Source organism: Dendropsophus ebraccatus, chromosome 6, assembly GCF_027789765.1.
Source record: "Dendropsophus ebraccatus isolate aDenEbr1 chromosome 6, aDenEbr1.pat, whole genome shotgun sequence".
Taxonomy (NCBI): domain Eukaryota; kingdom Metazoa; phylum Chordata; class Amphibia; order Anura; family Hylidae; genus Dendropsophus; species Dendropsophus ebraccatus.
Window position 1 is genome coordinate 90,784,280 of NC_091459.1, and position 139,192 is coordinate 90,923,471.

A 139,192-nucleotide genomic window follows, 5' to 3' on the forward strand; every position below is an offset into this window, starting at 1 on the left:
TTTTTTTTTTTTTTTCATAAAACATATACTGTACCTGAAATGGACTGCAAAAATGCAATGCGAACTTAGCCTAACCCAAAAATTATTGTTGGGGCTAGAGATGAGCTAATTACTCATCTAAACGAAGCAAAGCCATTTGTTTGATCAGTGCTGCGCTCATCAAGCCGCCTGCCTTTCAGTGCTGCTCCACTCCCTGCCGCTCCCCCCTGGTCAAAGGGGAAAAGCTGAATGCAATCCTGGCAAACTTCTCCCAGTTTCCCAGGATCGTATCCAGATTTTCCCTGGCACTTGGGGAGGAGCGGCAGGGAGCAGAGCAGCGCTGAAAGGCAGTTGGCTTAGTTTAGATAAACAATTCGCTAATCACTAGCTGGGATCAATAAGGTCGTCACTCAACCTGTATACTTATTCCTGAACTGGGAACAAAATGTAATAATAATACATACAGCAACACTACTTACCTCCGGGCAGCTGCACATATTCGCTGGGGTCTCTGCAAATGATAATTGATAATTGCTGCCTCTATCAGGAGTCCCTGCTGCTGCTGTACTTACAATTTGCCTAAGCTCAATGTTACAATAATCCTGTGACCTTATAATCAGGGCCTACCTAACACTTCATGTCGCACTAAGCAGTCCCCTTTTGATTTCTCCATATGGTGCGTTGTCATATAGTGCTCAAATACCTGTACCATACTGTATACAATTTTCCATTCAAAATGGTGCCTAAATGAAAGTTTCACGTAGGCTACCCAGATGATTTAAAGATTGTCCAGGCAGTGTTCTCCCCCGTGCAGGTCCCTGCGGCCCCTCACTCCTCCCTTCTCACTGTCGGCGCATGTAACAGCACCAACAGCCTGCGGGGAGCCAACGAGTAAGGAAGCGTTGACAGGTCGGCTCTCAGTTGCTCCTTTAATATCAGCCTGTGTAATAGGGCCTTTACAGAATCAATGACTGGGTGGCCAAGAGATAATTTGCTCCTGCAAAACCTGTAAATTTTTTAAAAAAACTGTAAATTTATTGCTGGGTCAATGAAAAACATTGACTTGACTTTTTGTGGAACTGGAGACTTTTACACTAATGACTTAACAAAGCAATTGAGTTACAAGACTTAAGTTATGAGGACCAACCTTGTTATTACAGTATGATTGTAAATTCAACAAGAGAATTTAGGTTCATGAGCTGGGAAGATCTCAGGCATCTTCGGCTACAGAGTCTAATTAGACCTTTCTTAAGTCAATTATAACCAATTTATGCACAGTTGAATAGGAAAACTATATATTCACCATCATTTCATTATATTTCAAATAGGCTTTAATTTAGAGATTAACAATCAGGAAACTAAATCTCCTGGTTCATTAGTGACTTCCCCACACATGGTATTATGTGGTATGTAATCTCTTGCTGCCAGAGGGCACATATTACATCAGGGATCTTTTGAGCAGTGTTAGTAGATTAGTTTTATCCCAATGAGGAATAAATCAGTAATGACATTGCATGGAAGAAAGGGCCTAGACATGATTGAGGTTTCCATCTCATGCTATTTCGATTACAAGCAAATGAGGATATTGTGCCACCTGTAAACACATCTGTATGGCACTAAACTGGTACAGGACAACAGTATCATTAAATTATATGATTACAACTTTAAAAGTTAAGGCACTGGTAAATTTAGTCTAAACTGTGTTTCCTGAGGTAAATTCAGTCCTCATACTGAGCTCATCTGCGGAGGCTTTGAGAGCCATCAAAAAGTTATCACGATGTTAATTAGAAGACATTGAAGTTTTGAAAAATGTAATACAGTGATGCAATTGACTAGGAGAGCATGGAAGAGAAATAGATGACTAGGTAGATATGCAACAGGGGGTTAGCTCTCTGGTGTGGTTCCATTTTAAAATAAGACACTTGTAGATTGATGAAATTCCAGCAAATCGAGAATGCTTTAAATGGTATTCTCATCGACTAAACTTTTTAAAATAGATAATGCAAAAGTAAGCAATTTTGCAGATGCTTATTAGTACCGAAATTGCTTACTTTTGCATTTGTGCCCTGTACTATGTCCTGATTATTGACAGCTCCTTGCCTAGTTTATTGACCACCACTCTTCGCCCTGCGAGAGGTGGCCTGGGTTGGTGAATATTTCCAGGCAGCTTCTATGTCTTCTGCTTAGATCTCAAATGGATCCTAGGCTTGTGGATTGTGCCTGGAGGTGTCTTTGATCTCTCTGGTTGACACTACGATGCAGAGCTGATTCAGCTCAGCAACATTGTGCCCCATCCTAAGGGTAGTATTGCATGGGCCAACTACGGCCCGATCATTTTAGTAAGCAAGCTCCGATCCGCTAGATCAGCGCTTGTTTACTGGACCTATTACATGTCCCGTTAATCGGGCTACATGGGCATCATTAGCAATGTCAATGCAGCCCTTGCACAAACATTTTATACCTTACCTGTCCCCGCTCCCGGTCTTCTCTCCTGTGCTCCACAGCTTCCCAGTCCTAGCGGCAGCAGCGTCTGAGTGGCCTGTCAGCTGACAGGTCGCTCAGCCAATCACAAGCAGGGACCGCTGTGGCCTGTGATTGGCTGAGTAGCCTGTCAGCTGACAGGATGCTCAGACTCCGCAGCTGCTGGGACAGGGAAGCTGTGGTGCACAGGAGAGATGACTGAGAGAAGACTGAAAGAGATAAGGTGTCAGATGTTTGGACAATTGTTAGCCGCCGGCCACACATCGCTATTACAATTTTGGAGGGGAAGTCTTATTCTTAGAGGTCCTATTTCCAGGGGCCACTCCTCCCTACCTCTCCCTCTATAATAAAGTCAGTGCTACAGCCCCTTCATTGTCTGGAATGATGCAAACACTGTACCAGAGACCAGACTTCCACTGATCATAGAGATGTCATATCCTAACAATATGCTTCCATTTTATTAGAGGGTATTACCACTTCAATGGTGGGGTGTCATTATTCTACTTTTAGGCTATGTTCACACTACGTAGGAGACCGGCTGTTCCGTGACCCCGGCCGGGTCACAGAACGGCCGGTCTCTAGCCGGATCATCTTGGCGGAATGATCTTTCCGGCCACAGAGCTCTGATGCGGGCGCATCAGCGCGCCCACATCAGAGCTTCCCATAGCACACAGTGAAGCAAGCGGCCGGAGCCGCTCGCTTCACTGTGTGCACTGACAGGATTTTCTATGGCCACTATTCACTGAATAGCGGCCGCAGAAAACTGACATGTCAGTTATTTGCGACCCCCGTATGGGATCCCGGCCGGAGCATATACAATGTGTATACGCTCCGGCCGGGATCCCATTGAAAGTAAGGCATTGTTCCACCGCGCCAAAAATACGTCCGTTGTTGCCATCGACAACAACGGCCATACTTTTACGTAGTGTGAACATAGCCTTACATAGATAAAATTTCTATAAGATACATGTTGCACCTTACTAACTGGTAGCCTATAGACGATACCTATTTAAATATAATAATTAAAAAATATAAACTTACTAGCTCTAAGAAAATCTTCATTTTATTTTTAAAGGGAAGCAATCACCTCCGTGAGGTAGTGTGACTTAGCCCCAGTACCTTATAGCTGCCGGGCACAGCTCTCCAACCTGGGATTTGCATTAAGTTCTTACCAACTCTCAGGCTGACAATCAAGCATAAAGGGCTGGGAAGAAGACAGAGGCAGTGTGACTACTGCAGTGTGACTACAAGCCACTGTGGCTCCACCCCCATGCATACTTACTGGGTGGCAGGACTGTGGATTAAAGATCTATATTTTAAAATTCCCGTCTCAGCTGAGTCTGCTGGGCACTGTGTTGGAGAGCTATGCCTGGCAGCTGTAAGGTACTAGGGTCAAGTCACACTTTCTCAGGGTGATTGGTTTACTAAGACGTTGACAAATAATGTTCCATCTGGTATTTCTCATTTTTTCCAGAATATCAAGGTAAAAAAAAAATCTAATGTTTTGGTTCAGTGAAATAATACATAATAATGCTGCCTTCTCTTTTGATACCTTGCAGCTAGGCACCTATTCATGGTTGCACAGCCTTCTGCATAGGGATAATTCTAGTGTCATGTAAATGAGGACCCTTTATGACCACAGTTAAAAGGAATTTTAGTGGTGATTACAGAGTTAATTTTCTCAACATTTAATTTTCTTGAATCACTTGTGCTAATATCAATTATAGCTTGAGTTGCTCTATAATTCATCTGTTCCCATAAGAGGGATTGTAATCCTGCATTATCTTTGTCTGATGAAAATTAACATTGCATTTTGCGGTAATGGAAAACAGGACCTGGATGTATTTAGAACTCGACGCTGTCAATGTCTTGTACGTGAAATAGAACAATTAATAGGTTGGCTTGGACCTCACTTTCCTGTGTACCTTGTGATGTGCCACCAAGTCTTTCTCTCCACATTAATCTTGCATGTGTCTTAAGTAAGATTATGCCATAATTATGTGTTGATTAAGATGGATCAATGATTCTGTGCTCTTCATAACTTCAGGGTGTTCAGCAGAATTATGGATTTCCAATTGGCCTGATGAGAAAGAAGGATATTTTATTTAGTTAATGTATCGTGTAGCTTTGATGGACTAAACTAAAGTTAAAACAAATCCAGTACTTTAAGATAATATATTGATTTACATAGGTTTAATTTTGCCTCAAAGAAAAAAAAACAACTATTAGGGTTTGTCAGATATATTCCCTTGATTTATATATTTCCTTGTTTACCATTAGCAACTAGTGTACATCATTCTAGAATTACTATTTTCTATTGCTACCTCCAAGGACTTATTTGGCTAAGACAATAAATGCTTTGTTTCATATGATGCTAAGGTTGTAAGACATTTACCTATTGTGTTCCTGATTATATTGCTTCATGCACCTAAAGGCCATGTTCACATGGCGTAAGAGACCGGCCGTTCTGTGACCCGGCCGGGTCACGGAGAGGCCGGTCTCTGAAAAGATCATCCCGGACGGTACTGCAGTACCAGTCGGATGATCTCTTCGGCTGCAGGGTTCTGATGCTGGTGCATCTGCGTGCCCGCATCAAGACTCCCCACAGCACACTTTGAAGCCTGCGGCCGCAGCCACTCCCTTCATAGTGTGCACTGACAGGATTTTCTATGGCCACTATTCACTGAATAGCGGCCGCAGAAAACTGACATGTCAGTTCTTTGCGCCGCTGCGAGGGATCATGGCCGGAGCATATACGATGTGTATACGCTCCGGCCAGGGTCCCAAAAAAGGCAGGGCAACGTATGGTTTCGTACAAAGTACGGCCGTACTTTTACGAAAACATATGTTGTGTGAACATAGCCTAAAGTCATGTCAGGCCAAGACTGCAGACAACTCCAGAATTTCAAATATTGAAAAATACACTAATAAGTAATTGATCATTCCAGGTGTTTTTTTTATCTATTTTTCTTTACTGTATCGCATTTAACCCCTTCGGGACCAGGCTAATTTTCGTTTCTGCGTTTTCGTTTTTTCCTCCTTGTGCTTAAAAGGCCATAGCACTTGCATTTTTACACCTAGAGACCCACATGAGCCCTTATTTTTTGCGTCACTAATTGTACTTTGCAATGACAGGCTGATTTTTTGCAAAAAGTACACTGCGAATCCAGAAAAAAAACGCATTTCTTTTATTTGGGGGGAATGTGTTTTTACGCCATTCGCCCTGGGGTAAAACTGACTTGTTATGCATGTTCCTCAAGTCGTTACGATTAAAACGATATATAACATGTATAACTTATATTGTATCTGATGGCCTGTAAAAAATTCAAACCATTGTTAACAAATATACGTTCCTTTAAACCGCTCCATTCCCATGCTTATAACGCTTTTATCCTTTGGTCTATGGGGCTGTGTCAGGTGTCATTTTTTGCACCATGATGTTTACTTTCTATCGATATCTTAATTGCGCATATACGACTTTTTGATCGCTTTTTATTACATTTTTTTCTGGATTTGATGCAACCAAAAATGCGCAATTTAACACTTTGGGATTTTTTTGCGCTGACGCCGTTTACCGTACGAGATCAGGAATGTGATTAATTAATAGTTCGGGCGATTACGCACGCGGCGATAGCAAACATGTTTATTTATTTATTTGTTTACCTTTATTTATAACCTGGGAAAAGGGGGGTGATTCAGACTTTTATTAGGGGAGGGCGATTTTTACTTATAACAATACTTACTTTTTTTATTTTTTTACACATATACTAGAAGCCCCCCTGGGGGACTTCTAGTATATGCACTTTGATCTCTCATTGAGATCTTTGCTGTATAGATATACAGCAAAGATCAATGAGATCGACACTCGTTTGCTTTCGCCTGCTGCAGCCGAATACAAACGAGTGCCGAGCCGGGGACGGTGCCATCTTGGACGAGTCCCCGGCCGGCATCAGACCGGGAGATAGCTCCTCCGGGACAACGTCCCGGAGGAGCGATCTCCGCCACTAGACACCAGGGAACAACTGTATCCGGTAATCGGATGCAGCTGTCATGTTTGATTACTGTATTAGCGGGCACGGGCTACAAGCCGCGCGGCCCCGCTATGAACGCCCGCACCCGCGCGAGGACGTACAGTTACGTCCTCGTGCAGGAAAGGGTTAAGTGTCATTGTCGTTATAACTTTCAAAATCTATATAATCAGTAGATGTGATATAAAGCAAGCCTGAAATTTACATTCATTTTTTATATTTTAGTTGTCATGGAAAATACACCACTTCCTGTTTTCTGACTCTTTTTTTTATTTTTTTTTTAAAACAGTCAGATCCAGGCCATCTCAGCACTCACAGAGTAAAGGCAGTCTTGTGATTGGTGGACACATTGAGCCGTGACTTTCTGTACTGGCCGGAATTCCTGTGTTTAGTCTGTTTTTTTTCAACCAGGACAAGTCAGAAAATCTGCCTTCAGGAGACTGGACCTAGATTTCTGGTAAGTATAGCTTTTTTCACAGCATGATAACAACAACAAAAAATAATAAATGTATATTGCAAACTTGCTTTATTTCACATCCACTGTTAATTTAAGCGACACTTTAAAATGTAACTAGTTACCAGGACAGGTCTTTCCAACCTACACCCTATAATAAGCTGAAGGAAACATATCACTGCCACCTTTGCTTACTTAGTCTTTATGCTGGCTACATATAATATGGAACTGTACACGTTGCCCTACTTATCACTGGAGGGAAATTAGGTAACAAGGTTATCCTTTAACAAGAATACATTAATCTCAGAAAAGGGATGTGATCCTCACAATTGCTTGCTATTCCCCCCTTGTCATCCATTGAATCCAGTCTGAATTTTGTGCACAACATTTATACTAGAGAAAGGGAATCACACAATGTAGCTGTAACAATCATCCTCTGCAATGACACGTCTGGTAATAACTGTGGACCGTAATTGGATTTTTTGCTCAAGTTGTAGTTATTGCTACATTTTTCAGAATTGCGTGACACATACTATAATCTATTTTGCAGCTCTGTTATTTACTTAATGCAGAAATAGTAGAAAAATTACAAATTTTATTGTTTCCAGTTGTATCAAAGTCACATGTAATTTAATAACCAACATAACAAAATGGACTGTAAAGGACAAAGACGCATATTTTCCTCTATATAAATGACGGTCCCTAATAACTATGTCACAACTTAAAGTGAACTATGGTTGAAAGGAAATTTACCATAATGGCAATAATGTCATCTAAACTCCACAATCACAAAGCTCTGTCCTTCCAATGACACACAGACATAGACAATGACTAGCCTTTTCTCAGCCTACATACTTATGCACACATATCACTGAGCTCATATAAAGCTGCCAAGACTCAACAAGGACATAGTTAAATGTGCCAAGAACATACATAGAAGTAAGCAGCTGCCCTATGAAATGAATATACAATATTCTGTTTGACCTCCGGTGCTTGCATAGGCGAATAAGCACAGACATCGGCATCTTGTAGTCCAGAGTTTAAGTAATATGGCACAAATGGCTCAGCTCATTAAAAAGTGTTTGAAGAAGGTGGAAACATGGAGCAATATTACATTGGTAATATGGCATATTAATAAAGACCTACTTATTTTTCAGGAAACATTAGCAGGAAAGCTGAAACCTTTGTGGGAGCAAACAGTTAGCTGATCCTTTAAGTGGAACAGGCTTGCAATGCAAAAAATAAAGGTTTGACATATTATATTTTATATTGAACTGATGGCGTGTCCATGGCTCATGTGTCTTGCCAGATTTCTGCAGCAGGGATATGTTTAGACTTCCACACGTATTACAGAGAGAAGTAGGCAGGAAACTGCAGATGCCAATGTGCCATTCTAGTATGTCCATTTTGGATCAGAACATATTGTACATGTTAAAAGACACCTGTCATTTTTCATCCCTATAGAATAAACATCTGAAGGGTCAATGGATCAAGATTGGCCTGAGCCTCAAAAGTACCATAGTGGGGTTGGGTCTAAGACTCTAATAGACCTCAAGGGCCGAAGAAAAGACAAATCCACTTTTAGGCTATGGTCACACACAGTATGTTTTTGCTCACTATTTTGCTCAGTATTTTTCATCCAAAACTAGGAGTAGATTGAAAATATTGAAAGGCTATGTGCACACACTGCTGAAATTCAGTGGATGGACTCCATTTACTGGCAAATAATTGCAAAATACTGACCAAAATACAGAGCAAAAATACTGTGTGTAAACATAGCTTAAGTCAATCACTTGATTCTCGAATCTATTTCTTTTGGATTGCTTTGCAAATGTCCTGTATGTGCAATGATAAAAAGGAAAGAGAAAGCGCTCATGTGCAGGAAAAATGGATGATGAGAACAGTAGAGCTGAGTTAGAGAATACGCTCTTACCTGGGAGATTTATGCACAGGGCACAAGACCTATAATAGCATGAGGAATAATCCAGTAGGATAGCTGAAGCCTCTGATCTGATCCGGTCTTGTTCAAGGAACCACTGTAAAAATAGCCAGTAAAAAATAAAAAATGATCAGGAATGGCGCTGCTAAAGTAAAACCATATTTATTCAAGCATAGTAAGAGACACGTTTCTGAACCATAATAGTTCTTTCATCAGGCTAATAATACTTTATAAGCCTGATAAGGGAACCGTTACATTTTTTTACATGATAAAAAGAAAGATTGTGATTACAATTAAGCGTATGTTCACACTGAGTAAATCAGGCGGAATTGTTACATGTCACTTCCTTGAGTGGAGAGCGGCGGCAGCGGAGGAGCATGCACCCTCCCATAGATAGGCTATGGGACACTGAGACAGGTGGGATTCTGCCTGATTTACTCAGTGTGAACATACCCTAAAAGTGGACAAGCATATAGATGAAGGTTGGACCTCGCAATCATGCCCAACACCCAATATTCCAACTTTGTACAGTGGATAGTTTCTTATTTTCGATAAATCAAGCTTGTTTGAATACTTCTTCCCAAGGAACATTACCTAAAACAATCCTTAGACATGGATTACATGTAATATGCCTTTGAAATATATTTTCTATTGTGATTGCAGTGTCCTGGTACATGTGTCCCAGCTAATAAAGTATGAATTTGTCAGAGGCTGAGGAATCTGCCTCCAAGCTGTGCCATAGAGTCCTATGATTCCATTCCATACCAGTGTGTTAGCTGTTAAGTATGTATGAGGTTAAAAATAAAAATAAAAAACAAGGACAGAGGACGTAACTGTACGTCCTTTTTTGCGGTGAGTTACCGCTCAAGGATGTACAGTTACGTCCCAGGATGAAAGCTTCTGCGCCCGTGCCACCCCATAGTTGGTCCCGGCTGTCAGTGATAGGCGGGCTTCCACTGCATCTGCCTTGATCCGCGCCAGGCACGGCAGTTAACCCTATAGGTGCTGCAATCAGACCGATTGGGGCTGTGCAGAAGCGATCACACAGCTCCGATGGTTGCTATGACACCAGAAGGCTTCCCTGAAGCCTCCTGTGTCATAACTACGGTGGCTGAGCCTGGTCAGCTTTGCCTATTTTACAGTCATGTTACAATGCAATGCAGATCTGCATTGCAATGTAATGTGCCTGTAATCAGGCAATCAAATAGTGATGTTCCCATGGTGGGACAGTAAAATAAAGTATAACAGTAAATAAAACACACACAAATAAAGAAATAAAGTACACTACACAAAATCCCCATATCCCCCAATGCAATAATAAATGTATAAATGTAAAAAAAAAAAAAATTAAGAAATAAAAAAGTACACACATTCAGTATTGTCATGTGTGTAATGACGCTGGCAATAAAATTATCACATAACTAAACCTGCAAAAAAAAAAAACTAATTTTGTAATTTTTTTCATGAAATGTGGCCATTTAAAAAAAAAAAAAAAAATTAGGGATATCGGCAAAATTTTACCACTAACCTAAAGTACAATATGTCATGAGAAAACAATCTCAGAATTGCTAGGATAAGTTATAATATCACGGAGTAGGGATGGTCCGAACCTGCCGAGGTTCGGGTTCGTATGAACCCGAACGCTCGGCAGCAGATTCCCGCTGTCTGCCCGCTCCGTGCAGCGGGTGGGTACAGCGGGAGGACTGCCTGGAAAACTGGGATACAGCCTATGGCTATGGCTGTATCCCAGTTTTCCAGGCGGTCCTCCCACTGGATCCGCCCGCTCCACGGATCGGCCAGACAGCGGAAATCATTACCAAGGGTTCGGGTTCGTACGAACCCGAACCGAACTCTGTTCGGACCATCCCTATCACGGAGGTATAACCACATAAAGTAAGACTGGTCAGATTTGAAAAATGGGCTCTGGTCCTCAAGGCATTGTTTGAACCACTCCAGAAACGGTTAATTTATTTCCCTCTCCATGTAGTTTCCATCCTACACCAGGGAATCATGATGACAGGAATCCCTGATACTCTGCTTGCAGTGGAGTATAACTCCCTGGCTATCTGCTGCTGTTTGGGGCCAGGCTTGGATCACTGTTTTTCTCGACATTCCCTAATAGTCACAATCTGTCACTGTTGTGCCACAGAGGAAAACAATGGTCCATGGCCGGCCAAGACAGGAACAAGTGGGAAGCAGGTAAGTATTATATAATTTAGGGATGACTGGCAGCTAACCAAGTAGGTAGACCCATCTTTCAAAGATATCTCTGTTCCTGTACTAGAATAACCAAAGTAATTTTGGATTATGACATATCTGTTTTTGTTTTGTTTTTTAATTTGGAAAGAATAAAATGAGTTCAAAACTGATTCTTCATTAATAAGCATTAGCCAATATATCTATCAAAACTTATACTGATAGATGCAAGATTATTCCATCTTCATGGCATTTCGGAATACAATTATTTGAAGCATTTTGAAAATGTATATAAAATAGTAGTCTCTTATTCATAGAGGCTTAGAAGTGTAAAATTTCCATTAAGTGTAGAATATCCAGATTAAGTATTACAGAGTTCTCCTATACTGTCTGGAATACTTGCTCTTGGAAGATGAAAGCTCCTTTGTCTACTCTTTTTTTTTTTTTTTTTTCTAAATTTGTTGAAGGGTCACATCTTGCCAAGGTGTGATTAGATTAGGATAATGCAAAAATCCTTTTATGCTGAGGGTATCACAGTGATCTTCTTTATTATCAACCCTTTTACTTTCTTAGCACTTTAAAAAGTTCAATATCTAAACCCTGTCTATACGTATATTTTTCATGTTATATTTTGTAAATTATTTCAAATATAATGAATGTACTAGAAATTTACTATAATAACTGAATTTTCAATGTTAATGAACCATGTTACCGGATTGTGTCATGCTCTGCAACATTAATACCTATATCCAGAATGCTAAAATGTATTATTGTTCACATAATAAATTCTATAAAAATTGCCTGAGTGAGAACAATTTGCATATATTAATAAGAATCAATGATAGATATATGTCATTTATTTTTTCCTAACAAGCTTGTTTGTGGTTATAATACCAGAGAACATGATACTAATGGCTTTATAATTTAGGATATGTCTTAGCCATGCACCATTACACTGTGTAATTGTAAGGAAATTAAAATGTCACCGAGCATCTTAAATGTTTCATCTTAAGAATTTCTCAATGCATCTTCATTTTGCATAATGCTGCCAGTACATTTCTCTCTAAAAATGCATTATAGCATTACTGACACGAGACAATCGATTCCTGTATGTCCCCTTAGACTGGTGAGAGGTTTTATCTTGAAAGTTCAAATTGGAAGAGAAGAGGACATCTAAGGTAACTGGTGTGCCAGAAATATGATATTATTAAGACTATAAGAAAGTTGGGTATGTAGAACCTATTATTATGCTGTTTATTATATATTTTTAGGGATTTCCCTTTGTAACAGAACACTTTTGACTTTTACAACAATGTTTTAACAGTAATAGCTGACCTGGTTCTTCTGACTGTGCAACTATGATACCACAACAACCAAAAATAAAAAGTTAATAAATGTCATATATATATATATGTATATATATATATATATATATATATATATATATATGTATTTGACATAGTGCGAACCTCTACCCGACACCCCCAAGAGTACTAGGGGTATTCTATGGGATATTATCTTTCTTATTATGGAGCTTTGACGATATTGAGACCTTATGTGTCATCATCAAAAATGCCCAATTGTTTACATTAGGATTATATGTTTAGCACATTTTTAAAGAATTTTTTGATTTTTGTTGTTTATATATTAAAAAAAATCCTGAAAACTTGCAGTTTCCATTTTCACCTTAGTCACCTAAAGCCTGAAACTTTCCGTACTGTCTGTGGTGATGATGATGATGATGATGATGATGATGATGATGATGATGATGATGATGATGATGAGACTGCTGGAAAGTGATCTGAACAGATCAGATAAGAATACAGATAAGACAGGCAGCAATTCAGCCTCCCCTGTAGAATGACCTTCACACAGGTCCCATAGCATGCATTGAAACCTGCCTGATACAAAGAATATGGACTGAAGATGTTCAATCTGCCCATATCTATAGGCCTTGCTGTAAAGCATATAACTATAGGCTGTTAAAACAGCTCAGGCAAGATGGCTTTCCCCTAATAATAGAAACAAAAATAAATTAAATAAGAAATTAGAAACAGATTAGAAAAACAGAACATGTTTAAATATCTGTTTTAAATCAGTCAAAAAAATCTTGGTGACACTTTCACTGTAAACTATTTCTCAGAGTAAAGTGAGCAATTTCTTAAAGCAGTAATGACAGGGGCACCAAAGATTGACCCCCTCTGTCCAAGAGTAGTCTGTAGAAAAGCGACATCAAACAAACAGGTGAGGAGGTCTTCAAGTAGAGAAACTACAGGATCTTTTTATACAGGTGAGCCCTGTTTACAAATCGAGATTTGTTGCCGACCAACAATGACTTTTAGGGTTGCACAATCCTAATCGATGGCTGATCGCTGGGTTTTTTACCCTGGGAAATAAAACTGCCTGTCTGGTCAATAATTCCACCACGCAAAAGTCCCTTAATATGTTGAGTAATCTGTGCTAATGGACCATTAGAAGAAATGTATTTGGATAATTGAATATATTGCAACCAGGATCCTCTCGACCTGCCTCCTGGGAAGCAAGTTAATGGGCAAATGTAGCTTTATGTAGTGACATAAATAGGGCATTTCGGAACTTATGAGGCCTAAAATGTTAGATCCTTATTCCCCTAGGGGAAACTCAGGTTGTAGAAAATCTGTGTTAATGGACCAGGGAATTGAGTACAGGTGAGATGGGGGTTTGTTTATACCAGAAATATAGAGTTCCCATTGGCGGGGAGATAAGAGGCCATTCCACTGGGCCTTTAAAAAAAAAACTACATGCATATCAAGTCTGGCATATGAGCTTGTACAATAGCCTTCTTCAGTTAAAACTATTGTTTTGTTTCCAAATAGTGGAGCTAGTTCAAAACTTATGAAAGGGGAGATTCCCTATGGTATAGGAGAAGATCCTAATAGGGATTTTGTACATTAGCGTTTTTACTTTTTTTATTCTTCAGTAATTGTAACTAATACCTTTAATGCAATCTTAATTCCTTATTTGGTCACCCATTTCCTGGAAAAAAAATATTAGTGTTTTATACATAACAGGTATTGAAAGGAAGAAAAACAACAAAATGCAGAAATAACTATGATGCCACATGGCCAAGCCAGATGCCCAATTTGCAGCTCCTTGGTATCACTGCAAAACCTCTAACAGGAACCGCACCTTGAGTCAAAACAGAGGCATGAAGGAAAAGCAGGGTCTTTTTGGTCTGCATGAGAGTGGAGAGAAAATATTAGGTATTTATTTATATGATGGCCCAAATGGGAGAACTACCTACCTACTGGAAAACCTACTTACCTAAGGGGCATGTACTTACCTAGAGAAGGCTACCTACCTTCTGGGGAACCTACTTACCTAAGAGGGGACCTATCAACTTTCAAAGGTGTAGGCACTACCTACTGGGTGACCTAAAAGGAGAACTACCATACCTACCTTTTAAGGGGCTACTTTCCTACTGGGGGACCTACCTATAGGAAAATTTACCTACCCCATCTATCTAACCTATGTACCCACTCTGACATTTGTGTAGATGGGAAAGATGCTGGAAATGTGAGAATTCAAAAATTGATGAAAAGTCATCATGAGAAAAAAGCAAAGTGAATGACTCCACTCAGGGAAAATATCACTTGTTAATAGATATAACTGGACTGTAATTACCTATCCCTTTCCCTATATGGTCAGTGTATGGTAGTGTTAGTGATCTGAGTATAGTAGTTTCATTTGTAACAGTAAAGTAGTATGAATGAGTCTAGTTAACTCTGCTCACGGACTCCTAGCATTAACTGCTCTCTTAAAAGGCCTCCAGTTAGAGATGAGGCTGCTAAGCTTCCATGTCACTGATCCTGCCCTTGCAAGCATCTCTATAGCTATCTTGTTACTGATCTGTAGAGTTCTTGTGTGACTATAAATATTTCTTCTTAACCATAGTCTGCCAAGCTGTGAAAATCCTCGTCGGTAGAGTTTAGTCTGATTGTCTGAGTAGATCTGTAAGCCATTACCAACCAAGCTATATCGCTACCTAAGTTTCTTAGAGCCCAATTCTCCAGTTAACCTACTATCAGCAATTTCATTAAACAAATAATGGCCAATGGCCAGTGTGTTGTGGACAACACCACTCTGCCAGTTGCCATATACAATGATAGCTAGTCCTTCTCTATACCATCTGTTGCACTCCTAGCCAGTCAATACAAATACATGCAGCTGTGTCATCTATCTATGTAGTGGTGTTGCAACAGGATTGTATGTGTGTGTTTGTGTGTGTGTGTGTGGGGGGGGGTCAATTTCCTGGGCAAGAAATTGAATGCCTTTTAATTAACACCATTATTCTATGTCTAAAGCGGTTATGCATCATAGTTAGCACAGAAAGTTTTATTATATTCCATATATTGTATTTCCAAGCAATATCTAGTTTTGCTTTAAATTACATTTTACACACAATATATAAATTCAGCTTAGGAAAGAAAAGACCTTCGGAAGTAATACACAATTAAGCATAACCTAAACAGGTCATTTAGAGAAAAATAACCAAGGAAAATAAAAGATTTTTTTGTCATTTTACATTTTTCACATGAAGAAAAACTAAGAAGAAAAAACTTTTCCTTTTTAATATGGAAAATTAAGTCTGAGGATGTGATTAGCGTCACGCAAGTATGTGCAGGACACAGAGCAACAAATGAGTATTTATTAGTAGAGAATGCCAGCATGCAGCACAAGCATAACACATAGGAGGGGAGGTTGCCCAAACCCTTAACAAAAACTGCCTTTTTAACATAAGTAATCATTCAAAGGATGACTATTTCAGGCGAGCAGTAATCAGACTATGGAATTTGTCCTTAGTCCAAGGAGTGACTACACCTTCTGCAAGGGATTTTAAGATGAAATATGATATGTAATTTAAAGAAAGATGCATATGTAGTTTATGTTAAGGTTCCTTATGAATAAATACATTTTTCTCAGTTTAGACAAAAAGAACCATTACAAGAGTCTCATTCTTATACCTAACTAATCGCTCATGTTGAGGGGGTCAGTTAAGGAATTTGGCTCTGCGTCCGCTGCCAACTACAGAAGTTGTTTTTTCTACTTTTTGGCTTTTGTATACATAAGTGAAATATTAAACCCCAAATATTCTGAATGAGTCTAGTTAAGCTATGAGAAGCAAAATCAAGTGTGTAAAAGAGAAAAAAACAAGGGGAGAGGTGTTGTGGTCATTGTAAGATACAGTCAATCCTGATAACCTGGCACATGTAGAACTAGTATAGTGTCTTTGATTTTTGGGGACTAGTCCAAGCTACGTATCATTGATTTTCATCTCCATGTTAACAACTGTAATGGCAGCTATTCTGTACTTATTGACATTTTGTTATTTTTAGGATGTCACTACAGCTTTCTGCTGTCCATACATTACAGGGCTTTTCTTGAGCTTTTCTAGGCCGTCAATGTCTAATCAGTGGGGAGCTGGCACTCAGCACCCCAACAAATCAGCTGTTGCCACTGGTGTGACACAACACAAAGAATGGGGGCAGAAGTAGAAGGCTCTATTCATTGTGCAGTGGTAGTACTGGGTTTCTGCAGTGCTGAAACCCCTGACGAATTCACCATGATTGACGACATGCATTGGGTCTGCATCAGGTATTCATGCGCATGATCTGGGGATGAGTTGCCCCTAGCAACCAATCAGATTCCACCTTTTATTTTCCACAGAATCTGTGAGGAATGAAAGCTGGAATCCTGTACCTGTATTTGTTTGAGATTGTGGTTTACTCTTGCACTTATAGGGTGGGAGGAATTCTCGCAGATAAATTCTGTGGAATTCTGTCGCCTGTACGCACGGCCCGTACGCACCTTTCGACCGGCTCCATAGACACCATTCTATGGGCCGGATGATTACGCATTCCGCCGAAAGAATTGACATTTCAAAAGAGAATATCTGAAGACAAAAGCAATATATATATATATATATATATATATATATATATATATATATATATATATCATATTGTATTTTACATTTATCAAAACAAAAATGGAAAGCAACTTTAAAAAAGTAGAAATAAGAATACAACTATCCTTACTTGTTGAACCTTTACATAATTTTTAGATCCCTGTTGCTTGGAGGTAAAAACTTGTTTAGCTTTTAATTTTGTTAACTATCAGTTTTAATAAGGACATTGATTCCTCAGGAAAGAAGATTTCTAAGTAGGTATAATTGTGACCATCCTGTGTTCAGTAGAAAAGCTTCTTAGATTCTACGTCCTTATTATGCTAAGACCAGGAATGATTGCTCGGGTCTCTTACAAACACACAAAAGTCTTGATCACTTGTCGCCAAGAAAGTGGAGCAGACACTCAGGTCCAACTTTATCAGTGTAGAACACAGTGCAATATTGTGTTATTCCTAAAGTTTTTCTAGCTCTCAATCCACAAAGCATATTTGTTTTCTTGCTTTGGTTAAGCATTGCAAATTTATGCCTAGGATCGTTCCTTCCTTCTATACATTGAATAGAAGCTGATTTGGAACATGATCTACATACTCTATGGGAGACAATGGGTGGTGAAGAGCAGGCAGATAGGCACCTCACTGACACTGATACCAACTTCTGTCTGGCAGGAAAGATTCCATGACAAATGGAGCTAATATAGCAGGTTAATAATAGAACAGGCTTTTCATTGCTAAATTTCTGCTGGATGGAGAATGCAGAAACAGATCTGAATTTGCCAATCTTATCTATAATATCTGCAATCATGATTCAATTTAGTTTTATTAGGTAAAGGATTGATGGCACTGATGACTTTCCTAACAATTGCTGAAACCAATATTGATGCATGCTCCATGTTGGATTCCTAGCTAAAGCTTATGTTCCTCAGTATAAAACCAGGACTTGGCACTGAATGTGTTAACAAATAGTCGATCTATGACTCACTTCTGCCTCTTAATCTCAGTCCTTTAATTGTGGGGTTTTCAGTTGCACTTAATAGTTCTTGGCAGAATGGAGCAGAGGAGATAAGAAGCCTGTAAATTGTATTTCTTCCTACAAAATGCATTATAGGAAGCAGAGCTGAATGTAGCAGACATAATTTGAAGCTTGACCCAGACTCAACAGGAAAGCAGGATTTTTTTTTTTCTTATTGGACTTCTGAGAACTTAACTCTGGCACCTTGTTCTTGTCTTCCTAAGGATTTTAAAGGTGTGGCATATAAACATATATTGTATTCTGTACTATGTATGAAACAGTAACTAACAAAACACCTGACATTTAGGTACAGTGAAAATGCAAATATGTGTAGTTATTATAAATATACAGGGAAAAAAAGGGAATTTGGTCAGCTCTCCTTGAACGCCATTCACACTAGGCAGGAGAACATTGCTATGGCTAAAATTGCAAACACACAAAACACAGAAAAATGCAACAGCTCACCGCAATGGCAAAATACAGACCCAATACAGATATGAAAATCATTAAAAGCATCTCCATAAAAATAATGAGGCTCTTGGTTACCATTTGCAAACAGTGTATCCCACCAAGGATAAGGTGGCCTCATGCTCGGGTTGGACCCTACACTGTACTTTAGTTTCTCCCTGGCATATAATAAGCCTATGCTCTGGGCATGCAGGATCCATCTAATACTGGCAAAAATTATAACCACCTTGGTGAGATGGGTGGAGTGCATGACCTAGTACATGGAAAATGGGGGAGAGTGGCTGCCTCTACTTGGTCATGCACTCCACCCATGTTTGGGGGCCTTTAGTGTGACCTACAGTATTAGTACACAAAGTTCACAGATATCCGTAAAGTTCCTGATAGGTTCCAAAGCTGATTGCACAGGGCTAAAAACAGTCCTAAATTATGTCCCTGAGAAATACTGATCTAGTCAATGAGGGGCATATGAAATGTTTTGATCAATCATGGTCTCACTGTGGAGGCCCCCAATGTTCAGGAGAATCAGTGTGGATAAGCATATGGTATCACATTTCACTCCTTGATTCTAAAAGATCATTGTCCAGGCAAATGCATTATAAGTATAGATGAGTGTACCTCGAGCATTCTCGAGTCCATCCGAACCCGAACTTTCGGCATTTGATTAGCTGGGGCTGCTGAAGATGCATAAAGCCCTAAGGCTATCTGGAAAACATGGATATAGTCATTGGCTGTATCCATGTTTTCCAGGCAACCTTAGAGCTTTATCCAACTTCAGCAGCCGCCACTTATCAAATACCGAACTATCGGGTTCGGATGGACTCGAGCATGCTCGAGGTTCTCTCACATCTAATTATAAGCAGAGATGAGCGAATTGCTCATCTAAACGAAGCGAAACGCTTATTTTGATCAGCGCTCCGCTCATCAAGCCGACTGCCTTTTTAGCACTGCTCCACTCCCTGCCGCTCCACCCCGGATGCCAGGAGACTGGGAGAACTGGGAGAAGTTTTCCAGGATTGGATTCAGCTTTTCCTGGCATCCTGGGAGGAGTGGCAGGGAGCAGAGCAGAGCTGAAAGGCTGTTGGCTTCATGAGTGGAGCGCTGATAAAACAAAGTGATTCTTGTAAGGTCCTATTACATGGAATGATTACGTTACGGCCGATAATCATCCAGTGTAATAGAACACAACGATCAGCCGACATGAACGATGTCGGCTGATCATTGTAGTCATTTGTTTCAGCGATCTGCTGCCATCACTCCGTGGAATAGGAGCAGCAGACCACCGTTATCCCCTATGGGCTGCCCGGACGATCTAGCGATCACCTGGGCAGCCCCCCCCCCCCCCCCCCCCCCCGCAGCTCCCTGTGTCCCACGGCTCTCACCTTCTTGTTGCCGACGCGTGTAATAGAGGCTTTAATTTACAGTAGATTAGAAATTCGCTCATCTCTAATTATAAGTCTTCTGTAACGTGATGATTTTATACCATTGTGAACATCTTACAGTTTAAATTTGTCAGCAAAGTATAATCACCTAGTCTGGAGATGTAGGCAGGGAACCCATTGGTTGTGGATTATCATCAGATCACTCTATCCTTGTAATGAGTGCTTCTTTTACTTCCAGTAATTGCATTATATTAAGGAGTTTCTGGTCATGGAATTTCCCAATGCCTACATTTTATCTATAGAAGAAAGTAAGCTAAGGCAGCAGCTGAGGATTATTTCATGTTTATTTCCCTTGCAGGTAAGCTCTTCACTATGTAATGACAGCTTCATTATAATAAAACCCTGCAGTAGAAGACCCACCTTGTTACAACACAAAACCGCTGTTCCCCAGAAAACCTCTTGACAGTCTGAAAAGCATTTAGTGAAAATAGTGTTTCTCCTCTGTGACAGGCACAAGGGCAGGCTGACAGCCGTGATGTCTTTGTTTTAGACTGGCGCATTTATCATGGTACACAGAGAAATGCTACTTCAGCTCCCGTCCCTCCTCAGACACCCATTCTGAAAGCTGCATTAATTGGAGATGCAGAGGATACAATGTACTCATTAGGCAAAGCCTGCAATGAAAGCTGAATAACTGAATTATTTCATCCAGCATTGTTTGCTGCTTTATGCTGAACTGACAAACCCCACGTTTTCTAGCATGCGTCTCCCTGATTAACCCCTTTACTCTTCCATGCCAGAGGCTAGTTACATTAATAAGCGCTACTATGTAAACACTGCCATGTTACATCTGTCTGTATAGTAATACAAGCATTTTCCCTTATATCATTTACTAGAACATATTTGTCACCAGAGGCGTAGCTTTAAGGGAACTTGTCACATTGAAAATGCAAACCAATCTGTGTGAGCACCGTGTTATAGAGCCGGAGGAGACAATCTTATTCATATATAATATTGTGGTAAAACATTATAAGTTTTATATATTTTATGTAAGTAAATCCCTGCTCATTCCAAGTTTAGGAATCCAGTGGGTGGTCTTATCACTGACTTTCCTTAAAGGGGTACTCCAGGTGGGAGCCTTTCTTAATATATGCCCAGGAATAGGTTGTTTGAAAATAATAAAGTGTACTTACCTCCCTGGCTTCCGCAGCACCACCAGTATCCTACCAATCTGTCCTGCTGTATGGCCGCTTCTGGAACCTAGAGCCATGAGGTAAGTGCACTTTATTATATTCAAACCACCTATCCCCTGACATATGTTGAAAAGGGCTCCCGCCTGGAGTGCCCTTTTATTTTCTAAATGCACACAGGGACAACTGTCAATCACTGATTAGACTGCCCACTGGACTCATAAGTTCAGAATAAGCAAGGATTTGGATGAATAAATTATTAAACTATTATAAATTAAGTTAAACTGATTTCTAACCCTTAAAACTATAAATTAATCTAAAAATGCTGGCAGAACAAAGTGCCTATTCCCCTTTTGGGGCATGTGCCTTAGTGCTAATGTTCAACTTGGGCCCCATTCCCAGGACATCTCTTCACAGTGACTAGACAGGGCAGTTGGAGACCTAGGCTCTGAGCCCTGGGCTGTGCTAGGCACAGGACGCCCATGTTTTCATTCCCCACAATTTTCTTGATTAATGATGGCTCTGTAACCCTACCTCTTTTAGCCACTTAATTCTAATACCAATCCTATTTATCAAAGCCTGAGGAAAGACTTAAAGACGTATTCCACCCGAGATCTAAGAAATAAAATGCTCCCAAACCTAGCTGGCCTTACTCATCCTGCTGGATGTTCCCAGTTTGTGGATAGCTCCTTCCATTGCTGGGCTTTTGCCCAGTGCATCAGACCTGTCCATTAGCACATATACAAAGAAGATTGTAACTCGGTAACAGAGCCCCAGAATCTCTAAAAGCACCACCAGCATCAGTGCAGCGGCTCTGATCCATGGGTATGCAGCACTTACTGTATACTTTCTCTTACAGCTCACTGTCCTGCCAAGGGACAAAGGGGTAAAGGGGCCAGGCTGTGAGCTGTAGATGCAGGCACAGGGGAGCTGCTTTCTCTCCTCTGTGCCTGTATCCCCCACTGTGCCCCTTCCAGCAGGGAAGGGGGGCATTTAACCCAGTCTTTATTACTGGTACGGGTGCAGTGTGAGATCAGTCTTGCCCCCATGGGGTTAAGTGGGGATTCAATGCAACATCACTCAACCTCCTGTGGACTATATTGTTCAGTATGTCCCCAAAAGGGTCAAGTGGGATGCAATGCATTTTTGCTTAACCCCTTGGGGGACAGACTGTAAGTAACTATCTGGAAAGATGCTGCATACTGTAAGCAACAGAACACCTGTCAAAATGATGGGTGTTCTGCTCCTGCTTTTTTGTGTGCCTTTCCTTTTTCAGATATCAGTATTCTGGGGATTACGTCAGAATCGGTTGACTATGCAGATGACCAGTGGATTTTTTTTTTCACATATGTGCTACACATAGCAGTAGAAGCCGTCTGATAGACCACAACCATTACTAAACTAGGGCTTAGTGTTAGTGGGTAAAATGGCTAACACTAACCCCTTCCCAGTACCCAGGGGTTAGTACTGGGGTAATAATGGGGGGGGGGGGGGTATTAAAGAATTTAAAGACAAAAACACAATACACATTTGATAAATATTTTTTTATTTAAAAAAAAAAGACACCCACAGTTTTTTCCTTGTTAGTTTTCTTACAATATAATGACAGAATTTAGAACCCTAATGCTTCCAGGGGTGATTTGTTTTATGATTGGTTATATTTACTTCCTCCCTACTGTAAAGTAACTGCACAAACTTTTTGGTGATAGGTTCTCTTTAACCCCTTAGAGCTTTGGCAGGCCATGGCCTGGCTTTCAGGAACTTGAAAAAACAGGGACAGAACTGGGAAGAACACCCTCTGGGTACTTTGCTCTGCTGTACTATGCCTTCCCCAGAACTGTACTAAACTGGATCTGAGCATATTGTTCTCTACCTCTACTTATAGACAAAAGGACTCCCTGGAGAGCCATCTGAGGAAGCGCAGCACAGGATTGGTCAGGAGAATGAGACTTGTTGCAGGGCTGTGATATGCCCAGAGGCAAGTACAGTATGTCACATAAGCAATTAACCCATTTAGCTCTCTCAGCATGTGCTTGTTGTCTGTGAATGGAACCACATACACAACACACAAATAAATGCAGATTTTCACTTCATCCACAGATTAAACTACATAGAGACCTGCAATAAAAGACTACGTGTGCCACCCTACACATACATACATACATACATACATACATACATACATTAGCAGCAGTGGACATGGTTCTGGGACACTGCACATACATACTTTTTCATCTGGCTCAAAAAAACTAAAGTTCCCTCTCTCTCCCCCCCCCCCCAAAAAAAAAAAAAAAAATAACATACACCAAACATATGCTCCAGCTTTTAAAACGTAAAAAGCATCAATAACAAGCAGTGGGTGAATGGAATGTATACAAAAAATCTCTAAATATCTAAAGACCAAAAAATGCACTTTAAATGCACTCGGTGTATGTGGAGGCTAATAGTATATAATGATATAGATGGAAAAGTAGTTTAAATACTGTTAAGATTAATGGAGATGTTTTTTCATCTAACCTGCTGACAGTATAGGATTATACTGTAATTTTGTGCTAAATTCTTCTGTGCAGCTACCACTACAAAGTCTAAAGCTGAGTAAACTGGAACTAAGCATCATTAACCAATGTACGGCCCAAGCCCTACATCATATTCAGGACAGTAATTGATTCTAATTAGACAGAAGCCTTTTTGTTTTCTGCGCTCCTTAACGCTCCATGTGTATTGCCTTTTAATGACACGTGACACGCTTATGGGGAAATTACATGCGGAATATAACTTATTGCTTAATTTACTTTGAACACTATGTACTGTAAGATATTTAGCTTCCTTCCCTTTGGGCGCAAATCCATTAATACAGTAATAATAATATTATGAGCACCTGGTAGGAATGAAGCAGAAATGTAATAGGTAAAGTCTATGTGCATCTTTGCAACCAATAGTTCCAGGAAAGAAGGGAACAAATTCTGTATCCTGTACAATTGAAATCTTTAAGAGAACCAATCACTCAAAAAATTGCTATAATGTGCTGCTCCATGACCCAGCACACTTCCCAAACATATTACTGTAAGGTATAAAGAAAAAACTTACATTTATAAAGTCCCCCACTATATGTAAATGATCCCCAACTAGTCATCTGGGCATCTTCTCTTCGGCAACCAGTCACGCTGTAATTTCCATGATGTCTCCAAGAGTGCAGGACTTTATAAATGTAAGTTTTCCCTTTATCCAGGCAGGAACGCGGGCTACAGGAATATATAGCAGCACACTTTCTTAGCTTGGTTCCCTTTAAGGTTTTCAGGCCATATAAACGCAGGACAGATTATTGCATATTACAGGCTATGTTCACACAGTGTATGTTAAGACTCAAAATGAGATTAAATTTTGATTTGGTTTTTTTTTTTGTGGTGTTTCCTGTGCATTTCATGCAAATCAGGTATTGCAGTTTTTGTGGCATGGTTCTAAAATTGTGTGTTTCATTGTGAACATTTTCTGTTCTGTTATGTTTCAAATCAACTGTTGTGAGAAAGTTATATAGATTTGTAATATGCTTCTATTTCAAAATCTTAAGTCTTCCTATACTTATCAGCTGCTGTATGCCCTACAGAAGGTGATGTATTCTTTCCAGTCTGACACAGTGCTCTCTGCTGCCACCTCTGTCCGTGACAGGAACTGTCCAAAGCAGGAAAGGTTTTCTATGGGAATTTGCTCCAGCTCTGGATAGTTTCTGACTGACAGATGTGGCAGCAGAGAACTTGGTGTCCGACTGAAAAGAAAACACTATTTCCTGCAGGACATATAGCAACTGATAAGGACTGGAAGACTTGACATCTTTAAATTAAAGTAATGTACAAATCTGTGTAACTTTTTACACCAGTTGATTTGAAAGATTTTTTTTCCCCAGAGAACTCCTTTAACCCCTTCCTATTGCAGATTGGATGATTCAATGATTATGTGATACAAGGATTTCTGTATGCACAAACATGCACAAACCAAAAAAAAAAAAAACATGCAACACAGTTTAAAAAAAAATGTTTTTTTTTAAGCAGGAAAAAAAAAACAGTGGAGGTCTATGGGCCCCAAAAATTGCCAATGTGAGCAAAAACAATTTTTTTGTCCTTTAAAACAATTGGTGCAAGAACATGCCAGAGGTTTGTAATTTACTTCTAATAAAAGCCTCCAGTCTGGAGAGCAGGAGAGGTTTTCTATGGGGATTTTTTGCTATTGCTCTGAACAGTTCCTGTAACGGACAGAGATGGCAACAGAGAGAACTGTGTCAAACTGGAAAGAATATACCACTTCCTGCAGGACATACAGCAGCTAATAAGTACTGGAAGACTAAGGTTTTTTTAATACGAATAAATTACAAATCTCAGGCACCAGCAGATTAAAATAAATAACTAAATTTAAAAAAAAATTATATATATATATATATATATATATATATATATATATATATATATATATACACACACACACACTACCGTTCAAAAGTTTGGGGTCACCCAAACAATTTTGGGTTTTCAATGAAAAGTCACACTTATTCACCACCATACGTTGTGAAATGAATAGAAAATAGAGTCAAGACATTGACAAGATTAGAAATAATGATTTGTATTTGAAATAACATTGTTTTTACCTTGTTTTAGTCCATTGTTTTAATCCTCCTTTTGCAGCAATTACAGCATTGCACACCTTTGGCATTCTAGATATTAATCTGTTGAGGTAAGCTGGAGAAATTGCACCCCACGCTTCTAGAAGCAGCTCCCACAAGTTGGATTGGTTGGATGGGCACTTCTGGCGCACCATACGGTCAAGCTGCTCCCACAACAGCTCAATGGGGTTCAGATCTGGTGACTGGCCACTCCATTACCGATAGAATACCAGCTGCCTGCTTCTGCTGTAAATAGTTCTTGCACAATTTGGAGGTGTGTTTAGGGTCATTGTCCTGTTGTAGGATGAAATTGGCTCCAATCAAGCTCTGTCCACTGGGTATGGCATGGCGTTGCAAAATTGAGTGATAGCCTTCCTTATTCAGAATCCCTTTTACCCTGTACAAATCTCCCACCTTACCAGCACCAAAGCAACCCCAGACCATCACATTACCTCCACCATGCTTAACAGATGGCGTCAGGCATTCTTCCAGCATCTTTTCATTTGTTCTGCGTCTCACAAACGTCCTTCTTTGTGATCCAAACACCTCAAACTTGGATTCATCCGTCCATAACACTTTTTTCCAGTCTTCCTCTGTCCAATGTCTGTGTTCTTTTGCCCATCTTAATCTTTTTCTTTTATTGGCCAGTCTCAGATATGGCTTTTTCTTTGCCACTCTGCCCTGAAGCCCAAAATCCCGCAGCCGCCTCTTCACTGTACATGTTGACACTGGTGTTTTGCGGGTACTATTTAATGAAGATGCCAGTTGGGGACCTGTGAGGTGTCTGTTTCTCAAACTAGAGACTCTAATGTGCTTATCTTTTTGCTTAGTTGTGCAACGCGGCCTTCCACTTCTTTTTCTACTCTGGTTAGAGCCTGTTTGTGCTGTCCTCTGAAGGGAGTAGTACACTCCGTTGTAGGAAATCTTCAATTTCTTAGCAATTTCTCGCATGCAATAGCCTTCATTTCTAAGAACAAGAATAGACTGTCGAGTTTCAGATGAAAGTTCTCTTTTTCTGGCCATTTTGAGCGGTTAATTGACCCCACAAATGTGATGCTCCAGAAACACAATCTGCTCAAAGGAAGGTCAGTTTTGTAGCTTCTTTAACGAGCTAGACTGTTTTTAGATGTGTGAACATGATTGCACAAGGGTTTTCTAATCATCAATTAGCCTTCTGAGCCAATGAGTAAACACATTGTACCATTAGAACACTGAAGTGATAGTTGCTGGAAATGGGCCTCTATACACCTATGTAGATATTGCACCAAAAAACAGACATTTGCAGCTAGTATAGTCATTTACCACATTAGCAATCTATAGAGTGTATTTGTTTAAAGTTAGGACTAGTTTAAAGTTATCTTCATTGAAAAGTACAGTGCTTTTTCTTCAAAAATAAGGACATTTTAACCCCTAGACGACCCAGGACGTAGAATTACGTCATGGAAGTTTGTCACCAGACGACCCTGGACGTAACTGTACGTCCTGGGTGGTTCTACCGATATGAAGCGTGCTCCGGAGCGGAGCGCCCTTCATAGGAGGTGGGGGCCGGCTGCAGTGAGCAGCCAGGACCTCACCGGTAATGACACGCTGCAGCGATCGCGCTGGCGCGTGTCATTAACCCCTTAAACGCCGCGGCGTTTAAGTGTAAGTGACAGGGGAAGTCCCCTGTCACTTACCGATCGGGACCCCCGCAGTGTGACTGCGGGGGTCCCGATCGTTGAAACGGACCGCCGGAGGTCTCTCACCTGCCTCAGTGCGGTCCAATCGGCCATCTGCTGCACTAAGCCTGCACAGGCAGGCTCAATGAGCAGAGCGCCGATAACACAGATCAATGCTATGCCTATGGCATAGCAATCATCGGTGTAGAAATCAAACTAGTGTATGTACAAGTCCCCCAAAGGGACTTCAAATGTGTAAAAAAAAAAAAAAAAAAAGTTCAAAACACTATTACACTACCCCAAAACCCCTCCCCCAATAAAAGTTTAAATAACCCCCCCATCCCATTATATAAATAAAACATATAAAAATAAATAAATAGATAAACATATAATATACCGTAGCATGCGTAATTGTCCGATCTATTAAAATATAACAAGCGTCATTGTGATCGGTGAACGGCGTAGACGAAAAGAGGGAAAAAAGTGGGCGGATTACGGATTTTATGTTACATTATATATTAAAAAAAATCAATAAAAAGTTATCAAAACGTCCGATCTTCACAAATATGGTATTAATAAAAACTAGAAATCATGGCGGAAAAAATGACACCCCATACAGCCTCGTAGGTGAAAAAATAAAACTGTTATAAGTGTCACAATAGACCCATTTTATTAATATTTAATTGCCAAAAAAAAGGATTTCATAAAAAAAAAAATATGTATAACATTAGAAAATCTGCGTAACCTGCATATGGTTGTGTTCGGGCTGACCTATAGAGTAATGGTATCACGTCGCTGTTACCATATAGTGTATTACGTAGACACAGGAACCCCCCAAACGTTACCATATTGCATTCTTTTTTACCATTTCACCTATTTATATCTTCATAAATAATAAATTTGGAATTCCATCATACATGTTATGGTAAAATGAATGACGCCATTACAAAGTACAACTATTCCTGTAACAAATAAGCCCTTACATGGCCCTGTAGATAAAAAACTGAGAGTGCTAGAGCTCTTAGAAGGGGAGGAGGGAAAAACGAAAACACTAAGATCAAAATTTGCGCGGTCCACTGGGTCATTTTGGGCCTGGTCCTCAAAGGGTTAATGTGACCCCGAACTTTTAGTGTATATATATATATATATATATATATATATATATATATATATTTGTTTATTTATTTATTTTATTATTTATTTTTATTTTATTTTTTTGCCAAACTACTCCTTTAATAAGCTTTGGTAGAATGAAAGCTGTGCTGTGATTAGACAGATGAGGCTCCTAGCAAATGAAAACATTGCTTTTTTGTTAAGTTTTGTTTTTTAAATACATCACTACATTTTTTTCATCCTGATTCCAAATTCATTCCTTATTACACAGTCAAGTTTTTCTCCATTTAATACCCATTGCATCGCGGATAAAGCCCTTGTCCAGAATGTCAGGCTGAAGTCTCTGGAGGATAACTCAATCATTTCATTATTTTCAGTTCTTTAGAAGCCTTGGCCTGTGAGTCACTTACCATGGTGGATGAAATGATTTAGGATGCTGGAAGGGAAGCAGGATTCCTGTACATCAACTCAGGAGCAGCAGCTTCATGATGAGTAATTTATTTAAATGTCCACCGAGGATCAGGGAGAAGGGGAAGGGGTGTAACCATTTCTGGAAACAGATGTACCTTTTAGGTAAGGGGTGATGCCCCTTGACCTATATGTTTTTTTATAAAATAATGTTCTTTGACACTTATTATTAGACCTGTGATTAGTGTAAATTCTAGTGACATTACAAAAGTTTTCTCTTGCTAGTTAATTCAATTACTGCTGCCTTGTCCACATTAATAAAAAATTATTGTCATAATACTAGAGATAATAAATCATGAAAATTCATACAATTCCGCACAGATCTGGTGAAAAGCTGTGAGAGGACAAAGCTGACACGGTAGTGGATAAAATTGTAAAACTTTAGCCTGTGCACCTCCTTCCAAAAGAGAAAACTTTATTATGTGACTTTTCTAGATCAGCTTTGTGCTCCTGATTTCTCCTGACCTAAGGGGGAAATGCATCAATGCTAGAAAGCTAGGGTTGCAGAGTTGCAAATGTTAACCAAATGTCGTAGATTTGTGCAAAATGCTATCAGATTTGTGTTCAAAACTGTTTGAAAAACCGCAAGAAAAATGTTTAAAAAAATGCAGCAATTTTACACTAAAACCTACACAAAAACCATTGATAAATTCTGTGATGTCACATCCGGTAACCTAGAGACGTTGCCCAGCAGGGACTGGCGCAATGTATTATTGGTGGCAGTGTGGTAGCGGGGACAGTAATTGTGCAGGGTAATTACCCACTCACTAGGCATATATAATCCTTTCTGAACAACCCCTTTAATAATATCTTATTTGATGTCACTGATGGTGAGACATCAAATTTTTGCATGTTAATCACTATGAACGCACTGTTCTTAAAGAAATTGTCCAGCCAGCCTTTTTTGTGGTGCCTGGGGAGGGGGGTGAGTAAAAAAAAATAACATACACTTACATCCCATGCTGCCACCCATTCTCCACTGCTCCAGTCCAGGTGTGCGGCCAATTCTGGGTTTTAAAACATGACCAGCAGACCTCAGTGTTGCCTCTCTGACACTAAATGACTAAGTGGGCTATCTTAGAACCCGGAAGCATCCATACACAGGGGACCGGAACATTGGCACACGGGCAGCAGTGCGGGAATCAGGGAGATGATGTAAGTGGCCAGACAATCCCTTTAATTTGTGTATGAATCGAATCCTTTTTAGACCAGTCATGTCTCCAAAATCAAACACCTATGGTTTTATAGAGCATAGATGACTATGGGCTTAGATTTGTGTTCCCGGTCTGTTCTTCTTTTCATTTGTGTTCTCTGATGTTTGCTAACACTTACAGTGAGGACTCTAGAGATCAGTCCACTTATCATCACATCCAGAATAATCAACATTTACTGGTACGATTTATTTTACTGAATTCTCTGTGATCTGCATTATTGGGAACATCCCATTACCAGGACCATCTGCTGGTAGACCGCTTACTACATAAGAAATGCCATTGAGACATGTAAATGTTTTCATAAAGACTTTATTTAAATGGAATATTATGATGTCTGGTAGATGAGCCCAGGATAATCCTCCTGTTTTTCTAAATAGGCAACGACTTGTACTAAAATCATACTGAATATTTTTTTGTGATCTCTCTGCACCATCTAGTGGACAATCATATGTAGCAACAAATCAGTTTATATCAATGTTGCAATAGTAGGGAGATTCATTTATGATGAGTGCATAGGAACAATATCTTTAGTATACAGTAATACATCTGTGTTCAAACACTTCTCTAAAGTTTTGCTTGGTATCCGAACAAAATCAGTGGAGATAACTGCTGACAGTTACTGAGGTGTTCGGACACCAAGTTTACAGAGCAGGGATTCCCAGCCTAATGACGGGAAGCCCAGCTCTCAACAGGTGGCATGGAGAAGCAGTGGTGGCTGCCGGGCAGTGTCAGACCGGGCCACCGGAGGATCCTCCATTAGGCCCCAGCCCCCCACGCAGGCAGCACACTGACTGTCGCCGGAAGTAACATCCAAGGTGCACACTGAGTGCTCTGGTGCCGGGCCTGCTGGGGAATCCCCGGGAACACCACGAGGGAGCCGTGTGTGATCCGGGGGAGAAGAGCAGAAGACAACAGCAACGTGTTGTGAGGTGAGTTGTGATTTATTTCTTTTTTTCATCACAGGGGGGCACATATAGGGGGATATCACAGGGAGGACCATCTATAAAGGGGATATCACAGGGGGCATCTATAGGGGATATCACAGGGGGACCATCTATAAAGGGGATATCACAGGGGACATCTATAAGGTGGATATCACAGGGGGGACCATCTATAAGGGGGATAATAGGGGGGCATCTATAAGGGGGTTATCACAGGGGGGGACCATCTATAGTGGGATATCACAGGGAGGCATCTATAAGGGGGATATCACAGGGGGGAATCTATAAGAGGGATATCACTGGGGCCATCTATGAGGGGGATATCACAGGGGGGCATCTATAAGTGGGATATCACAGGGGGACATCTATAATGGGGACTACACAGAGGAGCCATCTATAATGGGAACTAAACAGAGGAGCCATCTATAATGGGGACTAAACGGAGGAGCCATCTATAATGGGGACTACACAGAGGAGCCATCTATAATGGGGACTAAACAGAGGAGCCATCTATAAGAGGGACTACACAGAGAAGCCATCTATAAGAGGGACTACCTGGGGGGGCTATATAATATACTATAAGGGGGATCACATAGAGTCAGCCTACCCACTAAATGAGGGCACCAATACAGATGTGCAGTTTGTAGAGAGATGAGGATGGTGCCAGAGTGAGGAGCCTAATATGTTTCTCTGGCAGATTCTGTGGATTCGTGGCTCGAAGAAGTTCTCATAATGGCCCATGGAGCATAATGGCAGATGATGAAAAGGGAAGAACTCTGATCAAAGAAGACGTCCCCTGTGAGTCACCTGATATACCTGCTCTGTATATATGGAGTATAGAGCCTGTGTAGTGCTGTGTCCACCTATATATGACAGGATAAGGTGATAGTGATCTGGGTACAGTGCATTTTATTCAGGAGCAGCAGTGCGGTTATTCAGTATATGGTGGTGTTAGTAGCAGCAGTGGTGTTAGTCATTATGTGGTGGTGTTATTTACTTGTAATCCGGTACTGTGTTTTATTTGGTCAGAAACAATATGGTAATGATGGTAGTGGTTGTGGTGTGAAGGTAATATTTTGCCCTTGTATACTGGTATTATTGGTCTCAGTATACAGGATTTGGTCAGTAACAGCATGGCGGTAATATGTATGGTGATATTTCCTTCCTATATACTGGTATTATTGGGAATATCGGTCTTGGTATATGTATATATATATATATAATATGTGTGTGTGTTATATATATATATATATATATATACCCACACACACCAATAGCATCAATTGGTCGAAAAAGGGGATCCCAAGTTGACAGTCTGCAGCCCTCACGATATGCTGGGAATTGTAGTACAGTAGTACAATCGTCTGATAACTGCCGCTGTAGACAGATGTATTGCTGGACCTTCAGGGCCGATGGTTGTCACCCACAGATTGCAGCCACCAGGAGACTCTGCATACAGTGGTTTATTAAAGGTTGTGCCTTCAGACCCAGCATACGCTGAAAGCTGTATAAATGTAGGGTGTTCTGAGATTTGTCACAGATACAGATGAATTTAGGAAAGGAGCAGGTCAGCATGTCGTGTCTCACTGGTTCTTTATTGGTGGGACCCAAAGATAATTTCCTCTGGTGGGGTCCAGGTACCCCAGTCCAACACTGCTGCTGGGTGAGCTGCACCAGCTGCAGGGACTCCTATTCAGGCCACCGATGCCCATGCTTCAGTGCTGGACACACTCCCCACCACTCACCCTGCAGCCACCAGCCATAGACTTTCCCCGATGCTGCTTTCCACCATAAGGAATACCCCCGTTGGCCTGCCCGAACTCCCAGCACTCCTCCTCATGCCCCGACCAACCGCTGCCACCTCTCCCCACTGCGCCAGTTACCTCTGTTGGCCTGCCCAGCCTCGCAGCACTCATTACCAGCCCACCGCATACCCTCCCAATGCCCTGGTCGGCCACCACCAGCCATAGCATCCACTTGCCGCAGGGAATACCCCAGCTACAAAGGTGGCGGTGGACAGCCAGGGCATGAAAATGCTAGCCAACGGCCTGGTAATGAGTGCCAGGAGGTCGAGAATGCTGGCCGAGGTGACTGGCTCAGGGAGGAGAGGCCGCCGTTAGATGTCCCTGCCAGTGGCAGCTGGCCAGGGCATGGTGAGGTTAGGCGTAGGGCAGGCCAGCAGAGGTGTTCCCCGCAGCGGGGAGAATCAGCAGTGGGTTAATGCCGGCACGGGAACACCTCTGCCAGCCTGCCCCAGCTCTGGACACCCCTGCATTATAAGCCGATACGTCCTATATAGCTGATAGTTTCCCTTTAAAGGGGTTATCCAGTGCTACAAAAACATGGCCACTTTTCCCCCTCTCTTGTCTCCAGTTCAGGCATGGTTTGCAATTAAAGAGGTTATCCAGCACTACAAAAACATGTCCACTTTTACCCCTACTGTTTTCTCCAGTTCAGGTGCAGTTTGCAATTAAGCTCCATTTACTTCAATGGAACTGAGTTTCAAAACCCCACCCAAACTGGAGACAATAGAAGGGGGAAAGTGGCCATTTTTTTGTAGCGCTGGATAACCCCTTTAAGCTATTTACTCCAATATAACTGAGTTTGAAACCCCACCCAATCTGGAGACAAGAGAGTGGGGAAAGTGGCCATGTTTTTGTAGCACTGGATAACCCCTTTAAGGCTATGTTCCCACATCATCTTATTAGGTAAAATAACGCTATTAATAAATGTGCTATGAGCTCTGAACTGGATGTATTAGTCATGCTTAACTGACTACAGACGTGAAAAGGTGCAACCTGTAAAAAGTTTGCGAATGCACAAAAATTAGCTTTTTTTTTTTTTTTTTTTTTACACCAAACCACAGATGTACAGTAATGATAAATTTCCTCCTATTTTTTTGAATACTTACTGAATAAAAAAAAACAAATATGGTAATGAAGAGCCTATTGCTGGACCTTGCTTTTGTAAATTTTGTAGTGGGTGAATTTACAATTTCCAGTAGTGTGTGGTTTCTTTCAATTGGATAAGGCAACACTGCAGTACAGTAAGGCAAGGGCAAGTAGCAGTAGTAGACATTGGAACGGCTGTGTTTTGCACTTGTGTTGTAGCCTCTTGATCCAGCTGATGGTGAAAGTACTAGGAGTCAGACCTGCGATGATCTAATGTTGATGCCCTACCCTGAAGAAAGGCAATTCATGTATAAGGTTGAATAATCCCTTTAATAGATTTCCACTTCCAGAGTTCCATGTTATAGCTGCCCAGTCAGTTTGGATTGTAAATGGCCCCTGTTCGGAAATGTCTCTTGCAAAGTCTACTCTTACTACTGGACCAGGATGTACAGGCATGTTCCTAGGCTTAAGGTGCGAGGGAGTAGGCTTTGCAGCTTGTAGATATTTAGGCACTTGGAAAAGCCTTTTTAACTCTTTGTACCACAAAATAAAATTATTTTTTACAGTCTGGAAGCACAGATGGATATATGAAAGATACCATGTGTCTCCTCGACCAGCTTTCTATCAATGTCAGCCATTTAGAATGTCAGTTACAGCTGACAGATTCACTTTAAGCAGAATATCCTGCCCCTATTTGATCTTGAAAGTCAGGTTGCTCTGCCACATCATTAGTTAAAAAGCAGCATGCTAATACCCCGGATCTACTGTGATCTTCTTTGACATATGTTACATTAGGGATTAGCAACCTGATTGATCATATGCAGAGTGGAGTGACCTAAGAGCTGGCTCTATTGAAGGTGAAGTTCATCTTTATGGCTTTGTCTTACAAATAATACATAAGTCTATACGATACCATCTCTGGTGGTTCTCCTTCCAACTACTTTCCCAACCCTGTATACTCTCAGTGCAATTTATCTAAAGCAGAGTGAATGGGACCAATCAGTACTGGGCCCCTCTCTACACAGGCCCTTTAGTAGCTGCTTCTATAGTTTGTGCACCCTTGTATATATCAATCCATGGATTCATAGGATCTTTACACGGTTAGAATTTTTGTCCAGAATGCATTTGCTCTTGTTCTCATGTCCGATAAGATCTTAATGTACTGTGGGGGAGGAGGGTGTAATGCTTCCTCTATTCTGTCTGTAAAGATGAACATTTTTAGAACACTGACAATTTAAAGGGAAGAGGAAGCTTTTAATAAGGCAGATTGCTCAGACAGGAAATCTTTACTGCAGGATAGACCAGAACAAGTTGGGAACTAACATTAAGGATTAACGGAACAACAGATTAACGGGACATTAAAAATCCTTTGCCATGTTTTGCACACGAGGCAGTTGCATGGATGTTATTACTGAATGTCACATACCGCAGATCTTCAGAGATTGAATAAATTATGATCAGGTTTATACAATTACTCACATAGATTATTACCTATATGGGTACATTAGGTGACTATGAAAAAAATCTGTTCTCATGTTTCAGGTTTTACAAATCAATTATAGCTTTACATGTATATGAATTGTAGAGGATTCCCCTCCTGTTTGTTTCAATAGGATTAAATACTCGCAGCGGAATTGTCATCCCACTGCAAGTATGTAAGCAGCGGACCCCTTAATCCCCCATGGCAGAACAGTGCACTGATTGGCTGAGTGGGACATCCAGGTGTCGGGAGCCAGAGCACAGACAGGTAACGTATGTACTGGGCCACTTTCGTTTAAGGGGGCTGCCGCTTACATACTCGCAGCAGGATGACAATTCCGCTGCGAGTATGTAATCCTATTGAAAATAACAGTAGGGGAATCGTAGAGGATTTCACTGCGAACTTACAAAGTGAAATGCGCTGCAATTCCATTACGTGTGAACCCACCCTTAACCAGAGACAAAAAAAAACAAACAAAAAAAAAAACTATGAAAGGAGTACTGATAAAAAATTAAAACAAAACAACAATCATAAGCATAGTCTTTACATTTACCATTCCTCCTGAGTCTGTCTCCGTTTGAATTTTCAGCTGTTTGCAGGTCCCTGAACCTCCCAGTTGGTGGCTTCATTTTTTTTTTACTTCCTGATTTGCGCTTTCCCCATGATGCACTTTGTCTCCTGTGATGTCTAACTGACTCTGTAAAACTGTTAGATGACTTAAATCTTGTTCAGCCAATTAGAGCTGAGCAACCTAACAAAGGGAGGCTGGCCTAACAGGGTTTAGACACGCCTCCCTCTTGATGATGTCATTGTCACAAAATGGCTGCCACAGAGCAGCCTGGGTTCAACAGTCATTAGGTAAGAATGAGTTTACTTCACTTCCTGGTAAGGGGGGAAAGTTAGGGAGGGGGGCAGTTATTGATTGTAATCCATTTCAATTACTGGGAAAAAGCTTTTCACTGGAGTACCCCTTTAAGTTCTCTATTTACACACTACACGAGGAGGACCGCTCAAGATATCAATTCATCAACACATTAGGTTTTAGGACACCAACAAAGCAGCATAACTATTTTTACTAAACACAGTAATATCACATCTGAGAAAGGGGGCAAAATGGCCGCACCATTCATTCTCGGGAAAATTCTTTTCCCATTCTCTGCATATGGAGGGGGGTCCACTGGTCAGCTTGTTATACCAATACCTTTATGGACAGAGATAAGACTGTCACTGACCATTTGACTAGCTTATTCTGCTCAGGGTTTTCAGTAGGAGGCTTTCTCAATCACAATAGGGTTGGATATAGCATTGCCTCGAATTTTGATACTGCAGTATAAACATTTGATTTCTTGTGCTGCAACGTGCATATTAGGTGAAGACTTGGACTTCTAAGGAAGGACACATTTCATTTCTGGTATTCCTAATTGCAGACCTTCAGACCTACACAGCTGCTGCAGCACAGGGGCAATAGAGATTAAGGCTACGTTCAGACGCTGTATAACAGTGGCCGTTATGTGACACGGCCTTGTCACAGGATGGCCGCCACATCACTTTTTAAAAAAAATTTAAATACGGGTACAATCAGGTTTGCTCGCCTTCCAATTAGCTGTAGCAGACAATGTAAAGTACGACTGGAGCTGCACTTTACATTGTCTGCATAGTCTATTTTGTGCAGCCCCTATTCAATGAATGTTTTCTGTGCTCCCGCATGGAATCCTGGCTAGAGTGTTTACACACTGTATACACTCCGGCCAGGATTCCATGCGGCTGCACAGAAAACTCACGTCTATTTTTGTGCGGCCGCTCTTCATTGAATAACGGCTGCACGGAATGGACTATGCAGACAACGTAAAGTGCAGCTACAACAGCACTTTACATTTTCTGCTATGGTTAATCGGAGTGCGGGCACACCCGAATGTGCCCGTATTTCAATTTTTTTTAAAAAAGTGATGATAACCCAGCCAGTACTGCAGTACCAGCCGGGGTGACAAGGCTGTGTCACAGAGCGGCCACTGTTATGCCATGTGTGAGCATGGCCTTAATCCACACTGCATAGGAGTTTTGCCACAAATCTCCTAATGGTCATGTGGTTGTGCAGGTTTAAAGGCTGTCTACCTGAAAAAGCATGCAGCCAATCAATTTAAATACTGCACCATTTTTGTGGTAAAACCATATATGTCTGTTAGTGTACAGCTTAGCAGGGGGCTGATACATGTAAACTTGCCCTTCATTTAACATGCCATAAATTACACTTCTGGGAATACCCAACAGGCTAAAGAACCAAGCTCAGCTAATGTCCCTGGAAATTGGCCAACGCAGGTCAGGTAATAGCTGCATGAAGCTGTACACTGGGCCTCCAAAATCAATATTACTGGTTGGCACCCCAATCCAACACTGCAAATAAAATTACAGCTAAAGCTAGAACTGCTACAAATGACACCATCTACAACAGTTATCCCTTCAAACCATTTTCTTTTAATGAATTTTAGTCATAAGCCGCAACTGTGCTGCAATACAGTAGTTTATAAACACTTGTGTTATAACTGTCATGATAGAAAAGGGGCATAGCTTTTCAATATGCACATTAAGGCCTCAACCACTGGACCCCCTGCATGTGTACTTAGTTTAATGATGATCCTGATTAAATTGGGTTGAATTTGGGTTGTGTGCAGATTAACAGATTGGGAAGACTGTTTGGTGCAAAATTACCGCAAGGGCTTTAAAATCTTGAACCCTGAGTCCACATTGGGCCCTGGTAATGCTTCTTCCTTCTTTATGTTATATGCATTTAGTCAAGAGAGAATCTACATAGAGGTTTCAGAAAGTTTCATCTTGATCATCTTATTCAACATCAATTTGTTGCAGAGATTTACTATAATGCATTTACTCAGCTTGCAAGGTGTAATGACCATTTTTAATACTAAATAGATAAGATCAAGAAGACAATCCAGCAAAAACTTTTCTGCAACAATATTTTGTACTGTTACTGCCTATGGGCTCTACATTTTCACAGTGGTTTTTTATTCGGCTGCAAGAATGTAGCCACAGCCAAATTCAGCATCTGCCAGGTTAACAAGTGCATACATTACCTGTCCATGCTCAAGCTTGCTCACTGAGGTTCCGCTCAGTCAATCAGCGTGCTGTCCCGCCTCAGTTACTGATTGGCTAATGGGACAGCAGTGACCCGGTAGCCGGAGAAGCAAGCTGGAGTGTGAACAGGTAATGTATTCACTTGTTAGCCCCTCAACTGAGTTAAGTAGGCCATGGCTAACAGTACGGAGTATCACAGCAGATTTTGCAGCTTAATATCCGCTGTGATTTGGTACGGCACCTTAAGAATACAAATTAACAAAGTGAAAGCTCACACATACGCTAGATACATTTTGGCCATAGGAAATATGTCCGAAACGCATCTAGAGTATGGGTGAGCCTTTACCTTGTTCATTTGTATTTTTAACAAGAATTTTTCATCAATAAATGGAAGAAGTTTTTCACCGAATTTTGGTGCTGGATTACCTTTTTCTTGCTTTGTTTCCCGATTGTCTCCAGGTGACGTCGTCTGTACCAACTTACTTTTTTATAAAATTCTATAAAAAGTCTTAGGTGACCGTATAAATATTTTAAAATTATTTTCAGTGTACACACGGTTAATAAATTTCTATTATGCTCATATATATGTTTATACATCTCTACTTACTTTTATTTCATCCATTTATAAATATCTGTGATGGTATTCATCCATTCATCCTACATTTCTAGATATATATTAGCTTATTAGTTGTATAAGTACACAGATATTCTTCATTCACGGCACTAACTGCTCAATTATTATTTATTTTTTCCCCCATTCATTTTTTACCTTTTTTATATAATTATATATTTATATATTTATCTTATAGGATATGGGTATGCTTCTACTGATAATTCATCATCTAATTATATTTTATACCGGTAAATTCATCATGTTAAATTCACTCCGCCTATCATGTTAAATTCATTGTGTTTTATTTTCCCCTTACGATGTTGCCACTGGGAAACTATGAAGTGTATCAATTGATCTCATTTTAACATTTCTTTATACTATATTGCTTATCATTTAATTATTTTACCATCTAACCATCATGCTACTATGTGCCAACTTGATTATAGATCCATAGCGATGCAATCCTGTTGCGCTTTTACTTCAATTCATCCTGCATAAACTTGCATCATGTTGGATCGGCTTCCTCTTCGGCTCTAGCTAAATGTTTTCCTGCACACTCCATAGCTGTTTATTACGGCCTCCTGGTCCAGCAGGATGCTGATGTTCTGGTTTGTTAACACTAATTGACTACCAATAAAGTTGCCCTTACAAAAAAAAAATAATCACATGACCAGACTCAATAGTAATAACATGTGGGGACATTAGTTATGGTCCTTTACATGATTGTTTGGGTCCTAGATTTATAGGTGTTGTTCATATTTTGTTGTTTTTCTAGGAACAATTTCCATTATGGATTTACGCATCAAAGACAGTGAATGGACACTGCAACTCTCACAGGTTTTTAATGACGGGGGCAGCATCTCCACAGACTCACAGGAAGCTGTGGACACTCAAAGAAGTTTGAGAGAGGCATGGCACAAGCGAACCCGGTCATGGTGGAATCGAGCGGCTTTAGAACAGTATGTAGCTAAGAATTTGGTGCCAAGAGGGCTACGGGTCCCAGTATTGCCATCATTTATAGTGGAGGATGAAATAGTAAAGAAAAAATGGGAGGAGGCATGCATTCTATGTTCCAGGACTTTCATGCAACTTTTGATTGGGATGGAAACCAAGAAAGTAGAAAGCATGGAGACAAAAATCGGGGTCCTACAGGAACAGTTGAAATCATCTATCACCACAGAGACATTAGATCTATTTGAAGCATCCTTGAAAAAAGACCTACAAAAATGGGAAACAGAGATTCAGAATTTAAAATCAAGGAAATACCAACGTGATGTACAGGACCACACGAATGGACGGGTCTTTAGATGGAGACAAAATGGTCAATTGATGAGAACACCCTCCACTCCTCACAGGCCTCCAATGCCACATCTATGGAATCAAACTACCGAGAACAATCATATGGGAGGAGAGGAGCTAAGAGGAAGGAATATCGGACCAATGAGGGCAATGATCAACAACAACTTAAGGTACTCAATTTATCTAATATCTCCCTCTCTCCAGCACAGCTGTCTGTGTTATCCTTGGGCCTATCATTTAGCCCCACAGCAAAATTTGACAGATTCATGGCCACTAAGGATGTCTTTTTGTTTGCTAGGAAATTATTGTTAAAAAAACATTTCTCTAAAGATCAACATTGTTTGTTTACAGCAGAAGAGGAATTGGAGGCGTTGAGGGCCCTGGAGGAGCTATGGGCAGAACAACTGGAGGGCCCCAGCAAGTTTCCAGATTATATAAAAAGAAGGTCCACCACGTTCCCACCCTTAGCACTGAGTCCAGCAGTGGAAATATTTGTATGTCTTGTATTAGAAGACCTTGAACATCTTTCAGAACAATGCAGGTATGATAATCTATCTTCATCTCAACGCAGGGCACTACAAGAACTGGCCGCACTAAAGAACATAATAATCAAACCTGCAGATAAGGGTGGGAACGTGGTAATCTGGCCAGTGGAGGCATACGAGCGGGAGGTGTACAGACAGTTGAATGATCGTAATTGCTACCGTAAACTGGATGCTAATCCCACGACCCTTTTTCAGAGACAACTCACAACCATCTTGGATCAAGCATTGACCGACGGCATAATAACGAAAACAAGTTTTTGAAGGCATGAAAACCATCAACCCGGTGATTCCTACCTTATATTTATTACCAAAGGTCCACAAGGATCAGAAAAACCCTCCCGGTAGGCCAATTGTTTCAGGCCGTGGTGGCCTATGTGAGAATGTATGCCGTTTTATTGATTTTTATCTGAAATCTATTGTGGTAACCTTACCCTCTTTTACCAGAGACTCCACGGAGGTCTTACAGCGAATTGAGGATGTTACTCTGGAACAGGATATGTACCTTGTCTGTTGTGATGTTGAATCGTTATATACGTGCATTGATCACCGGCATGGTATGGAGGCAGTGCAAAAGTTCTTGGAGGCTCAAGGTATGGATCCCGGACTACGGGGACTAATTGTGGATCTAATGCAATTTGTACTTACCCATAATTATTTCACCTTTAAGGATCGCTTTTACTTACAAACCCGTGGCGTGGCAATGGGGGCGACATGTGCGCCCTCATATGCAAATTTATTTCTTGGCCACTGGGAAAGGGAGATTGAATACGGTGGATCTCATCTGGGGGACGGCATTGTCGTCTCCTGGATGAGATTCATCGACGATATTTTCTTTATCTGGCAGGGATCCCGTGAATCTCTGGAACGGCACCTACATGATCTCAACACTAACGACAAAAACATCCGGCTAACATGGCAGATATCACAACAGGAGGTTGAATTTCTTGACATCAAAATCAAGGTAGGTATGGGGGGGAAATTGGAAACCACACTATATCGTAAATCCACCAGCGTTAATGCTCTACTTCATGCTTCCTCAGCCCATCCTCGACACACGATCCGGGGCATACCAAAGGGACAATTTATTCGCACAAGGAGAATTTGTGATAATGATCAAGAATTCGAGACTCAGGCAAGGGACATGAAGGATAGATTCCGTAAAAGGGGATATAATCAAACAAACATTGAAGAGGGGTATCAATTTGCCAAATCATGCAATAGGAGAGAGTTACTAACATCCAAACCACGACGCCAAGACTCAGGTAAAACACGGATCATAACTAACTATCATTCCAGATGGCATGAGATGGTGGACATTTTTAAGAAACACTGGCCCATTTTGAAACAGGACAGGGAGATGACACAGTTTATCCCTGACTCTCCACTGGTGACAGCTAAGCGGTGCAAAAATTTGGGTGACATATTGGTTAAAAGCCACTATGTCTCACCCCGCTCCAATTACATATTCCAATCTAAGGGCCCAAAATGGGGATGTTATACATGCAACAACTGTACTGCCTGCTCGTATGTGAATACCGGTAACAACTTTTTTGACTCTACAGGACGAAGGGAGTACAAAGTGGTCCATCATATCACATGCACAACGAAGAGAGTAATATACCAGGCCTCTTGCCCATGCGGTCTCCTATATATAGGGATGACTTCACGACAACTGAAGGTCAGGATCCTGGAACATGTCAGGGACATCAAACGAACTGCCAATCTGGAAAGAACTGATCCGTGGGAATTGGAAAAACTAAAACCTATTCCAAGACATTTTATGAAAGAACATGCGAGTGACCATCGGGGCCTGAAAATTAAAGGCATTGATCGCGTAAACCTGGGGATCAGAGGGGGTGACATCACAAGACGTTTATTGCAAATAGAAAGCAAATGGATGACAGTGTTGAAGACCGTACAACCAAGAGGTTTGAATGAAAGATTCTCCTTTGCATGCTTCTTGTAACATGGTGATCCATTATGCGGAAAGGGTGGGATGTGGTTGACATGGGGCCCTGGCACATCTGCGTTGCCATGTCTACTATGGCGGCGCATGTGGCCTTGCTGCATGTCACCCATATCATACCTTTCCTGGCCACCTTTCACTATAGTATTATTATATTCGGTTATGTCATGATTCTGGGATTGTATCCTCGTCTGGGGGCATCTATTCTGCATAGATTATATCTATTTTTTATCTGTACTCCTTTGCCCGTTCATCCACTAATGAACCATATATTTTTTGTGATATGTTGATTGAAGGCAAGTGTCATTAGTACTCAGCCCTATTATTCCATTAACTCACACACCATATCTTCTATTACCATGCCAGTTACTCGCGCTTTATATATGTTAGACCTATTTACACTGCACTTGCTCGACCATGTTGATAATGTGGTATAACATTAGGTTCCTTCACACGTCGGACCCTGATCATATCCATTTGGGTATTATTTCATTGGTTGAATAATTGACTAACATGCTATGCTGCCTCCTGTTTTTACAGTGTTTTTATAGTTTAGATATATAAGTAAATAGTTGTGACCTGTTACAATGGGGGTCCAGGGGTTGGTATGTTTGACATATACAGATTTATATATAGGGGTAGGAACTCTTTCTACATACAGTTGGGCGCTCTTTGATATAGTGACACATACATATGGGGAACACATGGGATTTATGACCAGTGTAATTATCAATGCAAATTATCCTATTTATGGTCACATTCACACATAGTTCTTTAGCTCACTTTTAGCACCACACCACACACTTTTAGCACCAACTTATGCTCATTCACATATATCCTTTATTGTATGCAATTTTATTTTCTGCACGGATTTTTCCCATTATGTCTTTTAATAATTTTTATGCATGTTTAGCAATGGCACTTTTTTGGCACTAATTGCACTTGCACTTGCACTGGCACTTGGCACTTTTTTTGCATGTTTGTTTGTTTTGATTGTTCTTTTGTTCCTATGGGCACTTATCACTTTATCTCAGTCATGACTTAATGTCTGCTTTAGCATTTTTGTACTGATAGAGCTCTTTATGTGTATTTATACAGCTCTTTATATTTATTACTGCACCTATAACTATTTATATCTATCTCTGTGAATGGTACCTATATACTTATATGTGTTATCCATTGCCCATACTGTTTCCCACTTTCAAGATGGCCGCCGGGTCGTGTGCGATCCCGCACGCATGCGCGGTATGCCTCGGGACGTCGGGTGTGAGTGTGTTTGCCGAACGGCGTCATCACGCCTGACGTCATTTCCGCTTCCGCCCGGCGGGTCCGCGGCGTAGTGTGCACGGCGTTAGGGGGATCGCCAGGTAATATGCGACCCAGGTGTTATACATTTCATACGGCCAATCCCGGTCACCGGACGTGTATATAGGATCCCAGGACCCCCACCTCATTACTCCCTGACGAAGCTTGGAGAGCGAAACGGCGTTGGAGTGTGAGGTGGGGGACCAGTGTACTTGGACTTTGGATACAGATTGGTAATTACATGTCATCCATATGGACTTGTTTGTTTACATGTGATTCTTATCAGCGTACTGTAGCAACTGACTTTATTATGCACGTTATGCTGGATGAATTATTAATTGTACATACATTTTCTGGATGCACTGGCACTTTATATTTATTTGTCCCGGTCGCTTGGTCTCCCGCCTCCCCAGGTCTTGTTTTTAATGTTGTTTTCTGTGATTGATTTAATAAACTGACAATTTGGTTAACATCAGACTTTGGATTTTATTAATTCTTATTTTGGGTTCCCCATGTGTACAATTGGTGTAGCTCAATAGTAATATCCCTGTTAGCTTTCTAAAAAAAACTTTTGTCTTTATATAATAGCATCATAAACATTTAAATGACTTTTAACCAATAACTAATTATGTTGGTTACTTTTATATTTTGACTTTGTATATGTTCTTTGACTTACTGATGTCACAGTGTCGGGGGGCGTTACTGCTTTAGACATCTCCCGCCAACCGGTGGCTACCTATTTATTGAGACTATTCTGTGTGCTTCTATAGGTCTCTTAACTTGAGAAAGAGGTACAGACCTCGAAATAAGTTGTTTTTATGAGGCAGTAAAAAACTTATCTTCTGTAACATAGACCCAAGTCATAAACACAGGGCAAAAAAAAAAAAAGAGGTACAGATTATCATGTGCGAAAGACAGTGGATGCAGTATGTGTGAATGTACTTTTAATTGTCCTTCTAAATTTGCCTCCGGAATAGTATTTAGCCAATGCCTCTGAAATAGCGGATACAAGATAATGATTGCAGTCATAAGCCTTCTATTCTGACAGATGAACTGAGCCCCAACAATCATATAGAATAATAAATTGCACAATTCAAACAATGTACAATATACTTTCAAAGCATCTCAAAATATGAGATGCAGTCTGGAGTGTTTTATTTAAAAGAACACATGCGTCATCTATCATCTGTTACAAGAAATATGTATATTAAAAAAAAAAAATCAACCTACTCTCCAGTTTTCACAAAATACATAAAACTGTCTTTTAAAATAAAATAACAATAAAAAAATCTTTATATGTAGAATGTGTGCCAAAATATCACCATTGAAGGCTGTTGGAGACAATAGCAAATAGCTCCCCAGCCACAAATACTGTACCGTAAAACACAATACACACCAGTTTACGTTTCACAAAGCAACTGGCCTCTTATATACCAAAAGCGATGTAAAAGTAATTATACAAAAAAAACACTGTAAATATCTAAAGGGAAAAAAAATCAGTAGTTAAAAAAACAAAACATCAGCAATGTGAGTTACTGTATCAAAAATACAAAGATCAATAAAAATAAGCACAGCGAAACCTTCCCATGTAGATTGATCATTCACAAAATGAGACTAAAGTAATGTACAAAACAATGGGTTCTGATTTCATGACGCTAGTTTCTCGTGTTCAAGGTTTATTTATTTGTCCTGTGAAGAGAACCGCACCTTGAAAAAAAAAAAAAAAAAAAAATACATTTTAATATTGTATATGCACTCACACATTACACAGTTACACAGGGTTTTTTGACTCATCAAAGCTATGCAAGCTCATTCATCAGTTCATTAGACCAGTGATTTTCAAAAATCCCGGGGAACACCAACAACCAAAATGGCACAAAATGACACTAAAACAGTACATATTATACATATAGTTAATAATATAGATTCTAAATGTATTTATACTCACTCAGTGTAAAACCTGGGCCTGTTTTCTTCTCCCCCTTGTGCTTCTCTCCTGTGCTTCTCTCCACCATACTTCTCCCCCCTGCTTCTCTCCACCATACTTCTCCCCCCTGCTTCTCTCCTGTGTTTCTCTCCACCATACTTCTCCCCCTGCTTCTCTCCTGTGCTTCTCTCCACCATACTTCTCCCCCTGCTTCTCTCCTGTGCTTCTCTCCACCATACTTCTCCCCCTGCTTCTCTCCACCATACTTCTCCCCCCCTGCTTCTCTCACCATACTTCTCTCACCATACTTCTCCCCCCCTGCTTCTCTCCTGTGCTTCTCCCCCCTGCTTCTCTCCACCATACTTCTACCCCCTGCTTCTCTCACCATACTTCTCTCACCATACTTCTCCCCCCCTGCTTCTCTCCTGTGCTTCTCCCCCCTGCTTCTCTCCACCATACTTCTACCCCCTGCTTCTCTCCTGTGCTTCTCTCCACCATACTTCTCTCCCCCCTGCTTCTCTCCGCTGTTTCTCTCCCCCATCCCCATGTTTCTCTCCCCCCTGCTTCTCCCCCATCCCCAGGTTTCTCTCCCCCATTGTTTTCTCCTGTTTCACAGGGGCACCATAGTTTGGGGAACTTTCCCCGCGGCACCCCCGACCATGTGTCACGGCACACTAGTGTGCCACGGCACACTGGTTGAAAATCACTGCATTAGACAGTGTAAGATTGGCCCTATTCTGTAACCTAGATTTGTTATGTAGTTACTAACAGTGGCATAGCCACCGTGGTCGCGGGGGTCGCCGCCGCGACCGGGCCCGCCACAAAGGGGGGCCTGCGGGGCCCTCAGGGCCCCCAAGGCCCTCCCTTTCAATCACTCTTGTGACCGCAAGCATTGTTTTGCTTGCGGTCACAAGAGTCCGACTCTGTCTCCCCCCGCCTGCTGCGCAGCTGCCGGGGATGTCGCGTCTTATCCCCGGCAGCGCACGCATCCCAGAGCTCCCTGCGCGCCTTGGGCCCTGACTTCCGGTTCCGGCGTGCAGGGAGCTCTGGGATGCGCGCGCTGCCGGGGATAAGACGCGACACCCCCGGCAGCCGTGCAGCAGCAGGGGACAGACCGAAGGAGTGATGATCAACGTGGGAGCGCGTTGTCAGGTGAGTTAAGTTTTGTTTTTTATCAGCCTGTACGGGTGGGGGGAAAGAGGGGGGCATCTATGAGGGTGGGGGGGAAAGGGGACCATCTATAAGGGAGGAGGGGGGGGTGAAGGGGACCATCTATAAGGGAGGAGGGGGGGGTGAAGGGGACCATCTATAAGGGAGGAGGGGGGGGTGAAGGGGACCATCTATAAGGGAGGAGGGGGGGGTGAAGGGGACCATCTATAAGGGAGGAGGGGGGGGTGAAGGGGACCATCTATAAGGGAGGGGGGGGGGTGAAGGGGACCATCTATAAGGGAGGGGGGGGGTGAAGGGGACCATCTATAAGGGAGGGGGGGGGTGAAGGGGACCATCTATAAGGGAGGGGGGGGGGTGAAGGGGGCCATCTATAAGGGAGGGGGGGTGAAGGGGGCCATCTATAAGGGAGGGGGGGTGAAGGGGACCATCTATAAGGGAGGAGGGGGGGGGGTGAAGGGGACCATCTATAAGGGAGGAGGGGGGGGGGGTGAAGGGGACCATCTATAAGGGAGGAGGGGTGAAGGGGACCATCTATAAGGGAGGAGGGGTGAAGGGGACCATCTATAAGGGAGGGGGGGTGAAGGGGACCATCTATAAGGGAGGGGGGTGAAGGGGGCCATCTATAAGGGAGGGGGGGTGAAGGGGACCATCTATAAGTGAGGGGGGGGTGAAAGGGACCATCTATAAGGGAGGGGGGGGGGGTGAAGGGGACCATCTATAAGGGAGGGGGGGAGAGGGGGCCATCTATAAGACAGGGGGGGTGAAGGGGACCATCTATAAGACAAGGGGGTGAAGGGGACCATCTATAAGACAGGGGGGGTGAAGGGGACCATCTATAAGGGAGGGGGGGTGAAGGGGACCATCTATAAGGGAGGGGGGGTGAAGGGGACCATCTATAAGGGAGGGGGGGGGTGAAGGGGACCATCTATAAGGGAGGGGGGGGTGAAGGGGACCATCTATAAGGGAGGGGGGGGTGAAGGGGACCATCTATAAGGGAGGGGGGAAGGGGACCATCTATAAGGGAGGGGGGGAGAGGATGCCATCTATAAGGGAGGGTGGGGGGAGAGGGGGCCATCCATAAGGGAGGGTGAGGAGAGAGGGGGCCATCTATAAGGGAGGGGGTAAAGGGGGCCATCTATATGGAGGGGGGAGAGGAGGCCATCTATAAGGGATGGTGGGGGGAGAGGGGGCCATCTATAAGGAGGGCAACATGGGGGGAGAGGGGCCATCTATTTGGGGGGGCAACATAGGGGGAGAGGGAATACACAGAGGGGGGCATATATTATTAGGGGGTCACATAGAGTCAGGCTACCCACTAATGGATTGTGTAAAGGGGACAATACAGATGTGCAGTGTGTATATAGATGAGGATGGTGCCAGAGTGAGGAGATTAATATGTCTGTCTGGCAGATTCTGTGGATTCGTGGCTCGGAGAAGTTCCCATAACGGCCCAGGGCAAATGGAGAAGAAGATGAAAAGGGAAGAACTCCGATCAGAGAAGACGTCCCCCTGTGAGTCACCTGTTATATCTGCACTGTAATGTATATGGTGTATAGAGCCTGTGTAGAGCTGGGGCCACCTCTATATGACTGGATGAGGTGATTTAGTATACTGGATTTGGTCAGTAACAATATGGTGGTGATGGTAGTGGTTGTGGTGTGGCAGTAATGTTTCCTTCCTATATACTGGTATTACAGGTAATATAGGTCTCAGTATACAGGATTTGGTCGGTAACAGTATGGCAGTAATATGTACGGTGATAATACTTTCTCTTCCAATATGCTGGTGTTAGTGGTAATATCTGTCTTGGTGTGTGTGTATATATACACACCAATAGGATCACTTGGTCGTGAAAGGAGGGGGGGGGCCCAAGTTGGCCTCTCGCACCAGGGCCCAGGAGACATTAGCTCCGCCCCTGGTTACTAATATTGATAGAACTTATGCCGCTGGCTCATATGCAGACCACAGTCAGAGGTCCATATTCATCCAACAGAGATAAAAAGAGTATCGTTCTGACTTCTAGAAGGGGGCATACTTTTTCTTTATGTATGGATATACAATGGCTCATGTTAGAGATATGAATGAAAAGTATACATCAGTAAATTTTCCCACCAAATATAAACCAAATATAGGGTTAAAGGTATATTAAAGGGGTTATCCAGTGCTACAAAAACATGGCCACTTTCTTTCAGAGACAACACGACTCTTGTCTCCAGGTCAGGTGCGGTTTGCAATTAAGCTCCATTCACTTCAATGGAACTGAGCAGCAAGCTGGAGAAAAGAGTGGGGCTGTCTCTGGAAGAAAGCGGCCATGTTTTTGTAGCGCTGGATAACCCCTTTAAAGGGCTTTTCTCATTAAATAGTTAAACTTGTAGAACTCGACAAGAAAAATATTTTTGCAAGTATTTTTTTATTTAGTAAACTTGTTCTCCTTCTCTTTTCCCTCCCATTGTTGACACATGTCAACGTGTACAGAAGTTGTCTAGGTTACCAACCACCACTCTGCTCTAAATGCCCAATGAGATTAACTGTAATAGTTGACATGGGAATACCCCTTTAAGTTAATTTTCTCAGTGACCATTTAATACAGTGGACATATTTTAGATTACTATTGTCATTCCAGCCAGGAGACATATGAATAATCATCACAGACTGTATGCAACCCCCAGGCCGTTTATTCTTAGATGCATTGGCTCCCACAACGTGGGATATATCTGCACTGTTTACTTGAATCCCTACAAACCTTAAATTTTCCAATAAAAGCTCTGTATAATACACACTGTCTATACAAAGGCCGCAATTAAATAAAAAAATATTGTGGTAGAGCTGACAATATTGAGAATCTATAACAGTATATTTGTTAGGGAAGGATTAGTTAGGGAAGTGGCATGTTTACAAATAGCATTATGGAAAACAAATGTACATAAAGCAAAACTCACCTGTAGGGTTATGTCTGATGAAAAACAAGAATGGTCTGTCCACTGTAAACCAGGGAGGAGAGGATCGTGCTATCAATATTGCAGCTGAAAAATTTAAACCACCATTATTTACCATTTTGCAATTTGGGCACAAACCATACGATTTCTTTTAATCAAAGAATAGAAATGTTATCACCAAAAAGCAGATTTCAGCTCATGAAAGAGGGGTGGAGGCAGTAGCGGATTATAATAGGTCCGTTTCGGGCAGTAACCCAGGGCCCTAAGCTCCTGGGGGGCCCATGGCCACCCAAAAAGGCTTTTACTTTCAGTAGAGTATTTTCTCCTGGTTACAGTTGTGCCATAATTTGCAAACAAGTGCTGCTTTTTTACTGCAATTTTGCACAAATCAGAGCATCGTGACGTTATATATCCCGTACTATGAACACCACGCTAGTCCTGCCATAGTTACATGAGATGATGGGGGGGGCGGGCTTAGCAAACAGCGCGGGGCCTATGGTAAAGTTACAGACAGAGGTGGCAGCAAAGAGCACAGAGTTAGAATGGAAAGATAACTCCACTTCCTTCAGGCCATACAGCAGCTGATAAATACTGGAAGAATTGAGTCCCCCCCCCAAATAGAGTCTATTTCTTCAAAATACCTCTAAGGAATGTGAAAATGTATAGCAGTTCTTACCTGTGGCTGCTGAGGCCTTGGTACCATCTTCTTTTACTTCAATTTTAGCCTTTTGAAGCATATGGGAGACATAAACTTGTTCTGACCCTAAGTAAAGATATAAAATGAATAAAGACAAACCATCTCCTATATCACAGTCATGGTAAACTTTGACCAAGTATGTAATACACTGAACATTTTTTCTTGATTCCCATCTCAAACCAAAGTAAGGCCACGTTCACACACCTGTAGTGCAATCCGCGACCACGGACCCTCAGCCGCGGCCGGCACTACAAATTTGCATCAGTGCAAATGCATCAGAGAACTACGTTCACACTCCATTACCCTAGCGATCCGTGCCCCGTATACACGTACGGACGTGTGAACGGGGCCATTGAATAACACTGGATTCATGTTCTGTCCGCAATTGCGTGCCCGCAATCGCGGACAGAACAAACGGATGTGTGAATTAGGCCTAACAATGTAATATAGAAATACAAACAACATGTCCTAACAATTTACACACTTAAAGTCCTTTCCAAGAAATTATTAGTTATTTACTTACTTGTCCACTAGATGGCAACAAGAGATCTGCCATTGAATCAAGTATACAGTATTTTCAGTAATAAACCAATTAGCCATGGCAATATCAGCACATGGATTGATTTACAACATTAGGAAACCAGAGCCCTCTTGAATAATCTGAAGTTCAAAGAGGGCTCATGTGACTATTCTTTTATACTTTCTCCATTCTAACATTGTCTCAGATACCTGCTCTACTTTTTGCTAAATTATTTCAGTGTTGAACATTAGATGGCACCAGTGTACATAAAGCTTAATTTTCCTAGAAATACTATGCATCTGAAATCTGTGGTACTTTTGACCATTATCGATACTAGCAGTCAAACTAATCTCATTGATTTCTTTGACTATGTCACAAAGGTTTTGGATGAAGATAGTGACAAGAATATTGTCTCTCTCAAACTGCAGTTCAATGTTTCCAAATGTAAAATAATGCACTTGAGGATAAGGAATTCTCTATCCACATCAGCAGTTCTGTTTTAAAGTGACACGTCACCCCCTTTTTGCCTTCTGACTTCTCTACAAAGGTGTAAAGGGTAAATTTAGCTGTTTTCATACCTTATTTTATATCATACGTCATGGTGCTTGTTTAAGTAAAAAGTCATCTTTTATCATCTGCAGATTGTGCTAAGTGGGTGGGGCTTGGCAGTAGCAGCACTACTGTAGGCTCCAGCCATCGGCACATAGGCCCCACCCTCTCACTGACCATTGGAACAGGTTGGCCAAAAAGTCTAGGCCCCACCCCTTTTGGGTCGGCTCACACCAATGAGCATCAAGGGGGCGGGGCCTATGTGGCAATGCCGTCATGGGGTGGGTCCTACGATGCCGCTGTGGGTAGGCTAAGTGGCGCTGCCGTGAAGCCCCACCCACTTAGCACAATCTGCAGATGATAAAAGATCACTTTTTACTGGAACAAGCACCATGATGTATGATATGAAAAACGCTAAATTTACCCTTTACACCTGTGTAGAGAAGTCAGAATGCAAAAAAGGGGGTGACAGTGTCACTTTAACAAAGACTTCAGAAGAGAAGGATTTAGGGGTAATGATTAGGAAAGCCCCCCAAGGAAAAAAAAAACTTCCTCATCCCCCCTTCCTTTCCTGACTTTGCATCCCTGAGTGTTAATCAAGCAGAGATGGGAGCATTTCATACCTCAGCACCTCATGACCTTGTTTTAGCCTTTGTTTTCAGAATACAGAAGAATCTTCTTGCACTAAGTGAATAGATTCACCTTAACCTGTGGCCTAGGCTATTCCAACTTACTTGTAATCCTGGTGAAATTAGCCTTATGGGAGTCAAACATATCTGTAATACCAAGGTTTCTAAGTGGTTCCTTTAGATCAGCATCAGCCTCCACTGTGAATCTAGAAATAACATGGTGCGAAACAGAGGGGGGGGGGGGGAAATTAGATGCAGAATTCTGTAAGTACTTAGAGCACGGATGGGGAACTTTCGGCCCTCCAGTTGTTGCAAAACTACAATTCCCATCATGCCTGGACAGCCAAAGCTTTAGCTGGAATTGTAGTTTTGCAACAGCTGAAGTGCTAAAGGCTCCCCAGCCCTGAGTTAGAGTGACGCTGTACATGTCGGGTATTGCCAAATAGAAAACAAACATTACTGCTGACTAACTGTGGTTACCATCACAGACCCATACAAAACTACCAATGCAACTTAGTTTACCAGCAAAGCTGGCCTATTATTTGCCAAGGATGCTTTGGGTATTTTAACCCATAAACCAGAAAGACATACTGCACATGTACTAAAGCAAGATAATGTTACATTTCTATATATGCACCATGTACCAATTATATTGAAAATGAAGAGAAAGTAACTTACTTGGGCAAAATAAGTTGCACTCTCTTAGGGGTCATGGTCATCCAGCTTTGCAGGGTTTTTGTACTGATGTGTGGTATGATGGCAGACAGTGGTGTGCTCTCATCTGTGGGGAGTGCTACCAACATGCTGACACTCCCGCCATGATAAGGCAACTCAATTACATTGTACCACAGGCCACTGGGGGTACTTGCCGATCCTGCATTTTAAAAGAAACACACACAGAAAAGAGTAAAAACATAGTTGCAAAAAATCTCTACTGATCAACTGATATTACCAGGAAGAAGAGGCCATCTACTTTTCAAAGCTCTGGTTACCAGATTTAGACCCCTCTCTATAAACCTAATGTATTTTTAAGTGGTTGTTTAAATCAAATTCATTCTATTAATTCGCCTCTAGAGGTCCTCACAGTTCCGTTTATGTTCTCAATGGCAAGACTATTAATATTGTAAGAAAACGAATTACTTACCACTCCGGAACAAAGAAAGTTGGGCCAACATTGGGACTTGATAAGCCTTTCCGTCAGGACCGTGGAAGGTTCGCTTTTTAGTGTTCTCTGGTTGGAAACGGGATTTCCAAAGACCCTTGAAATACAGTGCATTGACTACAACTAATCTGGTCATCGAGCTGTCTATCAGTTCTGGAGATATTAGGTTGTCAATCATACCTAGAAAACATGGAAAGAAATTAATCTGAATGGTCAGTGCAGCTCAAGTTCATGACAGTTATTTGCCCTATTATATTATAGTTAAGATATACAGAAATATATCCCTTAGTCCCAAGGTATTCGAAAGGGGACACATTTGTCATAATTTAGCCTCTGTTCACAACCATAATAGATATGAGACAATGCTGTCATCATCATATGATTAATAAATAAAACTGAAAGCATACACTTCAGATTATTCGGATAGATAGATAGATCGATATCTCACAGTTTTTCGAAATTGTAACTTTGTTTAAGAGCATTGCTTTGGTTTAAGAGCTCGCTGTACTGTGTGGGAGGGCGAGTGGGGGAGGTGCATGGCCTGCACAGGATGGTCTACAGCACTGTACTCTGACCCAGGAAGTCTTCATCACCTTCCAAATCATGGCAGATCCACGACAAAAAGTAAAAAAAAAAGTCCCATCACTGTCCGAGAAAAAAAAAAAAAGTCCCATTGGCTGTCCAATCACTGCACAGTTGTGTAAAATAATGTTGGCGACTCATTGGGATTCTTGGTGTCCAAGACCGCGCACCCCAGTGCTGATTGTCTGGTCCTTTAAGTATGGGCAAGGGCAGTACGTGTCTGTTACTGCCCATTGTGTCAACATTCCCCCAGAAGCCCACCAGAAAGTTAGCCTATTCTTACCACTCCCTCCCCGATGCTTTAGGGGGCCAGTTCTGCAAAAGTTCTGCCTCCACCAGCTTGCAACCATCCACCGCTTTGCCTGCAGTCCAACCTGCCCTGGTGTCTTACCAACGTCAGGCCCGGCGCTCTCTGGCTGTCCTCCATTTTGTGAGCTTGGGTGAACACAGCCACAGTGGACAGGAGCTCCTCCGTACCATGGGAGGAGATATATGATTGGCTGGCCCAAGTTCAACTAACAGTGGGAAGTGTTGTAGCCCACAAAGGGAGGAACCTTTTCTCTGCAGTGCAGCAGGGAGGGCTGCGTCATACACCTTGTATGGCACATGTGATAAACCCCATAGTGCACAGGTTTCTTCACACATGGCGTGCCAATTGTTGATCCCTTTTGAGGACGCGATTCTGTGAGCAGGCATCAACGACATCATCCCACTCATCCGTGTTCATAAAAGTAAACAACATCATCAGCGAGGATTCCCAGGCCACCACTCCAAGGCTGAACATCCACCTCCTCCTCCTCTGTGAATAGTCTGTTCTCAATCATACTGGCCTGGGTGCAATCAGGTACTGCCTCCTCCTCCTTCTCAAATAGTCTGTTCTCAACCATACTGAGTTGGGTGCAATCAAGTGGTGCCGCCTCCTCCAATAGTCTCTTTTCAACCATACTGGGCTGGGTGCAATCAAGTGCTACTGTCTCCTCCTCCTCCTCCGTCATTTGTCTGTTCTCCACCACACTGAGTCCAATACAGTACTATTACTGCTGCTGGTTCCACTGTCAAATGTCTGTTTTCCACCCTACTGGGTCCAAGGAACTTTGTGTCCTATGTCCCGTGTAATCACTGACACCTTGGCTAATTTTTTTTTCACTATTTTTGTACTTTGATTTTTTTCCACTTTTTTCATTGTAATAGCAACTGCAACTAAACGAAACTATACCCTATCAGACTTCCACTATTGTAGCTGCAATTATTCAGCCGTTAATGCAAAGTTTGTTTTAGGTTCTGTTCGGTCAAATCCGAACTTCACGAAAGTTTGCCGGATCGAACCAAACTTTTCAAAAGTTCGCTCATCCCTAGTGCCCACATATGTCCTGCTCATTCCTTCATACTCACTGCAGTCTCTGTTACCCCTTGTGTTTCCCATCCTCTCCATTCCTGCTGTAATGTGCCTGCACTCACACTTAGCTATACACACTGCTGCTATAATGTGCCTGCACTTACACATTCACACTGCTGCATAGAGAAGTTTCTGTCACTGTCTTCCTACACAGCTCTGTGATTCTTACATCCTGATTGGTCCATGCTGAACACACACCCCTTCCCCATTGCTGTCATGTGACCACACAGACCTCTGACATCAGCTGTGCTTCTCTATTCTAGCTGCTGCATTATGGGGATTTGCAGCATCATACTGTATCTACAAAATGCTGCTGTGTTTTCAGGTTTATGCATTTACTATACATAATACTCCACATGCTGATTGTTATACTGTACAGTAACTTATAACAGGCTCGGACTGGCCTACAGGGGAACAGGGGAATCCCTATGTGGGCCCCAGGTAGGAGGTGGGCCTCCCTGTCTGACTCTTTCTACCAGAGGAAAAAAAAACTATTTCTATGCTATAGAAGCACAGATAAATATATGTAAGGTACCATGTGTCTTCTTGACCTAACAACATCTAACAGTGTCAGCAGTTTGGAACGCGAATTACAGCTGACAGAAGTCTCGTAACAAATGATAGTCAGGCAGTGGAGTGTGGGAAGATAATAAAAAACTATACTTACCAGTCACTGTGCCCCTGGACCGCGCTCTCTCCCACAGCTGCTGGAAGTTTTTCAGTCACTTTTTAACAGATTCTGAGTATGTCACGGCCCCAGCTCAATGTCACATACTCACCTGATGGATTGCCTGCTCAGCCAGTCAATAACTGCAGCGGTGTCCATCCCCAGTCAGTGATTGGCTGAGCGGGCACATTAAGGAAGCACATTCAGGGGCACAGGATTAAGTAAATATACTTTCTTTATTATGTTCCAGCACCCCCCTGCCTACCTGAGATTTGTTAGTTTCATGGGACTTCTCCTTTCAAGAAACTTAAGTGGCGGGTTATACTGTTCGCATAGACTGAAGAGTTACTAGTAGTGAGCCAGCATCGCTGGTCACATACACAGCTCTGACCAAGGTCACTATAGTAATGTGAAAGGTTTGGTGCTTATTATATCTGGTGTAAGGTATGGTGGGCCCCAAGAATCAAATTCCCAGGTGGGCCCAAGGTGGTGCTGCCCCTAAAATCCATAGGATAGGGGATGTCAAACTAAGAAAAAAATCTTTCAAGTCAACTGGTGTCACAAAGTTATATAGATTTTTAATTTATTTTTACTAAAACCCCTCAAGCCTTCCAGTACTTATCAGCGGCTGTATGTCCTGCAGGAAGTGGTGTATTCTTCCCAGTCTGACACATTGCTCTCTGCTTCCACCTTTGTCCATGCCAGGAACTTACTTTGGACAGTTACTTACTTTGGCAGCAGATATTAATGTGTCAGACTGGAAAGAACCACTTCCTGCTGAACATACAGCAGCTAATAAGTACTGGAAGACTGGAGATTTTTTTGATAGAAGTAAAGAACAAATTTATGGCACCACTTTTTTTTTTTAAATAATTTTTTTGCTGGAGTACCCCTTTAATACTGTGGACTATTTTACTTTTAAACAACTTGACAGCCCCTTTTGTACAGTCAGTGCAGTTTCTCCATTGATCAACTAATCTGGTGATCACCGATTTCCTATGACAGCCTGGGAAATGTAGTAATACTCTTTGGCTGCCCTTTCCACATACAACGAAATCAGATTGTCAGCTGTCTCATTCATGTTAACAAATCCGCCGTATATAACTGTATACCAGTGGTTTTCTAAACTGTGTATAGAAATGTCCCTTCAAAAAGTTGGGAGGTATGGAGGAAGGGCTGACTGCAAAGCATTATGGGGAAACTTGATGTCATGTGTTTTCAGTCATCATCATCATCATCATCATAAGATTTTACAGCAATGGAGCAGCTTTATTATCCTGCCAGAGACAAAACACAATCTGATTCGCCTATAGCAACCAATCACAGATCACATTTCATATATTAACAAGCTCTTATAAAATTAAAGCTGAGCTTTGATTGGTTGCTATGGGCAGATTAGACTGTCTAAATTGTGCATGGCAACCAATCACAGTTTAGCTTTTATTTTACCAGAGTAATTTGAGAAACGAAAGCTGAGCTGTGATTGGTTGCTATGGGCCACATCAAACCATATTATTTAGTGTCCTTAGTGTGGCCTAACCATAGGCTGTTTGCTTGGACACAAGTGTGTTTAGTCACCTCTACAGTAAAGCACATTGCCAGTCATTAATGGGTTAATGCTTCAGATGTGTTTACCTGCAGTAACCATGGCAACCATGCACTGTGATGACAAGCGCTTATGTCATAAAGAAGGTTCCATAAAGCAATGCACCGCACACTGATCAGTGCCATCTTGGATGCGCCAGAGGACCTTGAGCTTGACTAATTTACTGCCCCCTACCCTTGATGAAATTTGGAGGTTCTAGCAGGGGACCTGGATCTGTGAAGGAGAAGAGATACAGCCGCCTAGCCATCAATAAGGTGACAGATATTGCAGCCTCATCTCTCTCACATCCAGTTTATTATACTTATAGTATGGTATTACCCTCTAAGCCCAGGGGAGGGGCAGCTCTCCAGCCATGGCTCCCTCGAGGTTTCCCCCACAGGGGTTTTTTCCTCGCCTGAGTGCTGGAGGGTGACTCTTTGTGAGTCGGGGGTCTGCCATTTTCAGTGTCATGTAATTTTAAATAAAATTGGGACCCTTTGACATCTGATTACAATGTGTTGTGTCTTTATTTTGCGTTCTTTGGTTTAACTTAGGGGAGTTGGGGGTCCATCACATATTGCAGAGTCATAAAGCTGGACATCTGCCTGCTACACAGATCTATCCCCTGCACAATACGCAAAAGTAGTATGGAGTAGTGGCTGGTGGAACTCCTGCTTGTATGTGCATATCCCTGGATTAAAGGAACACTCAAATCTTGAAGAAAAAACATGCATCACAAGGCTTATACCTACATCTACAAGGCTTGGCAAAAGGTTTTATCAAGTGACAAGGTCACACCAATCATAGCAACACGGACACCACCATAAATATACATTATATATACATAACCCAGTGGCTCTTGTGTGTGTGGGCAGGATCAGGGGCAAGGCAGAGTATTGTGCCCCCACACCCATACATGCAGGGGTGGTCTAGGTAGCTGCCCCCCCCCCCCCCCCCTGCAAAACCCACAGGATAGGGGATATCAAGCCGATTGGTTGGGGTCCCAGTGGGTATGAGAATGTGGGAAACATATCCCCCTCAAATAAACAGTGGGGACAGTGCTCCATTAATTCTCTTTAGGTCTTGTTATCCCTTATCCTGTGAATAACTAGGAGAGGGGTATGTTCTCATGTACTATATGGCTGGACTCAGACTAGGCGTTTTTCAGAAATATGTCATATGGCATTTTTGGGGTTCAAAAACGCAGAGACCAGATGTTAGTCAGTGGGGAAAATCGAAACACAACACCCATAGGACATTTTTCTGCTATGGTGGGGTTTTTGTGTTTTGCCACAAGCTTTTATAGGGGGGAATATTGTCATGTCTATATGGAAATTATTGTTTTTTCCCCAGTTCTTCAACATAAAACCTGGAATCACATGATAAAGAATCACATGATTTGTACCCAAAAAGCCCCACAGGGCAGGGGATAAAATGAGAACTAAACTTTACACTAAAATGAGAACATGGCAGAAAAAAAACACCAAAAAGCAGGAAGATGTGCAACAGTCTTAAACTTGGTTCACATTTGTAGTGAATTCAGTAGAATTAAATTGGTACTTTTTTTTCTTTCAAATCAACTGGTGTATAAAGATTCGTATTTAACTTTTATTTAAAAAAAAAAAAAAAAAAAACAGTATTTATCAGCTGCTGTATGTCCTGCAGGAAGTGGTGTATTCTCTTTAGTCTGACTCAGTGTTCTCTGCTGCCACCTCTGTTCATGACACAAACTGTCCAGAGTAGAAGAAGTTTTCTATGGGGATTTGCTACTGCGCTGGAGAGTTCCTATCATGGACAGAGGTGGCAGCAGAGACTGTGCACTGTGTCAGCCTGAAAAGAACACATCACTTCCTGCAGGACATACAGCAGCTGATAAGTACTGGAAGACTTTTAAATAGAAGTAATTTACAAATCTATATAACTTTCAGACACCAGTTGGTTTGAGAAGATAAAAAAGTTTTTGCCAGAGTACCTCTTTAAATTAAATAAAGTCAATTAGCTTGACAGTGGAAACTTAAACTAGACGGTGTAAAAATGCACCATATTAAGGTCTCGTTCACACCACGTTTTTACTCTTTGCTCCATGACCTCCATACCTTTCCATATAGTTATGATGGAGGCCACTTTATACCATCTGTTCTACATAGACTCCCAAATTTCATACTGAAATACCTCCCATTCTTGCTTTTCTTAAATCACCCCCAATACACAAAGTTTCAAACGTGCCCTCAAAACTCATCTATTCAAGCAGGCTTACCAGGTTCCCTAATTTTGACTGCTACCCTCAACCTCCCCCCCCCCCCCCCCACATACACACCTACCTCCGCCACACACACACACACACACCAAGCATTTCAGCACGTAGACCTGTGCATGCAGGTATTGGCTGGTGACAGGTTCACCCACCCTTACCAGCACTGCCTTATTTATAATGATGGCCGGACCAGAAGAACAAAGAAGCACTTTGCCCCTCTGCCATTCTGTCTCGCACCCCCTCCTGATAAGCTCATGCATGCGAGCAGGGACCTCACTCCTCATGTATGGATAATTACATGTATCTCTCTGTAATGTCTATTTTTTGTCTATGTATGTACCCCAGAATTGTAAAGTGCTGCGGAATCTGTTGGCGCTATATAAATAAAAATTATTAATATTCCTATTTTATGAATACAAATAAATAAACATATTTGGTATCGCAGCTTGCATATTCTCCCAAACGATCACATTCCTGATCATGCACAGTAAACAGCGTAAGTGCAAAAAAATAGAATTGCATTCTGGAACCTGTAGTACTGTGTACAACTGATAAACCAGGAAGTGCAGAAACACAAAACAGAACAAACGCCCCCAAAACAAATGGATTTTTGGTAGTTTCAAAAATGGAATAGATAGGTAAGTAATGCTTTATGCTTCTGCAGAAGTTTATTTTTTTTTAACCTCTACCTGGAGTTCCCCTTTAATGGGAATTCTCCTTTCAAGATACTTATGTGGCATCCTATACTGTTTGCATAGAGTGACTGACAAGTTACCAGCAGTGAGCCAGCATTGCGGGTCACATACACAGCGCTGTGCAAAGGTTTGGTTATATCCGGTATATGTAGGGTGGGCCCCTAGAATTAAATTCCCTGGTGGGCCCAAGGTACCCCAGTCCAAAACGGACTTATAATATGACATATTCAGCTGTTTCTAAATGTTTGTTTCATCTGTTCTACATGTTCGTCAAAATAATTTATTCATTTATAAATTAATAATTTATTTTGAGGTGTGGAACCAATTGTCTGCATATAGTGATTTCTTATGTGAAAATTTGGTTTAAGAGTGGATTTGCATTACAAGCGTGGTCCCGGAACAAATTATGCTCATAATCCAAGGCACCACTGTATGTATGTGTATAGATAGATAGATAGATAGATAGATAGATAGATAGATAGATAGATAGATAGATAAACACTGCATCAACCATTCAGAAATGGCAGACATATTGTACATAGACCACTTTTTGTGTTGGGTGTTAGCGATGTAGAGCTACCCCATTATAATGTTGCACTTGTTGGTGTATGCAAATACAAAGCAAACACTCTTGGGGGATTTAGCCACCTTAAGTGGTTCCTAAGAGTAATTTTCTGTCTGCAGCATACAGCTTACTAGTTTCTCTACCACTTGACGGTTACAATCTCAAACACTAAAACAGTTGCTGAACAATTGTCACAGTCCCTTGTTGAGGCCTAGTGGTCAAGTCACATTTAAAGGGGTACCCCAGCAATTTTTTTTCTTCTTTTAAAATCAACTGGTTTAATAAAGTTATATTGATTTGTAAATTACTTATATGTAAAAATCTACTGTCTTCCCATACTTATCAGCTGCTTTATGTCCTGCAGGTAGTGGTGGATTCTTTTTAGTCTGACACAGCGCTCTCTGCTGACATAAACAGCACCTGTCCAGAGCAGCAGCAAATTCCCACAGAAAAACCTCTCCTTCTCTGGACAGTCCCTGTCTCAGACAGGGGTGTCAGCAGAGAGCACTGTGTCAGAGTAAAAAGAAAACACCACATCCTGCAGGACGTACCGCAGCTGATAAGTATGGGTAGACTTATGCTTTCTGAAACCAGTTGATTTGAAAGAAAAATATTTTTGCTAAATAACCCCTTAAAAGAGTGCTCAAGACAAAAAAAATGGGGGGGGGGGGGAATAATCAACTGTGGTGTATTCTTTTCAGTTTGGCACAGTGCTCTCTGTTGCACCTCTGTACTCTGTCAGGAACTGCCCAAAGCAGGAGAGGTTTTCTAAGGGGATTTGGTCCTCGTCTGGACAGTTCCTGACATGGACAGAGGTGGCAGCAGAGAGCACTGTGTAAGACTGGAAACAATACACCACTCTTCCTGCAGGACGTAAAAGTATTAGAAGGCTTCAGTGTTTTTAAAATTAATTTACAAATCTAGATAACTTTCTGGCACAGCTGATTTGAAAGCAATTTTTTTCTCCTGAGTACCTTTTAAACTGTTTTATTATTATAGACCTAAACTTTGTAATGCCAGAAGGGATAATCACAGTGAATTCATCAGCAACTTAACCTTAGATTAACCCTCCCAGCATTACAGAGAAGGTACAAAGTTGTAGATAAAGCCTGCCAGTTACATCAGCCATTTTAGAAGGGGAGTTTTTTTTTCTGTCTACAGAAGAAAGCAGCAACTCAGAACTGGGGGAATTAGACTAAAGAGAGAACAACAAGTAAGGAAGAAATTGTTAAAATATTAAAATTTATGTTTGAGCGGAATACCCTTTTAAGCCGTTAAACAGCTCTGGTCATGCAAAAATAAAAAACGTTTTGTCTCTTAGACATTGAGGAGTCGTAGTTATTAAAAAAAAAAAGAAGAAGAAGTAGATGACCTATAAATTTATACATATAAATATATACATCCAGCTTCTGCATCTGGAAACAAAAATTTTAAAGAGTTTATCATTTCAAGATTGCATCTAAAAGTACAATTTTAGTAAGTCCCCAGACCCACTAATAGACTGGGTTTTCATGGGCTTCTTATATATTCAATGTCCACAGTACCCACATTAGTAAGTGTAGCACATCTGTGAGCTGCTTACCCTTTGTCTCATTCTTTACCCACTGGTTGATCATAGAGGAAGCTGTGTTCCTGTCCTGGAAGTCAACACTTCTCACTTGGCTGTGAAAGACCTCTTTATTTTTGCTGACAAAGGGCTCCTCCATCTTGAATCCGCTGTTGGCAAACACTGCATTGGCCGTGCTGACAATATCTTTATTCTTCTTTGCCACTATTGCCTTGTTGATTCTTTTTAGTATTTTCCCAACAACTGAAAAATAGTTACATTTATTAAATTTAGGACATTCAGCAAATAATGTAAAAAGGAATAAATATTGAACTTACATTAATTAAATTGGGACAACACCAGACATATTCAGTTCTGTGCAGCAATCCTAAGACCTTTAAGGCTGTCTTCTATGATCGTCTATAGCTTTTGTATCAGTGTAAATTACATGCAGCTAAAGGCCACAATTGTATTTCCTATACCTGACCTGCTTTATATTATTACATAGAGACGGAAATTCACAATTAAAGAGCTTTTAATTCAACTCTGTACCCACAGTCTAACCCCTCCAAACCACTTTGGATAGCTGCTTTTATTCTAAGATCTGTCCTGTGGTCCGTTCAGCAGGTGATGCAGTTATTGTCCTAAAAAATACTTTTAAATTTGAAGCCCGTGCCAAATGGGAGTATCTTTGCCCTAACTTTGCACCACCCCTCCGTCCCTCCTCCCCACCCTCTTTAGCATTAGGAATGCCACTGAAACATTTTCTACATGCTGAACATTGCACAGGTCCTTAACGATCCAGCCCATGTGTCGGGCTGACATAGGTGGGGAATAGGAGGCAATCTGCCTGGAGCATTCCTAATGATGAAGAGGGTGGGGAGGAGGGACAGAGAGGTTGTGCAAAGTTAGGGCACAGATACTCCTGTTTGGCACGGGGCTTCAAGTTTAAAAGTATTTTTTTAGGACAATAACTGCATCACCTGCCAAATGAATCGCAGGACAGATCTTGGATTAAAAGCAGCTATCCGAAGGTGCAAGTGGTTTGGGGGGGGGGGGGGGGTTCAGATTGTGGGTACAGAGTCAATTTAAAGCTGGGCTGTGGAATCTAAGTCACAGCTAGTTTAGGCCGGAGTTGGAAAAAATGTACCAACTCTAGTTTTAAAAAAAAATCTTTCCAAATTTTATAATTAAGTTTTCATAAGAATATTATAAATGTTCCTCATCCTTATAGTTTATATTCTTTCAATTTAGGTTCCTTGTTTCTAACAACCAGAAAAACCCTCTCTCACATACATTTAGTTTCCCCCATATATCAGTAATAAAGCACTGGCCCTATTAGATAAGGGGGCTCAGGGAGAGGCTGTTGGTCACTATTTGGCAGTTTGTTTCTGATCTGGAAGAGTCTATTGTGTGTGGGGGGGGGGGAGATCGGTATTGTTTTCTTTCTGGATGCTGGATGGATTTTATATAAACAGCAGTGTAATATGAAGATATCCCGAGCAATACAGAGATGGAAGAGGAAGAGAAGACATAAGTAGTGTAGCAGTATCCTTTGTCCTCAATGTGGTTTTTTCTCTCTGGGAGAAGATTGTGTTTTTCTTCAGTGTGCTTTGGCTGCAGCAGGCCGTGTGTGTGTGTGTGTGTGTGTGTGTGTGTGTGTGTGTGTGTGTGTGTGTGTGTGCGTATGTATATGTGTGCGCTATGGCTGCAGCAGGTTGTTTGTGTGTTTGTGTATGTATGTGTGTGCGCTATTGCTGCAGCAGGCTGTGTGTATGTGTGTGTGCTATGGCTGCAGCAGGGTGTGTGTGTGTGTGTGTGTGTGTGTGTGTGTGCGCGCAAGCTATGGCTGCAGAAGTCTGTTTGTATGTGTGTGTGCTGCAGCAGGCTGTGTGTGTTCTATAGCTGCAGCAGGCTGTGTGTGTGCACGTGTGTGTATATATGTGTGAGCGCGCTATGGCTGTAGCAGGCTGTGTGTGTGTGTGTGTGTGATTGAGAGAGAGGCAGATATTAAAAGGGTATTCTGGGCAACAGTGAAAAATGCAGAGGAGTCCTATCTACCTGTTCCCATACCCCCACAGTGCAGCAAAATGGCTCATGCCCCCACCTCATCCCGGGGCTTCTGATCCTGTGATGTCATGGCCCCACTCAGAAATGCCCACTCAACCAGTGAGTGAGGCGGGACACAGCTGCAGTCACTGACTGGCTGAGTGGGGCCCTGACGATTCAGCAGCGCAGATGCTGACAGGGAGCTGATAGATCTGGGCCTATGGCTGACCCCTCTATATCATAGTTATCTGGTATTGTTAGCAGTTTTTCCTTGTGTATGGTGAATAGTTGGTTAGAAAAGACCACCGGGTCAATTTAGTCTAGTTCTGAGTTGTTCAAGACATGGAGGCTGGAGACTCGTTGCATCCACTGCACACAGAGGAAAATCTGCTTTATATTTTTACCTCATTAACTCAGAGGTCGGCCCAGGATCATGAAGGACATTACACCAGTGTGATAAATAACTCCCCTGGTCTGACTGGCCATTTATGAGTCTGAAGTCGGAGTCAGCCCGATAAAATTCAGGAGTCTGAGCTGTGGCTTACCGAAACTACCCTGTTTTAAAAGACCCCATGATTGGACATCCACAATAGTGGCCAACTGTGCCCCATACAGAACAGAACTGTGTAATAGTAGCTGGATCTGCCCACAAGTTGGACATTGACAGCTGACCCTGACAATTTGACAACAATGTATTCATGTTTCCCAGTGGGCAATGCACCTAGGACTTCACTGCACTGAGCGCTTTCACTAGCAGCCGGCAGTGTTGTTGTTTGGCTGGTCTCACTGAGTTCAGCAATCTGTTTCTCTTATGGCTCTACTAGGCATTGCTCCCACCTAACCAGAATCCTGCTCCACACTGATGAGGGGCAACACCCGGAAACAGCTGTATGTGGATGGTTACCTAGCCTTGGTTTATCCCTTGTCATTACATTGACTTATAGGGCCACTTAATATGGTGTTTTTTTGTGGTTTCCTAACAGGAGCTGCCCCCTGGCTGGGTCCTTCCCGAAAGGATATCTGGCTAGTCCTGTGTTTTGAGACTCTTCAGTGAGGCTCCACGGCTCCTCTTTTACATAACAATGTATAAAGTTAGAGGTTGGCCGGGCTTAGAAAAACACAGCAAAACATTTCTCCCAGAAACAGCACGTCTCTTGTCCTTAGTTTGGGTGTGGGTTATGCAGCTCAGTTCCAATGAAATGAATAGAGCTGAATTGCAATACCACACACTTGGGTAGTGCTGTCTAACAAGGATGGGGTGGTGCTGTTTAACAAGAAAGTAGCTATGTTTTGTTTCTAATTCTAGATAATGATAACCCCTTTAATAAAGTAAATCTTGTACCTATGTTTTCCATGAATGCCTAGGGCTGCAACCCTGTGCTCAGGGTTTGCTCATGTCTACTAGTGGGGCATTCATTTTCAAAAGATGTCTATGGAGAGTAAGGGTACTATTACACCAAGCAATTTTCCGACGACTAACGATTAACGATCTTAAACGACCGCTAAGGCAAACGACCCGAAATCTTTAGCCCAAGTACACGAAACGATGATCGTTATTTATGATCGTTCTTGTGGTCGTTTAGTCGTCGCTATTGCGTACGTTTCAGCTGTGAATTCTTATTCCAGCGACCGATGTGCAAACGATGTGCGAATGATGAGCGAACGATCAAACGATAAAAATAGGTCCGGATCCTATTAAACGATCAACGATTTCTCGTTGGTCGTTTAATCGTTGCCTGCTATTACACAAAATGATCATTCTATTCCGAACGATTTAATGATTTTTCGAACGATAATCATTCCCTGTAATACCACCCTAACAGTAAAAGCCTAAGTACTTCAATCCTTGTTGCAGTATGCAAAAAGTGTCCCTTCAATTCTCCTATTCAATCTGACAGAGCATAGAAAGGGAACAGGCATTCTTGCCTCAGTCGCTGTACCTGCCAGCAGGAAAATAAATAGGAAATTGCAGAACAGTTTTCCTGACTTTAATCTAAGCACTTCTTATACCTAGTAAACAATGCCAAATTTTACAAAATCTCTTCAACAAAAACCATCAAAATTTAAAAGTACAGACCATTGACTTTATACCGCATTGCTGTTGTCAGCTGCTTTTTCGTCTTGCCATCTGCACCAAGCTGAAGCATGCCAAGTACCGATGCAACTCCATGGGGGGAGATGACCACATTGTCATGAGGCTTGTTCTTTACCACTTGGTTAAACACCTGGATTCCAGTGTCTGAACCAAGCTCCTCGAGAGAGAAAGGGTTGATCTGAGAGTGCACAAAGGTCAGGTAAACCACCGGAAATAAAGCCAAGAAGAGATTCTTCATGATCCTTTAACACTATCAGGTCTACCTGAAAATACAGATAATATACGTGTTAGTATGAACCACCTTCATGTATTTCTTATTGTGGGACTTTCAATTTAAAACAGATAATAAAAATGCATTCGCTTCTACATAATGGTGCACATTGAGGCTGGGTTCACACTACGTATATTTCAGTCAGTATTGTGGTCCTCATATTGCAACCATAACCAGGAGTGGATTAAAAACACAGAAAGGCTCTGTTCACACAATGTTGAAATTGAGTGGATGGCCGCCATATAATGGCAAATATTTGCTGTTATTTTAAAACAACGGCTGTTATATTAAAATAATGGCCGTTATTTACTGTTATATGGCGGCCATCCACTCAGTTTCAACATTGTGTGAACAGAGCCTTTCTGTGTTTTTAATCCACTCCTGGTTTTGTTTGCAATATGAGGACCACAATACTGACAGAAATATACATAGTGTGAACCCAGCCTTAGTATAACCCAGGTTTTAGGATGAGAAAAACTTGCATCAGGAAAAAACATAGGAAAAGAAACTGACATTTTAAATGTTGAAATTAATCACACACACCCCCCCCCCCCCACCACCACCACCACCAACTACTAAGTAGAACAAATCAGTAACTCAGTCTGGTATTCTGCCAGTTCAGGAAATAGAGGGGAGAGAAGCCTAGAATGAAAATTGAACTAGGACTTCTAATCAGCTAAAAATGTCAGGCGAGCCAAACTCTGGGAACCATGTCAAATGCTTTGATTATAACGGTAAACAGCCAAGGCAGAAAAAGTATACAACATTGGGTGATCAGTCAGAGCTGTGGTCCAGCTTCAATATGAGCTGCAGGATTAGGACTAGGTTCAGCATTGTAAAGGTTTGTTGAATGTCATTCAACAATTTCCTCATTACGCCTTAGCAACGTTATCTAAAAAGTGACAGTGAATGTGGACAAAAATGACAACCTGTATTCTGTTTCCAAGGAGAAAGTGACTAACTGAACTAACTTTAAATGGCAAGGAGCAGCTGAGGTAAGTTCATTGCACTGTTTGTATACCTGTTCCCAATAAGTCCTTCATTTCATTATATATACCAAATACAGATTTTTTTTTTTTTGTGATTTAAATTTTTACTAAATTTTACAATATAGACAAGCCAAAGAGCCTTTCGGGCAGCATAGACAGACATACAAGGAAGATAAACATAACAAACAGGTGAATACACAGTCCTCAAAACAATGCACGATCAAAAAGAATACCAAATACTGATTTTCTAATTTTGAAATCGAGTAAAGGGGTTGTTTCGTAAGGACAATCTCTGTCCACGTGTCTTAGTAGTGCAGCCTCCCTGAGCCACTGTACAAACCACCATCTAATGCATAATTGTTGGATGGTTGCATAAGGCTGGGTTCACACTGCATTTTTAGCATACGTTAAACGCATCCGTTTTTTTAACGGACAGAAAAAATAGTGTCAGCAACGTTTCTGTGTCCGTAAAAAAAAAAAAACTGATCTGTTTTGATCCGTTTTTTATAATAGAAGTCAATGGAAAAAACGGATCAAAACGTTTTTTGCAAAAATGCAGTGTAAATCCAGCCTAACTCTGTTTGGGCTCTGTAAGTTGCTGCTAAAATGTATCTTTATTGCACAACAATATAATTATTTTGCATACAGTGAAGTGGGTTTGTTTTTATTTTTTCATAGATGGTTAATATTTCTGTGTAGTGTATATTCTGTATGAGAATAGTGACCCTTGGCCACATAATTCCTCTTAGCAAATGAGATAGTCTCTAGTCCAGGTTAACAGGGTAGGATCCAAGTCTGTAGGACTCTGAATGCTCATGCTAATAAAGTATGCACATCTCACAGCTACTGCTGGCAAAAGGTTTTCCAGTCGGAACAGTTAAGCTAATATGTTAACCCGATCCTGCTCTAGTGTGATTATTGGGTTACTGTCACCAGTCCTGGTCCAGCTCCGGTGATCCACGAGACTGTAATGAAATATGGAGGTTCCAGATCTGTTCTTGTACACATTGGGAGGCATCTGCATTTATTCCTATTTTAGCATTTCTATGGCTTACTGACCTGAGAGGGTATTATCCCCCCCCCCTCAAAGAAGTTATAATTATTGTATCCCCTGTGCAGTATATTACACTTGCCTGTCCCGATCCCGTGCTGTCCTGAGACACTGCTTTGGCATCTGCTCCTCAGGCCTGGCTCCGGGAAGGGATGAAAGCGGTGTATTAGGTAATCATGCTGCCTCCATCTTAAACAGGGAGTGCCAAGCCATGGTATAAGAAACCCTTGTTTCCATGGACTCAGAACCTTTGTCAGCAGCTTTATTAAAGTGACAGACACAGTGACGGGGCACAGATAACCAGCACTACAGGCACCCAGCACCTCATCAGGATAAAGCTGCTGACAGAGGCACTGGGTATCAGGAGCATATAACACTCACACATTAAACTTGACATTAAAGGGTGAGTGGTCTTACCAGGCAGCAAACTCTCTGTACTTTGAGGTATAAGTATACAAACCTAATATATTTTTCAGTATATTTATTTTTCCGATTACATCTTGTACCCTGCATATCTCTGTAGGCTAATTTTGTATACATCTCTGTTCTTGTAGCGGCACTTGCAGCATACTTATACATATACATATTTGTATTTATATCTTACTGACTGCAGCACTTTGGAGTATTTTACTTAGCATGACTTATTTACCTCTGCCCCCCTGGGATTAAGTGACTTATCATCTATTTATGTGTGTATATGGGACATACAGTATCCCATCTGCCTTGTGAGCCATCTGATGCATTTACTGTAGTATTTTCGTATCTCCCAGTTTTTAATATATTTTTAAATATATATTTTCTATATGTGTAACAATAAAGTATTGATTCTTGAAGGTATTGTCTAGCATCTATTTTTGCATTGTAGGTTGTATATATTGTCTGATGCATTTAGACATTGGTAATAAGTAGTTCTAATTTAGGCAACTCACACATTAAACTGTACAAGATGCAGACATGGCAACACTATCAACCCTAACGTTATCTACCACATATCTTTAAGAGGAAATCCGAGCAGCCTTGTTAAACAATAAATTAAAAAAAAAAAAAAAACTTACAAACAAACAACATGCAATTTTCTGCCTGCTCCATCTCTCTTGCCCCACACGGCTATCAGACATTTCCCAGTAGTCTTTGTGGTGCACACTCAAAACGTCCTGTTTCCCCCACCCAGCCTTCCCGTCTATGCTCCACCCCTCTCTGCACACGCCCTGAAGACTTATTGTACATATTGTTTGTACCATCTTTTGCACTTTACCTGATTCCATATCAGTTATGGCTGGGAACTGGGGTTAACATGCACACACAGCCCTAAGAAATCTCCCTAAAGTATGGAGGAGCCCTCTCTAAGCTTGCCTCTTAGCTTCTGGTGAAAACACTGTCCTGGTCATCATCTCTACCTGGTACTACCTAAGAATAAAGACAGACTGAGCAAAGGACATTTGGGGACATGCTGCAGAAGGGCCCCATAGCATTGTCTTAGAACCACAGTGGGCCTCTGGCCAGGTCAAGTTATAGACCTTCCAAACCTGCACCCTACTGTTGGAAAGTACAGTACAAGTTGTAAGTAAAGAAACTTGGGAGCCATCCATCTAGGATGGGATCCAGGGATAAAAAAAAATATAAAATAAATAAAAAACACCAGAAATGTAAATTCTTAGTCATGTAACACTTCAGAAAAATTAAATAACAAGCAATCAAAAAGCCCCATAGACCCAAATTGGTATAGATAAAAGCTACAAATCATTGTGCTAGAAATGAGTCCACAACTTCATAGAGAGAAAAATAAAGTTTCAGGGGTCAGAATATGGTGACTTTTAATGCTCATTCTTATTTCAAACAGCTTCCCTCTATTTAGTAGCCTAAATAATCCTGATCATCTGTCTAAATAACGTAATTTAACAAAAAATTACTTTTTACGTGTTGAGGGAGCACTTACATGCAATGAACCCCATTGAAATTAATGGGAGACTCACGCATTTAACCAGCTGCCCCTTGCTTGGCAGAGTGGAGGGTGCCTGGTAAGCGGATTACATTTTTCTGTTCTAATAGGTTTCTTGCAGAAACAGATTGCATTTTGTGTTCTAATTTTTGTATATTTCCTTTGCACATCCCTTCAAGGGATAAAATTCACCACAATAAAATGCAATACCTTACTTTAAAGGGCGGGCGATATAACCGAGGTGAGAGAGTAAGAGAGAAAATCAAGTGCGTCAATAACAATTTCTTCCTCAAATACCATCTATAGTAGTGCACTGTATACATCTTCCCCAGCACAGTGCAGCCTGTTCAATGTGTAGGGTTCAACTCTTGAGGTTTCTTGCTGTGATGCTGCTGGTGAGCAGATTACTCATCTCTAGATGCAAAAATGTATTGTCTGCTTTAAAGTAATTAAAAGGGGAACACTAGTAATTTTTTTTTCTTTCAAATCAGCTGGTATCAGAAAGTTATACAGATTTGTAATATACATCTACTTAAAAATCTCAAGTCTTTTGGGACTTATTAGCTGATGTATGCCCTGCAAGAAGTTTTCTTTCCAGTCTGACACTGCTCTCTGCTGCCACCTCTGTCCATGACAGGAACTGTCCAAAGCAGGAGAGGTTTTCTATGGACATTTACTACTACTTCCTACCACGGACAAAGGTGGCAGCAGAGAGAACTTTGTCAGACTGGAAAGAGTACAGTTCCTGCAGGACACACAACAACTGATAAGTACTAGAAGACCTGAGATTTTTAAAAAGAAGTAAATTACAAATCAATATAAAACTTTGACACCAGTTGGGAAAAAAACATATTTGCCGTAGCCACTTTAATTATTATTTTTATTTTTTAAGCAGAAGCCACAGAAGGCCACCTAGAACAACAAAAGTTCTGTGCGTGTCTACTGGAAATTACATCAGCACAAGATTTATACATGGAACAAACTTGCCACACCAAATTGCCGGGCACCTGAAAGGTCACAGGCAGCAGTCTAAGAAATTCCATTTCACCATTTGCTGTTATGTAACCTCTACTGGACATGAGCAATGGGCTAAATTAAGAATTTCAGACACCTCACAACCCACCCAATAATTTCTTCATAACTTTGTTTAGACTGGTCTTAAAATACTCTGTGAAATCCAGTAACTCGCATGAAAAACAGGAAGGAAGAATGAATATTGAATATGGATTTATAAATCATGACCTCTGACGTTCGGCTCTCCCGATGATGTGAACACATTGCAACCAATCACTTGGGCAACAGTGGGTTTGGCTCATCTGCAGATCATATCATCATCAGGGGAAGTATACAGGAGCAGTCTGCAGCTCCAGGACTCTACTATGTACACAGAGATGGTTTACGTTATTATTTTACAGCCCTAAAATTTAAGTTTTTGAATTTGAATTGAATGAGAAAATTCATTTAAAACTTTGGATAAAAATGTTAATTTACAAAAGAAAAGTTTCAGAAACCTGTGGATAAGCTGTCAAACTTTCCTGCCGAGTACAGATCTAGCCATATGTCCAGAACATCAGCTTCATGTACATGTTTAGTGTTCTCTTCCCAGGAAGCATCAAATAAGCAGTCTGTGTGTCTGTAAATAGAACTTGCAAGAAAGCAACACAGTAGCTATGTCTTATTCACAGCAGTATAAATCTGCATCTTGTACCGCTTTTATCACAGTGAGTTTTAACCCTTTCTGATATAATAAAGCTTGTACAAATGCCACTTAAGACAGATATACTATAGGGGTGTCCCCAGCTCAGGGTTCTCTGTATGGATGAGACAATGATTTCAAAGATATTAATATGTTCAAACTCCACATGGTTTCACACCAATTTCTGCCTCAGTCATACCTTTAAAAAAAAAACTTCCATTGATTTCAATAAAAAAAAAATTTTTGAGCTAAATGTGTATTTTTTTTAGAATAGTTTTTGGCAGTGTCGGCAGAATGTTCTCCTGCAGATACACAGTGAAATGATGACAACCACTTAAAGGGGTTGTCCAGCGAAAATCTTTATCTTTCAAATTAACTGGTGTCAGAAAGACATAGATTTAGAATATACTTCTATTAAAACATCTCAATTCTTCCCATACTTATTAGCTACTGTATGTCATGCAGGAAATGTTGTTAGTGTGGTTATCATTCAGACACAGTGCTCTCTGCTGACATCTCTGGCTGAGTTTGGTTTTTATAGAGATTCCCATAGAAAGCCTCTCCTACTCCGGAGTTCCTGTCTCAGGCAGAGATGTCAGCAGAGAGCACTGTGTCTGAATGAAAATAAAACATTTCCTGCAGGACATACAGTAGTCAATAAGTATAGGAAGAATTCAGATATTTTAACAGAAATAAAATTACAAATCTATATAACTTTCTGACAACAGTTGATTTGAAAGAAAAAGATTTTCGCTGGACAACCCCTTTAACCTGCTAATGTCAGAGATCCCAGCCCATATACCCATCATCCCATCAGTTGGTAGAATGGACTTAAGAAGATCATTTTATACAGTGTACAAGCCATATGTTTGGCATAAACATTTTAAAAAGTACTGCCAGTTACATACATCTGCAAAAGGGACATATACACTGCACAAAGGGCCCTAATGCAATAGTAACCTATCCTATATGTGCAGCTATCTCATTGTATGTGTTGCTCTACAATGTGGTACAATATGACTTGCATAGACAGAACACAATAAATCAATTTAGCACATAGCTCTATTAATGAACAGTGCTGTATACAGTACATCTGTGATATATAGTGCTCACAGCTTGTTCTTGGTTGATATTGTAGCACCCCATCTCAACCTGCACCATAGAGATATTCCTCCCTATAAGCATTCTATAGGACAGCAGAATGCCTACAGATCCATAACAGGGACATATTGGTCCCCATAGTCATACACAAATATATCATGTGTAGTCTGATTCAACATGGCACTTGTAGTCTGTAGCCATAGGAACCCAAAGGTCTGTATACAAGCTGTACATACAAAATAGTAGGACATTTTTTTAATCAAAACAATTGCCTCACTTATTATTTTAGGTGCATTGGAAAAAAATATTTGACTTTTCATAGTTAATATAGTTACGTTTTTGGCTTATGTTAAGCTACAGAATATGAATCAGCTTAAATTTACTACCCACATATGTTGCTTATGGAAAACTCACAGCTGTCAAATCTCAGTGCAGCAGATACAAGTTCAGTCGTGGGTTTTGGTCCAATAAATTTGTTTTATTGTCTGTAGAACAGGATGTTTATGAGCCTGAAAATTTAAATAACAGCTCCCTATCTACTCCAAAATTCCCAGATGATTTCTTACATGGATGAAAAATGCTGAAGTACATTTTATTAAGCTTCGGAAGCACCAAACACATACATTTTGTCGGGATGGAATTATATATCTGTATCCAAAAAACCTACATACATATCAAAAACTGTTCCATTATGTGTGGCTTTAACAAAATCATATTTCTTGCCTTGAACGCAATTTCACTATTTACATTATATAAACAAAAACTTTATGAACAATGTCAAGGATATATCTAAAGGGGGTCAGTACATAGCAACAGCACCTGGGCCCTACAGCCTAAGAGGGGCCCAAAATGCTCTACATCACGAGATGTGCCTACTTATCTTGGTCTGACTAAAATAAAAGTAGATTCGGAGAAGTCCACTGAATTGACAGTGTGCCAGTGCAGAGGTCTTATGGTTTGATGACACTGAACTGAGCCCGTACACTCCACATTTGATTACCGGTGGCTGCAAAAGTTGGATGTTTTGAGAGGAAACCGGTGTACCTGGAGGAAACCCACGCAAATCCAGAGAGGACATACAAACTTTGCAGATGTTGCCCTTGGTGGGATTTGAACCCTGGACCCTAGTGCTGCAAGGCTACTGTGCTAACCACTGAGCCTAGCTTTTCCTGATCTCATGGTCTCAAGTAGGGATGGTTCAAAACTGCCAAGGTTCAGGTTCGTATGAACCCGAACGCTCGGAATCAGATTCCCGCTGTCTGCCCGCTCCGTGCAGCGGGTGGATACAGCGGGAGTACCACCTGGAAAACTGGGATACAGCCTATGGCTATGGCTGTATCCCAGTTTTCCAGGCGGTCCTCCCGCTGTATCCACCCTCTCCACAGAGAGGGCAGACAGCGGGAATCATTGCCGAGAGTTCGGGTTCGTACGAACCCGAACCGAACTTGGTTCGGACCATCCCTAGTCTCAAGTATACTGCAGTACTGAGTTAGTTACTAAAGACTGCCAAGATGACTTGTACCCATGACTGGCTACTATTCTTCCATCAAGGGAACACAATGTGAGGTTAGTTGAGGAAAGATCAGAAGCAATATGACAAGACATTACTCAACTAAAAGAGAAGTAGATGCTTGGGAAAAACTCCCAGCAGATGTGGTTGGTAAATCTACAGAAACTGAATTTAAACCTGCCTGGGATAAACATATCTATCCTGATAGTTATAAAGGACATATTCTAAACGCAGACTAGATGGGCCAGGTGGTCTTTTTCTGTGGACAGTTTTCTATGTTTCTCCATATGCTTGAAGTCTATTAGGAACATAATTTCAAGGGCCTATTAGGCTTCTTTGCCTTTGTGTACCTTCAGCTGAGCCAGAGCACCTACTACTGTTAGTAGCCAACCTCCTTTAACAAATCTAAAATAATTCACTTGGGGAAAAAGAATCCATTGTTCGAGTATCATATCGGCAGTTCTGTGTTGGCAAAGATATTGATAATATAAAACAGGTCCAAATATGGGCTACAAAATAATGGACGGTCTAAAGCATAAAACCTATTAAAAAAGACTAAAAGCCCTATCATATGCTGCCATATGGCAGTACAAACAGAATTTACTGGACTCCATTGATTATAATGGGGCCTATAGTGTTTACATGATCGTGTTTATCCTTTTACTGCATAAAATACAAAAATACATTTTTAATTATGCAATTATAGAATCCTTATCCCTTTGCCATAGTGAAAAGCAACTACAAAGAGTGACCACCGACTTAAGAACTGGAAGAGTGCCGGAATGCGGGACTGGGTGCTCTTCCTCTGTGGTAGAAGTGTAGGAAGCAGCGTTAAAAAGTAGTTTAGACTGGTGTTGAGCTTATACTAGGAATGGATGGAGATCCAAATAGCAAGAAGATCACAGGGAAGTGGCAAATAGCCAGGAAGAACAGACATGGTTTCTGACTGAGAAACAACTGAGCATAGAGGTGAGGAGGTGGAGACTATATTTACCCTCAGGAGAACATGCCAGAAGACTCCAGAGCCTGTGTGCTGAGCTTATAAATACAGGTTGACAAGCAAATGTCTGCCACTAGAGGGAGCCCAATCCTCCAGCAGGCCAGCTCAGAGCAAGAGAAACTGGCAAAGGACAAGCAGGCTGACAGAAAAAGTATATCACAACACAGTGCAACCTAGAGCAGGTAGGGGGTAACGGACACAGTCGCGTGCCATTATGCAAGGCAGACAACCCCACCTACATTTGCATAATAAAATCTGAGGTATTGAACCAGGGAAGCATCAGGAGTTACGATGCTGAATGATTGATCAATCCCTCAGAGAGTAAAGACATTATCTCGTTGGTAAAGAGTTGGGAGGCCCCATACACCCTATACTATCATTCAGCAGCAGGTTTGGCCTACTTTAGAATCAGATGTGTTTGCACCTTTAGTGCAATGGCACCTGGAGACACAGAGGGATTGGCATAGAGTGGTTGGATCAAGTCTCAAATTATCTTGGGGTCTGAATTACACACAGGGAGTCATTCCCACAGAGGTACTCCAGGAAAAAAAATCTTTCAAATTAACTGGTGTCAAAAAGTGCCAAAGATTTGTAATTTACTTCAATTGAAAATCTCCAGTCTTCGAGTACTTAGCTGCAAGAAGTGGTTTATTCTTACCAGTCTGACACGGTGCTCTCTACTGCCACCTGTGTGTGTGAGAGGAACTGTTGAGAACATTAGCAAATCCCTATATAAAACCACCCCTGCTCTCCAGAGTAGAAAGAATATACCACTTCTTGCAGGACATACAGCAGCTCATAAGTACTGAAAGTCTGGAGATTTTTGATAGAAGTAAATTATAAATCTCTGGCACCAGTTGATTTGAAAGAATATTTATTTATTTTTGCATGTACCAATCTAATTCACTTTAAATTAATCCCTTTAAGTCTCAGGACATGGAAGACATGATAAAAAAGTTTCTTCTTCTGGGCACACTTTAATATGTTTTATCACAATATTATGTACCTTTGCTTGTCTTTTTAACACATTATATTTTCAAATCAATATTAGTGTTCAGTCCAAGAATGTGTACAGAATAGCAACACAATGTTTTGTTATTCTCACAAGAGAAATAGATACACACTCTGAATACATTATTTTCGACAATCAAATTCTAAATTATTAAACATCTTTTCAAAATATTTATGTAGAAAACATAAGTAGACACTTTAGTTGGCCACTTGCACAAACTCACAGGAGAAAAATACATTGTTACAAGAATATTCCAGGCAAAGCTAAATTTAATTAAATATTGACTGCAAGACCAACAGTAAACTGCGACTCATAGTCAAATAAAAAAGTATCCCAAGGAACCTGTAACTATTGTAATCGTAAACTTTTTTTAAAAATTTTTTTTATCGGTTATAAACAACTTTCTTTCCCATAGGGCAACAGTGAAGACTGTGAGCCATAGTGTTGCAATTTTATGGCAAATTATAGGTAATCCAGTGTTAGTTTGGAGATCAGAGCACAGGGTAAACTGTATCTTTGTACCATGTTAGCCAGTAGATGAAGTCATTAGTAACCTGGAACCTGGAGGGGTGAGTAACCACTAGATACTCTATATTCAGGATTAATCTTTCCACTGCCCTCTACAGGTATCTGAAAATTAACCTCTTCATTACAAGACCATAAAGGATACTGGCATTAACCCCTTCACTGCCCTTCATTGGAGATAGTATTATTAACCCCTTTACTTACATATACCAGCAGATATAACCCACTTACTTACTGTAGCGACACTAGCACCTTCACAATGCTAGACCTGGATACTACCGTGTTTTCCCGAAAATAAGACAGTGCCTTATATTAATTCTTGCTCAAAAACAGGCAGTGTGTCCTATTTTCAGGGCATGTCTTATTTCTCTCCCCAAACCCCCCCCCCTCCATTCTCCCCGGAATACTCCCATCCTTGCGGGGCGTACAGCGGCATGTGTTAGGACATGCGATGGTGTGCGGCAAGACGTGTGGAAGGATGTAGGGGCTATAGACCAAGCTGCCTGCGGAGTCGGCTGTGAAGCTCCACGAGGGGGATTAGGCAAGTCCTGGGTGGCAACAGGTGGCGCCTTACTTTCAGGGATGCCCTAGTTAAGAGTAGGGGGTTCCTTATTTTCAGAGGGATGCCTTACTTTAGGCTAGTTGGTGTGTCTTATTTTAGGAGGGCGTCTTATTTTCGGGGAAAGACCATATATATGCTTGGATGATATGTAACTTTGAAGATATGGTCGATATATACTATAATATTATTGTGCTGTACATTAATATTTGATGCACTTCTGTGTTTCACGGCCAAGAGGCAACAGTGCTGTTCATTATTCTCCCTTTTTAAACCCCTTTTCTCACACAAGCATATTAGTAAATTGTAACACTAAGGTGGTGAGAAGGTAATATAATTATCTGAAAGCCATGGGTGTTATTCTGTTCCCCGATGGGGTAGTAAAGTGGGGTTGACATTTCATTTTATATTTTGTTCACTATTGCATATAACTTTTTTTAAAGTGGTATATGCAAGTTTACGTTGGAACTTTTGTTACAGGTTCCATGAGATACAACTGATTTGGGGACCCTGTGGAATTTGTGTGTTTTTACCATCAGATGACAGGTTGATGTGCATGGCAAGAGCCCAGCTAGGTCCAAGTGCATCCAGTGCATCAGTCAGAACAAGGGAGGCAGATTCAAGCAAAAGAGGACACTGGCTGGACTTCTCTGCACTACTTTCAATGCTACGGAGTGCCCTAGACGCCTAAGCCTGATTTAATTACACCCTAATTTTTCTGCCAATATGTCTGTTTTAGGTATCATTGCTACTAAAGGTACCTAGATATATAGACTTCGCTTTCTGCAGATTTTTACCCTAGCACTAATGGTCCTATTACACAGCCCGATCGTAAAGTGTTAACGATCAGCGCTCATTTACTGAGCAATTCCACAGGCCGACCTTACCATGTTTACTGTTACTGCAGCTCTGCTTTCTTTTATGCACTGACTGACCTCTCAGCCAATCACTGACCGCGGTCTTGTCTTGCCCAGTAATTGGCTGAGCAGCCTGTCAGTGCAGAGACCGAAACAGAAGGCAGAGCTGCAGAGACCAAGGAAAGCCCGAGGACAGCAGGGAACATGGTAAGGTAAGTAAATACTTTATTTTATACTACAATCATCAGCTGTTGGCCTCACATTGCTATTACACGTAGCATTGCGCACCTGACGATTTTAGGTCTTGACTGACAGAGACGATCAGCCAAACAGGACCCTAAACCCTGTTCTGCCCAGAGGGTTTTCTATCAAAGTCTGTTCCTCCTAACATGAAAGAAGAGCAAGGACTTATGTGGTTTATGCTCGACTGGTCACTTGCTAGCTTGTAACGGGTGACGCCACTTCTGTGGTGGTTGGTCAGCATATAGCTCAGCCAGATCTTAGGTTGTCGAGACGCCAGTGCCAGTTGGGCAAACAGTTATGATGGCACACCTGCTTTTATTTGAGATAGGCTGGCTATACCCTTTCCCCTGTGGCCGGTAACCTGCCAGGATGCGAGGAGGGGAGATGACCCAAGGCAGATGCCATGGCTGTGTAGGTGCTTAGTGAATAACTACTGAGTCCAGTTAAAATAAATAAACTCTTCTTTACTGCAGGATGGCTTAATACAGTGATATACAGTAGGATCTTTACTTCATAATATATTTTAATCTTTACATGACCTATGCTGAGAGCTCAAGAAGAGGTGCAGCCATGCTGAATGAGCCATGTGCTGATAGGTAGAAGAGGTTCGGACAGGTAGAAAGGAGGATGTCGAGAGAGTCCCAACCCAGGGTAGCAGTGTGCTCTGCCGGAACTTTAGAAGGAAAATAAGTAGAGTACTTGAGAGTAGAGAGAATACTTGTGCCTGTGTTTTGATTCTTTGGTCTTGGCACCACCTATTGGCCACCTGTGTCGGGCGACCCATCCTAGAGGGTGACACAAGCCCCAGACCTTGTTACCTGGGATGAGCAGAGTGGTCAAAGTCAATAGGTGATTTTAGGATGACATTTCCTTTAACATATCAAACTGTTTGGCATAGACTGGATGTCCTCCAAAGTCTAAAGGCCAAATTAGCCTTCTGCTACCTGCAATATGAACCAAATATGCACTTACAAACACCATTTTAGAATCAAGAATATAATGGTTTAATGTATTCATACATTAAATTGTCCTTATGATAAGGCTTTTGTATGCAAAATTGGGTCGGTAACTCATGGCAGATATGAACCGAGAGAGAGAAAATCTCTTCACCATTTTGTTTCAGGCTGCTGAGGTCTAGAGGGCTGCTTGCCCACTACACACACACCAGCACTTCTCATGCCTGTGGGTGTGAGCTGTGGAAGCCCATTGCTGCTGCATTCATGGAGGGCAGAAGGCTGATGGCCATTCTTTAAAGAGGATGTACCACCAGGTACATCCTCTTTAACCTGAAGCCACGGATCGAACGCGGTTCGTTTTCCGGACCGAGGCCCGGTTCCCGTGCACGGTGCCATTCTATGCACCAGAACCGGCCGGTGCTCAAGCACTGGAGGCCGGCCGCCCCGCCCCCAGTGGGAGGGAATTCCCTCCCCTGTATGACGCGGCTTCGTTAGAATGAATGGAGCCGTGTCATGGAGGGGAGGGAATTCCCTCCCACTGGGGGCGGGCCGGCCGGCCTCCAGTGCTTGAGCACCGGCCGTTTCCGGTGCATAGAACGGTGCAGTGCACGGGAACCGGGCCTCGGTCCGGAAAACGAACCGCGGCACTGGCTTCCCCGTACCGGCGCCGTTCGATCCGTGGCTTCAGGTTAAAGAGGATGTACCTGGTGGTACATCCTCTTTAAAGCTGCAAGGAATTTAGGGAAGGTGCTATCTGATCAGCCTTTCACCATATACCCTGTTAACTACAGTGGTAGAATCTACAGGTTTGTTAAATTGTCTCTTTTTCTCAATGGACTTTACATATTGGGGTATACAACATCAGAATCAGCTGGAGGAACAGTACAGCGGGGTATGCCCCTGTATTCTCTCAGTGGTGCTGGAGGTCTGCCATCCAGAGGCCTACACGATATTAGAGAACAATTGAGGAGAACAGGCCTAGCCATAAGTCCCTTTACTGCCAATGCCCTGATCTATGCATTGAATAACAATAAACGTTGTATAACTTTGTCAGGTGCTTGGAGGCAGCATGTACTTCAGAGTAGCATATTTTGGTTTTCCATCTAATTGTAATCACTTTATGGCAGTTGTGTTGATATGTCAGGCTTATGCCAGCCACCGGGCACTCCACCAATCAGCACTCTCCTCAAGTAATCATGAAGTGCCAATTAATAGGAACAAATACATGTCCATATGAACCTCAGTGAGGAAGCTGGGCATGCAACCCACCACAGTATGAGCAGCTTAGTAATTGCAATCACTTTTGCTTGCACTTTATTCAGCCTGAGATCAGATGATTATGCAACATGTGCTCTAAGCTGGATTTAATTATAAATGTCATTATAGTTTTCTTTTCCTAGAACAGTGAGAAACGCACCCAAGTACTGAGTGATGCCAGATAAGGAGCAGCACTCACAGAAACGTCAAGAGCAAGATCTAAGTGCTGGCCTCCAGAGAAGCAGATCTGGAGCTCATGTCATAGGCAGATAACATTGCTAGCCCAGGAAATTATGTCACAGCTCATTTAGGCTTTTTGTCTTCTATAGGAACACAAGAATTACTATAGATGAGAATGCTATGACGTGGGGAAACTGGGTAATAAGAAACAGTGCAACAACCCTCAGATGTATTCTTTGCACTTTGTATATATATTTTTTATTCATTGCTGTCATATTCATGCAGTTTGGCAACATGGCAGCAGAAAAATTTGCTCTGGACTCCAGGAGATGGTTAGCACGGATAATACGGGTAGGCCATTGTGTGAGTAGGACCTTTTCAGTGAGTATTCTGCTGCCAAGACTGCTATTTGGGCCACAGATGTATGCCATACGCTTACACAGCTACTCCAACTAAAAAACGTACTGTCTAGGTTGAAAGGTGAGTTCCAAGTTCTCTGTTACCTTGTGCTATTTGGTGCCCTGCCAAAATGATGAAGTCATAGTGAACCTTAGCACTATTTAACATCAATGACATATGTATTTAAAACTGTTTTATTACTATGGGTTAAAGTTATTTTGTTAATAATAAATCTTGTAATCATTACAAATCAGTAAGTTGTCAAGTACTGGAATGGTTGGATTTCCAAGGTGGATAGATAGCAACATGCTGATCTGCATTAAGCATATACAGTGGTACCTTCGTTTAAGAGTGTTTTGGTTTAAGAGCTTACATTTTTTCAAAATTGTGACTTGGTTTAAGAGCATTGCTTTGGTTTAAGAGCTCCCTGTGCTTGGTGGGAGCGCGAGTGGGGGAGGGACATGGCCTGCATAGCGGGGTCTACAGCCCTGTACTCTGACCTAAGACGCCTCCCTCACCTTCCAAATCATGGCAGATCCACTTCAGGCTGGGGCTTGCATCAGGGGACAGGACTGTGGAGGTAATCTCTCCATAGCTGTAACCCCTCTCTCCCCAGACAGAGAGCGCTGCATGTATGTGCCCACATCTGCCCTGCTCATTCCTTCATGCTCCCTGCAGTCTCTGTCAGCCCTTGTGTGCCCCATCCTCTCTATTACTGTACAGTAACTTATATCACATATTCTGCTTTTTCTGAATGTTTGTTTCATCTGTTTTACATGTTATTCAGAATAATACACCATTATTTTTGGGGTGTGGAACCAATTGTCTGCATTTCTATTAATTCCTATGGGAAAATTTGCTTTTGTTTAAGAGTGGATTTGGATTACAAACACTGTCCCGGAACGAATTATGCTCGTAATCCAAGGCACCACTGTATTAATATGTACAGCTATACATACATGAGAAATTATTAGGGAATTGTTTTCTTGGGTAGAATGAAACTGGCTAAGTTGCCTCTAGCAACCAGATTTCACTTTTTATTCCTCACAGGCTCTTTGGAAAATGTAAGGTGGAATTAGTTGCTAGGGGCAACTGAGCCAGTTTCCTTTTACACCATGTTTGATAAATCTCTCCTGAATCACAACCCCATTACACATACTGTCCACCTACTTTTGGACCACCCTGTATATTGAGACATTTGCTAAGGTGATCACTAATAAGTAAATACATTTATGAAAATTGTTGAGTTTGTGGGTCAGAGAGTATTATCACTGGGGGGGGGGGGGGGTCCAGTTTCTGTGACTCCCACTGACTTCTAAGGCAATGGAGTAGATGCACTTCCTGTTGTTACTTGGCCTGGAAAGCCACAACTGATGAATCCCACCCAGTGATTTTAAAAGGTGTTTTGCCCAGTACTAAGAATACCACTGCCGACTACACTATTCTTACTAAGGAGTACCCACAATAAAGCATAACAAGTCTGAACAGAGCCTTACATAGAATTTCTTCTATAGACTTTATTTTCTTCTCCAGAATTCAGCAACAGAGTTCCAAATCCATTTCTAGGGCACATGGCTTTGCACCGTGACATCTTTTGTTTGTATAGATTCCAAGTGTTTTAATAAACTTCCTCTGATAACAAAGGGTGTGAAGATTCATAGAACTTGCTTTATTCCGTATTAGATCTCAGTATATGAAGAGACCCATGGGAAAGCTCAGCTTATTAGCAATTTCTTTATATTTGGGCCATAATACAAACTAGCGCTAAAGCATGAAACCCTTTTTTGCCAATATCCTAGATTCATGTCGACAATAATCTCCCTTTTTGCTATTTGTTTCCCTTCCTCTTTTGCATCATGTCTCCCTGTAGATTCTATGCTATTACTTGGTTTTCATGGCAAATACTTTAGAGGAACACTGGTAGAGGTTAAGCTATGAATATTATTACTGCATGCTATTGTAATCTCCTCTTTATGCCACATTAAATATGTTGTAAAAGATGATTTGTCAACAGGGGTGGAGGCACCAGATGGCTCTGGACTTTATGACTTAACAGTAATTAGATATTATTCACCATGGGCAGACAAATACTCTATTTCTGAGTAATAATGTATGCAAACACTGACTTGTTAGAATAGGATGGATATGAGGCATCAGACAACATGTGCTATATTGTTTTATTTAGTTGTTACTAGAGATGAGTGAAGCGCTTCATTCCTATCTGCATTCTGCTCATCAGGCTACGGGCTTTGAAGCCAGCTCCTCTCAGTGCCGCTCCTCCCCGGGTGCTGGGCTGTATGTTGCCAGGACTGGATCCATCTTTTCCCAGCACCCGGGGAGGGGCAGCAGGGAGCTGAGCAGACTTCAAAGCCCGCAGCCTGATGAGCAGAATGCAGATGTAACAAAGAACTTTGTTACTACTTTAAATTTACTCATCTTTAGTTATTACATATAGTACCAGAGAGAGAAATTGACAAATTTTCCATTAGGGTATATTCACACGAACAGACTCGCAGCAAGATTCTCGCTGCGAGTCCGGCAGGTCCTGGCAGTTCCCACACACTATATACTCACTGCGGTCTGAACGACCGCAGCGAGTATGTAATTCTACCGCCCTTAACCCCTTCTGCTCCCGCCCGGCTTCCCCGCTGTAAGCATTCATTACCTCTCCTGCTGCACGGGTCCGGCGTCCTGCTCTCCCGTCCGGCCAATCAGTGGCTGCGGCTGGACAACACACTGATTGGCCGGACGGGAGAGCAAGACGCCGGACCCGTGCAGCGAGGAGAGGTAATGTATGCTTACAGCGGGGGAGCCAGGCGGGAGCAGAAGGGGTTAAGGGCGGTAGAATTACATACTCGCTGCGGTCGTTCAGACCGCAGTGAGTATATAGTGTGTGGGAACTGCCAGCACCTGCCAGACTCGCAGCGAGAATCTCGCTGCAAGTCAGTTCGTGTTAATATACCCTTATGGAGTTTATTTGCCACATCTACTGTAAGTCACTGGAGGCTGAAATGTCAGAATAGAGTAATATTTTCACCCACATACCCTTCTGTGGGGCAAATATGGCAGATTTACTTTGGAAAATATGCAGCTATTCGGCATTAAAATGTTGGCACCGATTTGTTGCGGTGGATTTTGATGTGAATTAAACACCAAAGTTGAACTCAATGTCAAATTAACAACCCTAGATCTATGGTAGATTTTGACTTTCCCCATTGAAGTCAATCGGTGAAAATCAATATCAGTGGCAAATCCGCATCTTAGGTCAGTAGTCAAGTAGAGTATTTCCACAGCACATAGATAAGATTTCTGAAAGTCTTATTCATGTTGGTGCTAATGTAAAAGTTGCAGACTTTCCATGCAGAAAGTCTACAGAGTACATACCAGGTACAGCCATACAATAAAAAAAAATTCAACTACATTCAAGATATAAACTTTTTAAGGGAACTTTTCAATACTACATTACAAAAGATGCTTACCGAAAATAAGCGCTACCCACTTGGCGATGTTGTTGCCGTATATGCTAGCTGTGAAGGCTAGACTATGAGAGCTGCGTGTCAGAATCAACTGAAAATCAGTCAAGATAGATCAATCTAGGTATCATATGTAACATAACTAATGGCACTCCTAATATGTATGAGGTGACTGCCGATTTCTCTGTCAACCTCCATGTACAACAGAGAGATTAACTGGAGGTTGACAGAGAAATTAGCAGTCAGTCACCTCATACACAATAAGAGCGCAATCAATTATACTGTATATTATACCTAGATTAACTTTTCAATACTTTCTTATTGCCTGAACCACAAGTCATTAGTAAGGTTCCTGGTGGCTTCTCCCCGTCCTGCCAGCCTTGATTCATAGATCTTCCTCTCCGTCCCTAAATCAATCAAGGCTGGTGGTGCATGAAGAAGCCACCAGGGACCTCCCCAATGACTAATGATTCAGGTAGCATGAAAGTGATGACAAGTTCCGTTTAAGTGTTTTTCTCTTCTCTATTCAGACTGGTACAAGAGTTTTAGAAAATGTTATTTTCAGCTAGTTCTAAATATAATGCAGCATGTTCACAAGTCTTTCTGTCAGGTAAAACTCTTAGTACCGCCTAGTAAATCTAACAGTAATTGGCAGATTTGCAAGTTGAACAAGAGCCGCAAACATTTGTTTTGTGGGTTTAATTAATGAGGGAGCAAAAAGAATAAAACTCCACATATCTGCGGTAAACAAGCAAGAAAGTAAACTGAAATGATAGTCTTGCTGGATTTACAGAATGTGGTACAGACGTGATCAAAATCTAAATGAGAAATTAGCATTTAAAGTGTTTGTTGGTGTTTGCAGATTGATGTTAGCATGACCCTGTGCGCGAACAATGAGACAATTCCTCTATCCTCTGAGTATTCCTTAAATAACAAATATTTGCAAACAACATCACAATGGGACTTTCAGCATTCCAGGACAGTACACACAGTCTCGTCTAAGTTTCCTGCTGTTCTGACATTTTAGAAAGGGCACCTGAAACTAAAATAAAGGTGAGCAGTCAAAAACTCTAGTGTGACGTTCAGAAGCAAATGATTTATATTTCATGGAATCAAAGGGTTTAAGATGATGTTTTTCAAAGAGTACATTTTTAAGATTAAAATCAGAACAAGTAGGCAAAATCAAAGAGCAAGAGGGGTGAATAATGATTTCTTCATAAAGCCTAACACCACAAGTATCATACTTCAGAAGAAAGTTGGGGTTTCCTTGTAAACAACTCCTAGATAATTGATTAAGAGTCAAGCTGCACAGTCAGAGGTTTAAATCGACAATCCAGGACAGAACCTTATCTGTGCATGGCTCTAAACTTGGAATATCAAGACAATAGGAAAGGAGTATAATGATAACATTTGTATTTATCCAGGTAATTGTACAACACAAAAATACCAGCAGAGGCAAAAGCCATGAACCACTAAAATATCTGTAAGTTAGGGTCCTATTCCACGGAGCGATAATCAGCCGAATCGGGCTGATTCGGCCGATTATCGCTCCGTGGAATAGAGACAACGATCAGCCGATGATCGTGTCATCGGCTGATCATTTATTTAGGTTCAAACCTAAAATCATCGGGCACTGACCGTGCATCGCTGCGTGGAATAGAGTTGCGCAGCGGGCAACTGACGATTTCACAAGCACCATAATTTAACTAAACATGCTGCAGGGCTTCTCCTGTGCGCAGCAGCAGCTTCGGTGCGGCCTGTCTTAGCTGACAGACCGCTCAGACAATCACTGGCCAGGACCGCCACGGGCAGTGGTTGGCTGAGCAGTCTGTCAGTTCAGACAGGCAATATCAAAACTGCTGCTGCACGTGGGACCAGGAGGAAGAAGGAGCACAAGAGAAGCCCTGCAACATGTTTAGGTAAAGTATAGTGTTTAAACAAGGGGTGCAAGGACATCGGTAATGATGTCCTAGCAAACCTCGCTAAACGATTATCGGACCGTGTAATGGGCCCAGTAAATGAGCGCCGATCTAGCAGATCGGCGCTCGTTTACATTATTGATCAGGCCCCCATCGGCCTGTGGAATAGGACCCTTAGGTGGTATAGAATGACATCTTACCCATCCCACTTTGTTTGAAATCAGCCATGAGAAGTCTAAGGGTCCTATTCCACGGGCCGAGCAGGGCCGATCAACGATGTAATCTGCTAGATTGGCACTCATTTACTGGGCCTATTTCACGGCCCGATGATCGCTGAGCAAGGGCTGCAGAGACATAGTTACCGTTGTCCTTGCAGCCCTTGCACCATACATTACTTGGCAGGACTTCTCCTCCACTCAGTCTTCCTCCCCGGGTCCCGCGGCGCAGCATCAACTCCGATGCTGCCTGACTGAGATGTCAGACCGCTCTGCCAATCACTGACTGGGGCGGTCCTGGCCTGTGATTGGCTGAGCGGTCTGACAGCTGAGTCAGGCAGCTCTGGAGCTGCTGATGCTGTGCCGCGGGACCCGGGGAGGAAGATGGAACGGAGAAGAAGCCCTGCTAGGTAATGTATGCTGCTTCTCAAATCGTCGGTCTCCCGCCGTGCACCGCTATTCCACCTTAGCAATGCGCGGTGGGGGACCAATGATTTTAGGTCTGGCCCTAAATAAATTATCAGCCGATGACACGATCATCAGCTGATCATTTTCTCGGACCGATTCGGACGATTATCGCTCCTGTGGAATAGGCCCCGTAGAGACACACACTTATTGTTGCTGCTCTCCACTCTGGTGATGACGACTCTAAAACCAGATCCCTATTACTAACAAAATAATAATAATTCTTTTATTTTCATAGTGCCAACTTATTTCACAGCCATGTGAAGGGCTTATCAATACTTCCATCAGGCCCTGTTTCCTTGGAGCTCACAATCTAAATTCCAAAATCACCTATCAGGTAAAACTGAAATACCCAGAGGGAACATACAAACTTCTTGCAGATGTTGTCCAGCCTCCAGGAATCAAATGCCGGGTGTTCGGATAAGGTTACCAAACCTGAACAGTTTGGCAAGTCCACCCAACACTACCCAGGACCCCAGTGCTATCCTTACCCCCAGAAAACAGCTCTAAACTGTTGGCCACTAGGTGTCTGCCATTTCTGCAATTAGCTGTCCACTGCCTGTTAAGGAAAATCAGTCTTTATTAACAGCTTCAACAAGGTGGACTACAATTGGGGATGGAGCTTAGCATGCGCTCTGTGATGGATGGATGCAGGGAGATACAGACTGAGTACCGCCATCTGCTGACAATAAGACAATCTGCACTGTTCCTGTAAGGTAAATCAAGACTTCCCTTTCATCTCAGCAGCAGTGTTTTGTGGCTTTGTGGCATTTAGTTTCTGCTCAAAGCACCTTGCAAACCAATTCATCAGTATCCCCTTCTCCCCTAATATGCCTTCAGAATCAGAGAACATTGCTAAACCCAAATAGTTTGACAAGTCCGCTCAATTATTGAGACATCACATATATACACATCAACTGGATGCTTGTGATTGGATATAAAACATGTTTACGGCTGCAAGTCTGTTCACATTTATAAATGCGATTAGAGATGAGCGAATCAGATTAGTTTTGCTTCGTACAAAGCTAAAAATTGATCTGTGCTCATCTGCCTCAGGCTGCCAGATCAGTGCCTTGAAAACATGGAAACAGCCATAGCTGTATTCAACTTTTCCAGGCGGCCCATGGGCGGTATCCCGTTTTGCATGGATCCGGCAGCCTGATGGAGAGGAGCGCAGACCAATTTTTAGCTTTGTACAAAGCAAAACTAATCTGATTCGCTCATCTCTAAATGCAATACTATTTGTAGAGGTGGTGCTAAGTGCTGACAATGCCTTTAAGGGTATAAACCCACACACCGTATATGCAGCGTATTTACTGCTGCGATACGCAGCAAATTAGATCTAAATAACTGAACACAGCATCAAATCTGCTGCGTATTTGGTGCGTATCTGCTGCGTATACGGTGTGTGGGTTTGTTGCCTAAAATGTGTTACTGTCATTTATATATGCAATTGACATGTCACACACACGTCTCCAAAGTTTAGATCAGTCAGTTGCTTAAGATTTCTTCAAACGGCCATGGAATGCGGAGAGTATATTCTCTACAATTGCATTCCATTCTAGTCTTGGGGACTCGAGATTCAGCAGTGAAGGAGCCCTCAGCACTGAAACCCCCATTTTTTTTTTTTTTAGATCTATCTGGGAGAGGAGCTTGGCAGCACTCTTCACTCCATGGCTCAGCCTGACTGATTGCAGGAGAATCATACAGCCATGCATGTGCTTCTTCCAGCAATATCTTGAGATCAATGGATATAAATTTTCAACACCCCAAAAATGTCAAACAATACCACCTTTAACTTAGCTGACATTTAGGGCTGAATGAGTTATTTCATTCATTATTCTAGTTTTTCTATATACACAATTATATACACAGTCTATTTGGTATTTTTTTTAAAGTTATGTTTTGATAGCTAATATTAATAGGTTAATATAGATCAGATCAATAGCTTAAATAAGGAGGGCATTAACTATACATTTGCTGGGGGGAGGTTATGTGTTATCACAGGTCCACTTTAAAGGGGTTTTCCCATCTACTTTAAAGGGTGCATTCACACGTACAGGATCTTCAGCAGATTTGATGCTGTGTTCAGTCATTTAGATCAAATCTGCTGCAGATCCGCAGCATGAAATCCACTGCAAAACAGTGTGTGAGAAGCTATCCTAAGGGTACAAACCCACTTGACGTATTTGCTGCGTGAATCAGTCTTAAAAAGAAGCAGGCAAAACGCAGGTTGGCTTTATACAATTGTTCGGTGTTAAAATACGCAATTGCGTATTTTTGAAGCATGAAGCTACATGTGTTTTTCGCACAGGTTGTTAACAACTGATGCTTTGCTAACAACAAGCTTCACGCTTCAAAAATATGCAATTGCGTATTTTAACGCAGAACAATCGTATAAAGCCAACCTGCGTTTTGCCTGCTTATTTTTAAGACTAATTCACGCAGCAAATACGTCAAGTGGGTTTGTACCCTAAGGGTACAAACACACACAGCAGATACGCAGCAGATACGCAGCAGATTTGATACTGTGTTCAGTTATTTAGAACTAATCTGCTGCGTATCTGCTGCGTATCGCAGCAGTAAATACGCAGCGTATAAGCCGTGTGTGTTTGTACCCTAAAGATGGAATTCTGGCTATCTGCAGCCAATGAGAAGTTGAAAACAGCCAAGTCAGTTGTCTTGTGCACTTTGCTTGTGTTCTATTAGTTTTAAGACTAGTTGTGTAAACTGAATAGTCCTGCACACAACACTGTTTATGCAACTCCCAGAGTTACAGAAACAGCTTTTGCGCAACTCCCATTAATGTCAATGAGAGTTAGGTAAGTTGGATTTAACTTGAGTCACAGTTGAGTCATATTATTATGACCACCAGCTAATACCCAGAGTAACAACCATGTGCAGTACGGACAGTACTGGGGGGGTTGCCCCAACTGCCTACATTCTGCTTGACTCCACCACGTCCCAATCTCACTTCCTGTTTCAGTGCTGAAGGGCCATTGGGGGTGTGAGGACAGGACTCCCCCTCATTTTTAGTTCTGTTAGTGACTGTGTCTGGTAAAATACAGGAGGATGTAACTCTTTGGGCTTCAGTTGCTCACCAAGGAATATGACAAATGACATGGAATAAGTGACTGTCATATTCAGTTAAAGTCACACCTGCATTTTTTTTCTGGCAACATAGGAGTGGATACAAAGTAGAAAAGCAGCAGTTTTTTTCTGGATAATTTTTAGAAATGAGTGAATCTCAAGCATGCTCGAGTCCATCCGAACCCAAACTTTCGGCATTTGATTAGCAGTGGCTGCTGAACTTGGATAAAGCCCTAAGGCTATGTGGAAATCATGGATATAGTCATTGGCTGTATCCATGTTTTCCAGACAACCTTAGAGCTTTATCCAAGTTCAGCAGCCCCAGCTAATCAAATACCGAACGTTCGGGTTCGGATCGACTTGAACCCGAACCCGGTTCGCTCATCTCTAATAATTTTCTATTTTCCACCTTGAGCTTATTGTAATGTTGAGAAAGGATAAGCAGCTCACATCAATAGTAGACATTACCCTCTAATGTCACAGGAGGCTTGGCCGGATCTTGTCTCTGAACTCTAGTCCCACAGCCCTGAGTAATGTTACTCTGACATTTAGGCCACATTCACTGCAGACCCTACAGATGGGGAAGCTCTATAATGGAGTGTTTCCCCACCTGGAATGATGTATCAACATCATGCCAGGTGGGGAAACACTCCATTACAGGGCTTCCTCATTCCTAGAGTCCACAAAATTACAGATGTGGGAGTAAGGCCTAAGGGTGTCTTCACATGGTCAGGTTTTTAATTGCGAAAAAAGTCAAAGCCAGTAACAGATTATAAATGGAGGAGAGGTTGTAAAGAAAAGACTGAGATTTTTCCTCTTTTAAAATCCATTCCTGCCTTTAATATATTTTGGCAGGAAAACTGCTAGGAGTGCTGGGGGAGGGGAGTAGACAGGGTGGGAGGACTGTGATGAAGAACTGAGGGAAAGCAATGCCTACTGGGACTTAGTACGGAACAACCAGGAACTACAACCACAAAATACAGTAATAAGAGCCCCAAAACAAATTAATTTTTAATGATTTCAGAACCAGGGCAGACATGTTAGCAATGCTACATGCTTCTGTAGCATGTTAAAGGAGACCTGTCACTCCCTGTGCCGGGGTGACAGGCTCCCGACAACCCGCTACAGCCCCCTATACTCACCTGATCCCGCTTCCTGATCCGGTCGGGTCACGGAGATATGAGCGCCCGAAGCACGGCACGTGCGCTCACAGGAGAGTCCGACGCTCATAGAGAATGAATGGGGAGTCCGATGCTCAGTCATTCTCTATGGGCATCGGACTCTCCTGTGAGCGCGTGCGCTGGGCTTCGGGCGCTCATATCTCCGTGACCCGACCGGATCAGGAAGCGGGACCCGGCGGGATCAGGTGAGTATAGGGGGCTGTAACGGGGGGGTCGGGAGCCTGTCACCCCGGCATGGGGGGTGACAGGTCCTCTTTAAGCTTTTTATCTGATGTTAGAGTACCCCTTGAAATACAATTTTCTGACCCCAGAATACTATCTAATCACGTGAACGTACAGCATACATTTGGCCAGAATATGGGCACAAAAATACTCTCATGTAAAATAAGCCATAGACACTCTCACTCCCACTCACAGTTTCTCAGCTTATAAACATTGGGTTCAACATAGTCGGAACCAGTCAAGAATAAGAAATGTATCACTTTACTGTTCTTCTTCATTTATTATATCACATCAGGCTACAGCAATTCTGCTATGTGTCATGCTGCTGAATAACCCTGGAAATGGCTTTTCAAGACCTAGCCTCTTCATGTATCACATGGACATGTGAATCCAATTGAAACAAATGGCCGCAAGTCACTTTGCTTGGCAATAAGTGCTGTCATTGCTTGGGTCAATTCACATGGCACCATTGTTGCATACATTCCTGAGACTGCAAAATTACTTCTATTCATCTCTATCTATTGTTTCAATGGCAAAGACCACACCAGAAAGATGGGAGAGAAAGGTCTGCCACCAATCTTCTGAATATACTCAAAAGATTTTCTGTGAATTCTTTTTATAAAAACTAAATGTACATAAAGTCCAAGTCTAGAACAACTCGTACATTTCCTTATTAACCACAGTTCAGTCCATTACTATTCATTATCATACTCATTAATTATTAAAGCACTTTGGAACAAATATGCTCTGATACTTTGGAAGGGTTCGGAATCTGTGGGCAACCACACTTTACTAAGTCCTCACTGCTCACCACACTCAGGATTTCATGAGTATACTGTATATAGCTGTCTGTAGAAAACAGTAGTGCTGACAGACACAAAACCTAGGCCTCACCTAGGTATAATATGGCCACATTTGTGGGTCATCAGACCCCTTGTTATGTTGCATCTTTTGCTGCAAGTAGGGATGGTCCGAACCTGCCGAGGTTCGGGTTCATATGAACCCGAACGCTCGGTATCAGATTCCCGCTGTCTGCCGCTCCGTGCAGCGGGCGGATCCAGCGGGAGGAATGCCTGGAAAACTGGGATACAGCCTATGGCTATGGCTGTATCCCAGTTTTCCAGGCGGTCCTCCCGCTGGATCCGCCCGCTCCACGGAGCGGGCAGACAGGGAAAATCATTACCGAGGGTTCGGGTTCGTACGAACCCGAACCGAACTCGGTTTGGGCCATCCCTAGCTGCAAGTGTGCCGCTACTCCTGGTGTAAATCATGGTAAATCTGCGGGAGGTCATGCCCCCTCCACTAATTGCTGTGGTGAGAAAAGTCACAAAATCTGTGACAATACTAGACACAATCAAAAACAAAAAGAGGTTATCCGGGATTAGAATAAAACAAATGTTTTCTTTTAAAAAAAAAAAAAGAAAAAGTGCCACACTTGTTCTCAGGTTGTAAGTGGCATTACAATTTGGCTTACTAGCCGAGCTGCAATACTACACACAAACTGAGGACAAGGGTGGTGCTTTTTCCTGATATTATGCAACTATGTTTTTGTAATCCTGGATTACCCCTTTAAAATCACGGTCTCAGTGCTGACCCCTCTTACCATTAGGTATAACAAGGTAAAGTGCATGGCAGCACCCTTTACAACCCCCCCCCCCCCCCGCGTCTGCAGCCTCCGTGAAGAGGGTGGATACAGCCGGAGGACCGCCTGGAAAACTGGGATACAGCAGGCCTCAAGCTGTATCCACTCTCTTCACGGAGTGGGCAGACAGCGGGAATCAGAAGCCGAGAGTTCAGGTTCATACGAACCCGAACCTCGGCCGGTTCGCTCATCTCTACTGAGATGACTCATTGCAGGAGACAGGCTCCATTCCACGAGAGGAAGTGCATGTGACCACTATAGTGGCCAATGCACAGTATACAGAACATTTACACATAATATACAGTATTTCCACCAGCGAGTCCAGTGTGGCGATAGTGTGGGCCAGGCAGTGAGCAGAGGGGTGGGTGAGTATGTTCATATATATAACACATATATAAGAAATTACACACATTACAAAAAGTTTCAGTGCAGCCGTAGCTTTAGGTCTTTTTCATATATTCTTTTAGCCTTTTTTTTTCAGTAATTTTCCTGTTCACTTTCTAGTTTTTTTAACATTTTCCTTTTGCTTCCTTTTTTTTTTTTTTGCGAAAATCAGACTGTGTCTGTGTGAATATAGCCTTATGGTGGCTGTCTACTAAAATGGCTTATATATCCAGGACTGTCATTCTATGTGCCAGTCTAGGTCTCAGTCTACTGTACTTAGCCTAGCCGCAGCTCATCTAATGCTATTCTTCCTGTGTCAGAAATCATCAAACATGAACTTTTTGAACCTATGAAAGTCTGAAAGGACAGAATCCAGAAACAGTGACTGCAACCTAAATCCTCAGCTGCCGCTCTCCCAGCCATTATACCAGTTCATTAACACTTGGGTTTGCCCAAACTAATAGCAGCCAAATAACAATGATTATTTTAGACTGCCAAACAAAGAAGCTTCGACTGTGCTGAACGTTACACATATCTGAAATTGTAGTTTAACTCTGAAGAGTCTCATTCATGTACTCTGATAGCTCAATGAATTCTGATAACTTAGCAAGAGCCTCTGCAGACCTATGTAAATATATATATATATATATATATATATATATATATATATATATATATATATCACAATGTGAAAAACCTAAAAAAGGAGCATCAATTAAGAGTTTTTAAAGTATCTAGCATGAACATAATAGACAAAGAACTATCATCAAGTCTAATAAATGGTTAAAGTGAAGGAGCGTTTTCCATGGAGATAAGAAGCCTGACTGCATTTAAAATGCTTTCAGTCATCTAAATCTTAAGACCTTGGTGACACCATAATGTAAAAAGAAGCTTGCTCACCTCCCTGTTATGCTGCAGTTTGCTCCCTGTGCCTGGGTTGAAGCTTTGCACACAACTGATGCTTCTCTTGTGATTTTCCTCCAGCCATCCACTTTCTGCCTCCTCCCCCACAGTCCACCCAGCCTGCCTTCCCTCCTCTGACACAGCCTCTTGCTATTTTAACTGGGAGATCTTTTTAAAAAAAGGGGAAAACGTAACATTGTTGTAACCTTTTTGCTGCTTGGTGCAGGTACATAGGGAAAAAAAATATCTTTTTGGAAAGTTATAGGAGTGATTACATAACAGCTCCAGCCATTGAGTTTTATCTTTTCTGATAAGTAAAGGAGTAACAGCTTCATAATGCGAGATGCTACAATTCTGGGGGATCACTGGCACTCTACATGTCAGGGGTTTCCATACCAGTCTTTTTCAGTGTGTCCAGTGGAGTTCTGCCAAGATAGTGTAACACCTGGGAGACTTTTTTTGTCAACTTTCAGCATATAGCACCCTTATACAGTGTTTCCACACTTGTGTTCTATAGGTGGCCGCAGGGCCGCCGATAGGGCTGTACAAGTGGTACTGCCGTATGGGGCCCGCACCCTAAGAGACACGGGGGGGGCCCGGCGGGCCCGCCGGCCGCCGCCCCCCGACCGCTACGCTAGGCCACGCAGCTTCTCGGGATGCACTGATCGCTTTGATGTTCCGCCTACACAGTGAGCGGGCGGAACATTAAAGCGATCAGAATACAGGAGAAGGACCTGTCAGCGTCCTCCTCCTGTATTCTCTCCCATAGGCTGCCGGCACTTCATACCAGCAGCCTATGGGAGGCCGGGCCGTGATCATGTGCCTCTCCGGCAGGCGTAATGACGTCATCACGTCTGCCGGAAGTCCCGTCCCTGCGGCTCGCAAGATGGAGCCCGAAGAGGAGGAGGAAGAGCTGCTGCCTGCACAGCGTGGATTAGGTGAGTAGGATGTTTGTTTTTTTAGGGGCACCTCTGGGGGCATTATTATTGTCTGGGGGCACCTCTGGGGGCATTATTAGTGTATGGGGGCACCTCTGGGGGCATTATTAGTATATGGGGGCACCTCTGGGGGCGTTATTAGTGTATGGGGGCACCTCTGGGGGCATTATCAGTGTATGGGGGGGGCACCTCTGGGGGCATTATTAGTGTATGGGGGCACCTCTAAGGGCATTATTAGTATATAAGGGCACCTCTGGGAGCATTATTAGTATATGGGGGCACCTCTGGGGGCATTATTAGCTCATGGGGGCACCTCTGGGTGCATTATTAGTGTATGGGGGCACCTCTGGGGGCATTATTAGTGTATGGGGGCACCTCTGGGGGCATTATTAGTGTATGGGGGCACCTCTGGGGGCATTATTAGTATATGGGGGCACCTCTGGGGGCATTATTAGTGTATGGGGGCACCTCTGGGGGCATTATTAGTGTATGGGGGCACCTCTGGGGGCATTATTAGTATATGGGGGCACCTCTGGGGGCATTATTAGTGTATGGGGGCACCTCTGGGGGCATTATTAGCTCATGGGGGCACCTCTGGGGGCATTATTAGTATATGGGGGCACCTCTGGGGGCATTATTAGTGTATGGGGGCACCTCTGGGGGCATTATTAGTGTATGGGGGCACCTCTGGGGGCATTATTAGTGTATGGGGGCACCTCTGGGGGCATTATTAGTGTATGGGGGCACCTCTGGGGGCATTATTAGTGTATGGGGGCACCTCTGGGGGCATTATTAGTATATGGGGGCGCCTCTGGGGGCATTATTAGTATATGGGGGCACCTCTGGGGGCATTATTAGTATATGGGGGCACCTCTGGGGGCATTATTAGTATATGGGGGCACCTCTGGGGGCATTATTAGCTCATGGGGGCACCTCTGGGGGCATTATTAGTTCATGGGGGCACCTCTGGGGGCATTATTAACTCATGGGGGCATCTCTGGGGGCATTATTAGTGCATGGGGGTACCTCTGGGGGCATTATTAGTTCATGGGGGCCACCTCTAGGGGCATTATTAGCTCATGGGGGCACAGCTGGGAATCCTACATACAGGGGGCATCCCACACAGCGCAGTTACTATGGGAGCCTACAGGGGGGAGAAAGAAAAGGAAGTTGCTAGAAATGTGCGGAGCCTAAATTGTTTGTCTCGCAGGTTCTAAGGGGATGAAACGTATCTGGAAGGAATCATCATGGAGGACTGGGCCGGATGGAGAGGAAAAGGGAAAGTGACGCCTCAGATCAAAGAAGACGTCACCTGTGAGTCACTGTATGACACTTTTCTTATTTTGTAGAACATCATTTAGTAGAGGTGCCCCGAGGTGACAGCTACTACATTATCTGTACTCAGAGATATCACTGTGTAATCTGTTGTGTTACATAGGACTGCAGGTGACTACTACATTATCTGTACTCAGAGATATCGCTGTGTTATCTGTGCTGTTACATAGGACTGCAGGTGACAGCTACTACATTATCTGTACTCAGAGATATCACTGTGTTATCTGTGGTGTTACATTGGACTGCAGGTGACATCTACTACATTATCTGTACTCAGAGATACCACTGTGTTATGTGGTGTTACATAGGACTGCAGGTGATATCAGGTGATTTCTCCAGGTTGCAGAAGTTCAAACTTCATCGTGTGCTGGTGTCTGTATGTCTGTATACATGTGTGCTGGTGTCTGTATGTCTGTATACATGTGTGCTGGTGTCTGTATACATGTGTGCTGGTGTCTGTATACATGTGTGCTGGTGTCTGTATACATGTGTGCTGGTGTCTGTATACATGTGTGCTGGTGTCTGTGTGTGAGATCAATTCTAGAGAACTGGCTCATATATCCCATTTTCCTCAGTGGCTTAAAATGTAACCTCTGTTATACAGTTATAAAATTATAGAACCTAAAGGTGAACAAGGTGCAATTCAAATAGACACTTGCTTGTATAGCTGTCTCTTGTGCTCTGTATGCAGTGCATTATATTCACCCTTGCAACGTACAATTTATAGCGTGTCTATAAGCCCAGCGGGGCTCATTATGATGGAGACTAAAACTTATACAAGAGTGGGGTAGGGGTTCCCCTGTATTCAGAATGCTGTTGAGTGCTAGGCAATGCCCCGTCTGGGATTATTGAATTTCGAGGGTCTATGCAGAGCAGGATAAAGACACCTCTGCTGCACAAACAGGATCTCCTAGAAAGCGTTCTCACCGCCATGTATTCGCTATCACTGTCTTTGGTGAGCTAAACTAGTCTGCCTGGGGGTGTGTGGGATTTGTATATGCTCACTAACATGAAACAGCCTCATTATATTAGCCTTATCAACATATTCTATGTTAGTGAGCATACCGGGGGGGGGGGGATATTGGTGAACATATACAAATCAAACAGCCCCCCAGACCCTCGAAATTCAATAACCCCAAACGGGGCATTGCCTAGTACTCAACAGCATTCTGAATACAGGGGAACCCCTACCCCACTCTTGTATAAGTTTTAGTCTCCATCATAATGAGCCCCGCTGGGCTTGTAGACGCGCTATAAATTGTACGTTGCAAGGGTGAGTATAATGCACTGCATACAGAGCACAAGAGACAGCTATACAAGTAAGTGTCTATTTGAATTGCACCTTGTTCACATTTAGTTTCTACAATTTTATAACTGTATAACAGAGGTTACATTTTAAGCCACTGGGGAAAATGGGGTATATAAGCCAGTACTGTAGAATTGATCTGAATCAAATTATACCTCCCAGCAAGGCGTGGGTCGAACACACAATTTATTTTTTTTTTATTAATGTGGGGGGCCCAGACACTTTGGTTGTATGGGGCCCCGAAATTCCTGATGGCGGCCCTGGGTGGCCGATACCATGCCCCCAGCTCTTCAATAATAGCAACACCATGTTGCCAATAATCCAGGCAACACCAGACAACTTTTGGTGAAGAAATGGGGACGTAAAAACAGCCTTAAAGGCAAAGTTTACAATATGTTTTTTTTGGTACTACTGACAGATCTTCAATAGTTGATCTGCAGGGTTCAGACATCCGGCTCCAATGCTGATCAGCTGTTCAGCACCTACACTCCAGTGAAAATTGAGCCATAAAGACTCCCCCCATCCCTCCTCCCCCCCACGCTGCATCCATCCCAGCAAGGAAGTGGGGCACAATGTGCTGGGGGCCACATTGTTAGGTCTGGCACTCAAAGGGTTACAAAATGCGAGGCATCCTCACTTAACCCCTTGTGTGCCAGACTGTAAGCAGCATCTGGCAAAATCCTGCATACTGTAAGGTGCAGAACACCTGTCAAAATGATCAGCGTTCTGCTCCTAGCTTTTTTTTAAATTTTACCCTTTTGTTTTTCAGATATTTGTATCCGGAGGACTGCATCGGATTTGGTGGACTACGTCAATGACCAGCACTTTTTTTTAATAAAATGGTCAACAAGGGGTGTGGGGTGTTATATTTGGAATAAAAGACTTTTTTCAATTGTGTTGTGTGTTTGTTTCTTTATTTTTGACAAGCTAAGTAGTTTAAGCAATCTAATAGACTGAATCCATTACTAAGTCAGGGCCTAGTGTTAGCTGATATAAAATGGCTAACACTAACCCCCCCATTATTACCCCAGTACCCACCACACTAGGGCTATTGGGAAGAGCTGCGTACCAGTAGTTCCAGAGCATCAAATATTTACCACAAACATTTCTACAGGAATAATAAAATAGTATGTTTGTTTTCTTATCTCTGATTTCTTTCAGTACTCTCGGTATTCTCTACCCCAGCCTATTTTGCCTATATGCAACTTACAGGGTCAGACAGTCGCTTTGGTATTGCCCAGCACATCAGAGAGAAGCTAACTCAGTTCCGCTCCAAATCCTTTTTTGGAAAGAGAGTCCTGTCTCTATAAAAGACGTCTCACTTAACTTATAACGGCTTTATGTGTACAATGCTTGACGGTGGTAGAATAATTCCAATTCTGTCCCTCCACTCCTGAGCACCGGAGGAGGCAAAGAAGGAAGGATAATTTTCTAATACTTGTTTCCTGATTACACAGTTGTCACCATGCCTCGAAACTAAATCAGTCCTTACAATCAGAGATGGATGGATAGAACCCTCGGTAAGCCTCAGGGCAGCCAGTTTCTTCATATTCACGGCCCACGCTGACCAAGAAATTGACATTTAAGTTTTTTTGGGTGTTTCCTGCCACTTGTCTCATTATGGCTTCCCCTCTAATGCTGATCCGTCCAGCCCCACGCCAGCCCCCTTCTAATGATAATGAATGGAGCAAGCCGGGGGGGGCAAAAAGGCACCATGAGGGTGAGCAGTACTCCTAAAGGATGCCCCAGTGCTCCTAACAGTCTCACTGGACCATGAAGTACATGACTAACTGCACCAATACAGCGCCAAGGAGAAATGTATGAGACATATCTTCCTCATCTCCTGTGCACTAGGGACATATTTAAGAGCATCCTGGGTAGATCGTGTGAATGACACATACCCTATAGGGATAAATGTAATAGAAATAGGAGAAATCCAATGTGGTTAACTACATCTGCAATAAATGATAAAAAAACAAGCATTCAGACTACTAAAACAAGAAGGTAGTGGGGAAGCATTGAGCAGCTATAGACAGAAGAATAGAATGTGTAAAAAACAAATAAAAGAAGGAAAAATTGCAACAGAAAGAAGGATAGCCACAGAAAGTAAAATGAATCCCAACATGTTCTTCACCTATATAAATAATAAAAGACTCAAAACTGAAAATGTTGGTCCCCTGAAAAATAATCTGGGTGTAAAGGAGGAGGGGGATGAGGAAAAGGCCAATCTACTAAATACATTCTTATCCACTGTACAGAGGAGAATCCCATAATAGACAACATGACTAGGGATAATGTAAATCCTCCCATGAACCTCACCTGCCTAACACAACAAGAAGTGGGACAACACCTTAAAAACATTAAAATCCATAAGTCATTGGTCCCAGAAGGTATCCATCCTAGAGTATAGCAGGAATTAAAGTGACACTGTCACCCCCTTTGTGCATTCTGACATCTCTACACAGGTGTAAAGGGTAAATTTAGAGGTTTCCATACCTTATTTCATATCATACGTCACATTGTTTGTTTAAGTAAAAAGTGTCCTTTTATCAACTGCAGATTGTATTAAGTGGGCGTGGCCTCACGGCGTTAGCGCCACTGAGCCTGTTGGCCCCGCCCCCTTGACACCCATTGGTTGGCCAACGTAAAGGGGGTGGGGTCTAGACCTTTCAGCCAGTCTGTTCCAATGGCTGTCGAGGGAGTGGGGCCAACAGTGCCGTTGTGGCTAAGAGATGTCAGAATGCAAAAAGGAGGTGACAGTGTCACTTTAAGTACTGTGTTAGACAGACCCTTTTAGTTTTAGTCACTAGTGGGGTACCACAGGGGTCAGTGTTGGGTCCAGTTCTTTTTAATATTTTTATTAATGACCTTGTAGAGGGAAAATGGTAACTGACGTTTAATGTGGATAAATGTAAGGTTATGCATTTGGGTCGTAGAAATAATACAGTTATGTACAATTATGTACAGTACTTAAGTACAGTTATGTGCTAAATAAAAAAAAAATTACTGGGTAAAACTGCTTCCGAAAAGGACCTGGGGGTATTGGTGGACAGCAAACTCAACTTTAGTGATCAGTGCCAGGCAGCAGCTGCCAAGGCTAATAAAGTAATGGGATCCATCAAAAGAGGTATAGATGCTAAAGATGAGAACATAGTTTTGCCACTTTATAAATCACTGGTCGGACCACATATGGAATACTGTGTACAGTTTTGGGCACCGTTATATAAGAAGTACACAGCTGAACTGGAGCGGGTGCAGAGGAAGGCAACAAAGGTCATTAAGGGAATGGGTGGGTTACAGTACCAGGACAAGTTATCAAGCTCGGGGTTATTTATGCTAGAAAATAGATGTCTTACAATGTACAAATATATGAATGCACAGTACAGAGATCTTTGTAGTGGTGTTTTTACTCCTAGGTCTGTAACCATGACAAGGGGGCATCCTCTACGTCTAGAGGAAAGAAGATTTTACCATCAGCACAGACGCAGATTCTTTACTGTACGAGCGGTAAGACTATGGAACTCTCTGCCACATGATGTTGTCATGGCTAATTCATTAAATAAGTTCAAGGGAGGCATTGATGCTTTTCTTGAAAAAGATAATATTATATAGTTATGGGCATTAGTTTTCTGGTGATACATTAATCCAGGGATTATTCTGATTGAATTGGGAAGGAATTTTCTTCCTGTGATGGAGCAATTGTTATTTGCCTCATAAGGGGGTTTCACCTTCCCCTGGATCAACACAATAGGGTTTCCCTAGGTTGAACCTAATGGACTCTTGTCTTCTTTCAACCTTATTAATTATGTTACTATTTTACTATGTCATATCAGCAGGTTAGATTCATCTAACTGATAATAACCTTTAATGACACCACCTCTAAATATACACAGTGGTATTTGTTAAGAGCTGCTGGGGCGGTATTTTGTGCTGCCCTACGGTATTTGTTTTGTGCTGTAAGGGAGGTACTTAGTGAAGCATTATGGCATTTGTTTAGCGTGGCCAGAACAGTATTTCTGCTTAAAGTGATTGTACCACAAGGCCCAGGCTGAAGCACTGGAGGCGGGCCGACCCACCGTTAGTGGGAATAAACCCCAGCCCCTCCATGATGTGACTCCATTAGAATCAATGGAACCCTATCATAGAGGGGCTAGGGTTTCCTCCCACTAAGGGTGGATCGGCCCGCCTCCAGTGCTTCAGCCTGGGCCTGGTGGTACAGTCACTTTAACTCTGTTCCTTGGCACTCCACAGTGCACACATTTTGTGCTGTAAATGTGTATTTTCTGGCCATGTTGGGGAGGTATTCTGTTCTGTACTCTGGTGTTTGGCACTGCTGGAGGGGTATATTGTGCTGTATTGTGTTATTTAGTACTGCTGGGGAGAAATTCTGTTCTGTAATATGGTGTTTAGCAATGCTGTAGAGGTATTCTGTTCTATACTGTGTACTGCTAGTGAGGCCCAAAGAGAAAAAAGCTTAAAAAGCCAGCCCTTCACTAGTGGCAGCACAGCAGTGGAATCAGTAAACCAAAGCATTAAGAGCTAATTTGGCCAGGCCCTTTAAGAACTACTTTGATACTGTTCCTTTAAGAGCGACTTTGTTACTGCCCTTTTAAGAGCAACTTTGGTACTTTCCCTTTAAGAGCAAATTTGGCCCCAGTCTATTCACCACCCCTTTACGAGCAACTTTGGTACCATCCCTTTAAAAGCTAATTTGGCTTCAGCCCTTTAAGAACCAATTTAGTCCAGGCCCTTTAAGCATGACTTTGATACCGTCCCTTCAAGAGCAACTTTGATACCGCCCCTTTAAGGGCCACTTTGGTACTGTCCCTTTAAGAGCGAAAAGGACAAATCCGAACGAAACCAAAAATACTTAGCACACCTCTCACTGTCGAGGGCTTCGAAACGCAGCTTGATAGTCTGTGCACAAAGCAGAAGAATATCTTGAAGAAGAAGAATACGTATTACAATATAGCGCTTTTACAAGCACTATAATGATAAAATCAGCATCATAGAGAGGAGCATGTGAACAGATGTACATTGATATTGTGCTCTACAGCCCTGTATTTGGGTGTGAAAACCTTGACCTGATGTGCCAGTGGTGGGCTTCTGTTGGATTGACTGTCCCAAATCCTGCACTGCTTCTTTTCAATTTTAATTCATGGAAGAAAGGAAATGCAAAAAAGCTCTTACCGCTCTTGAGCAAAGAGATGTCCCTTCAAGTCAAGTCTCACTCAATCAAGGAGTCTAATACTGCGTTTACACAAAGCAGTAATTCGCCCAATCGATCGTTTAATGATTTTGAAGCAACAATTTGGTTTTTATTATGATCAGCGTTTAGACAAATAAATCGTTAGAAAAATCGTTAGAAAATTTGTAAAAACAAATCGTTATTGCGATCGTTTTTAAGATTGCTTAAACCCATCTTTCACATAGGGTGAATCTTTGAAAGACTGTTTACATGAAGCGATCTGCGAATTTTTAGCGAACGACGAACGACGATTTGAGAACATTTTGAACGATCAAAATGAACGCTCATTTTCATTCATGGCATGGAATCAGCTGCACTGGTTGCTGCAGGGCCTGGAAAGTGTTGAGGTGTCACAGTTGACAGAAGGGGCAGTGCTGGTTCTGATGCAGGACTCTAGCATAGTACAGAGGGTCTTGATTAGCTGGTATTACTGAATGTGTAAAGCTCCATTTGGAGACAAGGAATAAAATCAGTAGAATCGGCGGTTAGATGCATGAGGGTATTGTTTATAGAGATCTGTGTTTTGAAAGTACTGTACCTCATTTTTGGTGCTGGACCTGGACCTTCCAGTATAAACTATTGGGATATGGGATATGTTTGGGGTATTGCCTTTTAGTTGGCAGAAAGTACTTTTTTACCATCAAGATAGACTAACCGATTGTTTCATTATTGCTAACTCCATGTCTGAAATTACAGCCATTATTACATACAATAGAGATGAGAGAGTAGTAAAATATTCAAAAGCTCAAAATTTGATTCGAACAGACCATGATGCTCAACTATTCCATTGAATATTGAACCCCATTAAAGTCAATGGGGAAAAATGCTAGTTTCTTGGAAACCTAAATTCCACCACTTGGAGGTCACCAAGTCTATAATGACACCTTTAAAAGATAATGACAGCACCTCTGGAATACAACTGGGAAAGCAGAGAAGCAGTATTAAACCACTATCACAAGTAGCGGTATTAGCGGTCCCCAGCAGTAATACCACTCCCTGTAATAGTTCATATTTAATTAAAACAGCAAATTTTAGTTTTTAATTTGCTATTTTTCATTTACAATAGCAAAACGAAAAAATGGCTGTTTCAATTAAATATACTGTAAATAAATAAATATATTTATTTAGGGTGCCTTCACACCTACCGGATCCACAGCGGAACTCACTTCTGTGGATTCGAAGCGAGAACCGCTGCGGATCCGGTATCAATTCACCCCTATGATAGCACATATTCGCAGCGGAATTGACATGCGACGGCAGGGCTGCGGGCACCAGGGAGTTAAAGCACATATTCACAGCGTGATGTCAATCCTGCTGCGAATATGTGCTATCATAGGGGTGAATTGTACCGGATCCGCAGCGGTTCTCGCTTTGAATCCGCAGAAGTGAGATCCGCTGTGGATCCGGTAGGTGTGAAGGCACCCTTACAGTATATTTAATTGAAACAGCATTTTTTCGTTTCAGTTTTGCTATTGTAAACAAAAAATATCAATATTAGAACAAAAATTTGCTGTTTTAAGGGTGCGTTCGCACGTACAGTATTTGATTTGTTTTGAATCTGCAACTTCAAATCTGCGCCATGAAATGGGGACATGTGTTAAAGCACTAAATAAGGTTCTGGGGGAAAGTGTTTTTAGTAAAAAAAAAAAAAAAAAAAGAAAACCTCAAGAACAAGAGGGCACAGTGAGAGGTTATCTGGGGGAAAGATCAGAAGGAATGTGATAAAATATTATTTAACTGAAAGAGTAGTAGACACTTGGAACAAACTTCCAGTAGATGTGGTTGGTAAATCTACAATAACAGAATGTAAACATGCCTGGGATAAACATATATTTATCCTAAGATAATAAGAGAAATACTGAAAAGGCAGACTAGATGGACCAAGTGGTCTTTTCCTGCCGACAATTTGTTTCTATGAAATCTGCTGCAGATCTGCTGCAGTTCCTGTACGTGTGAACACACCCTAATTAAATATAGACTATTACAGGGAGTAGTATTAATGTCGGGATACCGCTAATGCTGCTAGATACCGCTCCCTGTAACAGTTTATATTCAATTAAAATAGCAAATTTTCATTCTAATATTGATATTTTTCTTTTACAATAGCAAAATTAGAACAAACATTTTCTGTTTTAATTAAATATACAGTTAATTAATTTCCTGTCATAATAGAATAGACGGGAAGGGGGCCCCAACAGTTCGTTTAGGTTCTAATCAGATAATCGATCAAAAACAAATCTTTCGAGTAGTGCAATACTTGATCAAATAGCTACTCGATCGAGTACTGCTTGCTCATTTCTAGTGTGCACTGCTGGCCAATTTCCCATGGCTTCAATGTTCATTATCATATTTAAAATATGTATGCTTTTTACCTCAAAATTATGTCCACATTTTACCTTTATTTTACAGTGTGTGAACATAGCCTTACAATAACTAGACAAACAAATAGGTCAAAAAGGGCAAGCCAGCGGGGGTTGGCTCTGTTGTTAAGTTGGGTAATAGAGTCAAGGAAGTAGAGGACTCCATTGTTAGAGATAAACTATACTCACTTAAAATAGGCTCTGTATCCTCTGATGATAAAACTGGAGTAGTTGCAGTTCTTGTGGTAGCTTCCTCAGTCCTGGGAGTTTATTCAAGGCCAACCAGCAATGTAAATCAGCTATTTGTGCTCTTTTTCTTCAAGTGGGGACACTGATAGAGAAAATTAATTAACTTAAGGGTGGATATGCAAATCTATAAAGAGAGATTTTGTGGAGCTGGGGATAGAAGATCATGGTTGGAAGATAATGTCTTGAAAAAGGAAGTACAAAGCATGACAAAAAAGAACAACATGTCAAAAACAAATGTACTCAATCTTGAGCAAAGATCTAGGCAGGCAAATGTTTAATATTTGGGCTTCCCTGAGGGTGTGAAAGAAAGCGTTACATTTTATGCAAACCGGATTTACAGAGGAATTTGGTATTAATAATTTTGGCTTTTCCAGCTTCATAGTAAAGTCCCATAGTTAGGAGCCCTTAAGAAATAGGTGCTGCACCACTTACTCCAAGAGTTGTGTAGAGGAAATAAAAAGTTAAGGCACCCTTAAAGGGATTGTCTAGGGAGCAGAAAATGTCATACCTAAACATGACTGGCACCTGCCTCTCATGTCTCAGAAGGTATAGTTCCAAAATGTGGAAAAGGTTGAAGTGAGCTCGGGAGAGCAGAAGAGGTCAGACTTTTTCTTTTCCCTGAACAACCCCTTTCAGAATCCATCTTCATTTTACTGCCACCATTTCCTGCAGTCGATGCTTGGTTGTAAGCTGTTGCAATATAGTAAAGAGTATTTGTTTTTCTCTAAATAGCTGGGAGCCGGCCTAAACCAATATTAGTAAAGAAGTTGTCATACTGAGACAGGATGCTGACTACACTTGATTTTAATTGTAGCAATATAATGTTGTTTGCTGATTATAATACTGAAACACAACATCACACAATATTCGGTAGGCTTCTTATCCAGAACACGGCTTATTGCGGTATGTTAGATTCATATATTGTGACATGGACTGATTTTCTCTGGATATATGCTTCCCAGCCAACTGCGTAATGTTGGGATCCATTACTAAGAACAATAGGTGTGTTATTATATTATGAAGGCAGGAGTTGATGTATAAATTATATATTTATTTGGTATTGAGGTTTACACTAGTAGGTGGGCTAATTTAGAGTTTGGGTTGAGAAGTAGATAAAGGGGATGGGGTGATTCCATTTGTTTTTTTCACATACCCCTCCTGCTGTTCAGACAGGTTGGTCATTTGTAAGAATAACAAAAGGCAAAAGGTTTGTTGACTATGCAATGGTTATAATGGAATGGCTTCTATGCCACCTACAATTGCATATAGAAGCCTTTTATGCCACCTACAATTGCATGCAGAAGCCTTGTATGCCACCTAGGCATATTATAAATAATAGGTTGATAAAGTTGTTTCGTGAATTGGATTAGACTGATCTTTGGTGGTGTAAACATCCACTTCTTTTTAATATAAAATGACTAATAATTTTTTGACCACTAGGGCCCCAGTGTTCTCAAAAATGGGAACCTGAATCTACCATTAGATCTGGTGTGGCGTGGATGTACAACCTGATGCCCAATCCTCAAGATCACAGAGAACCCTAGCGGTCCAACCCCCTACAATCAGGCAGTTCTCCCCTATACTGTGGATATAGGAAAACTGCCAGTTTGGGAAAACCCTTTAAGATTAAGGAAGATTATTACAAGTGTTGATTCAGACCAATATGATATTATGTCTGATAAGACCGTTTCTGAGAATTTGCTGCAGGCTAAATAACAATGTCTTGGACACATCTGAGGCTTTTGACACGTTAGAATAGATTTTTCTGCGAAAAACTATGTTTATAATGGGGGTGGGTAAACATATTTATTGAATTAGACTTACTAGTTATCTGCAGCGTTAGAACGTAGTTTTGATTGGAGCTGAGCTGAAACTATGAATGGAGCAAAAAGGAGGTGGAGACTATATATATACCATCAGAAGAACATGTCAGAAGACTCCAGAGCCTGTGGGCTGAGCATATAAATACAGGTGGACAGGCGTATGCCTGCCACTAGAGGGAGCCCAATCCTCCAGGAGGCAAACTCAGGGCAAGAGATGTTGCTAGAGGACAAGCAGGCTGGGAGAAAGGGAGATGATCACAGTGCAGAGTGAACCAGAGCAGGTAGGGGGTGACAGACACGGCCATGTGCCATTACAAATTTCAATTTAAAGGAGAAGTCCCATAAAACTAAAAAACAAGAAGAAGGCAGAGGGGGGCCCTAAAGCACTGCTCCTGTGTCTCCTGCAGCTCCTCCAGCTACAACATCACATACCCATGTGATTAAATGCCCACTTAGTCAATCAGTGACTGGGACACTTCTGCAATCACTGACTGGCTGATCAGACAATCGATCTGCTGGGCAGTGATGTTGCAGATGGGGGAGCCGGGTATGTGACATACCCGATTGCCAGCAGAAAATGACAGCCGGCAGCCCGGCAGTGGTGCAACAGTGGCACAAGGTCTGGTAAGTATAATTTGTTTATTATGTTCCTGTGTCCTGCTGCCTTCCTGCCATTTTTTTTTATTTCATAGGACTTCTCTTTTAACAGCCACACATTTTAGCATCATGAAACATTCTCACAACGCGTGAAAATTTAGTATGTATGAAGGAAAACATTATGGAATTTTACAAAACAAGTACTAGCGAGGCTCTAAAAAAGAGCCAGCAGTTAAAGGGGAAACTGTGTGCTAAACTTACCAAGCTGTGAAACTTATCTAAAGAAAATATGTACTATCGGAAAGGAAAGGAAAGATTTTTGACAGAACTCTAAGAAACTACCCGAATAAAATAGGATTTACCTATAAACAAAAATCAAAGGTAAACAAGCACTAACAGCTAAATTAAAATAAATAAGGTCCATTTAGGGTACAAACCCACTCGACGTATTTGCTGCGTGAATCAGTCTTAAAAATTAGCAGGCAAAACGCAGGTTGGCTTTATACAATTGTTCTGCATTAAAATATGCAATTGCGTATTTTTGAAGCATGAAGCTACATGCGTTTTTCGCACAGGTTGTTAACAACTGATGCTTTGCTAACAACAAGCTTCACGCTTCAAAAATACGCAATTGCGTATTTTAACGCAGAACAATCGTATAAAGCCAACCTGCATTTTGCCTGCTTATTTTTAACCAAAACAATTGAACCACCAATAGCTATGTCCATACGCATCTACACAAGACACACCACCTACAAATAAATAATGCTGGACAGTATTCTACATATATTGAAAAAATACTTTATTGATTACATACATAAAAATATATATTATTTAAAAACACATATTAAAAAAGGGAGCAAAAAACCATACAATACATACATCAGATGGTATACGGGGCAGAGCAAATAAATAAATAATGTAGCTACTATATCTCAACCATTGATGGTATATCAATCAGCCCACAGAGGTAAGAAAGTGCATGGGAAAATGTAAACCAATATATATAGAGCTGCAAGTGCAGTCCAAGTGCAACCTAGTGCAAAATCACATATAGTGTCAAATTCATACAAATATAATCAAACCTCAGGGTATATAATCCATGATATGTAGTCCTGCCCTGTACCACCACTCACCCAACGCTGCGTTTCGCCGTGCAAGCTTTATCAAGGCTTTATCAAGGCTTGATAAAGCTTGCACGGCGAAACGCAGCGTTGGGTGAGTGGTGGTACAGGGCAGGACTACATATCATGGATTATATACCCTGAGGTTTGATTATATTTGTATGAATTTGACACTATATGTGATTTTGCACTAGGTTGCACTTGGACTGCACTTGCAGCTCTATATATATTGGTTTACATTTTCCCATGCACTTTCTTACCTCTGTGGGCTGATTGATATACCATCAATGGTTGAGATATAGTAGCTACATTATTTATTTATTTGCTCTGCCCCGTATACCATCTGATGTATGTATTGTATGGTTTTTTGCTCCCTTTTTTAATATGTGTTTTTAAATAATATATATTTTTATGTATGTAATCAATAAAGTATTTTTTCAATATATGTAGAATACTGTCCAGCATTATTTAGCTGCTTATTTTTAAGACTGATTCACACAGCAAATACGTCAAGTGGGTTTGTACCCTTAAACAGAAAGATTATCAGACAGATTATCTGCCAAAGATTTGAAGCCATAGCCAGATGCAAACTTTAAACAGAGATCAGGTCATAAAGGAAAGCCTGAGATTTCTCTTCAAATCCATTCCTGGCTTTGGCTTCAAATCTTTGGCAGATAATCTGTCAGATAATCTTTCTGTGTAAATGAACCCAAAGGTAACAGTGGGCTAAAAGAGAAGCAATCATGAAGTGTGGAGGATTGGATGAAAGTGATTAATCATCAATCTGATATGGCCAAGGAGATGCTGGAACATTTGTCTTGTACCATTCTAATGAAACATATCAAGATGATAGCCTGAAAAAACAACTGTATTTCCCCACTCACTTGTGATAAGGGATTGTATGTCAGGTAAAGGGTCAGAGGAGATGAAATCTTTACCTCCACAGGCAATACACAAAAATTATATACAGAGATTCTGAACACTTTTCTCATTCCACTGAGAGAAAATAGGCTTGGTACTGATGAAGTCTTTTTACAGGATGTTACTGCATCTTGCCACAGGGCAAAGAGTGTTAACACTCTCTGTCAGGAAAGGAATATCAATTCCATGACATGCTCAATAGCCCAGATCTTAATCCAATACAAACATTGTGGTGGACGTTCAAAAAACTTGACAAGGCTTCATCCTGCAAAGCTAATCTGTCACCACTCAACAAGTGAGCTGGAAATAGCTGATTTAGAATCTTTATCATTAGTTAGGTCTATGCCTTAATAAATTCAGTTACCATAAAAAGAGGTTTTAGATAGATAGATAGATAGATAGATAGATAGATAGATTTATTTATTTATTTATTTTCATTTAAAACAAATGCCATCATTTAAAATAATTCAGTTCGTTTCAGGTATATTTCCTAAAGTCATTATGTTCAGCAATTATACAAATATTGTTTTGTCTCATACCCATGTATGTGTTTAATACAAGCTAAAAGGAAAAAAAAAAACGGAATGTTCATATTCTTAGTAGGGTGATTCTATAATCTTGCCAGACATTGTAAATACAGCAAATTTGCTTCCTGCAGCGCCCAGACATATGGACCTTGTCCCTTCACTGTAATATCAGTGTATGTGTACGGTACTTATGTGGCATGTCTCTTAATAACAGCATCAGTAGTAGGTAGTGGTCACTGAATAATTTATTACATTATGTGAAATACGTGTCTGAATTCCCAGGGATCACACACAGCTGTCTTCTGAGTCTTGTTACACCCACCCACATGGTCATTTCTTATTCATCCTTAGGCTTCCAGGAAACACAATGATCATCTGTTAAACAAATAAAGATTACTACACGTTGAAAGTGATTCATTATGACCTAATGATTCCCCCTTGTAGACGTAGAGAGGCAGTGAAAGATGTTTGTAATGAGTCCATCCTGTCTTCCCTTGAAGCATTACGACAAGCCTATAACATAGTGCACATTGCTACCACAGTGCTGTGTGTTTCCTGAGGTTTTCCAAGGCAGCTACACCAAAGCACATTCTCAGGAAACTCAACTTTTTTGACATTTAACATTTGATGGTTGTTAATAAAGTGTTAAGGAACTTTAGTAATACTTTCTTCATATTCATTCTCAGTGGTATATTTTTTCACACTGCATTTTGTGCCTCCATCACAGTCACTAGCTGCACTTCGCCACAGTATATGTCAGCATTCTGGTTCTTGGCGGGAACTTATGTCCATAAAATACAATGTTTCGACTCGCAATGAGTCTTTGTCAAGTATACATTAATATCCCAACAGACCCAGTATAAAAATGCAAGGCATAATCACCTCACCTATCACATAACAGAAGGTGTGACTACAGTCACTTAGTAACATATGTGCATACCAAAAAACATAATTCCATTCCAGAGTCTGTATCATACCCTGTGTCTCAGAATCATCACTGAGAGAAAAGGCACTAGGCAACTCTGCCGTCCGGTGGGAGATCCCGCACGTGGTGAGACTCCCAGAAGTTATGTATTGTCGTGATTAAGGGGAGTTGTCAAGGAGACCAAGATGCCATGGTTCCAGGTGCAGCTAAGACGCCGTCCACAGAAACACAGCATTAGTGTCAGGATTGTGCAGTAACCTGGTGTGAACTGGGCCTGTTTTGCTTTTGTGTGACACACCCACTTGCTTCTTAGCTTCCTGGCAATGCAGGAGTTAAGCTGAGAAGCTGTGGGACTTGATGTACACAGCAGGGTGGTCTGTTTCTCTGTTTCTGGGTAATTGACTGGTTTCTCTTCCTGTCTGCAGCCTGGAAGATCAGAGCGCCGGTCCAATGAGGATCTGGACCGGGCTCTTGGTCAGCATATAAGAAAGCTGAGGCAGTATCTCAGAGCTGGCTATTAGATTAATACCCTGATCCCAGCTTCCCTGTGTCTATTCCTGCGATTCCCTTCCTAACTCCCTCTGACTGCTCAACTTGTTATCTGACCTTCCGCCTGACTTTTGACTATGCGATTTGGTTGCTGATTTTGTACTGCGTTGCCCGTTTGGTTTTGACTTGGCTTGTTTACTATCCCATATTGTGTTTGTTTGTTTGTCTGTCTGTCTTGTTTTGTGTTCCACATATACAGCATAGGGAACGCCTTTGTGGTTGCCCGCGGCCGCCTAGGGCCGACTGAGGCAAGTAGGTAGGGACAGTGGGTGGGTTGAGACCTAGGGCACACTGTCTTGCTCTGTCTGTACCTCCCTGTCCTGACAATCAGTTCCAAAGCTGGAAGTCAGAGGAGGTAAGTATAGTCTGTAGCATAGTGCTTCTCAAACTTTTTCTATTGGAGCCTTACCTAATAGACTAAATGATGCCAGAGCCTCACCAGACTGACCAAGAAGATGCTGGGCCTCACCATCTGTGATGGAAGTCCATGCAAAGATAAAAACTATTGCTCAGTCTACCCTTTATTTGTCTCCTAACCTCTGTATAACATTAAATAAGCACAAAATGAGTCAATAATGTTCCTTAACCAAAGATTGTTGCATTTAGGGAAAGACCTGTGCAGCTCATAGTCACTTTTGTGAATACTGACTCCTCAGCTGCGCCTCACCAGGGGGCGCCTCACTGGTGAGGCCCGCCTCACAGTTTGAGAAGCACTGCTGTAGCAGAAGAGGAGGAGTCTGTAATGGACTGGACACACAGGTCCAGCAACCAAGAGATGAAATAAGAGAAGAATAAAGCCTTCTCTAAATCTGACCTCCCGGTGGTGCAGGAGGTTCTGTTAGGGCCCTATTCCACCGGACGATTATCGTTCAGATTATCGTTAAATCGTTCGAATCTAAACGATAATCGTTCGGTTGAAATGCAGTTAACGATTAACGACCGAATGAGAAATCGTTGATCGCTTTGTAAGACCTAGACCTATTTTTATCGTTGCTCGTTCGCAAATCGTTCGCATTGAATAAGACATCATTCGGTCGTTCGCAATAGATACGAACGCAATAGCGAAGAAACAGCAAAGAAAAACAATCGCAATTACCATCATAAGTAACGATTATCGTTCCATGGAAATGAGTGAACGTTTTCAGGTCTTTCGCAATAGCGGTCGTTTGAGATCGTTAATTGTTAACGATTATGCAAACGATAATCGTCCGGTGGAATAGGGCCCTTAGGGTGACAGATCTGTCCACTGGGAAAGGAGTGGTAAGTGTTGAGTAGCAAAGACATGTAACTGACATACATATGGGACTGTAAGTGTCAATAGTTATGCATCAAATCAGACCCCTAGGGTGCAGGGTGTCAAGTTTAAAAGTCCATTTTGTTTCCCTTTGTTTGAGAAGTGTTTTCTGTCGCTCGCAGCATCTCGGGTGGAATGTGGTCAATGATCAGCAAGGAGAACAGTAAAGTAGCAGGCAGGACTAAAACGGTGAGCAGAGTAGACAGAGTATACCAGAGTAGTCTAGAGACCAGGACGACGCTGCCAGTGGTAAGCATTGAGATCCCTGGTGCTGTCTAGTGATGTTATAAGATTAATATTTATGAGAATATAGAAATACGGATTATTACACTGTCCTTCCAGCAGGTGGAGATAGTACTGGCTGTACTTGTTCATGAGATGCTGTGCTGATCCATCATGAGATTAATAGCAGATTTGAAAGGGAGAGAATACAGTTTCAAATCCGAAAATTTAAAAGATGGTGGCTGATCAGAAGTCAGAAGATGCAGATACAGTTATACAATGTATGGATGGAGCTGGAGTAAAACACATACTACTACAAGAAGATTGACGGTGAGTGTGCATTACATGGGCATAAAAATGCAGAGTGCTTCTTTAATGATTTAAATCTGAGTGTCATATGATTTGAAAGGACTGAATCTAGTATGTTTTTAAACGTGTTTTTTTTTTCATGTATGGTGAATTTATAGGTGTCTAACTTCTGTTTGAGCCACAATTTATAAATGGATCATGAAATCACACCTAAAAATATTCAATATATACAAAAAATATACAATATACTAATATAGGCAAATGTAAGAAAGAAATCAAACCCTAACAATAAGTAAAATATATATCCTAGCCAATAAAACTCCCAGTTTATTGTTCTTCCCAATGACTAACACTTTTCAGAACATCGTAATATACTGTATCTGCTGTTTGACTTTCCCTCTCACCTAAGGAGAAAGAGTGAAACTATGAAAAAGTGAAATTATGGTTAAATTCTACTATTGATTGAAACCTCGGTAAGAGCTTGAAAAGCTTTTATAATATAAATAGTAAATAAAGTACCAAAGGCCTCTCCTGGCTGAAGGGTTAAGGCATTTCCATTCAGAAAAAGAATCTTACATTAATGGTTATCAAGTGCTGGCATCTGTGATCCTTCAGGCTTTAAGCTTCTATGACTCATTTTCACTTCCACCCACAACATTTAATTTTGGTCCCTTGGGAAAAGGTCAAAGAGAAATGTGCTTTAGTCCTCATCAATGTTAAAATGATCAGACAGGAAAATGCCACTAACATGACCATTATACATCATCGTCACGTTCATAGTCTGTCTGCTGCACTATATAATGATAGAATTATGGTATGTCTTAGATTAATATGTTACATTTTAATTAGGACCCAGGAAGCTCATACTAAATATCATCCCTGCCAAGCCTCTTTGCCACTTCTCTGCCCTTTAGACCTTTAGGCAAATTGGCACCTTCAAGTTAATAGCTGAGTAATCTGAGCTAGACAAGTTGCTGAAGAGGGATTTCACTATAACTAATAAATTGCATGTTCATAGCAAATAGAGACTCTACTGTTTAGCTGAAGGTTGACTTGTCCTATTAGTGAAGGTCCATCAGCTTGGTTGCTTACTAATATGGATGAGTTTCTCAAATGAATGGAACTTAAAGGGGTATACCCATCTCAACTTATACAGTTAATCTTGTAGGACTATAGCTATAATATAGATTGTATGCTATAGCCAGATATACACCAGCCAGACCATTACTGTTAGAACAGAGTGGTGATTGGTCACCTAGACAAGGAGCTGCCAACTATGGGAGGAAAAAAGAAGCATATCAGGAGAAGGAGACAAGTTTGAATGTATTAACATAACTATTTAACTTTACGAGCTCTACAAAGATAGAGGATAGATGATTTTTTTTTCTCCCCAATAGCATTGTACAGGAATAGAAAGCAAGAAGATATCAGTGCTGAATTGGCTTGGGGGAAGTGATTTTCCGCTGTGTGTGCATTGCCGCCCAATTTCACATTTTCTTACATTGAAAATGCGTCCGTCTTTTGACCCCAAAATTACATTAGCCCTAAATAAGTAGGGGGACACTGAGGGACACAGGGCACTGGAGGGACACTGAGCATCCCTCTGCCATCATCCTCTCCAGCAGCCACAGCCCGCACAGCTCTAGGAGTCGGGTTGTGACATCACCATTTTATCCAGGAAGTGAAGCCTTGATGCAGTAGTAAGTGCAGGGGAAAAAAGCACTTTATAAGCATTTCCCGTAATAAGTGTATATTGGTGATTTGTATAACTTTTGGGGGGCAATACAATACTTACTAATAAAAATTTTCGATGGACTTCTCCTTTAACAGAGCACTGGGTGATGTTACAGAAAGTATTTTATTTTATTCTCAGTGTTGTACTGGCACAAAGCATACAGAGAGAGCTTTTACACCTTTGTTTTTATTCACAATTATAATATCTCCTGAGATTCTTTCCAGAACACGACACAATGCATAATTATCTGTTACTATAACCAGCAATGAGCAGAAGATCCAACGCAGAAACATGTGGCTTGAATAAAGGTTTAAGTGCAGTTTAATTTCTTGCTTTTGCATTTAGCGGATGGAACGTGCCTACAGCGCTATTCACATGCGTCCCAATGCAAAAATGACTCATTACCTCAAAACTAATTAACTTCTCAGTGTGGGAAAGTGTTTTACAGAACCAAATGAGGAACAGAGAACAAAACAAGTAGATACCACAGCGTAAAACCCAACAACTATGTTACAAAATATTATGGAGGTTTATACAATGGTGCACATGCATACAAACAACCTCAGACCATTTAATCTGTCTGGGGGTGAGGCCTAGTTTGTATCAGATTGCTTCAGATTTTTTGAGCTCATGAGAAATTTTCTACACCAAAAGTATCAAAAGTATCAGGCATTCTATGCTAGGTCAGAATCAGTTTAATAAACCAAAAAGCTGAACTATGTGGACGTAATAATGGGGCCAAAACATCCAAACTACATTCACAGACCGATATTAAAACTAAACTTTTTTAGTAGATAGTAAATAGACATGTATGATTGAACATTATCTTACCATCTGAAATGTTTTTAAAAAAAGCATAGGCACCAATGTTCTAATTAAAAAATGGGGAGGATCTGAGCCTTCCCACCAAAACAGGCCATTTGTCCCTTCCCTAGAAGAACCTCCTAGGTTGGAAACATTTAAGCTGTTCCCCCACAGTCCTTTATGCATTGTCTGCTGCCTTTAAAGGGTTTATCTGAAAAGATAAACTTTTTCTGCATAGGTAAACCCAAACTCCCTCTTTGAGTTACCTCAGCGTCCTCCTACGGGTCTACTTTGTGTCCCCCCCCCCCCCACCACCACCACCACCATGACGATCCAGCCTCCACCTCCGAGGCGTACTCATCTTGGGGTTGACAACCCAGTCAGGAAAACAGCACAGGGGCCCTTGATTGCCTGATTGAACCCAATTCTAATACTCAAATACCAACATGGAACTTTAAACTTACAGATGAAGCCAAGTCTTACTTGTTTTCTGATAAACTTACTGCAGCAGGTTATCTCATCACAAAAGCCATTGAAAAACCAATGATGTAGTCAAGTTAACACTCCGTGTCACAGCACTTAAATGTATTATCTGTTAAGTAAGGCTACATCTGCATCCTTGACATGTCATTAGAATTGTTAAAAAGGACATGCTACTCAAGTATCTTACTGTATTTCTAATATTATTTCTATTATTTTACATAATGTCACATTTCATCATGGTTGGCAAAAAAAAAACACCCTCAGCATGCTCTGTTTTGGGACACAAACACAAAAGAGACACAAACTTCAGCTACTGTGGCCCCCCCAACCTGACAGGAGCCCTGTAGTGTAACCCCCCCCCCCCCCCAAACTCTCCCCTCTCCTGGCAGCCCCATCCACATCACAGGTGGCAGCAGCCACATCCATGGCACATAGGACGGGGCTGCTGTGGTGTGGCTGCGCTCCCCCCTCCTGTACCAGGAGTCCCCACTGAAGGCCCCATTCCCCCCCCCCCCTCCAAAGACCCCCAAACTCCCTTGGCTGCCCGAACTGTGGCGTGTCTTCCTCCCTGCTGTCTTTCTCCAGCTGCAGTAAATGACTATGTGCTGTGGGGGAGAGACAGCGGGGATTGCGGTATAGCAGCTTAAACCCCACTGCACACAGGACCCGGCTGTTACAGAACGCTGCTATACTGCGATCCCCGCTGTCTCTTCTATCTATGTGGTTCGAGTGGTCGGGGAAGTTTGGGGGTCTTTTGGGGGGGGGGGGGATGCCTTCAATGGGGACTCCTAGTGCAGGGGAGCGGGCGAGCTGGGAGGGGGGGAGCGCAGCCACACCACAAATTCAAACAGCGCCGTCCTATATGCCATGGACGGGGCTGACGGCACTTGTGATGCAGATGGGGGGGAGTTTAAGGGTCTTTGGGGGGGATGCCATCAATGGGGGGCTCCTGGTGCGGGGGGGAGGCAGCCACACCACAAGTGCAAGCAGCCCCGTGCTATGTACCGTGGACGGGGCTGCTGCCACTTGTAATGCGAATGGGGCAGCCAGGGTAGGGGAGAGTTTGGGGGGCCTTGGGGGGGTACACTACAGGGCTCCTGTCAGGTTTGGGGGCATCAGTAGCTGAAGTTTGTGAATAAAATACAGGAAAGCAAATACAATGTAATTTCTCCATATACTGCACCCCTGCTGGACATCTTATATGAATTACACCTGGTTCGTGATGTGGCGGTTTTTTAGAAAAATTTAACCTTGTCTGATCTACTAAATTGAGGGAAATAGCACTTTCTGTACATTTTCTATAATAAGTGTACATTAGGAATTTGTCTAACTTTCCTTATGTAATAACATATTAAAAAAGTTCTCCTTTAAAGCAACTTGCCACATGTTTTCTTTTCATGGGGATCAATATCACTAAGTCATTTTCTCTTGATTTTTTCTTCAGGTAGCAGTTACAGGATTTTTGTTTCATCTGGCTGTCAGTATGGCTTTGCCTTCCCAAGGTTATTTAAAGTGTTATTCCCATCTCAAAAAGTTATCCCCTATCCATCAATCCTGAGAGCTGAACAAAAAAAAAAAAGAAAAAACATTTTATAGTTCCACACACACTGAATGAAGCAGTGGTCATGCAGGCGCAGTCTGCGCCTTTGACTCCAAAGACAATTATGTTCTTGTTCTCGATATTGACAGCAGTCAGATCCTCACCAATCTCTCTTCTATCCCAATCTCTCTTCTAGGGAATAACTTACTGAGATGGGAATACCCCTTTAAGGATCCATTTACCTTTGTGCAGGCGCTGGCGATATTTGTTGTGCCATTCATTGTGTCTGTGCTCTCTATACTGTTTGGTTGGTGAAGAAAGTATCTAGTTTGTTACCCATGATGTTGTCTTTGCCTCCTTTAAGTGTTTTTGTACATTTGTTTGCATGAGCCAGTTTGTGAGTACTACTACTCCTATTATTTACTATCATCTTAAGCAAATATTTGTTCACTCATCCAGTAAGTTGTTATTTGTATCTGCTACAGTCAGTCTTTGTGAGTTGTTTTCTTGCAGAAATTACTATTACTTTGCTTCAATAATCCTGGTAAATACTTGGTGTATCATTCTGGTGAATTACTGCAGGATCTTCCTATCCTGCTCTAGCATTAAGACCTGGGGGCATCTGAGCTTAGCCACCTTTTAGGATTGTTACACCAAACCCAAGTTCATACTGTACATCAGAATACTACATGGTGAAATGGGATTTAAATTTGAATAGAAATTGATTTGCACTACGTTGGAGTCAAATAGCAATGAGCCCTGTATCATTCCAGGTAATTTTTGGCATGGTGTATCTCTCATGCTTTTTGGTCAATAAACCGTATCCACAAAGTATCCACATTGATTCTAATGGAGGCGCGTAATAGAGGGAGTTCCCTCCCACTGGGGGTAGGCCGGCCCGCCTCCTGTGCTTCAGCCCCAGCCCGATACCCGCGGTTCAAAAAACTGGCTTGCCCGTGATGGCACTGTTCTATCCCTGGGTCAGATTAAAAAGGATGTACCTGATGGTACTTCCTCTTTAAGCCAAGAACAGATTATTGCATTTATTACTTAGTGGTTCTGCTCTTACGGCTTTTACATACTTTTACTTCAGATTAACTGTAATTACAGTTGATAGGGCAACAATATAATAATAATAATAATTTAATGTTTACGTACAAAGTTGAGTGATATATACATTATATATAGATATAGATATATATATATATATATACATTGAATTACATATGCAGCACATGAACATGGTGACCCAGGGGAGGAAGATGGTAGAAGCACCACACATGAAGCAAACCGACCTCCCTCCAACCAGGGTACGTAGGGCGCAGGTCCAAAAAAAGGCAAAGTAGTGTTTAAAATGTATTGATAATTAAAACATTCATGGCGACACATTGCGTTTCCAAACCAAACTGGCCAGGAGTGGTATGAGCTATGGCCACCCCTGGATACACTGACCTGGCTCTGTCAAGAGTAGGGTTTGTAGTTATAGTGAGTTGTGGGAGTTGCACCCTACTGAAGACATACTTCAAGCACTTAAACAGTTAAAGTCTTCACTGGAGAATTTGTAGTGTGGTACTATGAGATACAGGTATATATAGACAAATATAGCTTAGCAGGTGTTCACAGAAAATGATAAACAGTCTTTTCATGGTCAGTAATCCTAAGCAAAACAATAGACTTTTGTGCTTTTCTCTGGTACAGAAGACACAATTGACACACTGGTAGATAAGAGGAAACAACGTTGACACTTGACACAGCGTAGAAGCATGAGATATACTGCTGAGTTAAGTATGCAGACTTTGAAGACAATAGGCTTTTAGGTAAGCAACCTTGAAAAGTACTTCCGGTACTTAAAAAACTTTTTATATGTTTTTCTGCCCTTTTATAAAACATAACAAACATTGTATCCTTAAAGGGGTTATAAATTGCTACAAAAACATGGCCATTTTCTACCAGAGACAGCACTGCTCTTGTCTCCAGCTCGGGTGCGGTTTGTAATTAAGTTCCATTCATTTCAATGGAACTGATTATCAAAACTCCACCCAAACTGGAGACAAAAGTGGGTCTGTTTCTGGAAGGAAGTGGCCATGTTTTTGTAGCACTGGATAACCCCTTAAGGCCCTATTATAAGAAATGATTATCGGCTGTAACGGCCGAATACGGCCGATAATCGTTTTGTGTAATAGGGCCTTAAGGGGTTATCCAACATGTTGAAAGACAAACAACTGTGATAGCTGTGGTCTGCTGCTGCCGTCGCTCCGTAGAATAGGAGCGGTGACAGCAGACCGCTGCTAACTGCTATGGGCTGCCCGGACAATCTAGCGATCACCGGGGCAGCCCCCTCCCCCCCCCCCCCCCCCCCCCCCCCCCCCCGCAGCCCCCCTGTACTCACCCGCTCGCTGCTGATGCGTGTAATAGTGGCAGCAGCTAATGGGGAATGAGGAGCAAGCGAGCACTGACAGCGCTCGTTTGCTCCTCTCAGTCGCCCCGTGTAAAAAGGGGGCTTACCTCTCTGCCGGCCCCAGCTGTCCTTCTGCAGTGTCTCTGGGTCTCTGACTGCACCACTTCCAAAACAAACGGCAGCCAATGATTGGCTGAGTGCGCAGTCACTGCCGAGACAAGTCTCAAACATGGTGGCTGCGGTCAGCAGGAAACCCCGAGGAGGACACCTTGGGCCGGCAGAGAGGTAAGATGTTTATGTTTTTTAATAGGGCACAAACATATAAAAAAGTTTTGAGATGCTAAATAACCCCTCCAAAACATTTGCACAGTACTGTATTTTATCCTGAATTACAACATGTGTTATGGTTGGCTTAACATATGGCTTAATAGGTACAGAGCTTGCTCTGGTAAATTGGATTATTATAAGTTTAACCTTTATATCAAACACTGCATAGTAATCTGATAAAATCAACCACTGAATTGTAGGAGCTAAAATTAGCTAGTATGAATATGCTGGATGAAAAGATTGTTGCTAAGCTGTTTTTAATAGCAACCAGGAGGACTGTGAATACAGAACCATAATAGAGAATCTGTAATTTAATGCAATTACAAGATAGTCAATATAATCAATGTACTTTACTGAGACCGTATATAATATAAATAAAGTAAAGGTTAAACAGTGTGGACCCTTGATAATAAATTCCCTATTCTAGTTACTGTATACTATCTGTTATACTTATACTTATATCAGTACATTTAGCCATAGAATGTTTCTATACTGTTGTTTTGGAAATCTATCCGAGTAATTTCTTAATATTTTCTAATAGATGGTCAGTGTGTGGCAGCGCAGGAACCTGACCCGGGTCTTTGTATTTGCGGGCACATGCCCCGGATTCATCCTATTTGATGTTCATTCATTGTATACAGCAACAAACCGATGCCTAGCACATTGGGCCTTGTTGGTATTGGTGGCTAATGACCCATCTGAGGCAATGGAACAGTAGGGTTTCCTAGTTCTGTTACAGTAATAGAAGCAAACTCACCTAGCATTCTGGCACTATTATTTATGCAGTAAAGACCTGTAATTAAGAATGACAGCCTCATTTATTTATCCGCCAAGGTTGAAGTCTTCCGCGGTTCGCTCATCAGCGCGACTTGTTTCTCTGCCTTTTGTACGCAGCTAATTAGGTAAATGAACTGTCAACTTTTCCAATCAAATAACAATTGCTGCTTACACACTGGGGGGAGGTGGGAAGCCACACGAGCTAAAATGGGAAATCGCTGTGACCTTAATGAATATGTAATAGAATCTATAATATATTTTACTTGATGGAGACCTATTTTTACTGTATGTTTCTGCATATTATTACTTACAATTTTTTTATTTTATAAACTACATTAAGAGAAAATTCTACCCCAGCCAAGTGTTTTGGAGTATGACTAACTACAGCTTCTAAACTGCAGGCTACAGTCACTTAAGCAGAGAACTGTTATAATGAAAGGAGTCATTCAATTGCTCTGATGAGTTATTGTTTAATTTGTTTAGTTATTCAAAGTGAAATTATATATACAGAATCTTAAAGGGATTGTCTGCCCTTGAACACCATTTTGTGTTACAAAAATTCTGTGCTGATTCATTTCTTAACCTCTTCCTGACAATTCACATACATTTTCAAATGTCATGTAGGGACTGTCATGCTGCCATCTTCTGGCACCATTAGCCATCAGAGGCTAGGATCAGCGAAAACTCAAATCCCAGCTCTTTGACCGCCTAGATGCTGCACCTGTGGCATCTAGGTGGTTAGATTTATTTATTTAGTTTGATGGATTTAAAAGTGATCAAAAAGTCCCATCTACTTAGCACCAAAAGCAAAAATCTGGAATTTCTATATTTTTCATCATAATTCTATAGGACATCATATTTGAAGATCATCATTAGAAAAACTTAGGGGCAAATTTATCAAACTGGTGTTAAGTAGAATTGTCTTAGTTGCCCCTAGCAACCTATCAGCTTCCACCTTTCATTTTTCAAAGAATCTGTGAGGAATGAAAAGGTGGAATCTGATTGGTTGCTAGGGGCAACTGAGCCAGTCCTACTTTACACCAGTTTGATAAATCTTCCCCTTAGTCTGATATCTGGCATGTGACAATTTGGAAGGCACCTGACTGGATATGGAGGGTGCATACTGACTGCACATGCACTCTCCTCTATTTCCTCCTAAAACCTGATTGTTAGCAGCTGCCAGGAAAGGGTTAACAGTTACTGTGAGGCTGTAACTTCTCCCCACACCCCTCTCAGACACAGCTCCTGTATGTTTCCTATGAGCTCTGTGGCCAATAGGCTGGATTCCCTTCTTGCTCTAGCCCCTCCCTCTGCCTTTAGGAACCTGAACTTCCTCTTCCTGCCCTCAGTCTCCACAGGACTGACCTGCAGCCGGTTTGCCCACCCGCCCTCCCTTTTGATCTTGGTTTGTCATGGTGTTTTGTTTCTTTTGTGCTTTCTTTTTGTTATTATACTGAAGTCACAGCTGGCGGAAATTACCTGCTAAGCAGGCGTGTTGGGTTAGTAAGGCGGACTTGCACGGCAGGAGTCTGTCGTCCGGCATACCCCTTTACACCCCTCGGTCTATGTGCCCGGTTATTGGTTTGGTTTGAGAAATAATTAAAAGCTGTGGCCGATCACCACCCAGCAAAAGTTATATCGGTGTCTGTGTCTTTATTCCTGGCAGCTATGTTTTTTAATTATGGTTGCTCTTTGCTTTGGGTCTATGTGCAGTCTGGCTCATAATGCAGCTTCCCAAATGGAACTATATAAAAGGCTGCATTGTGTCTCCTTCTGAGCCAGGTTCTGTTTCATGGATCACCTCTCCAGTAGAGACCTCTGTCTAATATACGGCGGGCTATGGAGTGTGCTACAGATACAGATTCATATAGCATTTACCACAATAATGATTGGGTATATTTATAAAGGTAATTGTGCTCTGGCTGCTCTCAAATAGAAGAAAATTTATATTTACCACCCTCACTCCCCCATTCTTATGGAGCCCCTGCTGAGCAGCACTGCCAGGACTAAGGTCAGTGATCAAGGGTGTCCTGTAGTGATGAGCGAGCATGCTCGCCTGAGCTTGGTACTTGATCGAGTATTAGGGTACTCGATGGTACTCGTTACTCTGATGAGCATCTTGCGATACTCGAGAAAATCTCATCATCTGTTTCCTGTAAATTTGGGCGCTATTTCTCAGCCAATAAACATGCAGGAGACTCTTTGGTATATCCTGCAATGACGTGGGACCCATACATGTCGATAGCAGCGATTGGTTGGCCAGATCAGATGACCCTGCCATATAAAACACGCAGCCGGCAGTGCTTGCTTCAGACGCATGCTGTGAGAGATTAGGGACAGAGCTGCTGCTTCTCAGGGAGAGTGTCAGTGTAGGATTTAGCCTTCCAGTAGGCAGGAAATACTAGCAATATAAACAAACAGCCCTTTTCAGGGCTTTAAATCATTTTTAAATAGTATTACTACAGACTGCTGGCTGGGACTTGCAGTGCTGCTAACGCGATTTCACCAGCACACTGTGGTGACCGTCTGCTGGCAGAAAGGGGACATTAGGTGTTGCATACAGACCCCTAAGAAGTGCTCAGTGTACTCTTTTTTGATTTGGGGGCTGGTGGTCCTGGTGTACTGCACTGTATAGCTGGGAGTTGTAGTACATCCTGCATAGAACTTCACTGCTCATTGTAAGGGGGTGTCAGAGAGTGTGTGTATAGTTCCGGCCAATATCAGATTGTACCGTACAGCCCCCCTAAACTCGTGGGAACTACACTGTATTGCTGGGATTTGTAGTACATCATGCATAGAACTTCACTGCTCATTGTAAGGGGGTGTCAGAGAGTGTGTGTATAGTTCTGGCCAATACCAGATTGTACTGTACAGCCCCCCCTAAACTCGTGGGGACTACATTCTATTGCTGGGATTTGTAGTACATCCTGCATAGAACTTCACTGCTCATTGTAAGGGGGTATCACAGCGTGTATCTAGGTCCAGCCAGTAACAGATTGCATAGTACAGCCCCCCCTAAACTAGTGGGTACTACACTGTATTGCTGGGATTTGTAGTACACCTTTATAAAACTTCAGTGCTCATTGTAAGGGGGTATCACAGCATGTATCTACAGTAGGTCCAGCCAGTACCAGATTGTACCATACAGCCCTCCAAAACTTGTGGGAGCACAAGTATTTTTCCTGATTTCTGTATTTCATACGCAAGGCCTATCTCAGTTCCATACTGTGCAGTGTCCATAAAATGGTGAACCCCAGGGGTAAGGGTCGAGGTCAAGGGCGTAGGGTTCCAAGTGATGCCGTTGCCAGAGGCCGTGGTTCAGGGCAGGGTGACACAGCAGCACCTGTTGAGGAGGTAACAGTGACACACCGCAGATGTCGACTCCCTTGCATCTTTGTCCAACTTACGGGGTCTCATGGTAGACCGATATTGAAACCGCAGCAGTGTGAACAGGTGATCACGTGGATAGCCAATAATGTGTCCAGTAACTTATCCACCACCCAGTCTTCCACGCAGTCCACCCACGCTACCCAAGGGAGTGGAACCCTTGCTCCATTAGCTCAGCCTCCTTCCCCACAGCCTGGCCCTTCCAGGGAAACAAGGGAATCAGATCCACCACCACCATGCTCCCAGGAACTCTTTTCTGGACCCTTCCCTGAGTCAGAGCAACTGGAGCAGTCGATCTGTCCCGATGCCCAAACTATGCAGCTCACGCAGTCAGTGGGTGATTAGAGTGCGGACTTGCAAGCGGGGTTGGAAGAGGTGTCTGATGATGACGATGAGACCCGGTTGTCAGACAGTGAGGTTGTTGTCATGGATGTAACTCAAAGTGAGGAGGAAAGTGAGGAAATGGAGGAAGAGCTGGTGGATGAGGATGAGGTGACTGACCCGAGCTTGGTGGATAAGCCTAGTAAAGACTGTGCTTCTGAGGGGGAGGCAAGTTCACCCGCAGGACCGATTGGAAGAGGAAGAGGGGTGGGCAGAGGGAGAAGCAGGGGCAGAGCGAGTAGATCAGCAACTGTTTCACTGATTCAAACTCCCGTGGCCAGGGCTAGATGTTCCCAAGTTTGGAGGTTTTTTAAAGAAATTGCGGATGACCGACAGACTGTAGTGTGCAACGTGTGCCACACCAGGATCAGCAGGGGAGCCACCACTACCAGCCTAACCACTACTAGCATGCGCAGGCATATGAGTGCTAAACATCCCACTCAGTGGAACGAAGGCCATTCAGTGACTGCAAGTCGCACACCTGCTCCTTCCCCTGTGTCACCATGCTGGCTCTGTCAGTCCCCCCGCCCAGGCCCCAGGCAAGAGGGCCTCCCACCCTACACGCACCCCTTCACCTCCACTATGCTCCACACCCTCCAGCAAGGTGTCTAAGCATACCGTTTAACTGTCCCTGCAGCAACTGTCCCTTGCCTCCATGTTGGCTACTGCTGGGCCTTCACTGGCATCCATGTTAACTACCGCTGTGCCTGCCTATACCTTCCTTGTCTTGTCCATTTCAAACCATATCTGTTGATGTCATCTTATCTTACGGGTGTCCTATGCCATTCTTTCACCAGTAACTTCTACCTTTTTTAAATGTTGTAGCTGTTTTTAAGGCAGGATTGACCACAGCAGTAATGGACATCCATTTTTGTCACGGCCGCAGCGGCGTCCCGCGTTCCGGGCCGCCGCCGCGACCGCCTCCTGCCCCATGCAGCAGCCGGTGTCCATAGTCAGGGACCCGGCGCTGCTATTACTTCGGCCCCGGGGGGCGCCTCACCTCTCCACGCTCCTGTCTCTCGGTGTGCCGGCCGGCGCGCGCGTCCCCGCCTCCTAGGGCGCGCGTGCGCCGGCTGTCTCAGATTTAAAGGGGCAGTGCGCTCCTAATTGGTAGTTGCACCCAATCACTCCCCTATAAATCCCAGCATGCCCTGTCCCTTGTGTTGGAGCCTCTACATGCTTCCCATAGCGTTTGGCCCAGCTCCCTGTTGTTCCTGATTCCTGTCCGCTACCTGGTCCCTAGTCCTTGTTCCTGATCCCTGTCCGCTACCTGGTCCCCACTCCTTGTTCCTGGTTCCTGCTTCCCCGTTATACTTCAGTTCCTGTGTTCTGCCTGTCACGTGCGGTCTCACCTACAGACCATTGCCAGTATCATCTCCTGCCTACGGCTCCTGCTACGCCTCGCCTGCCGTCACCAGCACCGAGCCAGGGGTAGCGACCTGGGGGTCGCCTGCCGCAGCAAGTCCATCCCGCCTTGCGGCGGGCTCTGGTGAAAACCAGCGGCCCCTTAGACTCCGCCCCCTGGTGAGGTTAGTGCCATCGCTGGTGACGGTCCAGTGGATCCACTACTCCAGGCGTTACAATTTTGACTACTGCTGTGCCTGCCCTTGCCTCCATGTTGGCTACTGCTGGGCCTTAACTGGCATCCATATTGACTACTGCTGACTACTGGTGTGCCTGCCCTTGCCTCCATCTTGGCTACTGTTGGGCCTTAACTGGCATCCATGTTGACTACTGCTGACTAATGGTGTGCCTGCCCTTGCCTCCATGTTGGCTACTGCTTGGCCTTAACTGGCATCCATGTTGACTACTGCTGGGCCTTTACTGGCATCCATGTTGACTACTGCTGACTACTGGTGTACCTGCCCTTGCCTCCATGTTGGCCACTGCTTGGCCTTAATTGACATCCATGTTGACTACTGTTGTGCCTGCCCTTGCCTGTATGTTGGCTACTGCTGGACCTTAACTGGCATCTATGTTGACTACTGCTAGGCCTTTACTGGCATCCATGTTGACTACTGCTGACTACTGGTGTGCCTGCCCTTGCCTCCATGTTGGCTACTGCTGGGACTTTACTGGCATCCATGATGACTACTGCTGACTACTGGTGTGCCTGCCCTTGCCTCCATGTTGGCTACTGCTTGGCCTTAGCTGGCATCCATGTTGACTACTGCTGACTACTGGTGTGCCTGCCCTTGCCTCTATGTTGGCTACTGCTGGGCCTTTACTGACATCCATGTTGACTACTGCTGACTACTGGTGTGCCTGCCCTTGCCTCCATGTTGGCTACTGCTTGGCCTTAACTGGCATCCATGTTGACTACTGCTGAGCCTGCCCTTGCCTCCATGTTGGCTACTGCTTGGCCTTAACTGGCATCCATGTTGACTACTGCTGGGCCTTTACTGGCATCCTTGTTGACTACTGGTGTGCCTGCCCTTGCCTCCATGTTTGCTACTACTGGGCCTTAACTGGCATCCATGTTGACTACTGCTGACTACTGGTGTGCCTGCCTCTGCCTCCATGTTGGCTACTGCTGATCCTGCCTGGTCTCCATGTTAACTACTGTTGCTCCTGCCTGGCCTCCATGTTGGTTACTGTTGCTCCTGCCTGACCTCCATGTTGGCTACTGCTGCTCCCGGGAGTTCTCTGTGTACTCAATGCCATGCAGTGTCTGGCTTAATTTTGGGGAGGCTCACTTGCTTCCTCACTCACTTTTAATGGTTCTCTGTGAGCTCACTGCCATGCTAGGTCTGGTATAATTTTTGGAAGGCTGACTGACTACCGCTTCTACCTTGTTCACTCTGTCCTCACCGCCATGCTGTGTCAGGCTGAATTTTTGGCTGGTTCATCATATGCTACCTCTGTTTTAATGGTTCCCTGTGTTCTCACTGCCATGCTGTGTCAGGCTGAGTTTTTGGGTGGTCCCTATGCCTACCTCTGTTTTAACCAGGCTGTTGCACAGAAGTAGGCATAATGGTGCCATTAGGCAGCCTCAGAGGCATGCATACATGCTGTTCCTGCTGTTTACTGTCCATTTCCATTGTGTTTAAATCAATTTCTGAGGATGACAGGTTTTCACACGACCTTCCCTCTACCGAACTTGGGTCCCCTGCAAAAATGCTCGAGTATCGGGAGATATTCGTTCCGAGTAACGAGCACGCGAGCATTTTAGTACTCGCTCATCACTAGTGTCCTGCCTCAGTTACTGACTGAAGGAGAGGGTAATTCTACATGGTGATCCCAACTTCAGGAATGGTGTGCTGCAGGACCAGGCTCATTTAGAACAGTGGGAGCAGGGGAGCAATACAGGTAAATTTATGTTTTTCCCCCCCAGAATCCTCCTATATTGGTAATATCAATAGTCCTATTGAAATTCAGTGACATTATTTAAAAAAAAAAAACGCATAGGGTCCCCCCTATTTTTATAACCAGCCGGGTTAAAAACCAAACGACAGCAGCCTGGTAACACCAGGGTGGGAAGAGCCATTGGTTTAGGCCCTCCCCAGCCTAAATCTTACCAGCCTGCTGCCGCCCGGTCCAGGAGTGCCAATTTTGACGCTCCGGGACCACTGGCACCCGGCTCTTCCCAGTACCCCTGGTGGCATTGGGTACTGGGGTAATAATGGGGGGTTAGTGTTAGCCATTTTATACCGGCTAACACTAGGCCCCAACTTAGTAATGGATTACGTCTATTAGACGGCTTCCACTACTAAGTCTATAAAGTAAAGAAATAAAGACAAGACACAAGTTAAAAAATTTTTTTATTCAAATAAAAACACCCCCACACCCCTCATTGACCATTTTATTAAAAAAAAAACATGAAAAAAACGCTGGTCATCGACGTAGTCCACGGAATCCGACGTAATCCACAGGATACCGATATCTGAAAAACAAAAAGGGAGAAACACACAAACAGGAGCACAACACCCATCATTGTGAGTGGTGTTGTGCTCCTTACAGTATGCAGCATCTTTACAGATCGCTGCTTACAGTCTGGCCCCCAAGGGGTTAAGGGAGGATGTATTGCAACCCCCTTAACCCCTTGGGGGCCAGACTGATGTCAGACTGCACCCATCCCAGCAAGGAAGGGGTTAAGTGACCCCCCCTTCCTTGCTGGGAGGGGTGCAGTGCTGGGGAGGGGGTGGGGAGAGCTCTATACTCACCCCGATGTGTCCTCTTCGCTGGTCCGCAGCACAATGAAGTCACTGTGCTGCGAACCCGCTAATTATATGTGCGCTCAGCCGATCAGCCAATCAGCTGAGCGCACATATAATTCTAAATGTTTCTTCTAATAATGCTATTGTGATAACATAATTAGAAGAAACATTTGATGTTTTCATTAAAGTAAAGTGATGATTAGTACAGAATGCTCTATTGCCGGCATATGAATTAACGGCTTATGGAGCTTCCTGTACTAATTAATATTTAATTAATAAAACACATTTTCGATTAAATAAATTCAGTTTCGTTGGTCAATAATTTAATTCTAACGAATCCATCATTGTGCAATTAAATATACTGTCAAAAAATAAATATATATAAATATACATTTATTTATATATCTATTGATTTTAACAGTATATTTAATTGCCAAATGATGGATTTGTTAGAATTAAATTATTGACCATCGAAAGGGACTTTATTACAAACAAAATGTGTTTTATTAATTTAATATATTAACTATTAGAGGCATCGGCATTCGGCATCATTGCCGGCTATTTTTGAAGTACTCCGTACGGACCGCCTGTCAATCCTCGGCCGCATGTCCAGCCGCAAACAATGGTCTTGTTCATTTTTTACGGGTCCGTTTACTATCGGGCCGTAGATTCATACATAGTGTGCACTGTGCAGCCGTACATCCTATACTTTCCAGCGTACGCATGAACCACCAAAAATACCGCTGCACAATTACAGCCGCAAATACAGCCGCACAGTTACATAGTCTGAACCTGGCCTTAACCAATAATTAATGGTCAATAATACTTTTCATGATTGCACCTGGAGCCCTTCAGGTCCATGCACCACCACTATGGGTCCTAGCACCATCTGTGATGTATTGTGTGGTGTTGCATGAGCTAAAAGTGAAAGAAAGTATGATGCTGGACAGGGTCTAAATTTAGGGGTCCCCACTTATGTCAGTGCTACATTATATAAGTACATTTGAGAGACTGATTTTATTCATATATGCTAATAACTGGAGATCTCAGTATAAGTGAATCACAGAGCAAAGAAGGGTCCCTGATTGCTAGGAAGCGCCAAGGTAGTCTCTGAAAAGCTATTATTCTAATCTGGAGTCTGGATAAATGTACGGTCTAAAATAATTTATGGTAGGATATGTCTTTATACAGACTTAGGCTATGTTCACACAATATACTTTTTATAAATAGAACGGCCGTTCTTTTCATAATAAAATGATTTCCATTGAAGTCAATGAAAACAACAGCCATTGTTCACACAATGTATTAAACAACATCCGTTGTTTGCTACGACCATCGAATTAACGATCATGTCAATTACTTCCAGCTGTTGTCCATATACATCAATGCAATTTGCATTTAAAACAATCGTCAAAACAACAGCTGTTGTTTTAAATGCCAAATAGTGGCCATTGTTTACACATTGCGTGAACATAGCCTAATATTATCAGCAGTAATTGAACACTGTAACCATGTCAAGGGGAATGGTAACAATTGAGACATTGAGTGAGATTTATCAAAGGATGTAAAATTTAGACTGGTGCAAACTGGCCACAACAACCAATCACATCTCCACTTTTCTTTCACCAGAGCTGGAATCTGAGCTGTGATTGGTTGCTGTGGGCAGTTTGCACCAGTCTAAATTTTATACCCTTTAATAAATCTCCCCCATTGAGTATAGACATCGCATAGTGGAGTGGTAATGGGGAAGTTGGGGTAGCCCAAATGTGGGAAACAGCCCCAGACCTATGGTGTACTTATTCCACCACTGTGTTTATATATAGCAGAACATAGATATCTCATAGGGGCTGGTCTGAGAGGACTAAATAAAGAGCCATGGTCCAAACCTGTTAGGAATATATTGGACGCATTATCACATCCAAACATATAGCACAATGACTGCACAGTGAAGTTGGCAGCAGACATAGATTAATACCAGTCGTAAAGGTGATGCAGCTGGCAATTAACATAGCAGGATGCTTCATTCACATGTACAATCTGGTCATCTGTGAATGCCAGACATCTCTGTCACCACTTATCTCAGGGGAAAACAATAGACTCTCTAGGAAACTCCAACCTGTCAAACGTATTTTTCCCCCTGAATGGGCACACAGCATCAGACACTGAACCTGCTGACAACAATCTAATGACCACGGCTGACTTAAAACAAAAGACAATTAAAGAAGTTCGTCTCAAACGCTATTATGTTCCATTGTTAAATTAGATTCAGTTTTTTTACTATAATCCTGACTATACTGTAGAGCTGGAAAAGTAAAAAGTATTGAGAACTTGGTCATATTTCTCATACCTGATTTACCCTATTCCTGTAGGATTACTAAATGTAGAGGACAAGCCATCAGAAGTCTACATAGGTGCTGTGGCCTGGGTTGCTGGGACTGACATTGAACCTGCCGGTGTGCTCTGGTGTTTTGGAGGCTACTTGTCACAGTAGCCAGGAGTTTTAACACCCACCCCCGGACACACAGCAACCGGGCCTTGGTTAGAACTGATGTGAGGTGCGGAGTGTAGGTGAAGATGCAGCGGCAGAGATGACCCACTTTAAACATTATTCAACTTTACTTAGAATATATTATATTATAGTATATTCAGTGCAATAAAAGTAATAGTGCTTAAGTACTTAGTGCAAAAATAAATAACAGAAGTAATAACTTGTAGAGAAGGAGATGATAGAAGAATGGAATAGTAGCAGGTGTCAGGGACCGGATAGGAGTGCCCCTTGCCTAATATAGTAAGTACTCTGCTGGGATGTGTTGACTCTCCTGAGGTTAAGGATGTGTGTGTGTGTGTGTGTGTGTGTGTGTGTGACACCTGGTGGTTGGAGTAAGGCATAGCATTTAACTGCACTAACTGTGACACTGGATAGAGATACTTTTACCTAGGTGTAAGGAAAGAAGAAAACACATAGTGAGACACTACATAGGCAAGCCATCAGAAACAATGACTTAAAAGGAACAGACTTGGGACAGCTTTATTGCCTATTTTCCAAGCTGCTCTCCCAATAGATCACTTTTGAAATATCCATGTTGCTCTAGTGCGCAGGAAAGACATAAAAAGTTGTATTACACATATTTTCCCATTATAAGAGGTTTCTCCTTCAATCCCTAAATGGAAAAATAATGGCTCTTTTTGCACTTAGCTTTGAACAGGAGAAAGTCCTTAAAGTGACACTGTCACCCCTTTGTGCATTCTGACATCTCTAAACAGGTGTAAAGGGTAAATTTAGCGTTTTTCATACCTTATTTCATATCATACGTCATGGTGCTTGTTCAAGTAAAAAATCATCTTTTATCAACTGCAGGTTGTATTAAGTGGGCGTGACCTCGAGGCATTAGCACCACTTAGCCCCACCCACAACGGTACCATTGGTCCCGCCCCCTTGACGCCCATTGGTTGGCCAACGTAAAGGGGTGGGGTCTAGACCTTTCAGCCAGCCTGTTCCAATGGCCAGTGAGGGGGCGGGGCCAACTGTGGCGTTGTGGGCGGGGCTAAGTGGCGCTAATGCCGCGAGGCCCCGCCCACTCAACACAATCTGCAGTTGATAAAAGATCACTTTTTACTTGAACAAGCATCATGACGTATGATACAAAATAAGTTATGAAAACCCCTAAATTTACCCATTATACTTGTGTAGAGATGTCAGAATGCACAAAGGAGGTGACAGTGTCACTTTAAGCTCTTGATACAAGGGCATATGTACCATAACCCTGCATACAATGTAAAATGTAGCAATGCTATGTGGCCTATGGAAGAAGGGGCACACCTTTTCATAAATACTGTAGAAGAAGCAAAGCGATAGGGAAGAAATTTGTTAGATCCTCAACTGGTGGTCATGATGGTGTACAATGCCACTTTTTCCCTTCTATGTACACTCTTCTCTATGTATGAATGGTTTAGAGGGTTACCAGTAGTCATAGTCATATATTGATACATAAAAGCTACATTTGAAAGTATTTGTAGTTATATATGTGATAATTTAGTCAGTCAGTAAAACTGATCTGCTCTCATATCCCTCAGGTTGCTGGCTCCATGCAGAGGGAGGATACCGCCCACGGACACCTGAAAATGCCTGGAAAACGTGGATAAAGCCATGGCTGAGAAGCACAGGTACAGACTGCTTGTTATCTGGAAACTGACAGCACAGATATATACATCTGTGCTATCAGTTTCCCAGGCTGCACAAATGATACAAGGATCGTGCATGCAGCCTGAGCCCCTCAATTTTTTTTGGTCACGTAAAGGCACAACAATTGATCACTGATCTCACTGATCGGCGCTCCTTTGCAGTCCCCACAACCAATAAATCTGTAAGTCTAACAGGAATTTTAGTAAACAAGATCAATAAAATCTAATTTGACTCTTTTTGCTTAAACAGAAAATAAAAGAACTATGACCTCTATATCCATATAAGTCTATTTCTTACCATTTCCTAATAGCACTGCATGAACAAGATTAGTTATAGTACTCTCCCTATAATCACGTATCTAGACTTTCAAAAGGCATTTTGGCTGTAGGAGAAGACATTTGCGTCACAAGACTTGGTGTATTTTCCTTGATGATGTGATTTGGAACAAACATTTGAAAAATGAAGGTGATCTAAATAACAAACTAAAGAGATCTGTATATTCCAACATTCAGAAAAGGAAAAGAATACCCTTTTATTTATGCAGCAGACTGCTACTTTCTATGCTGCATTTTTTTTATTATCCGTGCAGCTTTCATCTGTGTCATGGCAACATATTTCTGCAAAAACCCATGTGGAAAATCGTGTATAAGTCACAAGGACTCTCAAATCTGTGCCAAATCTGATTCCCAATAAACTGGACTGTTATGTCGAACTCCGGTGAGTCCAATCCTTAAAGGGGTTATCCCCTAACTTTCTGTTTGCGGGAGGTTTAAACCCTCCAGGGCCGTATTTACCACTAGGCACTTATGGTCTGGTAGGGCAGCACCTTGCAGGGGGGCAGCACCTCCTGTTCAGACTTTCCAGTAAATCTGGTGTATTTTTGAAAGGGGGGGGGGTATAGTGGCATTGGACAGGTCTGGTATGGCGGTGTTATCCAGTCACAGTATGGTGGTATTGCTCAGGTTTGGTATGGCGGTGTTATCCAGTCACAGTATGGTGGTATTGCTCAGGTTTGGTATAGCCATTTTATCCAGTGACAGTATGGTGGTACTGCTCAGGTCTGGTGTGGCAGTCGTACATGTGAGGCCTGGAGCTATTATCTACCAATCTACCAATCCTGTAGTGAGAATTCCTTCAGACAATATGCAGACTGCGCTAATCATTTATTCAGTGTGGAAATGTGTTTGTTTTGTTAAAAACGCGATTCAGACAATGTTTGTACATGTAGAAAAATGCATGTGACTGAAACCACTCTCCCATTTCTTCCCCAGTAGTCATGTGCTTGTTACCAGGAATATTGGCCATATGCCTATTGGTTACCGCATAAGGGTCTGGTTTCTGCTGCATATGGTGAAGTACAGTAAATGTAGGAACGCGGCCTAAGACTGATCAGATATCAATATGTTCAGAAACTAGAAAATCCTAATGCTAACTGGTGAGTGAAGAGTCTTCAGGTTTAGTGCCTAGGGCAGCAGCAGCTGTTACTACGGCCCTGACCTCAGCCAATACTGTAAAGAAAAGGCCACCTCTCAGTAACACCTGCACTAATACTGTAAAAAACTGAACTGCACCTTGACCATAGGATAATTTAAAAAAATCCCATATCCATTTCCTTTTGGTAATCAGATTGTGTGTATTATACAGGCATGTACTCTGTTGCCAGAGAGGGCGCTCTTTCCATATGGGTGTAGTCAGGATACATTTTGCTGTGTTACACAGCAGAGCTACGATCAACCTTCATGCACAGAGGTGGCCCCATGGATCCCTCCTGGCATGGATGTTGGGTCACAACTGCGACTCTTGCAGCCCCTGTATAGCTATACCCCTATACTGATAGATACAGACATAATTAGGAGTTGCTGCTGTAGAATAACTTTAGTTTTTCTCTTAAAAAAACTATTTAACCTGTTTTTTACCTGGACAGTGGTCACATGGCTGACATGTTTAATACATCATGTGCTAACTGAATGCCATGATTTAGCCCTATTCAGTCTGTCCCCATATGCAGAACTGGATTAATCTGCAGACAGTGGCGTAGCTACCATGAAGGCAGGGAAGGCGACTGCTATGGGGCCCCTGCAGGAAGGGGGCCCGAGGAAGCCTGCCCTGCCTTCATGCTAGGTACCGACCACTGTACCCCCAGGGGTCCAGAGAGGAAGAGGGACCCCCACTGCACTGTTCAGCTCCCTTACTGTAGTGCAGGGTGAGCGGGCTGAACAGAGGAGCCTGAATACTTCTATATATGTATCTGTGGGTATATGTATATGTCAGTGTGTGTATATATATGTATATATATGTGTATATATATTTTGTATGGGACAATCAATGGAGACTTGTAAATGAGTACTCCATTGGAATTTTTCACTGTTCTCCCTGAGTTCAGTGATTGTTGTGTTTTGTTTGTATATATATGTATCTGTGTATATATTTATATGTCAGTATGTGTATGTATCTGTGGCTATATGTGTGTGTATGTCAGCAATGTCTGTAGCACTGGTGTATATGTGTGTGTTTGTGTATGTCAGCAGTGTCTGAAGTGATTGACAGGTTTGCTCCCAAAGATGTTCTGCAAAAAGATGTACTCCCAAAGATGTTCTGCAGCAGCTTCTATTAATGCTGGGCTCTAATAAAAGAACCCACCATTAATATCTGCTGCATTTTCTTTTATTTCTGGTTGAGTATCTTTTATTACACTGAGATGATTTCCCTGTGTACAGTCTATACAGTCTACTCATGGTGTATACATCTGTACTAGTGTAATCACATTCTAGTGTAAATGTGTGTATGTCAGTGGCGTATCTGTATATATGTTAATGGTGCCTCTGTGTGTGTATATGTGCGTCATTGTCTGTGTTTGGCAGTGGGGGGGGGGGGTAGGGGAGCGTACAGGATTCATGGGGCCCCTTACAGTTTTTTGCTATGGGCAGGGC

General features: G+C 42.2%; 1 protein-coding gene across 1 annotated transcript; it reads right to left on the reverse strand.

Moving 5' to 3' along the window:
* Window positions 1-44,638: 44,638 nt before the first annotated feature.
* Window positions 44,639-96,439, reverse strand: SERPINE2 (serpin family E member 2). Its single transcript, XM_069975361.1, has 9 exons — window positions 96,361-96,439; window positions 67,307-67,587; window positions 63,217-63,444; window positions 53,873-54,070; window positions 53,407-53,602; window positions 52,834-52,934; window positions 51,010-51,096; window positions 50,337-50,420; window positions 44,639-46,007 (listed from the first exon to the last, which is right to left on the reverse strand). The coding sequence occupies exons 2-9, from the start codon at window positions 67,560-67,562 to the stop codon at window positions 45,970-45,972; spliced, it is 1,188 nt and encodes a 395-aa protein (XP_069831462.1). The 5' UTR covers window positions 67,563-67,587; window positions 96,361-96,439; the 3' UTR covers window positions 44,639-45,969.
* Between the last annotated feature and the right edge of the window lie 42,753 nt (window positions 96,440-139,192).

Bases quoted from the DNA above. Each gene is read 5' to 3' on its own strand.
- SERPINE2 (XM_069975361.1), bottom strand. From the start codon at position 67,562: ATGAAGAATCTCTTCTTGGCTTTATTTCCGGTGGTTTACCTGACCTTT. The intron at 54,071-63,216 runs GTAAGCAGCTCA...CATGTTTTCTAG, and splicing joins GGTAAAGAATGAGACAAAGG to GTATGATTGACAACCTAATA. The intron at 53,603-53,872 runs GTAAGTAATTCG...TTTAAAATGCAG, and splicing joins ACTTTCTTTGTTCCGGAGTG to GATCGGCAAGTACCCCCAGT.